The sequence below is a fragment of the Aedes albopictus genome, chromosome 2 (assembly GCF_035046485.1).
Source record: "Aedes albopictus strain Foshan chromosome 2, AalbF5, whole genome shotgun sequence".
Classification (NCBI taxonomy): Eukaryota; Metazoa; Arthropoda; class Insecta; order Diptera; family Culicidae; genus Aedes; species Aedes albopictus.
In genome coordinates this window covers 153,695,237-153,839,415 of record NC_085137.1, presented here as the reverse complement: position 1 = coordinate 153,839,415, position 144,179 = coordinate 153,695,237, and the positions used below count along the sequence as shown (strand labels likewise).

At 41.3% G+C, this 144,179-nt stretch overlaps 6 protein-coding genes and 1 long non-coding RNA gene across 7 annotated transcripts; 3 read left to right on the top strand and 4 right to left on the bottom strand.

The window, feature by feature from the left end:
• Window positions 1-23,449: 23,449 nt before the first annotated feature.
• On the bottom strand, window positions 23,450-25,041 carry LOC109420922 (actin-like protein 6A). Its single transcript, XM_029874833.2, has 3 exons — window positions 24,697-25,041; window positions 24,280-24,635; window positions 23,450-24,205 (listed from the first exon to the last, which is right to left on the bottom strand). The coding sequence occupies exons 1-3, from the start codon at window positions 24,893-24,895 to the stop codon at window positions 23,492-23,494; spliced, it is 1,269 nt and encodes a 422-aa protein (XP_029730693.2). The 5' UTR covers window positions 24,896-25,041; the 3' UTR covers window positions 23,450-23,491.
• Window positions 25,042-36,416: 11,375 nt separating this feature from the next.
• LOC109420928 (adenylate cyclase type 10-like) lies at window positions 36,417-115,282 on the top strand. Its single transcript, XM_062850628.1, has 22 exons — window positions 36,417-36,647; window positions 36,710-36,804; window positions 36,875-37,124; window positions 94,860-95,285; window positions 95,346-95,552; window positions 95,616-95,835; window positions 95,987-96,418; window positions 96,482-96,767; window positions 96,896-97,138; window positions 97,270-97,538; window positions 97,605-98,086; window positions 103,527-103,667; window positions 103,785-103,938; window positions 104,039-104,174; window positions 104,242-104,266; window positions 104,326-104,597; window positions 104,661-104,821; window positions 113,549-113,826; window positions 113,884-114,022; window positions 114,083-114,706; window positions 114,765-114,903; window positions 114,962-115,282. The coding sequence occupies exons 1-22, from the start codon at window positions 36,635-36,637 to the stop codon at window positions 115,160-115,162; spliced, it is 5,193 nt and encodes a 1,730-aa protein (XP_062706612.1). The 5' UTR covers window positions 36,417-36,634; the 3' UTR covers window positions 115,163-115,282.
• On the bottom strand, window positions 49,937-51,742 carry LOC109412662 (juvenile hormone epoxide hydrolase-like). The gene is made up of 2 exons (XM_019686294.3): window positions 50,733-51,742; window positions 49,937-50,662 (listed from the first exon to the last, which is right to left on the bottom strand). Exons 1-2 carry the CDS (start codon window positions 51,481-51,483, stop codon window positions 50,025-50,027), a joined length of 1,389 nt encoding a protein of 462 aa, XP_019541839.3. The 5' UTR covers window positions 51,484-51,742; the 3' UTR covers window positions 49,937-50,024.
• On the bottom strand, window positions 79,381-87,896 carry LOC109420926 (juvenile hormone epoxide hydrolase 1). Its single transcript, XM_019695398.3, has 3 exons — window positions 87,747-87,896; window positions 80,155-80,915; window positions 79,381-80,093 (listed from the first exon to the last, which is right to left on the bottom strand). The coding sequence occupies exons 2-3, from the start codon at window positions 80,903-80,905 to the stop codon at window positions 79,468-79,470; spliced, it is 1,377 nt and encodes a 458-aa protein (XP_019550943.3). The 5' UTR covers window positions 80,906-80,915; window positions 87,747-87,896; the 3' UTR covers window positions 79,381-79,467.
• On the top strand, window positions 106,614-107,490 carry LOC109412659 (serine protease SP24D-like). The gene is made up of 2 exons (XM_019686291.3): window positions 106,614-106,862; window positions 106,928-107,490. The coding sequence occupies exons 1-2, from the start codon at window positions 106,642-106,644 to the stop codon at window positions 107,466-107,468; spliced, it is 762 nt and encodes a 253-aa protein (XP_019541836.3). The 5' UTR covers window positions 106,614-106,641; the 3' UTR covers window positions 107,469-107,490.
• Window positions 115,283-124,198: 8,916 nt separating the features above from the next.
• On the bottom strand, window positions 124,199-126,119 carry LOC109420901 (cytosol aminopeptidase). The gene is made up of 2 exons (XM_019695385.3): window positions 125,752-126,119; window positions 124,199-125,687 (listed from the first exon to the last, which is right to left on the bottom strand). The coding sequence occupies exons 1-2, from the start codon at window positions 125,947-125,949 to the stop codon at window positions 124,263-124,265; spliced, it is 1,623 nt and encodes a 540-aa protein (XP_019550930.3). The 5' UTR covers window positions 125,950-126,119; the 3' UTR covers window positions 124,199-124,262.
• A 9,026-nt stretch (window positions 126,120-135,145) lies between these two features.
• Window positions 135,146-137,367, top strand: LOC134285924 (uncharacterized). Its single transcript, XR_009996804.1, has 3 exons — window positions 135,146-135,360; window positions 135,623-135,683; window positions 137,101-137,367. It is a non-coding gene; the product is annotated as an uncharacterized LOC134285924 (long non-coding RNA).
• The last annotated feature ends 6,812 nt before the right edge of the window (window positions 137,368-144,179 follow it).

The window sequence follows — 144,179 nt, the reverse complement described above, 5'->3', positions numbered from 1 at the left end:
TTGTTGCAGCATTAGCCTTGTTAACCAGAATTAGCGCAATTTGGAGAAACATTTAGTGTACGTTATATCGAAGCACAAAAAAACGAAATGACTTTTTCGTCAAAACTCAAATTTTTCATTATTGGTTTCGTGAATTTCACCGAAATCATTATTTGGGATTAATTTTACGTCGAATACATCAATACTAGCATAACAAAATATTAAATTCTTCTCTGCTTCGATATAACGTACAAAGAGAAAACTTTTTTGTACGTTATATCGAAGAGTACCTGTATTGCATTGCCAACTAATAAACACGAATAGATAAAGTCAAACAGTATTCTCGTAATCTGAGCTTTTGGAGATTTAAATGACCATGACTCGGTAATTGGCCTGGCCTAAGCTATTGAAACACAAATCCACCAGTGAATATAAATCAACTGGGCTTACTGGGCTTATTTCGAACATTCGATTCGATGAAACAGTCAAAACAACCAAGTTCAACCAGCGTCATCAATATGCGTAAAATTATCGGCAGACACAATACAACCAAACTCGTTGTTTCATCAAAACAAAAACAGAGTTTTTTTTGCCTTGGATACAAATCGTAATACATAATACACAATCAGTATTGAATGTATGCGCAAAGGCGATAATCTTTGTCTGGCCACTTTCTTTCGGCGATAAATCTCATGAATTCAGCAAACAAACGAAAGAATACCACCAACTACACGTAATGCCAACATCTGGCAGGGCAGGACTATGCAGTTTCGGCGTAGTGTAGTGTCGTATATCTTGTCTCTTTGTATGCGTTAAGTGTACGCATAAGGGGAAATTTACGAATCAGCTGAAATTCAGCTTTGTCCACGAGGGTTCCTGGGACAAACAAAGAAGGAAGCGATGATGGGGGAGTAACAAGGGAATGGGTATTTACGTCGCTTTGGTCGTATTCGGCGGAGTCGTGATATGTGTATAGAAAAGAAGGGGACAAAACAGAACGAACAAAAAAAAAAACAGAGACTACGCACATCGCACGCTAGACGAAATAAGTTTGGAAACATGTGTGTAGGGCAAACTTTTAAGGTACTGCAAGTGTTAGTGTTGTTTTTTGGAACATGGCTGTGTTGTGAATCTTTGATGGGCGTATCTGAAATTCAATTCGACTTGCTGTAAATATTCAAATATTTTAAAAAGAACTAATACTTTGTCAGTAGGCCAGTTGAATATTCCATGAAGTTATTCGTCGAAGCAAATTTAAATATTTTATTTCGTACCTTGTTGTTTCGAGTAGCCATCCGACGAGACTATATGTAACTTGGGCAGTACATTTTGGTCTTTCATATCTTTGAAATACTCATATTTTTCCAAGTCAATTTTCATCAAAACAATATCGAAAATTATGCTTATGAATGAAATATGATCGTTGAAGTTAGTATAGTTCAGTTTCATATCAATAACATTTTATTATCAAGGCACAATGTTACCTACACACATACAGACAGAGAACATTTGTCCTTCCAAATACCTGAAATGCATATGCACCCAAGGCTGCTGGTATCTCAACTCGCTATCGCTGAATATGACCAGCGAGATAAAAAAAAGGTCAAAACACTGAGATGTTCAATTTAATGTTAACGAATAACAGTACCAACATCTTGGTATTTAAATCTGTTGAAAATAAGAAAAATACACCACAAAGACTCATCCTAATGGCAAACGGTTTTCTAGTATCTTCATTAGAATTCCTATAGAAAATTATTGAAATTTCATTTGGGCTTGAAATCACTTACCTTGATAAAATTTAAATTTATTTTTCACTTAGTAACAGCAAACTTCTGCGCACTGTTGATAACCTTTTCTTTATTGCACTCACTTAACAATTAGCAAGCTCTTCTTCACAATCGTATCAGTTTCGGTTCTGATTATCACACAATTTGGTGCAAACAACGAGTAGGGGTCACACCGAAATAGCTCGCAAAATTCCACCGCACGTTTGAACAATATTATCAGCAACCATATAAAAGAGCAGCAAATTATAACACACAATCACAATTCCATTGACGGTCAAACAATTTCGTGGGCTCGTCTCCGGCGGACAACCTTCACACTCGACGCACCGCGGCTAAATGAATTGGGAACCGGCTGAAAATAGCACTCTTTTATTAAGTCACACACCACTATAAGGGGTTCGCCTTCCGTCCGTCCGTCATCATCATCACCTACGTCTTTATTATTATATTCACTACACACTATACACTTCACCATGCGAATGTGGGTTCTACCATCCAGACAGACTCGTATATGCGGTCAAAACCCAAACAAAACACCACTTGGTGCCTTTAGAGCTTCAATCGGCTCGTGGCGGCAGGCTTCGAGCTGGCAAGCAACTCTGACTGGATGAGCAAAAAGACGGAGACGACATTGGTTTCTCTGCAGTAGACATTGGCTTGAAGCTTGCTCACAAGTAAATCTGAATTGGTACAACTGTCTTCATAGTTATGAATTGAATGACGAAAAAAAAATTGAATTAAATAATTAAAAATGATGGTCAAGTAGCGCCTAAAACTTTCCGCGATCGAACATAATGTACGGTACCGACGACCGCCTCAGTACGACCATGACCATCTGAAACAACCCGATGTCGCCATTGCATACGCACAGAATCTGAGGACAGCGTTGCATGACGAGCGTGAGTTCGATGGGGCCTCTCCAGTGTACTACTGGAGTATAGCGAAAGCAATGCGGTCGGTGATGCTGCAGCATGGAACGCGGCAGAACGTGAACAATACAATACAATACGTCTCCTTGTAAAAGGGGAGTATGACAAATGGTCTGCTTAACGCATCCCGCAGCGTTTTCGTACCGATAGCGAAATTTTGCAGGGATACAGATGGAAGTATACTACTTCGTTGCAGCAGAGAACGGAAATGGTTCGACACCCACGCTGAGGGAAGTTGTGGATGCCCATTCACCAGCTCAAAACCAACAAAACAACTGGTAAGGATAGAAGGATGGACATCCTGTTGAACTCATCAAGATGTGGACGGAAAAGTTGGTCATCTATAGAATGATTGCTGTTTCCTTTTCTCTTAATTGCTCTCAGTTGCAGGGCTGGTAGCGATAAAACATTCCAAACAAAGTTATTTTAATGATTACGAGGTGGGAAAAAGTGAATAAAAAGTGACTCAGTTGTGAAAATGTAATCAAGAATCCTTTTATAGTAAAACATTAATTTGATTCAAGATGATTCCTTCAAGATTTTTTAGCAAAATCACTATGCCAATCTACACAGCGTTCTTAGAGAAATCTGTCAGAACCCGTCATCCAGGATAATATACCAAAAGATTCGTGAAGAAATTTCTAGCGAAGAAAACATTGGCAAAATAAAAAAAAAACTACTAAAAAAATATGGGGATATCCCTGAAAAAGCTTGAAAAAAACTGAATGAAACGGGAAGAATTTCAGAAGTTTTTAAAGGTTTGATTCAAACCTTTTCGAAGAATATAAAAATAATGAGCATGAATTTCAGTAGGATATTTATTTTTTGTAGGGTGACCAGGTGGAGCTGCAAGACAGCTAATAGCAAAGCCTGGACCCTTTCCCAACTTTCCCCCTACTAGGACCAATACTCACGATGGACTAGACGATGTCGTCAACTTGAGCAAAGTGTGTAGTAATTAGCATTGGGTCGTAGTAGTTTTTTAGAAAATACTGTTTTTAACTCTCCCATCGCACTAGTGTTTTGATCAAATGGAAGCTCCAAAGATGATTTGATAATTGAACAATATTTCAATAATCGAAAATCTCCGAGGTCACTGGACAACATTCAGAGAGAAAAACCCGATTTAATCCACCTATGGTGAACAGAACCCTTCTTACACTTATTAAAACTATTGTTGTATTATTTGTATTTAACATATTTATTTTGTGTGATGGACCAAAAGTTCTAGAAAATATTGTGGATTTGGTATCTAGTGAATTGGTTTCCAAAATAGCATCATGGACCATGGACTAAACTACCAGAAATAATGCCAGACACCTTCTAGAATCTTGTGTGAAATTTAAAAAAAAAATAGCTTACATATTCTGGAATATTGTATCTTTTGTTAACTGCCAAAAGATCTTGAATCGATTAACAAATGGATAAGAAAATCAGCGAGATATACTTTGTCTAATATCTCTTAATCAGTCGATTAAATTAGCTCCGAAGTACTTGGTATTCATGGTTATGGTGCAAAAAGGACAAAAATTATATATCAACTAAGTTAATCAGTTTTGGCATTAGCTAGTTATTTTCGCTGTCCGGTTCTTGCATTTTTCCCACAATATATAAATTCAAAGCTTTCATTGAACATATTGTTAGTTTTCATAAAATTCCTGTGTATTTGTAATTTGTTATTTATAATTTTATTGAAAACAACAATACACTTTGTCATACACTATTGAAAAATAATTTCCCATAGACTGGTCAAAAACTAATGCAAGATATCAAGTAAGTGAATAGATTAATAAAAACCCGATTTAATCCACCTATGCTGAACAGAACCCTTCTTACACTTATTAAAAATATTGTTGTATTATGCGTATTAAGCAAATTTATTTTGTGTGATTGACCAAAAGTTCTAGAAAATATTGTTGATTTGACATCTAGTGAATTGGTTCCCAAAATAGCATCAGACCATGGACTTACCAGAAATGCCAGACACCTCCTAGAATCTTATATGGAATGTTAAAAATATAGCTTTCATATTATGAAATATTGTATCTTTTGTTAACTGCCAAATAATCTTGAATCGATTAACAAATGGATAAGAAAATCAGCGAGATGCACTTTGTATAATATCTCTTAATCAGTCGAATAAATTGGCTCCGAAGTACTTGGTATTCATGGTTATGGTGTAAAAAGGACAAAAATGATATATCTACTAAGTTAATCAGTTTTGGCATTAACTAGTTATTTTGGCTGTCCGGTTCTTGCATTTTTTCCACAATATATAAATTCAAAGCTTTCATTTAACATATTGTTAGTTTTCATAAAATTCATGTGTATTTGCAATTTGATAATTAAAATTTTGTTGAAAACAATAACCTGCTAGAATACACTTTGTATGATATCAGCATAATTTATTGAAAAATAATTTCCCATAGACTGGTGAAAAACTAATGCAAGATAACAAGTGAATACAATAATAAAAACCCGATTTAATGAAATACTCTTCGTAAGATATCTCAGTAATCAAATGTCGATTCGAAATAAAATTTCAGGGCCTTATACAAGGATAAGCTGTAGCTTTCATTTGGTGCTTAGAGAACCTAAATCGGTTGACAGATGGCTGAGATATTTATTATGGTACCCTTGGTCCAAAATCTCTCAAAAAGTTAACCTGTATTACTCCCAAGTACTCTTTGAAAGATATCTCGATAATCAAATGTCCAATTGTAATGAAATTGTATAGGGTTCTACTAGAATGTTGTAGCTTTCATTTGGTGCCAGGATAACCGAAATCGGTTGACAGACGGCTAAGATATTTATTATTATACAATTGGTCAAAAATCTCAAAAAGTTTAGTTGTATAAATCCTAAGTACTCTTCGAAAGATATCTCTGTAACCAAATGTCCAATCGAAATAAAATTTCTGGGTGATCTACTAGGATGCTGTAGCTTTCATTTGGTGCCAAGAGAATTTAAATCGATTGACAAACGGTCGAAATATTTATTATGATACACTTGGTCAAAAATCTTAAAAAGTTTAGAAATATGACTCATAAGTACTCTTCGAGAGATATCTCGGTAACCAAACGTCCAATCGAAAAAAAAAAATCAATAGCGTTCTACTAGGATGTAGTAGCTTTCATTTGCTTCCAAGAGAACTCAAATCGGTTGACAGACGGCTGAGAAACGTGCGTGACTTTTTTTGTAACGCACATACACACACACACACATACACACATACACACACACACACACATACAGACATTTGCTCAGTTCGTCGAGCTGAATTCATTGGTATATGAGACTCGGCCCTCCGGGCCTCGGATCGAAAGTCGGTTCTTCGAGCGATATTTATACCCTTCTTATGGGTGTAAGAAGGGTAAAAAGAATTTATAGAAATACTCTTCGTAAGATATCTCAGTAATCAAATGTCGAATCGAAATAAAATTTCAAGGCCTTATACATGGATATTGTAGCTTTCATTTGGTGCTTAGAGAACCCAAATCGGTTGACACACAGCTGAGATATTTATTATGGTACCCTTGGTCAAAAATCTCTCAAAAAGTTAACCTTACTCCCAAGTACTCTTTGAAAGATATCTCGGTAACCAAATGTCCAATCCTAATAAAATTGTATAGGGTTCTACTAGAATGTTATAGCATTCATTTGGTGCCAAGATAATCGAAATCGGTTGACAGACGGCCAGAATATTTATTATGATACACTTGGTCAAAAATCTCAAAAGGTTTAGTTGTATAAATCCTAAGTACTCTTCGAAAGATATCTCTGTAACCAAATGTCCAATCAAACTAAAATTTCTGGGCGATCTACTAGGATGCTGTAGCTTTCATTTGGTGTCAAGAGAACCCAAATCGATCGACAAACGGCCAAAATATTTATTATGATACACTTGGTCAAAAATCTTAAAAAGTTTAGATGTATGACTCATAAGTACTCTTCGAGAGATATCTCGGTAACCAAACGTCCAATCGAAAAAAAAATTCAATAGCGTTCTACTAGGATGTAGTAGCTTTCATTTGCTTCCAAGAGAACTCAAATCGGTTGGCAGACGGCTGAGAAACGTGCGTGACTTTTTTTTTGTAACGCACATACACACACACACACACACACACACACACACACACACACACACACACACACACACACACACACACACACACACACACACACACACACACACACACACACACACACACACACACACACACACACACACACACACACACACACACACACACACACACACACACATTTGCTCAGTTCGTCGAGCTGAGATCATTGATATATGAGACTCGGCCCTCCGGGCCTACGATCGAAAGTCGGTTTTTCGAGCGATATTTATACCCTTCTTATGGGTGTAAGAAGGGTAAAAAGGCTGTCTATGTTAACGCCTTCAGAGTACTATTCTTAAGAAATATACAGAGCAAAAAAAATGTGTCGTAACTAATTTTTAAAGATTTGATATTTCTGAAAATTATTCGAAGACAGCTACCAGAGCTAGCGTTTTTAGCCGATATGGGCAACTAGTTTTGTGTCAGTTTTTCCAAACAATAATCAGATAATATCCTTAGTTATTTTATAATACATTCTGAAAATTATTTCAAGCTGATTATCAATAGTGTCAATAACCGATGTTAGTCATTGACAGCACCAGCATCATCCCCAAATAACTCTCATATTAGTGTTAGATAACACTTTTTGAGCTTCCATTCGATGTTGTAGAGAAATTAGTCAAACCCTTTATGTCAAAATATCCCAGACAACCAGTAATCGTATAACATGTTGAATAAGATGTTATTGGGTATATGGGCCATATGGCACATATGGCCATATGCGTACATGCCTCCATTTAGGCGCAAGTAAAATGTACGCATATCGCCTCCACTTTAACATCTTATGCCACATCTTATACGATCACTGGTTGACTGGGATAGCCTCTATAATGTATCAAATTGTGTTCCTAATTTCGCTAGTCGTCTTCTGCATGTCTGTGATCATCTCAGTCCAAAGTTATATTATATCTACCGTAACCCTTTACATTGTCAACCGTCCTAAGTCCTAAAGAAACATGTAACTAAATTCCTGCTTTTTTGGTCAGTGAAATAATATCGTCTAAGATAAAAAACAAAAAAGTTCAGTCAACTGATTAAAACTCCTAAAATCAACAGTTTTATTTTTACCTAATCAGTCCATAATTTTCTGATGAATGAATCAAATATGTAAGGCTGTAATTCAACTTATCCTAGCGTCCCCTGTCCTGCGTACTAACGAATTCAAGTGATGAAGGATGAGTGACCTCCCCTACCCACTCTTGCGTTACGTTAAACTTAACAATTATTGTAAATTTGAGAAAATTCAAAGCATGCAAAGATTAGGTCTATGCAAGCTGAATTATAACTTGTTTTTTACTTGTGATAAATGCACAACGGATACTCCTTTGGTTCCCATTAGCACTTACGGAGATTCCTTCACTTGCGCTCAACTCGTAAACTAGATATATCTAGCTCAAAGTCCAAGCGGTGGTGAATGAACTGGCGCTAAAGTGCTAATGGGTTAAGCCCTCCCATCGCGTCAAGATCGAATATCTAGGGGGGGGGGGATGAATTTCAGTAGGATATTGTAAGGGTAATTCTTAGAAATAAACTTTGAGATTTTTTTTTATTATTTTCTGGAGAATCCCAGAAACATTCTAGAAAGAAACTTTAGATAAGTTTTCTCCAGGGAAACGTGTATGGACAGCACCTTAAGGAATTACCGAAGAAATGCCAAGAGGAGCACATGGGGAGATGTGTGTAATAAAGAAAAAGTTATACTAGGAAGCGAACCACTCGGGCAGCGGCCGGTATTTTGGGCACTCTTCGCTATAACTCAGTCAATTCTGAACGAATTGACTTGAAATTCTGTACACGGCTAGATACTATACGTATCTCATCGCGTTCCAAAAATTGTGTCAATTGGTTCAGAATTGGCTGAGTTATAACAGGAGAGTGCCCAACATAGGACCCCTGCCGAGGTGGTTCCACTTCCCTACTCAAAATAACTGGGACAGGTAATATTTTCACTTTTCAAAAAATGTTCAATTCACTGTAACTTTTGGAAACGGGCATCAAATCGGCACCAACATTTCAAAAGGGCGTAACTGCATTTACAACCAATGCCTTCTCACAAAGCTGTGGAGCGTATCCCATCCCTCTCGAGCAATCCACTGGATGTGCATAGCGTGAGATGAATGAAATACGACCCACAGCTCTGTGAGAAGGCATTGGTTGCAAAAGCAGTTACGCCCTTTTGAAATCTTGGTGCCGAAATATTCTCAAATTTTTAGTGTAAATTCATCAACTAGTTGTGTATTAGTGGTCCAAATTTGGGAATGATCGGGCAACTCTACACTAAGTTTGAAAGATTCTAGAAAAGGGTATAATTATCCGATAGCCAACTTTTAGCTGGTATATATTGTTAAATGAGCTATTAAAAACTTCGAACTACACACTTAAATTCAGAAATTTATCTCGGTAAACGGTTTACCGAGAATCCAACAGCTGATATCTCGGTAAAATATTTACTGATTCTCGGTAAAATTTTTACCGAGATTTCGGTAAACCATTACCGAGTCTCGGTGAACTTTGCCGAGATCTCGGTAAAAAGTTGGATTACCGAGATCTCGGCAAAGTTTTAACGATATCTCGGTAAAACTTTTACCGACATTCAGTGAAAATTATTACCGGATTCTCAGCTGTTGGATTCTCGGCAATACGTTTGCTGAGGTCGGCGATTTAATTTAAGTGTGTAAACTTAAAATTCTTTACACGAAAGAAAATTATATCGATGAGATTATTTTTCTAATATAACACCAGTTTATAGAAACTTCATCATCGTTTCAGAATTCGAGATAATTGACTTGAATATATTAATGTTTCGAAGAAAAGCAACCGATTGGCCGGCATTAATTTGAAAAAGTAATGGGATGCATATGAAAAATAGATAAATTTACTAAAAAAACATAGAGTAAATGATATCGCTATAACTTTTTTATTAATAATTTCAAAAAAAGTTAAATGTTTTTCAAAGTTCATTATATTAGTCATAAATGATCAAAATTTCATTGCATTCGGTTCATTGAATCCGGAGATACAGCAGCTCAAAGTTGGCTATCGGATAATTATTATAGATAGATAGATTTGCTTGCAGTCTTACATGAGCTACAAATGATAATGCAAATGGCTCCAGGTCCAATTGAAGATTATTCAACAATATATAGATACCACAGTCTTTTCTTGACATGACCATCCACTTATGAAGTGAACGTGTGACCACTACGCCACGGGCCCCGGCAATTTTTATCCTTTTTATACCATAAGAATTTATAAATGACGCTTGGTTTCGATCCATAACCACAGAGAAACAGACGTAACTCTTAGAACAAGTTTCATTGAAAATCATCGTCAGCAAAACATAAACGCCCAAAACGTACTGTGCTTGGCCGGGCAATCACTAGGTGGCAGTAGTGAGCAAACGTCAAACAAAAGCAGAAACGACGCCAGCGCAGCGAGTGATCAATCGACCTACTACCGGAAATTTGAAAAATGATCGATGGGAAGCGAGCGGAGTGTGACGTCTGTTTCTTTGTACCATAACCATGGGTCCCAAGTACTTTGGATCTAATTTATTCAACTGATAAACAATATTAGACAAAGTGTATCTCGATGATTAAATCAAAATTTTTCTTATCCATGTATTAATCGATTGGCAGTTAACATGAGATATAATATTCCAGAATATGTAAGCTATTGTTTAAACATTCCATACAAGATTCTGGGAGATTCTGTCTGGCATTTCTGGTAGTTAAGCCCATAGTCGATGATTCTTTTATGGAAAGCTATCAACTTGATGCCAAATCTACAATATTTTCTTGAATGACCAAAAATCACAATCATACATACGAATAATACAACAATAATTATGATAAGTTTAAGAAGGGTTTTGTTCTCCATAGGGTGATTAATTCAGGTTTTTATAAACAATTCCAATCAAAGCTGAGGCTCAGGAATACAAGTTAGAGTAATAACTCGATCGTAAAAATTATTTACATCACATATTTTGAGGAAAATCAATTGAAAAAATGTGTAAAACCAATGCCGAAAAACAGCGCGATTGTGCTGGTTCGTCACGAAAGGGATATAAAAATTTTAAAATTTATATGAAGCGTAGACTTTGGTCAGAAACACTTCAGCACACCCCCCCCCCCTAAAGTCTACAAAAGTCTACGTGGTTTATGAACAGGGCAAGCAAAAAAGCCTGCTTTGGAGGTCTCTGTCAGTGTGCTCAAAAGAAGACGTGAGGTGATGTCAACACGAGCTCCAACACTGCCTACACATATCAGTCCAATATTTGCTGGTTTTTCTATTCATATGGGGCAGTTATGTGATCATAGGCAGTACAGAGCAGTCTCCGGAGATGTTGGAGAAGATCATCGAGGGGCTCTTTCGGCGTTTTGATCCTAGTGTAGTCCTTTCGTAATATGGACTGTGTCTCAAGCATTCACTGAGAAGATCTGCTTACCAAGGAAAGAGATGTCCTTGCAATCAGTATTACTTTTCAAAAATTTAAAAAAAAATACAATATCACTACGGTACACCAAGTGATGAAAACAATTCAAATTTACTGTAGATCAGGTCTAATAATACTACATACTGTAGTTGTCGATATGAATTGTTGGTTTATCAAGAGAATAAATACGTAAAGATGTTGTTTGGCACCTTTCTTGCATTTGAGTTAAAGTGAAGAACGATCAAAACACGACCGGCTGAATTTACTGCGCAAAAACGTCTTGAAGATATCCACAAAAAAAAATGATGATGACAAATACAACGTGAATACTGTTATAGTCTGGCGGCTGGATGCAATCTGAAACAGCTCGGTGTTGGAGCAGATGATGATGGGTATTACAAAATAGTCATACCGGCACCGGCATGTGGCTATTAGGTACTACTGTATGATTCGCATCATACCTATTATATAGAATACGTCTTTGTTTGACGTGACTATGACTATGGCCGATGGTCATTGACCATTTGTATTGATCTCGCACGTAGGGTTCTGATCGCGTTTATTTCGATAGTACGAAAACTATGCGCTCGTGCCACATGAGTTCAGACGAGGTATATGATTGCAGGTAGAGACCGCGGATGATTGATCAATAATGGGGAAAGTACATATTTACTTATGAACTGTATTTTACTTTCCCAACTATTTGCAACTGCATTAGACAAAGTACCATCGCAAATAAAAACAATAAACAAATCAAAGTTCCCCCGACCGACGAGCTCTCAGAGAACTTCATATGACCAGTTCAAACGAGTCCTAACTAGGTTTGTGTAGATCACGACCAGATAACGCTAATCAGTAATCACCCCAGATGAGAATGAATGCACACGACGATGCAGACGGGTTCGGTTGTAAAATTGGACTCCGTTTTGCGCCACTTTCTACGGAAAACTAAACACTCAGAGATGCAACGACTGATAAGAGCGACTCTAAGTACTACATACGATGGGAATTTCGATGTCCAGTAATGCGCCGTACGGCCGCACTGATTATGGCCAATCTTCGATTACAACAGAACTATCAGGTTGTCCGAGGAAAGTTGTTCAGAATTATCATCTTACTAACACGTGTAAGAAGTGAAGGATTCAATGATGGTAGAAAATCGAAACTTTGAACGAGGCACTCAATGTTTAAGTATCACACTCCACGAGATTAAAATAAATCTTATTTTAGCAATCCGGCGCGTAAATACTGGATTGTTACGAAAATATTGATTTGCAAACCAGAAAATTCTCGCCAAGCCGTTCAAAATCCGCGTCGCGAGGTCACTCAATACGCTCCGCGCTAATATAAAAACATGACATTTGATAAATTGCTTATTTTAATTTACTCTTTACAAAATACATCAACTGATCCATACATGTTGAAATCAGAATACCTACTATTAGACCACAATGTTCTTTTAAATATATTTATAATTTTGTAAAAGCAGTCCTAGCTTTTTGGTTTCTTGCTTCTACACAGATTGAAAAGATAGTGTAAATTTCTGTGACATATGTATAATGCACATGATTGGAGCGTGGAATTTCACAGAAGTTTACATGACATTTCATGTAAACCTCATGAAATATAATGTAAACTTCTGGTATATGTCATGTAATTCAGCGTGACTCAGAGTTTTTACATGACAAATAACACAAATTTACATGATATATCATGTAAACCATCACAGCTGAAAATTTACATGACTAAAATGAAGTTTACATGACGTGTAAACCTCATTATTTTTATCTGTGTATGTCGATTTGGCTTCACGCTATCGGGCTGCAAAGATTTTGAAAATTTTCGACTTTCTCCCACTGCTTTCCCAGCTACCGCAAAGTTGGAGTGGTTGTCCGTGTTGACAACATGCAACGATTTGGTCTTAATAACATTTCATTCATTTATTTAGTTAACATCAAATTCATGATAGTACTGAATCAACAATTTGCCGCCATAATACTCGATTCGCAGCTGCAGCTCTCCAACGTCGGTCACGCCCAACACTCGCCAGATCACGCTCCACCTGGTCCACCCATCGTGCTTTCTGCGCTCCATGCCTTCTTGTGCCAACCGGATCAGTTGCAAACACCAACTTTGCAGTGTCGTTGTCCGGCATTCTTGCAACATGCCCTGCCCACCGTATCCTTCCGGCTTTGGCCACCTTCTGGATGCTGGGTTCGCCGTAAAGTGCAGCGAGCTCGTGGTTCATTCTTCTCCGCCACACACCGTTCTCCTGCACACCGCCGAAGATCGTCCTTAGCGCGCGTCGCTCGAAAACTCCGCGTGCTTGCAGGTCCTCCTCGAGCATGGTCCATGTCTCGTGCCCGTAGAGGATTACCGGTCTTATTAACGTTTTGTACATGGTGCATTTGGTGCGTGGGTGAATCTTTTTCGACCGCAGTTTCTTCTGGAGCCCGTAGTAGGCCCGACTTCCGCTGATGATGCGCCTCCGAATTTCAGTAAGGATCCGAGGTAGACGAATTCCTCCACCACCTCGAAAGTATCCCCGTCTATCGTAACATTACTACCCAGACGGATCCGGTCGTTTTCGGTTCCGCCTACCAGCATGTACTTTGTTTTTGAGGCATTCACCACCAGTCCGACCTTTGCTAGCTCTGCCACCGTTCCAAATGTTCTAGCAATAATGTCCATGTCGTCCGCAAAGCACACAAATTGGCCGGATTTTGTGAAAATCGTTCCCCGGCTGTTGAGTCCGGCTCGTCGCATCACACCTTCCAGAGCGATGTTGAAGAGTAGGCATGAGAGTCCATCACCTTGTCGCAGTCCCCGGCGAGATTCGAATGAACTAGATAGTTCACCCGAAACCCTTACGCAGTTTTGCACACCGTCCATCGTTGCTTTAATCAGTCTAGTCAGCTTCCCAGGAAAGCCGGTTTTGTCCATGATTCTCCATAGCTCTGCGTGGTCGATACTGTCGTATGCCGCTTTGAAGTCGATGAACAGGTGGTGCGTTGGGACCTGGTATTCACGGCATTTCTGGAGGATTTGCCGTACGGTAAAGATCTGGTCCGTTGTCGACCGGCCGTCGATGATGCCGGCTTGATAACTTCCCACGAACTCATTTGTTTTAGGTGACAGACGACGAAAGATGATCTGGGATAGCACTTTGTAGGCAGCATTCAAAATAGTGATCGCCCTGAAGTTCTCACATTCCAAATGGTCGCCTTTCTTGTGAATGGGGCAGATTACCCCTTCCTTCCACTCCTCTGGTAGCTGTTCGGTTTCCCAGATCCTGACTATCAGCCGATGCAGACAGGTGGCCAACTTTTCTGGGCCCATCTTGATGAGTTCAGCTGCGATACCATCCTTACCAGCTGCTTTGTTGGTTTTGAGCTGGTGAATGGCATCCTTAACTTCCCTCAGCGTGGGAGTTGGTTCATTTCCGTCCTCCGCTGCACTGGCGTCGTCGTTTCCTCCGTTGCCGTGGGCTCCCGTGTCTACGTTCTCCACGCCGTTCAGGTGCTTGTCGAAGTGCTGCTTCCACCTTTCGATCACCTCACGTCCGTCCGTCAAGAGGCCTCCGTCTTTATCCCTGCATATTTCGGCTCGCGGCACGAAGCCGTTGCGGGATGCGTTGAGCTTCTGATAGAACTTCCGTGTTTCTTGGGAACGGCACAGCAGTTCCATTCCATCACACTCCGCTTCTTCCAGGCGGCGCTTTTTGTCCCGAAAGAGGCGGGTCTGCTGTTTCCGCTTCTGTTTATAACGTTCCACGTTCTGTCGAGTCCCTTGCTGCAGCATTACCGCCCTCGCTGCATTCTTCTCCTCCAAAACCGTTCTGCACTCTTCGTCGAACCATTCGTTCCGTCGATTCCGTTCCCGATGGTGCTCTCGGCTGCGTCGTTGATGGCTGCCTTCACTGTACTCCAGCAGTCCTCTAGAGGGGCCTCATCGAGCTCGCCCTCGTCTGGCAACGCGGCTTCGAGATTCTGCGCGTATGCAGAGGCGACATCCGGTTGTTTCAGTCGCTCTAGGTTGTACCGTGGCGGTCGCCGGTACCGTACATTGTTGATGACGGAGAGTTTTGGGAGCAGTTTGACCATCACCAGATAGTGGTCGGAGTCGATGTTGGCGCCCCGATAGGTCCTGACGTCGATAATGTCGGAGAAGTGCCGTCCGTCAATCAGAACGTGGTCGATTTGAGATTCCGTCTGCTGTGGTGATCTCCAGGTGTAACGATAAGGGAGGCTGTGGAAAAAGGTGCTACGTATGGCCATATTTTTGGAGGCAGCGAAATCAATGAGTCGTAGGCCGTTTTCGTTCGTCTGCTGGTGGACGCTGAACTTACCAATCGTCGGTCTGAATTCCTCCTCCTGGCCTACCTGAGCGTACAAATCACCTATGATGATCTTGACGTCGTGGCTTGGGCAGCGATCGTACTCGCGTTCGAGCTGCACGTAAAATGCGTCCTTGTCATCATCAGTACTTCCGGAGTGTGGACTGTGCACGTTTATTGTGCTGATGTTGAAGAATTGGCCATTGATCCACAACCTGCACATTCTTTCGTCGATCGGCCACCAACCGATCACGCGCCTCTGCATATCACCCATCACGATGAAAGCTGTTCCCAGCTTGCGTGTGATGCCGCAGCTCTGGTAGATGGTATGATTACCTCTAAACGTTCGCACCATGGATCCTGTCCAACACACCTCCTGCAGCGCTACGATTCCGAACCCGCGGTCCTTCAGTAGATCGACGAGTATGCGGGTGCTCCCAATGAAGTTGAGAGATCGGCAGTTCCACGTACCGAGTTTCCAATCGCAAGTCCTTTTTGTTCGCTGGGGTCGTTGCCGTTGGTCTCGGTTCGTATTATTCTGTTGCTGATTTTCCGTTACAATGGTTTTTTACGGCTGGCTCGTAGGGCCTGACACCAACACCCTACTTTCCGGAGGACCATAGTGCACAGTTGAGCTTAGAGTCCTTCCCTGGCACTCGGGCGTAGATCAGCCGCCCCTAACATGGGGATCAGACGCTGTTGTGAGCCGCTCCTCCTGGAGAACAGACGCTCAGGTTTGCCGAAGCAAACCCCCCCTTCCCTGTCAGCCTACGACCAAAGGTCCCACCGGGGTTGGTTACCCGATCTTCCCTAAGGTTGCTCATAGTTTCCGGCCGGTACCGCGTGGAGGTAGGGATAGGAGTTGCTGGGCAGAGCCTAGTGGATCACAATGGAATCTGAATTGCGCAGCATACCCAGCCTTTACCGTGCCCGCGTGCGTTAGTACCCTCTTCCAGGGTATTTTTATTTCATATTTCCCTACCTGTGCTTATCCCCATCCTTATCCTTATTTTCATCCTTTTCCCTCAGGTAGATGATGAAATAGGCTATTATTATGGCGATGGCCACTGGAGCCGGCCTTCTGATACCTGATACCTTCTGGAGTAAATTCTGGGTGCCGATCGACTTGGCATTTTCAAGCGCCTTAGCGGAGTTCTGCTTGCGTACAACCTCTAGCACCTCGTTGGCCAAGAAACTCACAATACCGTAAAACGGGGCGAATAGAAACACCTTCCAGCATACTTAGGCAAGTATTTCTGGAACCGTGCGTAATAAAGTCAGTTGCAAGGGTCTCAACTTTGGGTCCCACCTCCCTCTTTAATTGCTGTAATTAGGATTCAAAACCAATTTTTATTTCGTTAACTTATTTGAAAAAAAGGTTGCTTGTTTCTATTCGCCCCGCAATGGGGCGAATAGAAACAGCTTTAAACAATTTTCAATATTTTTCCAACATTAAGACAGAAATAACTTTTAATTCAAATGAAACTCTAAGACTAGACTATAATCATTCACCAGGTGAAGAAGAAATTGTCGAATGTCGAAAAATACTTTAGTCTGTGAATACATACCGTAAAACGGGGTGAATAGAAACAATGGGGCGAAAAGAAACAAATAACTTTTTGTAAAAAATATGGCAATTATGTTTTAAAAATCATCAAAACATAATTTTATTAGCTAGTTGAGTGCTTCCAGTGTTTCAATGAACCTTTTTTAGGATGATAATTCCGTTATTTTTTTTGTAACAAATTTTAAAAGCAAAGTATCGTTTTATAGGCAAAAAAACTTCCGCCATTGAAATTGCGTTTCATCGATATGGTATGTATTCACAGACTAAAGTATTTTTCGACATTCGACAATTTCTTCTTCACCTGGTGAATGATTATAGTCTAGTCTTAGAGTTTCATTTGAATTAAAAATTATTTCTGTCTTAATGTTGGAAAAATATCGAAAATTGTTTAAAGCTGTTTCTATTCGCCCCATTGCGGGGCGAATAGAAACAAGCAACCTTTTTTTCAAATAAGTTAACGAAATAAAAATTGGTTTTGAATCCTAATTACAGCAATTAAAGAGGGAGGTGGGACCCGAAGTTGAGACCCTTGCAACTGACTTTATTACGCACGGTTCCAGAAATACTTGCCTAAGTATGCTGGAAGGTGTTTCTATTCGCCCCGTTTTACGGTACCATATCGATGAAACGCAATTTCAATGGCGGAAGTTTTTTTGCCTATAAAACGATACTTTACTTTTAAAATTTGTCACAAAAAAATAACGGAATTATCATCCTAAAAAAGGTTTATTGAAACACTGGAAGCACTCAACTAGCTAATAAAATTATGTTTTGATGATTTTTAAAACATAATTGCCATATTTTTTACAAAAAGTTATTTGTTTCTTTTCGCCCCATTGTTTCTATTCACCCCGTTTTACGGTATGTATTCACAGACTAAAGTATTTTTCGACATTCGACAATTTCTTCTTCACCTGGTGAATGATTATAGTCTAGTCTTAGAGTTTCATTTGAATTAAAAGTTATTTCTGTATTAATGTTGGAAAAATATCGAAAATTGTTTAAAGCTGTTTCTATTCGCCCCATTGCGGGGCGAATAGAAACAAGCAACCTTTTTGCCTTTCTCGTACACCAAGTGTACTGGAAAGGCTATATGTTCACTCCAAAAATGACTTTTTGATAGAAGGCTCGGAGGGTCGTGTCACATATACCAATCGACTCAGCTCGACGAATTGTGGTGATGTCTGTGTGTGTATGTATGTGTGTGTGTGTGTGTGTGTGTGTGTGTGTGTGTGTATGTTTGTGTGTGAGTATGTGTGTGTACAAAAAAAACTCACATCACTTTTTGGCAGTAAACCTCAACCGATTTTAATGACCGACGGTTCATTCGACGCGGAATCTGGTCCCATTGTTTCCTATTGAAAATGGTTCGGATCGGTCCAGCCGTTCCGGAGATATGGCCATTTAGGTGTTCCGGACCGGTACCCCTGGAAGGGGCCAGACATGAAAATGCAACAAACCCGTGCATGCGACCCATCAAACCACGGCATTTGCTATTATCTGATGAACGGTAAGCAGGAAAATAGTCTCAGACCATATATGAACCGGAAGTGTTCCGGAACCGGTTCTGGGAGTCCCACCGGAAGTGGCCAAATATAAAATTGAACATAACCCATTCATGCGACACATCAAACACCGGCATTTTTGGTAACCTGATGAACGGTTAGCAGGAAAATTGTATCAGACCATATCTGAACCGGAAGTGTTCCGGAACCAGTTCTGGATATCCAGCCGGAAGTGGCCAAATATAAAAGAGAACCAAACCCATGCATGCGACACATCTAACAGCGGCATTTTCGATAGCCTGATGAACGTTTAGCAGGAAAACACTATCAGACCATATTTGAACAGGTAGTGTTCCGGATCCGCTTCCGGGGGTCCGACGGAAGTGGCCAAATATAAAATTGAACCAAACCGATGCATGCGATACATCAAATCACGTCTTTTCCTATAACCTGATGGCTGGTTATTAAGGAAGTAGGCTCAGACCACATTGTGGACTGCCGGTTGTATTCCGGAACCAGTTCCGGGTGTCTCCCCAGAAATGGCCTTATATAAAAGTGAAACAAACCCATGCATGCGACACATCAAACAGCTGCTTTTTCGTTAATTTGATGAACGGTTAGCATGAAAATAGTCTTAGACCGTACCTGACCCAGTCTAGTTCCGAAACCGTTTCCGGGTGTCCCACCGGAAATGGCCTAATATAAAAGAGAGCTAATCCCATGCATGCGATACAACAAATAACGGTTTTTCCCATCACCTGATGACTGGTTATCAAGGAAGTAGGCTAAGATCATAGACCTACCACGTCACTTAATCGCGGTTTGAGTAAATGGGTAAGAATTCTAAATAAATTCCTTGAATTGCTCCTTACTAAATTATAAAAAAAATGACAGTTGAAGCTGCTGCAATATAGAAAAATGCGTAATGAATTTGAATTTTCTCTTAGACCCCTGTCTCTTCTCTGTGGCCCCTGTTCCTTTCTACAATTCGTTCTTTGACATCAAACGTCTAGCTCCTCTCGTGTTCTTGTAATTCCGAATTCAACGCATTGTATATCAGATCATGAATTTGCAACTGTAAAGGTAAGCACGTTTTTGCACACTGTGCCGCTGAAGCTAGTGCACGCTGGTATCAGCGGCGTCTTGGTCGCATTTTTTTTTCTGCAGTCGAGTTTGCAGATTGTTAACAATATTCGGTACCCCGTTACGGAATTCATTTTTAGTCCTTTTTCTGTCAGATCGGTGTAACACGCTAAATATAATTTACACAAAAGGCAATTTACACGTAAAAAATACACGGTAATGAATATTATTGGGTACCGGACTGGACACAAATTTAATGGTTTTCTTTGGTACATCGAGGTCTTGAAATTAGTCTATGCTGGTATCTCGTTTTGCACCGCGCACACAGTCTTGATCATATGTCGAACCACTGCTGCTGTGGTAATGACATAAAAAGACAACGCCGCCGATGTGCGGTATAAAAATATAAAGGTTTGCACTCATGAACCTAACACCCTGCATTGGAGACTATGGGTAGTATTCCGGAACCGGTTTCGGGTGTCCCGACAGAAGTGGCCAAATCTGAATGTGAACCAAAGCCATGCATGCGACACCTCAAATTACGGCTTTTTAGGTAACCTGATGTTTTTTTTGGGTATTTTAGTGGCGTTTCAGTCTTTTCGGGGATCAAAAACAACTATATGTTTTCTATTTCCAACGTTTCGATCCTTATTGGATCTTCTTCAGGGAATCGAATAAGTTGTTGTTTCTTAGTCTAGTAGTTGTTTTTTGAAACATTTTAACTGTCATTCCTTGTTTTTGAAATTTGTCCGTTTTTTAGAACCGGGAAAACCTTCAAATTTCGAAAAACTGATTTGGTAGTCGGAACCCGGACCGCAATCCACTACTTTTGCGTAGGAAAACTATACGCAAAAGTAGTGGATTGCGGTCCGGGTTCCGACTACCAAATCAGTTTTTCGAAATTTGAAGGTTTTCCCGGTTCCAAAAAACGGACAAATTTCAAAAACAAGGAATGGCAGTTAGAATGTTTCAAAAAACAACTACTAGACGAAGAAACAACAACTTATTCGATTCCCTGAAGAAGATCCAATAAGGATCGAAACGTTGGAAATAGAAAACATATAGTTGTTTTTGATCCCCGAAAAGACTGAAACGCCACTAAAATACCCAAAAAGTCTACCAAACAGTCGTCGTCAAAGCTGGTAACATGATGTACAGTTGACAAGAAAAAAGTCTCAGACCATATCAGTGTTCCACGGAACCGATTCCGTCTGTCACGCCGGAATATTTCAAATGTAAAAGAGAATCAATACATGTAACATGCCACATGATTAATTCGGTAACCTAAAGAACGGTTGGCAAGAAAATTGTCTCAGATCAAATTTGGGACAACAGATCCTTTCCGGGAACCGATTTTGGCTTCGAAAATTACCAATTTCAGTGTGACATACTTACTTAATGGATGCTCCCGTGCAACACATCAATTCATGGTTTTTTAGGCAGCCTAATAACCAGTTGACAAGAAAAAAAAACATAGATAATATTTGGGACAACCGGTAGAGTCATGGAATCGGTCCACGTGTTGGCCGAAAATGGTCAAACGAAAAATTGAACCAAACTCATGCATGCGGCACATCAAATAGTGGAATTATGAAAGAGAACAAAACTAATGTTAGCGATAAATCAAATTGTGGCTTTTCTGATAGCCTGATAAACTTTGGGTAAGATTAAAAGTGAAGAAATGATCACAGTCTTCATATATGCAAGAGAACAAAATCGTGACCAAAGCAATCTAATCAAATCACACCATTCCAAGTTCCTGCGGTATTAATATAATGTAGGATGAATAAACATGTTATGGAAAAAATATAATTTGATCGCATAAACACTGAATACACTTTTTCCAATTTCCTTTTGCGTCTGAAATTGCAGTGCACAATTTGGGTTCATAAGGAGGTCAAATTTTACATGAATCGTATTAAGCGTATAAGTGTTCTTAGGATCAGCTAATGTCAACGTAAAGATTATGAGTACATATTCGACGAGAAAGGCACTACCACCACAAGGTGGATTAATCTGGGTTTTTTCAAATAAGTTAACGAAATAAAAATTGGTTTTGAATCCTAATTACAGCAATTAAAGAGGGAGGTGGGACCCAAAGTTGAGACCCTTGCAACTGACTTTATTACGCACGGTTCCAGAAATACTTGCCTAAGTATGCTGGAAGGTGTTTCTATTCGCCCCGTTTTACGGTACCATATCGATGAAACACAATTTCAATGGCGGAAGTTTTTTTGCCTATAAAACGATACTTTGCTTTTAAAATTTGTCACAAAAAAATAACGGAATTATCATCCTAAAAAAGGTTTATTGAAACACTGGAAGCACTCAACTAGCTAATAAAATTATGTTTTGATGATTTTTAAAACATAATTGCCATATTTTTTACAAAAAGTTATTTGTTTCTTTTCGCCCCGTTTTACGGTATGGGCCTTGGCTTTACGATGCGCTTCATCGAACTTCGTTCTTTCTGCTTCAGGCTCCGGAGGGTTCTCTCTCCGTGAAAGTCTTCAACACACCTGCATAAGCCAGGAACATCCGCACTGTAGGACATCAGGCCGATAAATATTAATAAAAATTTAACGCAATCAGTCGGGCGACTTTGAGTCCGAAACCGGTGGACAAAAGAGAAATTTTAATATCTTGACGATAGTAAGAACTGTAAGTATTATGTCTCGTCTCTCATCGCTCCTATTATGAATTTCTTTACTGGTCTTACGTTAGTTCTAATCACGTAAATTTGATTGTAAGCGTCCATACCCTCAATCCTCAATATGTAATTGGCCAATAGGGCAATTTGAGCACCTCATAAAAATCACCTAAAATCTAATATGTTTAACAAACCAACCTTCCAGCTCTACTACTGGTTTGATATGGAAGCAATTGAAACGTTAGAACGAATTAGTTTAGGCCCACAGTAAATTAGAAAAATAAAATTGAAAAACGTTGGCCAAATTACCCCGAAGAGGGCTGAATAAAAACACCACATAAGACTCCTGTTGTTCAAATACATTAGATAGCTTTAAAATTAGGTTATTTTGTGTATAGGTATATCAAGTTGACACACTACAATTCAATGTCTATCGGTGTTAACTTTGTGTTACATTAGGCGAATAAAATCTTCATTGAAAATAAGGTGCTCAAATTACCCCGACGGTTTAAAATCGACGCAAAAATCATACTTTTTTCAAAAATCTTTTTTTGGCATATAAACACGATTTGACTTTGATATTTTCATATATCTTGCGTAGTATTATCAGAATCATTATGATCATACGATGAGCGAGAGATTTATCGTTGTTTTCTGCATGTTAAAACGATCTTTGCTTAGGATGGCCAAACTACCCCGATTTACCCTATAGGATGAGCTACGCTTTATAAATTACAACAACATTGCATATTTTGGCCTCATGTAGTTTTCGGCATCATCTGCCTTTGGCCTTATTGGTTTTAGGCGTATTGAGATTCGGGATTGTGATTCGATCATTCGAGATTCGGCCTTCTGAGTCAGTCCCTTAAAGCAATCCCGAAACAGGCAGTCATCACAAGGTAGAATAATTTAAATTTCTACTTACCGTTCCGAAAGGTCAATGTATTCCCAAGCAGAACTACACTTACAATCATACTGCTCCACGATCGGTTAAAACCTTACCAGCTAAGCACACACGTATCCTTAAAGTCTAGATTTTTTTTTGCAATAATTTGTTGTCGTCGCCATCCGTCATAGTCATCGTCCCCGTTCAAGGACACTTCCGTTCCACCTGGCTTTTGCCGGACTCTTCGTACTCCTGTGAGGAAATCCACATCTGCTGGAATGTTCCGATGCTGGCCAGAATCGATCCACCGATCCAGGCACCGAACCGCCGTTCCACGGATCCGTTGGCGGAGATCATTTTCAGCCGAGTGTTGGACGGTGCCCGGTGCTGCAAGTCCCGGTTCAACCGTTCCGGGAACCCTGGCAGAAGGGTGTTACCTCCGGTTACGACTACAGATCCATACAAAGACAAACGCACGTCAGCATCGCACATTCCCACGCTGGTGGAAGCCAACTGACCAGCTCCCAACATGGTGTGGTCGAACAGACTCTCAGCCAGTTTGAATCGCTCTGGGCCGAAGTCCTGATGGTACCCATTGGGGAACTCGTAGTGAACAGCTGGAATCTGTGCCGCGGTACGTTCGTCATATGGCGTTTCCAGAACCTGCACCACCGACATCTGGAAGTCCTGAAGCAGGCCTTTTAGCATGTACTGCTGCCAGGAAGAGGTCAATTTGTCCGGCAGTTGACGGGGCGTGAAGCGGGCATTGTCCCGCTCCTTGATGACGTCCTTGGCGGCGATACCGTACGCTGGCGTCAAATCGATATTTTGGCCCTCGAGATACTGACGGCACTGCAGCGAAAGGTAATCGCCCCCCAGAGGGGACTTCACCACGGCTTGGCTGAGAACGTAGCCTTCCTGCAAGGGAGAATGACAAAAAATATGTAGGTAGGTATAAATAATCCTTATTGTACTACATTAAACAAACTTACATGAACCGGAACGGCCGAGGTATGCGTGGCACCACTGTCCACCACCAGAGCGGTGGCCCGTCCGTTCGCAAATGCCGCCAACACAGCATTCTTAACCAGGAAGAACGCCGGAACGCTGTACTTCTCAAACATCAGCTCCGTCAACCGTTCCCGGTTGTTCCGCACGTTCCACGCCGCTTCCGAAAACAGCACCGGATGATACATCGATTCCGACTGGATCACCTTCGCATAGGTATAATCCAGCACCTTTTCAAACAGATCCCAATTGTCCACCATGCCGTCCTTCATGTAGGTCTGGATTTCCATATTGGGCCGGGCCACACTGACGAAGGTCGTATCGACGTAGTATTTGTTGGCTGCAATGTTTGTTAGAGATTAGGAGAAAATTCTATGATCGAAATCAAATTTCCAACTCACCACTTGAGACATTGTTGTCCACTTTGGTCTCCAAGTCCGAATTGAGCGCAGCATCGGCCGGTCCAACTCCGACCACCGAAGGGATCTCCGCCTTCGGGGTGTCTTCTTGGGCGTAGCCGACGCGCAACGAATGATGACCGGGATCGAACACCAGGGCGCCGATTTCGTCACCCCCGTACAACATTCCACCGGCGCTCATGCTGGGGCAGTGCGGATTTCGGGGTTTTAACGGAGAATTTTCACTTTTTCACCGGAAAATGTGTGCTTTTTCACCTAAACAAAACACTCTCGCGGACCGGCGTCACTTTTTCGGGCGACCGAACAACAAGAAAAACAGGAGGCTTCTGATCTGACAGAAGGAAAGGCCTTTTCGATGAAAACAAACCGCCGGCCGGCGCGCGATTTTGACAGCTGACTGCAGGGTTGAACAAAATAAGGGTTTGGCATAAGAGGTATAAAATACAATCATGTTTAATTTGTTATGAGAAAATCTGCATTAACATGTCTAAAGGGTCTAACTCGTTTTGTAAACAAACATTGTTTCAGTCGCTGTAGGGCTCATCTCGATCCACCCACACTGAACGAAACTCTCCGCCCAAGACCGACTGAGAGGCGATACGATCACGCCCCTTAACGACACTCGGTCGGAAACCGTATGGTCCACCGACCGAATGATGTCATCTTAAAATCGGATGACAACGATATGGAAATAGAATGTCGACCATATGGTCGAGCAACTTTGTTTTTTAGCGATTGATAACAATAATGTCACCGCTATCTTTTTCAAAAAATATGTGCTTAGTGGCCAGGGTACCCTTGCGGGCACCCTCTTCAAAAATTATGACATGTCCAGAATAGGACATGCGAAGCAAAATCGTCAATGTCCCGGGTGTCACGATCAAGGAACTTGTTACGCTATCGATGAATAAATTCGATGCATCTGTGTGGCCTTCGCTCTGCAACTAATATTCATTCACATAGCGTGCGTCGACTCATACGCGAATAGGATGATCGTCATCCGCTTTTTGGGATGATTGCCGTATGACTGATTCGTCATTCGAAAACACGATTTTGGTAATTTGGACTGGATGGTCGGACAAATCAGTCGATTTCGGGATGGGGTTTTCGTTCAGTGCACGCATCTGGGGGCCGTTATCAGAAAGTGCGAAGATAGATCTTTCTGATAACGGCCCCCAGATGCGTGTTTGTTTACAAAACGAGTTAGACCCTTTAGACATGTTAATGCAGAAATCTAGATTGAGTTTAAATAAGGGCGAAAGTAACATGAGAGAGTTATCTTCATCGACTCTCTCTTCTGCAAATTAAAGTGACAAGATGCAAATTCAAACGAACTTTTTTACACTTAGACGCTAGATTGCATCGCAACTTAGCGATTTATGACCATAAAGTGCAACCATACTTGCATCTTGTCACTTTAATTTGAAGAAGAGAGAGTCGACGAAGAGAACTCTCTCGTGTTACTTTCGCCCATATTTAAACTCAATCTAGAAATATTGCGCGCAAACCCCAATATTTTATTCCCACCTTTGGGTTTCCGCGCCGAAGACCCTGCGCCAGATTCGGCGACAAAGAAACATGACAGCAGTCGCCGGACAGTTGGCAATCCTGACATTTGACGGCGGCCGCCCGTTATAGTTATGGGAGTGGATTGTTGTCATGTAAATAGAGCTTTTCGCAGAAAATGCATGTGTATCCAGCTTTTTACGCTGTAATGAGGGGTGATCCATTTTGACAGATCTTGCCGACAGCCCTTGCAGCATCGCAGCAGCCGAAAAATTTCAGTTCACTGCTCCAAAATTGTCAGAAATTTTCACTTTGAATGTTTTCAAAGCTGTTTGGGTAGGAAAATTCGTTATGATTTAAAATTTCCTTCATTTTAGGTTCGTGATCGTTGTTCATCTCGAAACTGTTAGAAAGGAGCACAATATTTTAAATCAGCACCAAACCCTGTGGCATTTGGTATATTACCAGTACCAGTTTCGAAGGAACTCACCTACAATCAAACTCGGATTATAGGACACAGTTCTTGGACCCCCGAAAATGATTGGCGGATTCCATGGTAATAATGAAAACGGGTTAACATCAAGGTTAACATCTCTGACGCAAGAGAATGTTATAAAATTCATATTCTTGTTGGATACTGGCCTGCACTGGTTAGTGCTGCTTTTCATTAGTTTTTGCTCCCTCTGAGAAATTTGTATATACCAGATTGGAATCTGAATATCTGGCTTCCACCGATATTAGAACAACCCATAAGGTGTTAAGTTTTGGTGTCACCAAAATGAGTACATAGGGTAACGGTTGAATTTTGGACCCCTAGAGAACATTGGTTTGAATGTAATTCAAAATCTAACATATTCAGAGGGTATTTACACATAATGATGATGTTAGTATGTTCGTAAAATCATTCACTGTCCGTTAAAAATACCCACAAGGCCATTTCTGGATGAAAATTTGATAAAAATAACCGATTTTTGAAGCATCTGTTTTCACTGTTTTGGACACCCCAATATATTTTGGACCCTCTTCAGTATACATTTTGGACACCCGGTGTTTAAACTCGCTTGAAATTATTTTGGAAGAATTTGCCGCTTGAATATGCTGGATCACATCCTTAATGCTTGATTGACAAAGGCTGATTAGACGAACTTTGCGAATTTGATGCGCTAGAAAGATAAACGTTTTTGTTTACATTTGCAAGTTTCCTCAGCACCGCAATCTCTTCTTGTAAACATGATGCGACACTCGCACGGATGACGAGATTGGCAAAAACTAAATTCAAAGCAAATAAGGATATTTCCAGCGAGGAAATGATTGCTGCCCGTGCAGAGCGATCTTATTTAGCGAATGATTCTAAAAATTTCCGTCATCTCATCATTAAACCTGTGTAAATTGTAATAATAGGACGCAGGGGGTCCAAAATACAGTCATGACCCGCTGGTTGGGGGCTTAATAGTTGGGTGACTTTTTAGTTGGGGCCCCGTTAGTCGAGCTGTCAGCCAACTAAAAAGTACCTGGATGTCATAATTCAATGTCAAACTGAAAATGACAACCAATCTGTAATTCCGAGGGGCGAGCTAATGAGTTTTTAGTTTCTTAAACTTTACTGATAATCGAAAAGAATTTATATTTCATATTTCTTAAAAAAAGAAAGAATATGTACAATTACTTCGAAACAAATGCAAAACATCGGCAATCTTTTTTTTGTCGATCGTTGAAAGCGTTTTGTGCTTGCTTTTGGTCCGGGTGGTTCATAAACATCTATATTTTCACTTCAACGACTAAAAATGGGTGTAAATAATTATTTCTCGCATTGGCCATATATGTATCTTGCAAAACGTATCAGTTTTGCTCTGAATGTGAAACAAATTGAAAAATTTTCCTTTTTGATTTCAACCTAAACATGATTAACAAAAAAACAATGAGCACGCCCCTTGTGCTGCTGTCACTTCACCCAACTAGCGAATCGAATTCGTTGGTTGGGTGGAGGTTGTGGCTCAACGAGCGGGTTCCGACTGTATATGGGGGTCCAAATTATATTGGTTACCCTACACCATGAACTCATAAACATGAAATCAAAAACCAATTAACTTTTTTTGGGGTGGGGTTTGGGGGTTGTTTTGCATCCGACCTGTACATAATTCAAAAAGAATCAAATTCTTCCATTGATTACTTGCGCCGTAATTTGCCCGTTCTGCATTATTCATAGATTTCCATGATCATATATGGAATCACGGAACTCAATGACAACTAAGGGTGCTGTTATAGTTACGCGTGAGAGTGGGAGTGCGCGTGTGCGAAGCCGCAAAGAAGAATATCAACAATAGCAAATTCACGAAAATCCTATGGACGCGCACTTTCACTCTCACTTTGAAGCGGCACTATGTCATCGCCGTAAATTCAAAAAGAGCTTCTCACTACTCTCACTTTTCACTGTTTCATTTTCTGAGCTTTCCAGAGGAAAGAATCTAGTATAGACAAGTTAAAATGGCCAATTTTATTGAGAAACAGCTTAGTTGCGGGAAGGGATTATTAGCTTGGACTTTGGAGTATTAGAGAAACGTCTTATAAAATGCCTAGAAATTTCATTTCAAATGCGTCATCTTGACGTTATGGTTATGCTAGGTTATGATAGAGAATTGCCACTTTCTCACCTGAATATTTCAAACATAGGAATTTTTAGTCACTCTAATTGTATTTTCCAGCATTTTGATCTGAAAAATCGTTATAATTCTGTAGGATTCCTACAAATTAGGTCTTGCATGGGACGTGGCTTCGGGAGGAGAGAGAGCAACACCAAGAAGTAAAAAAACGGTCAAGGATTTGCTAGGTTCAACCGTTAGCGGGGTGTGCGTAACAATTCAAAGGATTTTTTATGTAGAGCGGGTTGGGTCATCAAATCGTCAATTCCTTCCTCTTCATGTCCAATTCCGTTTATTGTTACAAATGGTCGGCAGCAATCACCTAAAATTATAGAAAAAGCATATAATTCATACAGAAAAACTTGAAAATAACTAAAGTGAAAACTTTTGACATTTCGCCAGAGTTGAACTGAAATTTTCGGCTACTCTGATGAGCTCTGATGCTGCAAGGGCTGTCGGCAAGAATTGTCAAAATTGAATCACCCCTCGTCATAGCGTAAAAAGCTGGATTAAGTTATTGTTGACGAATTTTTTGCTGTGTTAGTGTGAAATTTAGCGATTTGCTGTATCGCGTAGGCTTTCGCTGGAAGCAAACGTCAAGTTCTTCAGCGAAGCAACGAAAATTTTCAGTGAAAAAAGCAATAGTTGTTTTACCACCGACGAACCGACGTGACAGCTAGAACAAATAAATTCAAATTTGTTGTCTCCGACGCCATGATGAAAAATAGCCGAACACTACCGCCTTCCTTATAATGGTTCGCGTTGTTTTGATAGCTTGACTCCAAACCCCCGTGTATTCATATATGAAGAGGTTCGCGTCTGCGCTGATTTGACAGAAGCGTTCGCTCGCTTCGCTTGTCGACCGTTAAATTGGGGGGGGGGGGGGGGGGGGACAGTTTTGAATCACCACTGTCTCGTCGGTTCGTCGGTGGTTTTACAGCGCATTTAGTTCACCACTATCGCACGAGTTTTCACAGTCACATATTGTCTATCCAGTTGGAATCAAGACCGACATTCAATCAAAAATTGCAATTTTCTTGGTTCACAAGTGTCGCAACTGTTTCGCATCTAGTGCGCTGTGTTGCTGACAACAACGGGAAGGATGCGCACTACATTTGACATGATTAAAAAACGTCGCGAGTTGGGTCGCGTCGCGACTTGATTGTGCGAAGTCCGGTTTGGTGGCGGCCCGACAATATAATATTCACCCCCAAAATCGTTGAAATAATAATTGTAAGAAATTTAAATGCCTTATTGCAATGAAAAATGTTCAATAAAAAAGCATTAGGCAGCCAATTTCTTAACATTCATCTAGATGGCTTCAAATAGGTGGTGTCTAAAATACATTGCATGTATTCTACTGTTAATATGTTTTGGTCATCTGACGAACTACATGGGGATGCTGTGCGATTGCATACTTGGAAGCGTATTCTGTGGGTCTGGCGATATTTCCTCGATTCAACCAAAACTGTAATAGTTATCAAAATAGTTGCCTGTTAAGCGGAGAAATTTGATTATTTCCAAGAAAATATTAGTAAATTTATGCTACTTCCATGATTTAGCAGTATTCATGGCTAAACATCGAGATAGTTGCCCTGTCCAAATTATATATACCTGAGGGTGTTCAAAACATATATTTGGTGTCCAAAATTCAATTCCAACAGGTGATTGGAAATTGTGATTTTCTCAGCTTAAATTGCTTTCGTTAAGGTTTTTGTCACTAGGAACGCAAAGTACAATCATATTATAAGCGTATTAGTAACTTTGCAGAATAATCAATCTTAGCTATCTCTTAGGTTGTATTTGTATTTGTATTTGTATTTATTAGTTACACGTAAACCCGGTGGATAAACCTTTTGTCAGGCCAAGGAATCTTTCTAAGAAAATTACATTACATTGTATTGGATTGACTAATAGTTAACAAATAAACCAATCTGGTATTAAACTACTGCCTAATTTGAAACTCTTAGTGCTAATTTGAACTGTGCTATTGTGTTCGACTGTCTTGTCGCCAACGGAAGTTGATTCCATTTTATAGCTCCAGCGACGAGGACGCTTTTCCTCATTGAGTTGGAGTGTCGAGGAACCACAAACGATCGAGCTCTTTCTTGTTGGCCTCGCTGGAGATGTTGCTGCAGATAACCAGGAAGTTTTTGGTCAAATCCTTGTCGCAAGAAGCAGCAAGTCCTATGGTGATAGTTGGTTGCGAGATTGTGTCCAAGGATTGTATTGATTACGGCACCCGTCGACTCCCTACGCCTGATGTTGTATGTAAATCGCACTGCTGCTTTGAAGCAGCGCTGCAATTGTTCCTTTAGAGCTGCCGATAATCCCGCATGATATACGACGTCAGCGTACGTAAAAAAAGGCACTATAACTGATTGCACCAGTTTCTTTCTCGTGGCTACGGATAACACTGGTGAAAATCTCCGGAAGGTTCGCAGCGTGTTGAACACTCTGCAAGTCACATCGTTTACTTGGTTGGTCCATTTGAGATTTCTGTCCATCTTCAGTCCAAGGTTTACTACGCAGTCAGACAGCTCAATTTTCTCTCCGCAGAACATGATATCCGGGGTAAGTAACGTAGGGTTACCCTTACAAAAGATGATCGCTTGTGTTTTATTTGGATTCGGATGGAGGTAGTTTGATTTCGCCCATCGCTCTATACGCTGCAAGTCTTCATTCACGCTCGTTACCAGTCCATTGATTTTTTCCACAGGTCCTGATAGGTAGATCTGCAAGTCGTCGGCATAGAGCTGGTAATTGCACTTTAGCCCTAACGGAAGGCTATTTATGTACAAACTAAATAGTAATGCGCTTAGGCATGACCCTTGTGGAGTTCCATCCAGCATTGGTAGTTCTGAAGAGACGATGTTACCTAGCTTCACCGCTTGAGTTCGACCATTCAGAAAAGAGGCAATCAGATTGCAGGCATTTTCCGAAAATTTGAAGTCCCTGTGAAGCTTTTTTCCTAGCAGTCGATGATTTACACAGTTAAAGGCTAGTGAAAAATCGACTAACACCATCACCGTGCACCGATTGTCGTCTAGATTGTGGTATATATCGTGGGTCACCTTCGCCAATGCAGTCGTGGTACTAAAACCCTTCCTGTAGCCTGACTGATTTGCTGCCAACAGGCACTTGTTATCATTATCGACGTGATTGACTATTTGATCAAGCAGGATTTTCTCAAAAATCTTGCTGATGGCTGGGAGAACACTAATCGGTCGAAAGTCTTTGGGATTTACTGGATTGGGGACCTTCGGTATCGGTGTAACTAATTCTTTTTTCCAAAGAGCTGGAAAGATCTTTGCCTCAATGATAGCATTAAATAGATGAACTAGTAGCGGTAGAATGAATGGCATCAGCATCTTTACAAACGAAATCGGAATTCCGTCACTTCCCTCTGCATTAGTGTGGATTTCCATGATCTTTTTCGCGACTTCATCAGGGTTGGTGGTGTCGAAATTGAACAATTGTCCACGGTCTGTAGCTGTACGGTGCGAGGGCTCATCTGCAGTACCATTGTTCGTCAATAACGGTCGGTGCCCGTCACAAAAGAACCGGTTCAGGGCTTCGGGGTCGGCTTCATCGCAAGTCACGTTCTTCTTTGTGTTATTATGAACACCTTCACGCCGAAGGTTACACCATAGTTTTTTAGCCGGTAGTTCTATGCCGAAATACTTTTCACCATATCGCCTTTTCGCTGCTGAAATTAACGAAGCTGCACGATCTCTTTTCGCTTGATAATCTCTCCATTGCGCATCATTCCTGTTGCGGTTCGGATTTCGTAGATACAGAGCATGTGCGAGATCTCTAACAGATATTGCCCTTTCGATCTCAGAAGTAATCCATGGAGTTCTTTTATCTCTCACTTCGATGGTGCGTTCCGGAACATGCCGCTGCATGAGATTTTGCAGCTCCGTCGTGATTATCTGCGCCTTCATGTCTATATCGGCAGTGTCCCTGGCCTGTTGAAAATCATGTTCCTGGAAGTCTGCTTGAAGACGGACTATGTCTACATTTCTGAAGTCCTTAATCTGTATGCGGTGTGGCGTAGTTCTCTCTATGCGGACATTGGTAATGAGGTAGATTGTTTCATAGTCTGATACGCTATTTGTACTGGTTTTCGCCGCTACAATCGAAGTAGGACTGTCGGTAATTAGAAGGTCGATGGTCATAGCGCTTCTTTCGGTTATTCTGGTTGGGGGTGTTGGTAAGACGCTGAGGTTGAACGCATCATTGATTCGAGATAGTGCTACACAGTTTGCAGCGGGTACGGGAGCGCTGACATTGATGTTGAAGTCTCCCAAAACAAACAACCTATCGAAGGCGAACTCTTGGACATCAAACAAAAGCTTCTCGTACTCACGTGGAAAACTGGGATTTGACACCACTGGATTATATACGATGACTGCACCAATGTTCAATTCGTTCACCTTGATCTGGACTACTAAGAACTCGAACCTTTGCGAAATTGGGATATCCGCGCAGAATGTTGACTTCAGTAGGGTGGTTGCTTTTAGACCTTTGCGCACGTAAAGTCCGATTCCTCCGCACGATTTGCTGCCACGGCCTCTGCCAGATGGTAGAGTATGTCTCACGAAGTTGTAGCCAGGAACACGAACCGGACCAATCGGAGAAGATGACTTCATTTTGGTTTCGGAAACAGCGAAAAGATGGTACATCGTTTTGTCCAGAAGAAGCTTAATTCCATCTATGTGTGCTTCAAGTCCACATACGTTGAGATGACCGATTCGAAGGTTAGTATAGTTGTTTGGCATGGTTGTGTCGTTTCTAATTGTAATTGTCGGCGTGTGGTTCTGGTGGAAGTAGCTAATTGCTAATTGAAGGAAGAGTTTCCAGTTGAGACGGCGTCAAAGAACACCGACGACTCATCGCGGCATGTATCTGCGCTGTGCTCCACAAGTTTGATTAGAGCATTGGAGTCCGTAACAGGAACATAGCGGTCTTTTCCTGGAAGCTTAACAGAAACATTGTCATTGCGTACAAACACAGACTTGATATCTCCTTTCAGCTTCAGCCTTAGAGCGAGATTGCGTGTTCGGAAAGTGTGCAGTGACATCATTTCGTTCACCGTAAAACGGTACTCGAGCGGTGCTGCAGATTTGAGATTACACAGTTTCGCTTCTTTGTGTTTCTCAAAGTATCGCTTCAGTACCATGTTCTTTCTTTCGATACTGTCGAAGGCTACTAAGATGGTTGGAGTGAGGGTCCGATCCGTCCATTTGGAAGACTTAACTGGAAGTCGGAAGCAGGAGGTAACGTGTGGCATCTGATCTTGAATGCCAAGGAAGGTCAGGAAATCATGCACGATGATTCGGACATTTTCTCCTGGATGGAAGGGGACCTTGTTGATGGAGATACGACAGCAGTTTAAGGATTTGGAACAGTTATTCGCAAGTTTTGCTCCAGATTCGATGAGCTCCAGCTTCTTCTCGATGTTCTGAACAAGTTCGTTGTTGGATGTTCTTTTCTCGTATAGCTGATCAACATTATGCAATTTGCTCTGCATTTTGTCGAACTGCTTTTTTATGCTACCCTTGAGAGCAACTAGTTCCTGCTCTAATTTTGCAATAGCGGTTGCAAGTTCGTCGATACGCTGCTGTGTTGCTGACGAGACAAGAAGATCGTCAGAAGTACTACGCGGTTTAGGGAGGATGCAGCCGACGATGCTGCATTTTTCGCAAAGATAGACGTGGTTTCCGATATCCGACAGGAGTGCGTCGCTGATCCTTGTACAAGTAGCATGGGACCACTTGCCACAGGCATCGCAGCAGATCCATTTAATCTCGACTCCACTTTTTTTGCTTGCTTTCTTCTTTTTCTTCACCACTGGTTCTTCTTGTCCGCAAATGATACACTGGCAGTCTTCCTTCATGATGTGATAAATAACACCACGCCGACAGTTTTAGGTTAGATTTAATGTTGCATTGAACACTGACACATACACGGAATCGCGGGATCGAATTGAGACCGTACTTCACTTGCAGCTTATGATACGAGCGTAGACGGATCTATCGAGACCGGAAAGGATACTGGGGATACGGAATAACCGGTAAAAAAACGAAAATAAACAGAGCGCGAATTTGTTCCGAATCAAGTCAGGGCAGTGTTGTATTCTTCGAAACAACAAACAAATAGAATGATTGCTGTGTACATTTTTATTGATTGCTCTCAGTTGGCGCCAGCAGTGAAAATTGCATATAAGAACTTTTATAGCATCTATTTTCCAGCGCTGACAGCCCGGTGGCGAAACTGTATTCACGCTTGTATTCAATGCATCGTCTGTGCTACTCTCGGTTGTCAACTTTCTTAAATTTTCACCTCAAGCTCACGGAAGCATGGTAGTCAAGAACTGTCAAATCGTATGGAAAAATTGCGAAAAACGTTAAATGTTAGAAAACGGGATAGTTTTGTGAAAATTTAGTGAATAGAAATCAAGAATGGTTTAAAATGACATCATTATATGTTTACTTCATGTTCCGAACCAACTTCTTCACCGAGAAAGTTCGATTCTACTACCACACAAAAAAGTGCCATCTGTTATGTTTTTCGTTTGGAATGTCGATCCACTGCTTTGTAAGGAGGCAAGGGGACGATTTTTCCAATGATGTCCACAGCCTGTCCAAAATACATAAATTACCCTATTCCATAAGAAAAATGATCGATTCCCCTCATATTTGATCAATTGTCATCATTACGTGCGGAAATATTAGGAATTTCAGGAAAATTCAAATAACAAAATAAATATTATTCCAAAGTTCTTATGCCAAACATACCAGACCCTAGGAGCGAAATAGTTATTTATGCAACAAGTTGCAAAATGATGATTTTTTCAGCACGAGTCATACATTTATCCAACGAGGCTTGCCGAGTTGGATAAATATGACGAGTGATGAAAAAATCGAGTTTTGCAACGAGTTGCATACAACATTTTTTGCAATTATAAAAAAATCCATTGAGTTGGATCATTTCTAGCTATGTACACAACAATGTTGCAAGAGAAACCACGTGTGAGCATCCATGCCGCGCTGGAGCACGTTTTTCGATCAGGTAGGCTGTGCTACAGTTGGGTGTCAGAAGTTTTCGGGCAGCCGTTGGAAATCAGTGCGACAAACCTTCGCGAAAGAATTTGGATTTTCCGGTTGTAGGTCAACGATAACAGTTTCTTCCGCTGCTCAATGAACGTGGAAGTACCAGTAGAATCTGGTCCCGGCGTAATGTTGCCTTAGAAATCCCAAGAATTTCACGGAAGCTTGACAAAAGTGTACACGAACAAAAGTGCCGAAAAGTGGTACTTTTCGGCACTTTAAAGGATGCCGAAAAGTAGTACTTTTCGGCACACTTGTTTTAGTATCGAAAAATCTACCATTTTAGTGTTATTCTCACGTGTGAAAAGTGAGCTATATTGCAATTTAATTGCAAAAAGGCTTTTTTTAGAGAAATCCGCCATGATCGATGCCACTCTCAGAAGTTTCCATTCAGTATGTACGTTATAAATGCATGCATCAGAATAACGTAATCTCATAAGACATTTATTAGAGTGTATCGGAAGAAATGCACTGTAACATTTGTAGGGATTTGAAATAGTGTTCTCGCTAAAAAACCGGATCTTTAAAAATGTTTCTTTAATGGTGCCGATTCCGATTGCTGAGATCCTATTGGATTTGTTTTAGCAAAGTAGCCGAAGCTCAATTTTTGAATTTTATTTTCCGAAGGATAAAAAGGACACCCTTTTGACAGTAATCAAAATGATGGAATTACGTGAGTACCTATAACTTCTCGTATCAAATATAATCGCAAACTCAACAAATTCAACCCATCAGTTCCCTGCGATGACCCTCGGGAAGGGTCCGCCCGCCTGCGGAAGGCCATCGACAAGGAGCTGTTCATTTCGCGCTGCAAGAACCGGCTGAAAGGCGTAAGGACTCTGCACATCCGTCCGGCAAAATTTCTAGAATCTCTCCCATAAATCCCAAGAAATTTTTCAGAAAAAGAAACTACTCAAATACCTGCCGGAGCGGTCCAGTTTCCTGTACGAGTTTCTCGGGGTGCAGTCGACGTGCGGTATTCTGCCGTTGCGAACCAACATCTACAAGGACTTCCTCGGCGGAACGGACCGGACCGAGGAGCTCAAGAACAAGGTGATCAGTTCGATGATTCCGGACGAGGTGCTGTGCAGCGCCGGAGACTACCGGCCGAGGAAGTTCATGACCGCGATGCTGTTTGCCGATGTATCAGGTTAGTGACCCAGTGAACACGGGATGTGCGGGTTTTTAGCAGCCGTTTGATTTCGGATCGATCTGCTGAATCCTTAAGAACATAAGTATTTTTAAAATATTGAAGTTCTTTTCAATTCTTCAGATACTTCATTTTTTTTAAATACTTTCGGCCTTTGTTTTTTTTTTTTCTTAAGAAACATTCGACGAAAGAACTTCATCCGGGATTCTTTCAAGAATTCCACCATGTATTAGAATTTACTAAGAAAAAAAATTGGGGTGTAACTAAGACATCTTCTTCCGTGTAGCTGCCGGCTCAGAATAGCACTACGGACCACCTGTTCCGGGGGTAAAAGTCCACCAAACAGGTAACCCCAATCCAAGGTGTCAGGCGACCCGTGCTGAGGGATGAATGGTTGAGGGGGTTTAAAACATGCTCGATCTTTAACGGAGCCCGTAGCGTGGGTAGATCGCCTTTTTGGGTTGCGTTGCGGTGTTAGATCTACCAAACCGAAATCTAGTGTCGTCCTATTTTTCAATTTTGGAATATGTTTTCTGATAATTATAGGCGTTGTATGTACTAACTCTTCGAAGACTGGAAAGTGCTAGTACGCAAGGAACATACTAGAATCCTTATTACTGAACACATGTCCCATTATTGGAATGATATTGCTGCTAATGTTAAAACCCGGGTCCTAAACCTGGGGAGAATTTAGCAGTAAAACTAGGGTGATGCTAGGTTTCCGATGCATGGCCAATATCAGTACTCTTGTTTTGTTTTCTAAGAAAACAAAACAAAAACTGTATCAAAATCGATACTTTATTGCCCCTCAATGGCAATTGAGTAATGCGACATGCACTACACTAAGGATACGGGTAATGTCACAATAGATCTAAAAACTGGTCGCAGTGACAAACCCGAACAGGAATAAAAAAAAGACATCTTCTTGAAATTCATATAAGAGAGTTGCTTTTAAGATTCACCAAGGTTTTCCTTCCGAAATTCCTACAATATCTGTTTATTCAGAACTTCCTACGGGAATTCTTTGAAGATTATTTTCTGTTATCTCTCCAGAAATTCTTTCTGATATTCCTGCGCATGGGTTTCATTTGAGGTTTCCCAAGAATTTCTTTCTGGGATTCCTTTAAAAGTTTATTTAGGATTTCATCTGAAGCTCTTTAAAGAGTTTCTTATGATATTTTTCCAGGAAATCCTTCTTGGGCTCATCTAATAACTTCTCCATGAGTTCTTTGTAAGATTTCTGCAGTAGTTATTTTGGTCTTTGTGCGCAGCTAAAGTCACTTCTGTAGCTATGATTTTGAATATTTCAAAAATATTATGTCAGATTCTGTATTTTTTCTTCGGAATTTCTACAGGGTTTCTTACTGCAGTTCCTCCAAGAGTTCATCCAAAAGTATACTTTTCCTGGAGTTTATTTTGGAAATCCTAAAGGAATTCCTGCTACAAATCCTCCAGAAGTATCTTCTGGGAGGCCTACTGATTCATTCATTCATTTATTTAGTATAACATCAAATTCAAGATAAAACTGAATCAACAATATTTCTCCATAATACACGGTTCGTGGCTGCCGCTCTCCATCCTCGGTCGCGCCCGATGCTCGCCAAGTCACGCTCCACCTGGTCCGCCCATCGTGCTCTCTGCGCTCCACGCCTTCTTGTACCAACCGGATCAGTTGCAAAAACCAGCTTTGCAGGGTTGTTGTCCGGCATTCTTGCAACATGCCCTGCCCACCGTATCCTTCCGGCTTTGACCACTTTCTGGATGCTGGGTTCGCCGTAAAGTGCAGCGAGCTCGTGATTCATTCTTCTCCGCCACACACCGTTCTCCTGCACACCGCCGAAGATCGTCCTTAGCACGCGTCGCTCGAAAACTCCGAGTGCTTGCAGGTCCTCCTCGAGCATGGTCCATGTCTCGTTCCCGTAGAGGATTACCGGTCTTATTAGCGTTTTGTACATGGTGCATTTGGTGCGTGGGAGAACCTTTTTCGACCGCAGTTTCTTCTGGAGCCCGTAGTAGGCCCGACTTCCGCTGATGATGCGCCTCCGAACTTCACGGCTCACGTTGTTGTCAGCCGTCAGTAAGGATCCGAGGTAGACGAATTCCTCCACCACTTCGAAAGTATACCCGTCTATCGTAACATTACTACCCAGACGGATCCGGTCGTTTTCGGTTCCGCCTACCAGCATGTACTTTGTTTTTGAGGCATTCACCACCAGTCCGACCTTTGCTGCTTCGCGTTTCAGGCGGGTGTACAGCTCTGCCACCGTTCCAAATGTTCTGGCAATAATGTCCATGTCGTCCGCAAAGCACACAAGTTGTACGGATTTTGTGAAAATCGTTCCCCGGCTTGTCGCATCACACCTTCCAGAGCGATGTTAAAGAGTAGGCATGAGAGTCCATCACCTTGTCGCAGTCCCCGGCGAGATTCGAATGAACTAGACAGTTCACCCGAAACCCTTACGCAGTTTTGCACACCGTCCATCGTTGCTTTAATCAGTCTAGTCAGCTTCCCAGGAAAGCCGTTTTCGTCCATGATTCTCCATAGCTCTGCGCGGTCGATACTATCGTATGCCGCTTTGAAGTCGATGAACAGGTGGTGCGTTAGGACCTGGTATTCACGGCATTTCTGGAGGATTTGCCGTACGGTAAAGATCTGGTCCGTTGTCGACCGGCCGTCGATGAAGCCGGCTTGATAACTTCCCACGAACTCATTTGTTTTAGGTGACAGACGACGGAAGATGATCTGGTATAGCACTTTGTAGGCAGCATTCAAAATAGTGATCGCCCTGAAGTTCTCACATTCCAAATGGTCGCCTTTCTTGTGAATGGGGCAGATTACCCCTTCCTTCCACTCCTCCGGTAGCTGTTCAGTTTCCCAGCCGATGCAGACAGGTGGCCTACTTTTCTGGGCCCATCTTTATGAGTTCAGCTGCGATACCATCCTTACCAACTGCTTTGTTGGTTTTGAACTGGTGAATTCCATCCTTAACTTCCCTCAGCATGGGAGTAGGTTCATTTCCGTCCTCCACTGCACTGGCGTCGTCGTTTCCTCCGTTGCCGTGGGCTCCCGTGCCTACGTTCTCCACGCCGTTCAGGTGCTGATCGAAGTGCTGCTTCCACCTTTCGATCACCTCACCTCCGTCCGTCAAGAGGCCTCCGTCTTTATCCCTGCATATTTCGGCTCGCGGCACGAAGCCGTTGCGGGATGCGTTGAGCTTCTGATAGAACTTCCGTGTTTCTTGGGAACGGCACAGCAGTTCCATTTCTTCAGACTCCGCTTCTTTCAGGCGGCGCTTTTTCTCCCGAAAGAGGCGGGTCTGCTGTTTCCGCTTCTGCTTGTAACGTTCCACGTTCTGTCGAGTCCCTTGCTGCAGCATTACCGCCCTAGCTGCGTTCTTCTCCAAAACCGTTCTGCACTCTTCGTCGAACCATTCGTTCCGTCGATTCCGTTCCACGTACCCGATGGTGCTCTCGGCTGCGTCGTTGATGGCTGCTTTCACTGTACTCCAGCAGTCCTCTAGAGGGGCCTCATCCAGCTCGCCCTCGTCTGGTAACGCGGCCTCGAGATTCTGCGCGTATGCTGAGGCGACATCCGGTTGCTTCAGTCGCTCTAGGTTGTACCGTGGCGGTCGCCGGTATCGTACATTGATGATTTTTTTATTCTTAATCACTTAACCTAATTTACAGCTCTTTTGTCCACTAGGGCACTACGTGAGCGATTCCAATTGGACGCTGCACTTACACTTTGTACAGCGCCTGCATGTATTCTATTCTAATTCAAGTAATCGAACTGGTGCCTTGTGCTGCTTCAACTATTCTACCCTGTCCACGGTAGAATGATGAGCACGATGATGCTGATGTGTGGCTGCTGTTCCTTTTCCAGTCCGATTGGGGTTCGTCCATTATGAATTGCGGTTCGCCGATATCCAAATTTCGGGTCCGTTAGGGGGCCTACACACCAGTCAAACGGTTGCACAAACATCGTGTGGCCAAAAAACAGTTCGCTCCGATTGATGCAATGTTTGTCACAAACGATCAAACAAAGCACAAGTCTGAGGAAGTTGATCGGTCGTGCGGCCAGGTTTGACCAACCGTTTGACTGGTGTGTAGGCCCCCTTAGAGCTATATGCTCCGAAGAGGGTCAGGTGTTAGTTGCTTTCGGGGGAAAGAGCAACTGACGAAAAATTGCAAGTGCCGGGGCTGTACATTAGTATGGGACACACATCAAATTCTCGCTCCAGTCGACTTTTTCGATTCCATTTAGGTCCCATATGAACTGTGCAAAATTTCAGCGCAATCGGTGAAACTATAATTTAGCGCAAGCGGTTCAAAGTTTGCATAGGATTTACTATGGGAAAAGTTACCCTTTCAGATAAAAAATCCCAGAGGTCGCCCCTTGTCTCCTTAATTCAAATCGATCAACGTTTCTTGTAGAAAAATAATTTATGAAACTTTCCTTTGAAGACCGCGCAACAATTGGATGCTTGTGAAAAAAGTTATTGATTTATTACCGATTAGTGATCCAACGAACGGCTTTTTGTTTTGTTTTATTAGCAGCACTGTTGCTGCTGCCTTGGCTGCTGCTGCTTCTGGGGGTGGTGATGCCTCCCGCCACCCCATGCAACAACGGCAGCAGCAGTGCTGCTGATAAAACAAAACAAAAAGCCGTTCGTTGGATCACTAATCGGTAATAAATCAATAACTTTTTTCACAAGCATCCAATTGTTGCGCGGTCTTCGAAGGAAAGTTTCATAAATTATTTTTCTACAAGAAACGTTGATCGATTTGAATTAAGGAGACAAGGGGCGACCTCTGGGATTTTTTATCTGAAAGTGTAATTTTTCCCATAGTAAATCCTATGCAAACTTTGAACCGCTTGCGCTAAATTATAGTTTCACCGATTGCGCTGAAATTTTGTACAGTTAATATGGGACCTAAATGGGATCTAAAAAGTCGACTGGAGCGAGGATTTATTTTTTCCATACAAGCGTGTCCCATACTACTGTACATTGTTGATGACGGAGAGTTTTGGGCGCAGTTTGACCATCACCAGATAGTCGTCGGAGTCGATGTTGGCGCCACGATAGGTCCTGACGTCGATAATGTCGGAGAAGTGCGGTCCGTCAATCAGAACGTGGTCGATTTGAGATTCCGTCTGATGTGGTGATCTCCAGGTGTAACGATAAGGGGGGCTGTGTTGGAAAAAGATGCTACGTATGGCCATATTTTTGGAGGCGGCGAAATCAATGAGTCGTAGGCCGTTTTCGTTCGTCTGCTGGTGGGCGCTGAACTTACCAATCGTCGGTCTGAATTCCTCCTCATGGTCTACCTGAGCGTTCAAATCACCTATGATGATCTTGACGTCGTGGCTTGGGCAGCGATCGTACTCGCGTTCGAGCTGGGAGTAAAATGCGTCCTTGTCATCATCAGTACTACCGGAGTGTGGGATGCTGAAGTTGAAGAATCGGCCTTTGATCCTCAACCTGCACATTCTTTCGTCGATCGGCCACCAACCGATCAAGCGCCTCTGCATATCACCCATCACGATGAAAGCTGTTCCCAGCTCGCGTGTGCGTATCATCCTTGTTATCATCCAATATTCTACTGTTTTTATGTCCATGTTTAATTTGAAGTCTTTGATGATCCTCAAATGTCTTTGTCTGGACTTTATTGTAACGTATAAACTTCATGGCACTTTTTGCCGCTTGTAATTTAGCAAATTGATGCAATGGCAGTATACAAGCAAGTCTTTGTAGCTTACTTAGCTTCTTTTCAGAGGTTACCTCATTTGTTTTGGGCCACCAAACAAGTGAAGCATAAATAATCTTAGGCCGGACTATTGCAGCATAGACCCAGTGAATCATGTTAGGTCTAAGACCCCAGGTTTTTCCTAAGGCTTTGCTGCAGAACCAAAGGGCATTGGTACCCTTGGTTAAAACATTGTTTTAATGAGAATTCCAATTCAGTCTTTTGTTCAAAGTTACTCCAAGATGTTCAACTTCTTCTGAGAAAGTGGAGCGGACCTGGTGTGATGGTTAGAACACTTGACTATCACGCCGAGGTCCTGGGATCGAATCCCACTCCCGACAAAACTCACAAAATAGTGAGTTCTTCCTTCGGAAGGGAAGTAAAGCGTGGGTCCCGAGATGAACTAGCCTAGGGCTAAAAATCTCGTTAATACAGATAAAAAAAAAAAAAAAAATTTTGAGAACTGAATTTGAACTCCATCTAAAGAAGGTTCAGTAAGATTTACTTTTAACCTTCTAGTAAAAGGTACAATTACGGTTTTTGAAGAGTTTACGTTTAATCCCTCCTCTCGGCAACATTTGATGGTTACTTTCAACGCAGATTGTAGCCGGCTAGATATCGTGTCGTCATATTTTCCACGTATCAGAATAAAATTTTGCTATATCATCTGCGTATCTAATAACCTAAAATCCTTGATTGATGAGTTTTTTAAGGAGTTCGTCCACTACCAAAGACCACAATAAGGGCGATAGTACTCCTCCTTGAGGACAGCCCTTCACAGATCTTACTGATAGTTGCGCACCTCCAAGATCGGAAGAGATCTCTCGATCTCTAAGCATCGATATTATCCATTCAATACAGTCATACCTCGATATAACGTAACTGCAATTTTATTTTCGTTACGTTATATCGAAGTTACGTTATATCGAAGCAATTTTTTTTTCACGAATTTCGTTTTAAATACATATTTTGAAAAGAAAATTATCAAAAAAAATTATGTTAATCACCCAGCAGTGATTTCCAGCCTTTCTTATGTATATTTTTTTCATCATTGAATTTTATATATTTTTAAAAGTTTGTAAGATCATGCATAAGTCGAATACTTAGCATGTCTCTTTATATTTAGCTATTTAAGCCGAATCTATGACATTTGGTCGAAAGACATTTAGTCGAATGACGTTTGGTCGAATGACATTTGGTCGAAAGTACATTTGGTCGAACGGACATTTGGTCGAATGGACATTTGGTCGAAAGCCATTTTTTTGGAAAAAGAAGCATATGACATTTAGTCGAATGGACGATTCGTCGAATGGACATTTGGTCGAAAGGCACTAACTGATGAAAAGAGATGTGAGTGGAAAATAATATTATGGATTTCGGTATCATAATTATTTATATGTTATTGAACAAGCAAGCCTCGTTGAATAAATGTACGACTCGTGCTGAAAAAAAAATCATCATTTTGCAACTTCTTGCATAAATAACCATTTTGACTCACGTTCAGTTCATATGCAACACTGCGTCAAAGAATAGCCTATGTTTAAGGACAAACGTCTTGAAATCCCACTTCAACAGTGCATCAGAACTTCAGACGCACAATTCTCAAGAAGCAAGCTTCAAACAACAGTGCATTTTATAATGCTGTTTTCGCTCACTTATAATAAGCTTGAAACAAGAAGATCAGGTGCACTGCTTTTGTTTACGAAGAGATGTGTACGCTCGAAGTCGCGAGTTTTGGATCCTAACCAATCTGTCCTTAAAAGAAGGAAAAATATCCGATGAAAAAGTCTGCAGCTATAACATCCAAATATCAAACGGAAGAACAGCTTGTATTCAAAAGGAGAAATTGCTTCTGAAACATTCAGTAGTTGGTACAGGAAAACGCAATGAAATAAATAAACGTGAAAGAATAGCCTATGTTTCAAAGAAGGAAAAATTCATGATAAAATGACAGCAGCCATAACATTCAAACATAGTACAAATACGAATTTTGAAAGAATAGCCTATGTTCAAAAGAAGGAAAAATCATAGATGAAAAAATCACAACCATAATGTCCACTCTTCACTCTCAGCTCAAATAATACACTTGAAAGAACAGCGTATGTTGAAAAGAAGGAAAAATATTTGATGGAAAAGCCAGTATGTTATACACAAAAACGCAAAGAAATGGTGAAACTGGAAAGAAGAGCCGAAACCTACACTGCACTACTATGTTTGCTTTTTTATGTTTGATATAATTAAACACGATCAAATTGCTATACGACTTAGCGCCCATTCGACCAAACGTACTTTCAACCGAATAAGTTCAGTAACATATAAATTATTATACCGAAATCTTTAAAATTATTTTCCATTCAAAACTCTTCATCAGTTAGTGCCTTTCGACCAAATGTCCATTCGACGAATTGTCCATTCGACTAAATGTCATATGCTTCTTCTTCCAAAAAATGGGTTTCGACCACATGTCCATTCGACCAAATGTCCGTTCGACAAAATGTACTTTCGACCAAATGTCATTCGACCAAACGTCATTCGACCAAATGTCATTCGACCAAATGTCCTAAAGCCATTTAAGCCAATGTCACATAAATCAAGATTCTTCTCCTTTTTTGCATCAAGAACTGGTCAAAAGTCAAGCGTTATCTATTAGTGTGATTATAAGTAAGAAATCTATGTGATGCAGACAAAATTATAGTCCGATGATGCCTCCAGGAATTCCTCTCGGGATTCCTCTAGAAATAATTCGGGAATTCACCCAGGAGTTCTTGATTGAGTGCCTCATGAAATACCTCATGTGATTCATCCTGAAGTTCTCTAAGGATATTTATCCAAGGATCCTTCAATCTTCTATGATTCCTCCATAAATTCTTACTGAGTTTTATATCTGCTATGATATCTTTGCCTTAATTGCTCCAGATGTTCTTGATATGATTCCTCCACGAATTTTCCCTGTGGTTTCTCAAGGGGTTTCTGTAGGATTCCACAAAGAGATTTGCTTTTCAAGATTTATTCTGTCCAAGATTTTTCCAAGGTTTAATACTGTCGTTCCTCCAGTCACTCCTGTAAGGATCCTCCAAAAAGTTCCAATATTTCAACTATTCCTGTTCGAAGAGTCCCAAGTAACACATTTGTCGCAGAAGACTCACGGCGGCGCAGGTTTTGTTGCGCAGGAGTCACTGTGACTTACTTCTAACAAATGAATTCTTACTTGCTAGAAGTAAATCGCAGTGACTTCTGCGTCATGTAAACCTGCGCCGCTGTGACTTTTCTATGACAAGTGTGTTACTTGGGGTATTTGCCAAGATTCACCCAGTAGGGTGGGGCTAATTTCAAAAAATCTCTCCGATAAATGATTTCCCAAGTGGAAAGTGATCTACTAGTCGAAATAAGTCAGATGTACAAAAATGAGCGATTTCGGTTGATATTTGGGGGTGGCGCAAAGGGTTCAAGTGAAATTTTTGCTAGAACAAACTTTCAAAAATCATTTCAAATTTAATTTTCAAACTTATTTTTTCTAGACTAAATCGGTGATTCTAGAACCCAATAGGGCCAAATTTGTGCTCAAAATTGCGATTTCTCTACTGGTTTCTGAGATATTTGAAAAAAATGTCGTTTTTCAGTATTTTTTGGGTTGGGTACCAAAATATGACATTTTTTTTTAAATATCTCGGAAACCAGTGGAGATATCGCAATTTTGAGCACAAATTTGGCCCAACTGGGTTCTAGAATCACCGATTTGGTCTAGAAAAAATAAGTTGGAAAATTAAATTTGAAATGATTTTTGAAAGTTTGTTCTAGCAAAAATTTCACTTGAATCCTTTGCGCCACCCCCAAATATCAACCGAAATCGCTCATTTTTGTACAGCTAACTTATTTCGACTAGTAGATCACTTTCCACTTGGAAAATCATATATCGGAGAGATTTTTTGAAATTAGCCCCACCCTATTCACCCAGGTATTCTTGCTGCAACTCATCCAGCACAATTTGACGAAGTTTCCAAAAGATTTCCTCTTCAGATCTCGCTAGAAAAACTTCTGTGATTTCTCCAGAAGTTTCTCCAGTGTTTCCTTGGAAATTTCCTTCTGAGATACAGAAGTAATTCTTTAAAAAATATTGCAAGGACTTTTCCAAGAATAACAGATAGAATTCCACTGGAAATTTCTTCAAGGATTCCTCCAGATATTCCTTATTTGATTTTTCCAGGAATTCTTCCTGGAATGCATCGAGGATTTTTTTAAAATTTCTTCAAGAATTCAACCTGAGTTTTTTTTTCATGGATTCTCACTGTGACCCTTCTTGAAAATCCAACTAGGATTCCACCAGTGCACGAATTTCTCCAGAAGTTCCTGCTGAGAATTATACAAAAGTTCCTTATGTAATTAAAGACTGCCCCTGAATGTTACCAGGAATAACTGTGTTTATTGCGGTAGAAATTCCTCCGAGGATAAAGCACGATTTTTTCCAGGCATTCCTCCAGGAGTTCCACCATTTATTCAGGAATGTCTTTAGAAATTCCTTCAAGAGTTCTTCTGAGGATTTCTTCGCGAATTTCTCCAGTGATTTCTCAAGAAGTTCCTCCAGGGATTTATCAGAGAATTTTTCTAGTGATTTTTTGCAAAATTTACTCTAAGATACACAGCAAAAAAATTCTTGTAATATCAAATCATTTTCGATGCACATCAGTCGCGTCGTAAAATTGATGTAAAAATTACATCCGTTCTACGCAGCAAATCAGCCGCCGCAGCTTGAAAGTGGGTCTAGCAATCGCTAGAACCGGAAAGATTGATGAATCATATATAAGTAAAATATTGGCATGGATTCGTACACTGATCCGTTGATTGTGAGGCGTATCCCTTACCTCTCGGCTATTTCACCGAGTTGGGAGGTAGATGATAAATATGATACTGCTTCTGAGTGTTTGCTGGAATGGGTTTGTTGACACTTTCCGGTGCCAACAAGGGTGTACATGGTGAGTGTGATAAATGTTGGAAAACGATGTAATCGAATGAAATTACGTTCAAAAATGGAGACATCACCAGAAATTACGCGCCTGGATATTACAAAATTATTTGCTGTGTAGCTATATAACATTTCTCATCAACAGTGACACCGAAAATTCTTATAAAATGTTGAAATTGGTCGTATAACTGGATGGCAGGCTTGGTTCCAGGAGGGATGTAATATCATATAGAACGTTTTGTAAATCACTCTAATTGTTTAAATAGTGAAAAGTTGGAACCAAAAAAAAAGTTACGTTATATCGAGGTAAAAGTTACGTTATATCGAGTTACGTTATATCGAGGTTACGTTATATCGAGGTTACATTATATCGAGGTATGACTGTAATGCATTTATGCAAGCCCCTTGCTTCCATTGCTGAACGCCTTGAGCTGTAGGATGCGTTATCGAATGCTCCTTCAATGTCGAGAAAAGCAACCACGGCTATTTCCTTGGCTTGAAAACGATTTCTCAATTTTGCTGACTAGCGACTGTAGCGCTGTTATGGTAGATTTGCCTGTTTGATAAGCAAATTGAATTTTGCTCAGAGGCATTTCTACTAAGCTGGTAGACTTGACAAAGTCATCCACTATTTTCTCCATGGTCTTTAACAGAACACAAGAAAGGCTTATGGGTCTGAAGGCTTTTAGGGTTGTTTTGTCCCGTTTGCCAGCTTTTGGGATAAAAACAACACGAACCTTACGCCACGCCTTAGATATGTAAGCTGAAGTAATACTGACTCTGAATATTTCGGTTTAGAGCGGACAAATCGCCTCTTTTCCATGTTGAAGTAAAGCTGGGAAAATTCCATCTTTCCCGGCAGATTTGAAATGTTGAAAAGAACTCAATGCCCATTCGACCCTCGACAGAGTAAAGATTTTACAAGCTTTTTGATAGGCATTGGTCGACTATGCATGTCTTACCTTATCTGAGTCCAGTTCTTCATCCGAATAAGGGATCGATCCTGGGAAGGGAGTTCTCATCATTACTTCCAATATTTTTAAGAAGAATCAACAGTAAAACTGCCATCTTCTTGTTTAAGACTTCCAAGACCATTTGAATGGTCTTTCGAAAGGACTTTATGAAGCCTTGCAGTCGTAGGAGCGTTATTGATGTCTTCACTTACCCGTCTCCAGTCCTTCCGTTTGGCTAGCCTCAATTCTCTGTTGTATTCTGTATGGGCTTGTTTATACTGAACCCAATCAGATGTAACTTTTGCTTTATTGAACTACCGTCTAGATTCCTTCCTCAGATCTGCCAGCTTATCATTCCACCAAGGGACCTTCCTTTTGGATGCCATTATTCAAACGCAATCGCTTGATCCGCTTTCCCGTCTGCTTTTACACTAAGGGGCGATTTCTTCAACCTGGCTTAAGCGTTAAGCCAGGTTTAACTGTATGGGTAAGCCCTAAGGGCCAATTTCTTCACCTCGGCTTAACCGGTAAGCCAGGCTTACCCATACAGTTAAACCTGGCTTAACGCTTAAGCTAGGGTGAAGAAATCGCCCCTAAGTCAATAAAAGGAAGAACATGAGATACCATTAAGATTTGCAGTCACTAGGATTACTGTTGAAAATATAAATTAAGGTTTTGTACATGTTAAAACATGCATTTTTGAGATATTTCACGATAAATTAGGTGCAATCGTCATCAAGTACCTGTTTTAGATGCATATTTAACATCAATTTTCACTTCATGTGTTTACTGTTTCTAATTGTAGCTATTTTACAACTAAAGTAGTCATGAATCGTTACGTATTGTATGCATTTGATTTGTACATACAATTAAATTAAGACACAAAAAACTAAGCAAATTTCAAATCAACGTTGAACAGAGACAGGTTATTAAACAGTTCAGCAGTTCAGGGTCAGCATAATATTCTTTCAGAATCTTAATGACGGGTCTTGGTTGAAATGCTTAGTATTAAGCTGAAGCATTGATGTCTGAAAAAATCTTATTCTGTCGTGAAGTAAGCTATCCTTCATAAGCCGGTCGTAAACATAATGATGTATTAGCATATATTAATTAAAACAGATGTAAAAAAGTTGCGGAGTCAGCTTTACAGATTTGAATTCTTTAGTATCTTCTTTATTTAATTCAGCCTTTTTAGATACTTCTTTTGGTGGCAAAAGTTTGTTTTCCATACAATATTGATTATTGATCCTCCCGACGGTACAAACGGTTTACAAACTGAACGATGTCCCGGTACAGGACCTCCGGCAGTTGCATGGCCACAAAATGACCACCATCGTCGTAGTGATTGCTCTGGATCATATTCTGAAGGTGATCGCGCAGAGACCAGTCGGTTTGTTGGAAAAGTTCATGTCTGAACTTGGCACAGGCTGCCGGGACTTGCGTTGGGATGCGATCGAGTTCGCGAGATATCTCCCGGATGTTGAACGTTTCCGCGTAGAGCCTCTGGGATGTGGTTATGGAATCGGTCAGATAGTAGATCATGACGTTATCTAGTAGACTGTCCAAGGTGAAATATTTTTCAAGACCTCCATCCGGAAGGCTTCGATATTGCGGATTGGTCCAGGTGGAGAACTTCTCTAGGATGTACGTGGCAAGCCCAACTGGATTCCCGATTAGAGTTGCGCCGATTGTGTCCGGTTTCGTTGCTTGAATATGCATGTAACCGGTTTCCGTGATGAGAAGCTTCAAACGATCCAGGTATGGATAGTAGAAGTCCACGTATTTTCTGTCTACGACTAAAGATGGGGCTACTGCACCAACCAGATTTTTCAATGTACCGATAGGAGCCGTGTTCATACACATGGTCAAGTGGACGCCTAAAATGAAAACCAAGAGATAAGCTATCACATCCAGCTATACGTATGATAACAACAAACGGTAACTCACCTAAAACTTCGTCCTGGAAGAAAGTTGCCATAAGGTTTCCAACAACTGCTCCCCAATCGCCGCCATGAACGTAGTACTTTTTGAACCCTAGACGGGTCATCAAGTTTCGCATGATAACGGCAATCTTTGCTGGACTGAGTCCCGGTTTTGATGCACCCTGGCTGAATCCGTAACCCGGCAAACTGGGTACGATCACTTCGAAAACGTACTCCTTTTCATTGCTGCGGGTGACCAACTTCGGGATTATTTCGTAGAACTCTCGAACTGAGCCGGGCCATCCATGCAACATCAGCAGAGGAACTATGCGTTTCGGGTTTCGTACTTCCGGCTTGACTCGCAGGAAATGAATATCCAATCCTTGAATTTGTGTTCTGAACTGGGGAAACTGGTTCAGGTACTCTTGGCGTTCGTTCCACCGACCGAGATAGTCCGTCCGCCAGTAGGTCAAAATTTCCTGAAGTCTTTTACTGTTGAAGCCATACTCGAAGGCCGTTCCCTCCAATGGTTCCGTTAGCTTCGGCGCATCATCCAACTTATTCTTGAGCTTTTCGATAACGTTATCCGCATAGCCCAACTTGAATGGTTTCACTTCAACATCTTCCTTGTAGTTTTTGGCGTCTCCTGGGCCCCAGTACTCGCTGTAGTCTATGGCCGGAATTGCAGCCGGAGCCGCAACGTCCTGGTATACCTTGAACAGCAATGCCACAAGCAGTGTCAATGTCACGAAGAGAAATCGCCCCGCGAACCCCATCGTATAGGTATGCTGGCTTAGGGTGAACAGAACCGGTCCGAATGGAATTCAAAGTTCAACTGAACTGATGATGACTGCGCGCATCCGCTAAGCAAGCCCGCACCTATACCGTTCGATGGTTCTTAATCTCCGTAGGACGGTTGATGTGTGATAAGCCAACGAAAATAAAGTTGGAAAGGGAAAGTGTCTGGAGGCGACAGGTATGCGGTGCTTCGACCTACACAGATACAGACGTTGAACGTTGAGCACCGTAGGTGAGCATAGATTCACCTGTGACCGTAATAAATTATAGGTTTATTAACCCTTCTCATATTGTAATGCATCCCGATTTTGGAATATTGAGTATAGATGTGCTGGAGTCAACAGGTGGGGCGATAGCAAACTATATGCACAGACAAACAGACGTAACACTCTGATATTTTGCATCGTACACCGATTTAACGGTCTATTTGAAAATTTGATAGTTGGCCAACTGACCACCCGTGGCGCTCGCATCGTTTTTGCTCGAGTTTGACGTTTGCCCACTACCGCCACCTAGTTGATGGTCGACCAAACTCAGTCCTTTTAGCATTGGGCGAACATGTTTCCGTGACTATGATTTGATTCGAAAAATGTTCGAAGTGATACGTCTGTTTGTCTGTGCTATATGTATATTATATTGTATTGCATGTATTGCATCTTTACCGAGATTTAAATATGTGTAAGAAAAGATCTGGATCTGAAGTTCTTAGTACCATAATGGTACTTCTGAATTACAAAGCTTTACGGCAAAACACATAATTTTCCATCATTTTTTTTTTTCAAATTATCGAAATAGGTATGTCAAAAATGGAACCAGAAGCAAAATAGAGTAACGATCGAGATTTTAACCGAATGTGAACTTCATTACAGACATAAACAATAAATCAATCCTGCTTCTGAAATGCGAGTCCCAAGCGATACAAAAAGAAGATGGCATTCAATCAATAAAAACTTCAGCAAATTTGCTCCAAACAACAGAAATTTGTTCAAGTATTGTTCCAGAAGTTCCACCAGGAGAATTACTGAAGCTAATTCAAGGATTTCTCTAGTAGTATTTTGAGAGATTCCTTCTTGATTTTCTTTTTGCATTCTTCCAAGAATTTCTTAAGAGATTCCTTCAGGGGTTTCTGCTGGAGTTCATTCAGAAATTATTCCAGGAGTTCCTTCAGGGATTTCTCCAGGAATTTGTAAGGCGATTCATCCAGGAATTACATCAGTGATTGCTTCAGCATTTCCTTAAGGGATTCGTCCAGGATTTTTTTCTAGAAACTCCTCAATATAATTCCCCTGGAATTGTTTGAGGAATTTCTCTTGAGGGACTTCTCCAGGAACTCCTTCAGAGATTTCTCAGAAACTCTTCAGTGATTCCTGCAGGTATTTCCTCAGGATTTTTTGCCTGGAAATGTTTGCAGGATTTGTCACGGAATTCACGAAATGAATTTATCCTTAAACTCCATAAAGGATTCCTCCAAAACTCCTTCAGAGATTTTCCAGGAATTTTTCGGGAATTCTTCAAGATTCTTGAATTCTTCATGAATTTTCCTGCAAATATTTGTGGATTTTTTCTTGGATTTACTGTGAACTCCTTCAGGAATGTCTTCTCAAATTCCATCAGCGAGTTCTCCAGGAACCCCTTTATGGATTTCTCCAGGAACTCTTTCAAGGATGTCTAAAGGAACTCTTCGACGAATTCCCTAGAACTTCTTCAGGGATTCCTCCATGATCTTCTTGAAGGATTTTTACAGAAATTCTTAAAAATATTTCAGTTGGAGTTCCTTGAGGGATTTTTTTTCTTATTTTATAGGGATTCCTTTAGGAGTTTCTTCGTAGACTGCCGTGTGCAGCATAGTTGGCCCATGTTGTATGAGAATCCGTAAAGGGTTTCTAAAGCCCTTGGAAATTCGGCGAAGTAATCCCAACAGGGTAATAAACTTTATAAAACGAGTTGTGCCTAGTTGGGATCAGGTGTTACATCAACCATTGTCCATCACAGCTTAATTGTGACTAGCACCAAATTAAATATGGGTCATACCACAATATTCCTGAATAATGGACGCAGAGGTTAAAAGGCTCTACAGATAAGGGAAAAAAATGGGAATCCGTATAAGCATGGGACAACTGTGCTGCACAAGGTATTAAATTTCCTGGGGTTCTCTCAGTGTTTTCTGTCCAAATTATTTCCGGAATTTTGCGGGAATTGCTTCGCGGATTTTTCCTGGAATTCCTTGAGGAATTTCTCCTGCAATTGTTGGAGATATTTAATCAGGAATTACTTCAGGGTTTTCTCCAGGAACTCCATTGTTGATTCCTGCAGGAGTTCCTTTAGGGTTTCCTCATAAAGTTCATCCGAAATGCCGGATGAATTTTCTTTTGTGATTTCTCCAGGAGCTCCATCAGGAGTTCGTCCAGTAGTTCCTTCTGTGATACCTCCAGGAGTTTTTTTTCCAGGGGTTTTTCAGGAACTCCTGCAGGGATTCCCCTGGGAGTTTCTCAAGGAGCATTTTTCAGGGATTCTTACAGGAGATCTTTTAAGAATTCCTTCAAGTATTCCTCCTCGAGTACACTTAGGAATTCCATAGGGGAATTTAAGTATTCTCGGCAGTTTTGTTCTTTTCGCCATGGTTTTTTTAAACCTGTTGATCTCAAAGTTGGCCTCAAATCATATAAGCCTTAAATCCTATATACCCAACCAAGCTGAGTTATGTGCCCAAATTTCAGGCAATTTGGCCCACAAAACCCCCCTTGACGAAGAGAACAAACCTGCTGATAATACCCTTTGTTACCCATATACTTTGAGAAAAATGTAAAAATCGCATAAAAATATTTTTAGTAAACCTTGCAGGTTTAGAACGCAATAACCAAAATAACTCACTATATATACTCTGCAGAGTTACAATTGGAAAATTTACACAAAGTAAAACATCAAGAAATCCCATTGCAATTTTGCAAACAAACTCTAGAGGCACAAACCTGTCGAATGAAGCATCGAACCATGCCGGCCGAACCTGTTTATCCTGGCTTTGCTCGATTGCGAGTGCAGAAAAACGCAGCTTTTCTAAATCGAGCGCATTTTTTGACGAATTCGACGTCCATTGAGGCAGCCATCTTTATATTCTCTGATGTTTCTCCTTAAGTTTTTTTTGTACGGGTCTTCTTTTTGCTATAACTCAGTCAATTAGGAACCTATTGGCTTGATTTTTTATGTACGGATAAACCGTGTTTCCTGAGTACAAATTTCCATGTGAATTGGTTAAAAATTGACTGAGCTATAGCAAAAAGGCGACCCGTACAAAAAAGAATCGGGTGTAGCTTGTTAGGTATGCACAGTATCTAACTCTATACAAAAAATCAAATCAATCGGTGTGATGTTAGTTAGACTAGTCATAGTAGTTAAAGCGGCAAATGCTTAACCCTTTATAAGGCAGTGGCAACTATATTGCCACCTACTGTTTGTATTTTTCTGTTTTATAACAATTTATTTCGAACTTTTTTTTTAGTTTACGCAAAATTGGGTTTACTAACAATGCCTGGTGTTTTTTACCCTTCTTACACCCATAAGAAGGGTATAAATACCGCTTGGAAAACCGACTTTCGATCCGAGGCCCGCAGGGCCGAGTCACATATACCAATCAACTCAGCTCGACGAATTGAGCAAATGTCTGTATGTGCGTGTGTGTGTGTATGTGTGTGTGTGTGTATGTATGTTACAAAAAAATGTCACTCACGGTTCTCAGCCGTCTGTTGACCGATTTGAGTTCTCTTGGAAGCAAATGAAAGCTACTACATCCTAGTAGAACGCTATTGAATTTTATTTTGATTGGACGTTCGGTTACCGAGATATCTTTCAAAGAGTGCTAGGGAGTAGTACAACTTAATTATTTTAGATATTTTTGACAAAGTGTATCACCATAAATTTCTCAGCCGTCTATCAACCGATTTGGGTTCTTAAGGCCCCAAACGAAAGCTACTACATCCTAGTAGAACACTATTGATTTTTTTTTTTTTTTGATTGGACGTTCGGTTACCGCGATATCTTTCAAAGAGTGCTAGGGAGTAGTACAACTTAATTATTTTAGATATTTTTGACAAAGTGTATCACCATAAATTTCTCAGCCGTCTATCAACCGATTTAGGTTCTTAAGGCCCCAAACGAAAGCTACTACATCCTAGTAGAACGCTATTGATTTTTTTTTTTTGATTGGACGTTCGGTTACCGAGATATCTTTCAAAGAGTGCTAGGGAGTAGTACAACTTAATTATTTTAGATATTTTTGACAAAGTGTATCACCATAAATTTCTCAGCCGTCTATCAACCGAATCGGGTTCTTAAGGCTCGAAACGAAAGCTACTGCACCCTATAAGAACGCTTTTGAATTTCATTCCGATTGGACATTTTGTAACCGAGATATCTTTCGGGGAGTACTTTGGAGTAATACAACTTAACTTTTTAAGAGGTCTTTGACAAAATGCTTCATAATAAATGAATCAGCCGTGTGTCAATCGATTTGAGTTCTCTCAGCATCAAATGAAAGCTACAGCATCCAAGTAGTATGCTATTAAATTTCATGCCGTTTGGACATTTTGTTTCTGAGATATCTTTCCACGAGTACTAAGGAGTAATGAAATTTACGCTTTTGAGAGATTTTTGATAAAATGTATCATAATACATTTCTCAGCCGTTTGTCAACAGATTTTTTATGATCATATTTGGTTACACAAGTTAGTTATACATGAAAATGCAATTGCATCAAATACATAAAAGCTACTATCTCTTTGTAATATTTGAGCTTAATAAACAGTAGCAAAAATATCACGGAATGTATGTAGGAAAAGCCTTTTTTTATGATCAAATTTGGTTACACAAGTTAGTTATACATGAAAATGCAATTGCATCAAATACATAAAAGCTACTATCTCTTTGTAATATTTGAGCTTAATAAACAGTAGCAAAAATATCTTTGAATGTATGTAGGAAAAGCCTTTTTACCCTTCTTACACCCATAAGAAGGGTATAAATACCGCTTGGAAAACCGACTTTCGATCCGAGGCCCGCAGGGCCGAGTCACATATACCAATCAACTCAGCTCGACGAATTGAGCAAATGTCTGTATGTGCGTGTGTGTGTGTATGTGTGTGTGTGTGTATGTATGTTACAAAAAAATGTCACTCACGGTTCTCAGCCGTCTGTTGACCGATTTGAGTTCTCTTGGAAGCAAATGAAAGCTACTACATCCTAGTAGAACGCTATTGAATTTTATTTTGATTGGACGTTCGGTTACCGAGATATCTTTCAAAGAGTGCTAGGGAGTAGTACAACTTAATTATTTTAGATATTTTTGACAAAGTGTATCACCATAAATTTCTCAGCCGTCTATCAACCGATTTGGGTTCTTAAGGCCCCAAACGAAAGCTACTACATCCTAGTAGAACACTATTGATTTTTTTTTTTTTGATTGGACGTTCGGTTACCGCGATATCTTTCAAAGAGTGCTAGGGAGTAGTACAACTTAATTATTTTAGATATTTTTGACAAAGTGTATCACCATAAATTTCTCAGCCGTCTATCAACCGATTTAGGTTCTTAAGGCCCCAAACGAAAGCTACTACATCCTAGTAGAACGCTATTGATTTTTTTTTTTGATTGGACGTTCGGTTACCGAGATATCTTTCAAAGAGTGCTAGGGAGTAGTACAACTTAATTATTTTAGATATTTTTGACAAAGTGTATCACCATAAATTTCTCAGCCGTCTATCAACCGAATCGGGTTCTTAAGGCTCGAAACGAAAGCTACTGCACCCTATAAGAACGCTTTTGAATTTCATTCCGATTGGACATTTTGTAACCGAGATATCTTTCGGGGAGTACTTTGGAGTAATACAACTTAACTTTTTAAGAGGTCTTTGACAAAATGCTTCATAATAAATGAATCAGCCGTGTGTCAATCGATTTGAGTTCTCTCAGCATCAAATGAAAGCTACAGCATCCAAGTAGTATGCTATTAAATTTCATGCCGTTTGGACATTTTGTTTCTGAGATATCTTTCCACGAGTACTAAGGAGTAATGAAATTTACGCTTTTGAGAGATTTTTGATAAAATGTATCATAATACATTTCTCAGCCGTTTGTCAACAGATTTTTTATGATCATATTTGGTTACACAAGTTAGTTATACATGAAAATGCAATTGCATCAAATACATAAAAGCTACTATCTCTTTGTAATATTTGAGCTTAATAAACAGTAGCAAAAATATCACGGAATGTATGTAGGAAAAGCCTTTTTTTATGATCAAATTTGGTTACACAAGTTAGTTATACATGAAAATGCAATTGCATCAAATACATAAAAGCTACTATCTCTTTGTAATATTTGAGCTTAATAAACAGTAGCAAAAATATCTTTGAATGTATGTAGGAAAAGCCTTTTTACCCTTCTTACACCCATAAGAAGGGTATAAATACCGCTTGGAAAACCGACTTTCGATCCGAGGCCCGCAGGGCCGAGTCACATATACCAATCAACTCAGCTCGACGAATTGAGCAAATGTCTGTATGTGCGTGTGTGTGTGTATGTGTGTGTGTGTGTGTGTGTGTGTGTGTGTGTGTGTGTGTGTGTGTGTGTGTGTGTGTGTGTGTGTATGTATGTTACAAAAAAATGTCACTCACGGTTCTCAGCCGTCTGTTGACCGATTTGAGTTCTCTTGGAAGCAAATGAAAGCTACTACATCCTAGTAGAACGCTATTGAATTTTATTTTGATTGGACGTTCGGTTACCGAGATATCTTTCAAAGAGTGCTAGGGAGTAGTACAACTTAATTATTTTAGATATTTTTGACAAAGTGTATCACCATAAATTTCTCAGCCGTCTATCAACCGATTTGGGTTCTTAAGGCCCCAAACGAAAGCTGCTACATCCTAGTAGAACGCTATTGAATTTTTTTTTTTGATTGGACGTTCGGTTACCGCGATATCTTTCAAAGAGTGCTAGGGAGTAGTACAATTTAATTATTTTAGATATTTTTGACAAAGTGTATCACCATAAATTTCTCAGCCGTCTATCAACCGATTTAGGTTCTTAAGGCCCCAAACGAAAGCTACTACATCCTAGTAGAACGCTATTGATTTTTTTTTGATTGGACGTTCGGTTACCGAGATATCTTTCAAAGAGTGCTAGGGAGTAGTACAACTTAATTATTTTAGATATTTTTGACAAAGTGTATCACCATAAATTTCTCAGCCGTCTATCAACCGAATCGGGTTCTTAAGGCTCGAAACGAAAGCTACTGCACCCTAGTAGAACGCTTTTGAATTTCATTCCGATTGGACATTTTGTAACCGAGATATCTTTCGGGGAGTACTTTGGAGTAATACAACTTAACTTTTTAAGAGGTCTTTGACAAAATGCTTCATAATAAATGAATCAGCCGTGTGTCAATCGATTTGAGTTCTCTCAGCATCAAATGAAAGCTACAGCATCCAAGTAGTATGCTATTAAATTTCATGCCGTTTGGACATTTTGTTTCTGAGATATCTTTCCACGAGTACTAAGGAGTAATGAAATTTACGCTTTTGAGAGATTTTTGATAAAATGTATCATAATACATTTCTCAGCCGTTTGTCAACAGATTTTTTATGATCATATTTGGTTACACAAGTTAGTTATACACACTGAAAATATTCTACACGTTCGAGTAACATGTTTCAAACATGAATTTTCACCACTTGGAAAACATCTGATTTTAACGTGTCAAACCAGTCATAAAATTGCCTTTCGAAATCATGTGTAAAACACGTTAATCTGGCATCATAAATGTCAATTTTCTTAGTATATCAGTTGCAGGCACCCTGCTGCGGGTTCCTGATCTCCAAAAAATGAAGTATGCTTAGACATACTTGACGCGAGCGAGTACGGTGATGTACATTAAGTGGTAGGCGAACCATTTCCATTATCGATACATAAACACACTGTCAAACACGTTCAAATCATGTGTAAAAGCCAGTGGTTTAGAACCTAAACTATTCAACATCTGATTCAAAAGAATTACACGTTAATATAGCTTGCTGTTTTAAACGATAAATTAACGTGAAAAAGAACATGGATGAGGCGTGTCGATTATTTTCAGTGCATGAAAATGCAATTGCATCAAATACATAAAAGCTACTATCTCTTTGTAATATTTGAGCTTAATAAACAGTAGCAAAAATATTACGGAATGTATGTAGGAAAAGCCTTTTTACCCTTCTTACACCCATAAGAAGGGTATAAATATCGCTCGAAAAACCGACTTTCGATCCGAGGCCCGGAGGGCCGAGTCTCATATACTAATGAACTCAGCTCGACGAACTGAGCAAATGTCTGTATGTGTGTGTGTGTGTATGTGTGTATGTGTGTGTGTGTGTATGTGCGTTACAAAAAAAGTCACGCACGTTTCTCAGCCGTCTGTCAACCGATTTGAGTTCTCTTGGAAGCAAATGAAAGCTACTATATCCTAGTAAAACGCTATTGAATTTTTTTTCGATTGGACGTTTGGTTACCGAGATATCTCTCGAAGAGTACTTATGAGTCATACTTCTAAACTTTTTAAGATTTTTCACCAAGTGTATCATAATAAATATTTCGGCCGTTTGTTTTGATTACCGAGATATCTTTCAAAGAGTACTTGGGAGTAATACAGGTTAACTTTTTGAAAGATTTTGGACCAAGGGTACCATAATAAATATCTCAGCCATCTGTCAACCGATATGGGTTCTCTAAGCACCAAATGAAAGCTACAATATCCTTGTGTAAGGCCCTGAAATTTTATTTCGATTGGACCTTTGATTACTGAGATATCTTACGAAGAGTATTTCAATAAATTCTTTTTTATTAATCTATTCACTTACTTGTTATCTTGGATTAGTTATTGACCAGTCTAAGGGAAATTATTTTTCAATAAGTAATGCTGACAAAGTGTATTGTTGTTTTCAATAAAACTATAAATAACAAATTACAAATACACATGAATTTTATGAAAACTAACAATATGTTAAATGAAAGCTTTGAATTTATATATTGTGGGAAAAATGCAAGAACCGGACAGCGAAAATAAATAGCTAATGCCAAAACTGATTAACTTAGTAGATATATCATTTTTATCCTTTTTGCACCATAACCATGAATACCAAGTACTTCGGAGCTAATTTGATCGACTAATTAAGAGATATTAGACAAAGTATATCTCGCTGATTTTCTTATCCATTTGTTAATCGATTCAAGATCTTTTGGCAGTTAACAAAAGATACCGTGAGGTCGCCATTCACCGCTCATTTAACGGCATTTTCGTAAAGTATATGACATTAAAATTCGACGTTTGCGAATATTGCACTTTAATTTACGTTAACAACTCAACAATTACGTTGTTATTATAGAAAAAATATAAAACGATTGTTAAATAGGGGTAGTCGGGGTAATTTGGCCAATGGGGCAATTTGAGCACCACTGGAAAATCACCTAAAACCTAGTAATTTTTTAAAATCCACCAAGGAGCTCCAATACTGGCCTGATATTGGAGCGATTGAAACATTAGAACGAAGTAATTTAGTCTCATAGAAAATTAGAAAAATAAATTTTAAAATTGTTGGCCAAATGACCCCGACGAGGGCTAAACAAAAACACTTCATAAGACTTCTCTTGTTTAAATACCTTAGATGACTTTCAAATTAGTTTGTTTTCTGTATACTTCAAGTTGATACTATATGATTCAATATCAAGCAAAGCATATTAAGTATGTATTGCATTAGGCGATATAAATTCTTCATTCAAAATTGGGTGCTCATATTACCCCAACGGTTCAAAATCAACGCAAAAACAACACTTTTTTCAGAAATCATTTTTTGACATTTAAACGCGATTAGACTACGACATTTTTATGCAACTAGTATAGTATTATCAGGAAAATTCTGACCATACGATGTGCGAGAGATTCAACGTTGTTTTCTGCATCTTCAATCGACTTTCGCTTAAGGTGGCCAAATTACCCCGATTTACCCTATGTTTACAACCGAAAAAATAAAAAATTCAAATGTGTTATCTCTTGGCTCCTATTACCCCTCATGCATCCATTCACCGCTCATAATGGATCCATTCACCGCTCACTGGATTATTTTTTCATGGAATCACAGAAACTATTCATTTATAAAAACAAAATAACTTTTATTTACCAAAGTATTGATGATTCATGACATTCAGTTCATCCTGTTTTGTCAAAATGGAATTTTTAACGGGTTTTACCTGTTGGATATTTCTTCTGCTGTTTGCCCTGAACAGTTCCCATGTTTTCCTGCAGCGCAGTGTAAGAAATATTTTTTGAGAACGTGATTTCAGGTACACCCATATAAAAGCTTGGTGAAATGATAGTTTTTTGATTCACTTTTGCTACGATACTTTACTAACATTTGATCATTTGACTCAAAGTGAGCGGTGAATGGCGACCTCACGGTACAATATTCCAGAATATGTAAGCAATTTTTTAAAAAAATCACACAAGATTCTAGAAGGTGTCTGGCATTTCTGGTAGTTTAGTCCATGGTCCATGATGCTATTTTGGAAACCAATTCAATAGATGCCAAATCCACAATATTTTCTAGAACTTTTGGTCCATCACACAAAATAAATATGTTAAATACAAATAATACAACAATAGTTTCAATAAGTGTAAGAAGGGTTCTGTTCACCATAGGTGGATTAATTCGGGTTTTTGGTACTAAACAAAGCTTTAACAACAATTTGGGAGCCATTTGTAGTCTCAAAAATAGCTAAATTTGACCGCACGAAGAAAATTAGCTCAAACTTATAGTAAAATTATAGATTTGGTAAATATTTTAAGAAATAATCAAATTATGGGTTGACATGAGCTAAACTACACAGTTTATATTATGGGTTAAGGTGAATATATAACGAAGCCACACCTCGAATTTTCAAGAGCACAAATCTGAGAAACCAAAACACGGATTGCATTGAAAAGTTGATCGATTGGTGACCCGCCGGTAGTGACCAATCGATCAACTTTTCAGCTCAAACCAACCCTCGGTTCTTCAGATTTGTGTTTTTGAGAATTAGAAGTGTGGCTTCGTTATATATTCACCTTAAGCAGTAATCCACTTTAAAATCTCTTTTCCTGCTTTTTGTCGAAGTCAAAAGAAGAAAAGTACCCTAAACGGGCAGTGGCAAGAATATTGCCACCAGCGCTGGTGGCCTAAACTATATTGCCACCTAGATTTTTGAGAGTTCCTTCCAAACAAAAAATGTTTTGTACATGTAATCATGTATATAATCATTTCCATAATAGTATGCGTTGACAACTCTTCTAATTTTCTCGGCCTTATAAAGGGTTAAAATAAGTACTCTTGCCCAAATGGTACAGGACCATGTTTATACACAGCGTTCACAATCACTTTACACTCCGAAATTATTTGCAACTAGATCAAGGACACAACTTACACTTCGTTGAGCCCTCTACAAAAAGTTATGTTTAGAATTAAACTTTGTTTCTAAAACATATCCGAAAACACTGTCGAAAGCGATGCAGTGCCTACCGCACCCATCCGCATCATGGTATATTATCGATGTTGAATACTGCTGCTGCTTCTGCTTTTGTTGTGTCTGTTCTGTTTCTCACATTTTGAGCTAAAGTGCACGCTAAGAAAAGGTTACTCTAAAGTGAGTAAGATTCACACAAAACTTAGCTGAATTGGAACAGCTCAAAAAATGAGTAAATTGCATTTCCAGCGATAGCGCTGGCCCAAGTGCGAAAATCTCATCAGTTTATGTTGCTAAAGATAACTAAAAGCCAAGCTGTGAGATCTCGAGAGCTGTGAGAATCGTCGACGATTCTACGTCATAGAACGAACTTATGAAATTCATTCGCAGCATTATGAATAGTTTAAAGGCCGTTTCATAAGTTGGGCCTTATATGGAATTCTCAAGATTATTTGGCTGAGTGAGCGCTATCGCTGGAAATGCAGTTTACTCATTTTTTGAGCTGTTCCAGTTTAGCTCAGTTTGGTGATTCTTACTCATTTTAGAGTAACTTTTTCTTAGCGTGTATGATATTCAGATCGTTTGAAAAACGATTTTCACGCGCATGAAATGTGAAATGTGTTTGCATGCAGACTGCAGATAAAATTAGTTAGTCATCGCAATCGGAACATGGAGAAACTGTCTATTGTGGCAACCGCATTGTTTCCCAATTTGTTTGTGATATTTCACTCGCGATATGGCTATTCATATCACGGACAAATTTTTGAATGCTCCCCAGTAGGGACTGGTTGGAGCATAAGGATTGAAATACAATTTAAGGCCCCTTACACTGAGAGGAAATTAAATTTCAATTTCACTGGAAAAAGTCAAGTAACCGTTCGAAAATTAAATTTTCAGTAGACTTACATGCAGGGTCGCCAGGTCAATTTTTGAAAAATCTGGATGATTTAGGAAGTTTTGTCTGCACTGAAAATATTCTACACGTTCGAGCCACATGTTTCAAACATGAATTTTCACCACTTGGGAAACATCTGAATTTAACGTGTCAAACCAGTCATAAATCTACTTTTCGAAATCATGTGTAAAACACGTTAGTTTGGCATCATAAATGTCAAATTTCTTAGAATATCAGTACCAGGCACCCAGCTGCGGGTCCCTGTTCACCAAAAAATGAAGTATGTTTGGACATACTTACCGCGGGCTAGTTCGGTGATGTACATTACATTATAGGCGAACCATCTCCGTTATCGATACATAAACATACTTTCAAACACGATAAAATCATGTGTAAAAAACAGTGGTTCAAAACCTCAACTATTCAACATCTGATTCAAAGGAAATACACGTTAATATAGCGTGCTGTTTTGAACGATACATTAACGTGTAAAAGAACATGGATGAGGCGTGTCGATTATTTTCAGTGTGGAAAAGTCTGGATTGTGGGAAAAACCCTACAAATTCCGGACAAAACCTTACAAATTCCGAGAAAAACCTTACAAATCCCGAAAACAAATGTCTGGATCTTCCAGATTTTTTCAAAATGAGATCTCAAAAATCTGGATAAATCCAGATAAATCTGGAAGGTTGGCAACGCTGCTTACATGAACTAAGTGAAACCCGCTTGAAAACATAGTGAAACTCCAAATAAAAGTTATTGGAAATTTGGCACTGTATCGTATTATCAATTGTATATGGTTTTCAAGTGGATTTTACTGCAGTCGAAAGTATGCAAAATAGAAGCGTGTAGTTGTTACCCATCACTAACGAACCATACATGAATGTGATGATGCCAATATGTTCTGTGAATTCCGATGTTCCCTTTCTTTGAAGGGTTATCATTTGGTGGTCTCTGATGGAAGGAAGACGGACCAAATTTTTGAATTTACCTTTTTAAGAATAGGCAAATTAATAATAATAGCAAAAATAAAAAAAAACTAAGAATAAAAATTAAATTCATAGAAAAATTCAATGAAATATTTCACTTAAATTCTACTGGAAATCTTAAGTAGATTTTTTCCATCTAACTTAACATTTGAAACTTAAATGATTAGTAAGTGAAAATATTCTACTGAAAAAATCCAATAAAATTTAAGTGAAATTTTTCACTGCCAAATTATATGAATTTAAAATAGTTTTTAGTATAAATTTACTAGTTTTTGCTTTTATTGTTTTATACTAAGGTAAATTCAAAAATTTGGTTCATCTCCGTGCCATCGGAGACCACCAAATGGTTCCCTTGATAAAGAGGAAACATCTGTATTCACAGAACATATTGCCATCATCACACTAATGCATGGTTCGTTAGTGATGGCTGACAACTACGTGCTTCTATTTTGCATACACTGAACGAAAACCCCATCCCGAAATCGACTGATTTGTCCGACCATCCAGTCCAAATTACCAAAATCGTGTTTTCGAATGACGAATCAGACATACGGCAATCATCCCAAAAAGCGGATGACGATCATCTTATTCGCGTATGAGTCGACGCACGCTATGTGAATGAATATTAGTTGCAGAGCGAAGGCCGCTCAGATGCACCGAATTTATTCATCGATAGCGTAACAAGTTCCTTGATCGTGACACCCGGGTCGTTGACGATTTTGCATCACATGTCTTGGACATGCCATCTATTTTTGAAAAAGATGCCCGCGAGGGTATCTTGGCCACTAAGCTCATCATAATTTTTGTAAAAGAAAGCGGTGACATTATTGTTGTCAATCGCTAAAAAACAAAGTTGCTCGACCATATGGTCGACATTCAATTTTCATATCGCTGTCATCCGGTTTTAAGATGACATCATTCGGTCGGTGGACCATACGGTTTCCGACCGAATGTCGTTAAGGGGCGTTATCGTATCGCCTTTCAGTCGATCTTGTGCGGGGGGTTCCGTTCAGTGTACTTTCGACAGCAGTAAAATCCACTTGAAAACCATATACAATTTATAATACGATACAGTGCAAAATTTCCAATAACTTTCCATTGGAGATTCACTATACTTTCAAGCGGGTTTTACTTAACTCATGTGAACTCACTGAAAAATTGATTTTGGAACGGTTACTTGACTTTTTCCAGTGAAATCAAAATGAAATTTCCTCTCAGTGTAGCGTGTCAGCTCAAATTTTGCTCTTCTTATTTGATTCTTATTCCAAACAGTCATCAAGCACGATAGTACACTGAACGGAAACTCCCGCCCAAGATCGACTGAGAGGCGATACGATCGCGCCCCTTAACGACATTCGGTCGGAAACCGTATGGTCCACCGACCGAATGATGTCATCCTAAAACCGGATGACAGTGATATGAAAATCGAATGTCGACCATATGGTCGAGCAACCTTGTTTTTTAGCGATTGATAACAATCATATATCTCAAAATATTCTCAAAAAAATTGTGCTTAGTGGCCAGGGTGCCCTCCCGAACACCCTCTTCAAAAATATGACATGTCCTGAAATAGGACATGCAACGGAAAATCGTCAATGTCGCGGGTATAACGAACAAGGAACATGTTACGCTATCGATGAATAAATTTGGTGCATCTGTGTTGCCTTCGCTCTGTAACTAATATTCATTCACATAGCGTGCGTTGACTCATACGCGAATAAGATCGTCGTCATCCGCTTTTTAGGATGATTGCCGTATGATTGATTCGTCATTCGAAAACACGATTTTGGTAACTTGGACTGGATGGTCGGACAAATCAGTCGATTTCGGGATGGGGCTTTCGTTCAGTGTAGTTGTGTAGCCTTTCTATACTAATTCCATAAACAAACAAACAAAAATAGCACCTCTTTGTCTCGGTGCCTCCAATGTAAACATTTCGAGAATATGAATCATTTGAAAGCAACTCAAGCAGTAAACTACTCTACTTGAATGAATAACAAGGAAACATATCCAAATGTCACGAAAAATGTTAAATGTCTTATGTAACAAGCTAGAAATGATCGAATTATTTTGGTACGCTCTCCCACTGTTTATGTTTGCTGCAACAGCAGTGCTGGCAGACCGCTTGGTGAAGATTTCGTAAATTATAATGCTTTGCTTATTTCACTAACAATTGTGGTAAAAAAGTTAAAAAATAATCACCCCACAAATTATTTTTGATTTTATGACGCACAACCAATGTGTTTGACTGGATTTTTTAATTGATTTCGATCAATTTCATTGATGCTTTGGCCAGCAAGATCGACATCACTGCGTGCAATGATCGATGATTGTGCGCGCCAAAAGACATCACCGCGCTGCCGTCGTCGTCGTTGGTATTTACTGCGGCGGGTGGTAAACACCGCCAACCACATTTTAGTGCGGTCGCAACAAATCGTTAAAAATTTCTACTTTCGAGTGAAATAATGCTTTGTAATCGTGATTACTTGGAAAGATGCTTGTATTTGAAGTAGTGTGAATACATTTTTATGCCGAATATCTCGCGTGAAATTGATTATTTTATAGAATAAGATAAGTATCGATTTTTTACAAATATGTATTGGTGCAATGTTGTGTAAAGTTGATTTCGGTCAATGATTTTAAAGAAGCCATTTTACGATGACACGCTAAGGGGCCTTAAAGACTAGCCAATGCCTAGGCGGTGAAATTTCTACTCAGTGGCTGAGTTGGTCTTACTCAGAAATCGATAACTCCTTAGTTTTCTTACTCAGTTTTTGTTAAAAGTGGGACAACAACCCATAACCAATGGGTTGTCCTACTTTTAACCGAAACTGAGTAAGAAAATGAAGGATTTTTCGATTTCTGAGTAAGGCCAACTCAGTCATTGAGTAGAAATTTTTCTCGGTGTGTGGATCACTCCCATACAGAAGTTAAATTCATAAAGTTTACCTTGTTGGTATGAAAATTAAGGGTTTTGAATACACTGAAAATATTCTACACGTTCGAGCCACATGTTTCAAACATGAATTTTCACCACTTGGGAAACATCTGAATTTAACGTGTCAAACCAGTCATAAATCTACTTTTCGAAATCATGTGTAAAACACGTTAGTTTGGCATCATAAATGTCAAATTTCTTAGAATATCAGTACCAGGCACCCAGCTACGGGTCCCTGTTCACCAAAAAATGAAGTATGTTTGGACATACTTACCGCGGGCGAGTTCGGTGATGTACATTACATTATAGGCGAACCATCTCCATTATCGATACATAACCATACTTTCAAACACGATAAAATCATGTGTAAAAACAGTGGTTCAAAACCTCAACTATTCAACATCTGATTCAAAGGAAATACACGTTAATATAGCGTGCTGTTTTGAACGATACATTAACGTGTAAAAGAACATGGATGAGGCGTGTCGATTATTTTCAGTGTATGAATTCAGTACACTGAAAATAATCGACACGCCTCATCCATGTTCTTTTACACGTTAATGTATCGTTCAAAACAGCACGCTATATTAACGTGTATTTCCTTTGAATCAGATGTTGAATAGTTGAGGTTTTGAACCACTGTTTTTACACATGATTTTATCGTGTTTGAAAGTATGGTTATGTATCGATAATGGAGATGGTTCGCCTATAATGTAATGTACATCACCGAACTCGCCCGCGGTAAGTATGTCCAAACATACTTCATTTTTTGGTGAACAGGGACCCGTAGCTGGGTGCCTGGTACTGATATTCTAAGAAATTTGACATTTATGATGCCAAACTAACGTGTTTTACACATGATTTCGAAAAGTAGATTTATGACTGGTTTGACACGTTAAATTCAGATGTTTCCCAAGTGGTGAAAATTCATGTTTGAAACATGTGGCTCGAACGTGTAGAATATTTTCAGTGTATGTTCATGAATAGATATATTATATAGATCGATTATTTTCAGTGTATATATATTAGGGTGCCTGTACCAGTTCGCATATAACTGGTACACCATGGCGAAATAGGGTGCACGGGAGGCGAAAATTTAAGGAAAATTATTGATTTCTATCATAATTTGAGCAAATTGTGAAGTTTTAATGATTGCATCTTGTGCACGTGATCTGTTGTTCCATTTTTTTTTTCTTGTTGATTTGCATCATTAAAGGTAGAAAATCAATTATGGCGAATTTGAGGTACTATATCCACACTCAGAATAAATAACATATTAAATTTAAAAGTTCTGCACTTAGATTATGACCAGTTGCTTTTGCACTTGATAAATAAGTGCAGCGCTATTGAATCTTTGTCGATTCAATCATGATGGAACTTATGTGGGTCGCTTTTGGTTTTCAATCGTTCAGCGTATGGATTCCATTGGAACGGATAATAAAACCATTTCCACGTGGGATTGGCTTAAAAATGTAAATAAATGAAAAAAAAAATGAGATATTTGTCGGTCAAGCTCTCGGTCAAGCTCATTTTATTTGTGAAACAATGCACCAGATACTAAAGTTACAGTAGCTGTAACGAAGAGGCTGAAATGATCCCGTCGTGAACTCTACCGTTCCTCAGCACTTGGGAAAACCTCGGAAAGAATCACCGGATGGTGGTGTAGGCATGACGGAGCTGGACTGTTTCGATACTTTCACCGCTAGTGAAGCGTCCGATTCCGATGCTGCAATAGGGATTAACTGATTGTGAGCACTAAATACGTTATAAAGGAAGAATTATGTACTTACCTTTGAAAATATTCATTATTCAGGCCGGCCAATTCAACATGCTTGCGTGCAAAACATTGATCTGCTGTGCGCGCCATTATGGTTTCTTGTCGTTGTGCTTGCTTTTAAATTTTATGTGCGCAAGGTTGCGTATTATTCTGTTGCATGTAGTATATCTAAACCATTTATGGCAAATAGTGTTGCCTTATCTAATAGGTAATTGTGACAGCCTAAATGACAATTGGCTATATCATAATTATGGCAGTCAGGTTGCTCAGCACATGCTGACTTCCGTTAGGTCTCTTTCCTGACCGACCGTCGACCAGTGCAGACGCACATGAAGAAACTATTAGAATAATAAATTAATTAGTGATTAACGAATTAAAGTCTCCGCGTGTGTTTATTCGATTACTTCCTCCCAGCATTTCAAGTTGGCGACGAGGATAAAACCAAAATTAAGAAGTGATTAGTTGAGCGTTGTCGTCGTGTGAAAATTTTCGTCGTGGTCGGTAACACGTGTTCGCGAACATAACCTCAAACGCAAACGTGGTCAGTCATGGCGAATGAGGCTGGAGAAAATAGTGGTGCGGTGAAAGTGGAAGCAGGCGGTGTGATTCCTGTTGTTCGAGCTGGCATGTTTGGCCAAATCGAGCAATACGTCGTGGGAGAAAACTTCGAAGAATACATCAACCGGTTGGAGATGTTCTTCTTAGTGAACGACACGCCGGACAACCGAAAAGTCCCCGTGTTAGTAACGGTCGCTGGACCAAGCCTGTACACGATCGCTACCAGATTGTGTGCTCCCATCGATCCTCGTACAAAGTCGTACGCTGATTTTGTCAAACTCCTGAAGGATCACCTAGGCCCCACCACTAACGTCGTCGCAGAGCGGTATAAGTTCAGGAAATGTGAGCAGCTTGCGTCCCAAAGCATCACGGATTTCATCATCAGTCTGAAAGCAACCGCGCAAACCTGTGAGTATGCAGCGTTCCTGTCGGACGCACTGCGAGACCAGTTCGTCGCTGGTATCCGTGACCAGAGCCTCCGGAAGAAGTTATTAACCGAACCGGGTCTAACCTTCGAAAAAGCATGTTCGCTTGCTCGAAGTTGGGAAGCCGCTCTGAGTCAAAACAAAGAAATGTCAAGTCAGTTGCCGCAGAAAATCGGATCGTTCCGAAAGGAGGTCGTCGTTCACCAGAAACCGAAGTCCAAGCGAAGTTATCCAGGAAAGGAGGAGAACAAGAGTCGTCCAAGTCCGTCGCCGAAACCATGCTTTCGGTGCAGTCGTCTTCATGACCCAAACACGTGCCCAGCGCGGAGCTGGACGTGCTTTTCGTGTGGAAAGGAGGGTCACGTGTCAACATGTTGTCGTTCGAAAACCAAACAAACCAAGAAGGCCGGAGGAGGTAATCGTGTCGCCGAGATGGCCGAAGCCGTCGAAGTCCTACGTCTGAACATGCTCAGTGGTCCAATTGAGCCAGCAGAGTCGAAGTCGTCTCCCGAAGCCGAGTCAGCCGAGGAAAACCATCATCAGTCGAATGTCAGTCTGGATCTGGCAGTCCTGGAGCAGGCAAGCAGCAGCCCCCCTCCCGGATCGTTAAACAAGGTGGATTCACCGGAGTTCGTGTCGCTGGAATGCGATGGTCGTCGAATCGAATTCGAAGCGGATTGTGGAGCATGTCGCAGCGTAATCTCTGTAGATACGTGTCGAAAGTTCTTCCCCAACCGTAAGTTAAAAGGTACCTCACTGGAATTTGTCTCCGTTTCAGGTCAGCGAATCAAGCCTCAGGGTACGCTAGAGGTCAGCGTAACTGCCCCGTCTGGAATCCAGGGCCAGCTGGAGCTGGTGGTAATCCGGACCGACAGGGAAGTCAACCCGTTGCTTGGTCGTGACGGTCTCGATCTGGTGTTTCCGGACTGGAGACGAGTATTTTCTGGCAAGTCTGTAAGTACTTTCGAACATTCCTTCGAGTCAGAACTCAAAACGCGATTTCCGAGAATAGTTAGCGAGTCCGCGAATAACGTCATAACCGGTTTCACCGCGGAAATAGTTCTAAAGCCAGATACTAGTCCCGTCTTTCATAAAGCGTATTCAGTCCCGTTCCTATTACGCGAAAAAGTAGAGCAGGGTTTAGAGAAGTTAGTCGAAGATGGCATTTTAGTCCCCGTCCGATCGTCACAGTGGGCGAATCCGATCGTAGTTGTCCCTAAGAAGGATGGTTCCGTGGGAATTTGTCTCGATGGTAAGGCAGCGTTGAACCGCTATACCACCGTCGAACACTATCCTTTGCCCAGAGTTGACGATATTCTCGCAAAACTTGCCAATTGGAAAGTTTTTTGCAAGATTGATTTGTCCGGAGCTTACCTCCAAGTACAATTGTCTGAGTCGTCACAAGTCCTTTGTACGATTAACACCCATCGTGGTCTTTTTCGGTACACGCGAATGCCATTTGGTATAACTTCGGCCCCCGCGATTTTTCAATCCATTATGGATCAAGTCCTGGATGGTTCTCCAGGCATAGCTTACCTCGATGACATTATTGTTGGTGGTGCAACTGTCGATGAGTGTCGACGTAACTTGTTTATGGTGCTTCAGAAACTGAATGACCATAACGTGCGAATTAATGTTCTGAAATCGAGCTTTTTCAAAAGCGAAATCGATTATGTCGGGTATAACATCACGTCTGATGGTATTCGCCCTAGTGAAACAAAGGTGAGAGCTATTTTGGACGCTCCTCCCCCTCAAAACGTGTCTCAGCTCCAAGCATACCTTGGACTGTTGAACTACTACCACCGCTTCCTTCCGAATCTGTCGATTCAACTTCGTCCGTTGTACGATTTACTACAGAAAAATCGTAGATTCCTGTGGTCATCACAGTGTCAAATTGCTTTCGATAAAACGAAAAGGTTGCTCGTAGACAATGATCTGCTTGAACCATACGACCCCTTAAAACCGATTACGTTAGCTGTTGATGCTAGCCCCTACGGTGTGGGTGCCGTTTTATCCCACGTTGTAGAAAGAATCGAGAAACCGATATGTTTCGCTTCTTCTACACTGACCCCAGCACAGACTAACTATGCTCAGGTCCACAAAGAGGCCCTTGCGGTGATATTCGGAGTCACCAAATTCCATAAGTACATTTATGGTGCCAAGTTCAAATTGATTACCGACAATACCGGTATCAAAGAAATTTTCAACCCCTCGAAAGGCATTTCTGCCATAGCCGCTGCTAGATTGCAACGATGGTCGTTAATTTTAGCCAGTTACGATTATACAATCGAACACCGTCCTGGCAAATACATGCATCATGCAGATGCACTGTCACGTCTTCCTCTACCAAGTCTCACAGAAGTAGAGCACACTGATTTAGGGTTAAACAGCGTGTTCTCGAGTGGTACAGATGTAGTCAATCTTGACGTCGTACGTACGCATCAGAAATCAGATTCAATTTTGTCCAAAATTTTCGAATATGTTTCCCATGGTTGGCCTAGCAATCTGAATCCGTTGTACAAACCGTATTTTCTTATTAGAAATCACCTAGGCATTGATCGAGAAGTGTTATACTTCGATGATAGGGTTGTTGTCCCGGATAGCTTAAAGCTCGCAGTCGTAGAACAGTTACATTCAAATCACGATGGTGTGGTAAGAATGAAAATGCTGAGTCGAATGTATGTCTGGTGGAAAAACCTTGATAAGGATATTTCCGATTTTGTTCAAAAATGCCAAGTTTGTCAGAAAAGACAACCTGTCCCTAAAGAAGTCGTTGAGTCGAAATGGCCAAAATGTGAACGTCCGTTTCAAAGAGTTCACATGGACCTATTTTACTTCGAAGGTCACACGCTACTGATATTCGTCGATAGCTATTCGAAGTACATTGATGTTCGTCTAATGAAAGGTTCAAACAGTCTTCAGTTGATAGAGCAGGTCGAATCATTCTTTGCTAGTTTCGGAATAGCAGAAGAAATCGTTACCGATAATGGTCCCCCATTCAACTCGGAGCTTTTTGTTAGATTTTTAGAGGCTAATGACGTCAGAGTCTCAAAGTCTCCACCTTACCACCCCCAATCCAACGGGTTGGCCGAGAGAGGTGTAAGGACAGTCAAAGATGTGCTTAAAAAGTACTTACTTGACGATAAACAAAAGTCGCTTTCAGTCGGTAGGAAGATTAATCGTTTCCTCATCAATTACCGTAACACTCCTTGCACGGTAACCAATCGTACTCCGTCGTCGATGGTATTTACGTACACTCCGCGTACGCTTATGAACAGCATCAACCCGCGAAAAGTTGAATTGGAATCAACTCAATCGAAACCTGTAGTTAGAGTAGATGATCGTATCAATCAATCTCCCCCAGAAATCAAATGTACTTACCGCGTTGGTGATAAGGTACTCTACCGAAATCACTTTAAGGAGCTAGTTCGCTGGATTCCCGCGATTATTATGAAAAAACTAAGTCCACTCACGTACTTAATTAGCGTAGAAGGAAACGTTCGAATGGTACACACAAATCAAATCCGTGTATCAGACTTGTCAGATATATTCCATCCAAGTTTGCCGATCGCTCAGCCCGTGCAAGACCGAATCGAGCAAAGCGATGAAAGCACACGACCAACGGATGCGACATCTGTGGGTTCGCGTGAGAAGCAGTCTCAACCAGCCAGCAAAAGCTCGACGAAGCGAACGAGCAAAAAGAAAAGCCAAGCAAAGCGTCGACGAAGCGAGTCAAAATCTCCCAAGGTGCGGCGCTCCAATCGCTTGAGAGGACAACCGAGGTTGAAGTATCCCAAATAGGATGTTCCTGATGTAGATAAGCTTTTTCCATTTGATCGATTGATTAATTCACGTAGAAGAATTTGTATTTTGCTTAAGTTGATAAGTATTGTAACGTTGTGAAAAAATAGTATGTTGATGAGATTTAAAGCCCGGAGAGCTGTAGTATATCTAAACCATTTATGGCAAATAGTGTTGCCTTATCTAATAGGTAATTGTGACAGCCTAAATGACAATTGGCTATATCATAATTATGGCAGTCAGGTTGCTCAGCACATGCTGACTTCCGTTAGGTCTCTTTCCTGACCGACCGTCGACCAGTGCAGACGCACATGAAGAAACTATTAGAATAATAAATTAATTAGTGATTAACGAATTAAAGTCTCCGCGTGTGTTTATTCGATTACTTCCTCCCAGCATTTCATTGCACATATAATATATTTTAGTCATAGTATAAATCATGTGTGTTAATTATAGATTTTATTACTTGCACATAAACGAGTAATTCTCTCTCTCGCCAGCATTCTATGAGGTTAACGCACATAGAATCTATCAGTCGATTAATTTGAGTGCATAACTGGTACATTGAGCCTATATATTGCATGAATTTTATTTTCATTCAAATTAATGTAAATAACAAATAATGGAAATACGTGCCGGCTTCATTTCATAAGACATGCAGCTATCGGACACAACAACTGTATCTGAGAAAATGGTTTTGAAATCGTGCGTAAGGTATAATTTTGCTCAAATGCTTTTCACGACCAATAGTTTGCTGCTTGCTATAGGGCACTGCACGCCACTAAGCTTGCATAGGAAAAAAAATTCTATGTTTTTGGCATTATGTCACTCTAGGAGTTCCTTATAGAGTGTTCAGTATTGTGTTGTTCTTTGCTGTGCATGCGTCGCTCCTGTTGGGGGTGAGTATGGCAGTATATTCGAACGTGTTCGCTATTGTCTCGAGTGAAAATCGAAACAATAGATGCGCGGGTGTTTAGTGTTCAGTATTGTGTTGTTCTTTGCTGTGCATGCATCGCTCCTGTTAGGGGTGAGTATGGCAGCATAATCGATCGTGTTCGCTATTGTCTCGAGTGAAAATCAAAACAATAGATGCGCGGGTGTTTAGTGTTCAGTATTGTGTTGTTCTTTGCTGTGCATGCATCGCTCCTGTTAGGGGTGAGTATGGCAGCATAATCGATCGTGTTCGCTATTGTCTCGAGTGAAAATCAAAACAATAGATGCGCGGGTGTTTAGTGTTCAGTATTGTGTTGTTCTTTGCTGAGTATTGTGTTGTTCTTTACAGAGAAGAACATTAATCAAAACAATTAGATGATCGGTATTGAACCACAAAACCCCCACAACAATTGGTGAGATCTTTCCAATATTATTTATTTATAAATAATTCTATTTCAGTATATTTAACTGCATATAAGTTGAAAATTCGCTATTTTCAACATCCTTTCATCTATTGGAAGATGCTTCAGTTCTGGGCTCTTTCTAAGTTGATGAAGGGATTTATAAATGCTTGCAAGGACTTGGCCAGGTGTGTGGAGTTGAGTGAATCTATGACATTGAAGATAGTAGCGACATCAGCAATGTCAATGGAAATATTCAACTTTGCAACTCCATCCAAGATTTGTGCAAGTATTCATGCTATGCTATGCTATGCTATGCTATGTCACTCTAGGAGTTCCTTATATTGTTTCTACAAGACTTCCTCGAAGAATTCCTTCTACAATTTCTTAAAGTGCTCCTTAGTAGCCTTGTAAGGAATTTCTCATGGTGCTCTTCATAAGTTTCCCCAACTGGAGAAGGATAGCATTTCCACAAGAATTCCTACTGGTAATCCCAAAAAAAACTTCTGAAAACATTCCAGAAGGATCTGGAGGAAACTCAGAAGGAATCACTGAAGGAGCTTCCAGAAGAATTTCATAAGGAACTGGAGATAAATTTCAAAAGAAATTCCGTGAGGAGTTCCTGAAGTAATTCTAGATGAAACTTTTGAAGAAATCTTGAATAAACTCCTGAAAGAATCTCAGAAGGAGATATTTGTAGATTCTCAGAAGGAAATCCTAGTTCAATTTCTGAAGAAAATACAGGAGAAGTTTTTAAAGGAATCCCAGAAGGAGTTTCTGAAGGAATCCCGAAAATAACTTTTAGGGAGTCCCGGAAGATTATTTGGATATACATAACTAGTAACTATAACCGTGAAGGAATTCTTCCGGAATTCTAAGAGATACTGAAAAATCCTGGATGGAGTGAATGGTGGGATGCCAGAAAAAGTTCTTAGGGTAGATCCGAAAAAAAAACCTGAATAAATCCGGGAAGGAAGTCCTCGAGGAATCCCAGAAGAAACCAGGAAGGCATTCCTGAAGGAATCTGAAAAATAACTCCTGGAGGAATCCCAGAAGCAACTCCTGGGAGGGTTTTGAAAAAATGACGGATGGCTTTCCTGCAGAGACCTCGGAATGAATATCACAGTGAATTCTCGAAGGAAATCAAGAAGGAACTCCTGGGGAATCCCGAAAGGAGCTTCTTTAGGAAACCCAGAAAGAAGTTCTGATGGAATCAAAAAAGAAATTCCGGTTAAAATCCCTGACGAGATATCTGAAGAAACTGCTGGTGGAAGAGAGGAGAAGAAAATCTCGAAAGAACTCCTGAAGAAAACCATGGATAAACTTTTAGAAAAACCTGAAAAAACTCCTGGAGAAATCTCAGAAGTAACTTTTGGAGGAATGTAAGAAGGAACTCCGGAAGGAATTCTTGGAGGGATCTCTGAAGGAACCGCTGAAGGAATACAAGAAGGATGAATTCTCAAATGAATCCCAAAGGAAATTCTTGGAGAAATCCCAGAAGGAAGTGCTGGAGGAATTAAAAAGGGAGAAATTCTCGAAAACAGGAATCCCAAAAGAAACTCCGTGAGGGATTTCAAAATGAACTGCTGAAAGAATCTTAGAAAAAACTCCTACAGAGTTTTCCATCCTTCGAATGTCGTGGTGAATTTCATTAATATTAAATATTTTCAATAGATAGGAAGTGCTCCTAGGCTAATATCACAGACAAACAGACGTCCCACTCTACTCAATTTCCATCGTGTCCCTTTTTAACCGATTATTCAAATATTCCGTAGTTCGCAAATCGCTCGCTCATGGCGCTCGCGTAGTTTTTCCTCCTGTTTGACGTTTGCTCACTACCGCCATCTACTCAGTGGGTTTGCGTACCACTGCATAATTAGCATTGAGCGATTATATTTTCGTAACGATGATTTTTATCGAATTTTGGATACGTCTGTTTGTCTGTGCTAAAATGGTATTTAACTGTATTGGTTTCATCAGTTTCCTGTTCTTCGGCATCAAGCAGAACGATGTGTGGTTTATTGAGTCATGGTAATCTCCACTGGTTGCACCTATGGTCTTGACGTTGGCGAGCTGAGCCTAGATGTCAGCAATGTTTTCTTGCTATTATTGTTTTTAATAATACTCTATAAACATACAAGTTAAAATTGAAATCAGAGCTAAGTTCGAGTTTTTTTTTGCATTTTGATATGAACATTTTGTTGGGGGGGGGGGGGGGGGTTGTTCAACAAACTACGTCATTTATAGAGGGGGGTATCTGAATTTGTGACGAAATGCTATGAGCGGGAGGGGGGGGGTTGGAAATCACTTAAAAAAAGCTACGCCATTTATGAACGCCCAGTTAATATCTGCTTCCGGCGTTCTTCTTGACAAGATTTTTTTCAGGATCGTATCTCGCAATACGTCCTGGGATAGTCTACGAAAGTCCTTGTTAGAAAACCGATGAAATATTGGTCATGGTTTTCATGCTGGTGAAATCTCGCGAGCAGCTCCAGTAAGAACTCTTGAGAAAAAAAAATGAAAAGGGCATAAAAGCATTGGTAAACAATGACTTCGCGTGTCGCTGCTGAGCCCCCCTAAACTTATCCACACAAACCAAGACCGTTATCAGAAAGAGCAAACATCGATCTTTCGGATAACGGTGTTCACGCCCTACGGATCATTTAAAAAAAAAGGCACAAATGTTGCTCCAGAATTGTTGCAGAAATTCCGGGATGAATTTCGGAAGATATCCCGAGAAAAGTTGGAACATCTCGAAAAGATTTTGGACTATAATCTCGGGAGAAAATATTAGGAAAATTGTGGGCGAAATTTTGAAAACCTCGGAGGGAACCCTGGAGAAATCCCGCGAGAAACTCCAAGAAAATTCTCTGGAAGAAGTTTTGCAGAGCTAAAACGCCGCAAACCCACTAAGAGCAATCCATGAAGGAATACGTTTGGATACATTTTGAAAAGACCTCCGGAAGCAATCTCTCGAGAAACTCTAGGAGCATAGAGGGAAAATTACTGATATAACCCTTGGATATACTTTTCAGACACCCGTGAAAAACTGCTGGAATCCTGAGAAGAATGCCGGAAAAACTTCGGAAGGAATTCTGGAAACAAATCTTGGTTGAAACTGTAGGAAAAAATCTGTAGATAAATTAAAGGTCTAGTTACGGAAGAAACAATGGGATAAATCCAGAAAAATACTTCGATAGAATGTAAACTTTGAACAATCGCGTCTTCGACCACGCTGTGTACCATGCATTTTTATGGTGCGTGTACTCAGTACACGACGGGACCGCACCCGTGTTAAAGAGGAAATTGCGATAGAAATTCAGGATCAATCCCAGAAGTATTCAGAGAATAATGCTGTACAAAATTTCGGGACAAATTTCAGATAGATTTAGATTTCCAAGAAAATTTCTTAACAAATCCCTGAAGAAAATTATAATCTTAAAAAAGTTATTAAGAACACAAGTTTTTTGCAGAATTGACTAGTGTCTATCGGAATAACCAGGATTTTCCTCGTATACTTCTATCCACATAAAAATGAAAGATTGTATTAAGCGTAGACGTTGTCTAGACTTCCAGACTTCTTCTTCAACTAAAAAAATCCATGTTGTTTACGAACGATCGCTAATTGAAAACAAGCAATTGAGTGTAATACTTTTATTTTTTGATACAAAAAACCACCGCTAACAATCTATAATACACTAATAGTGATCCCAAAGCTGCACTTAACATCATTGTTCAACTTTCTTAACGAACTCTACCAGGTCCTTGTACAGCACATTAGGTAACTGCATTGCGGCAAAGTGACCTCCATCGTCGAAGTGGTTGCTCTGAATCAAGTTGGTGAAGTGATCCCGCAGGGCCCAATCAAGTGTGTGCATTAGTTCGTACTTAAACTTGGCACAAGCTGCCGGGACCCGGGTCGGAATGCGATCAATGGCCAGAGCGAATTCGCTGGCACTGAACGCTTCGTAGTAGATCCGTTGCGAAGTGGTGATGGAATCGGTCAGATAGTAGACCATAATGTTATCCAGCAGACTGTCCAGCGTGAAGTACTTTTCCAGCCCACCGTCAGCCAGCTGCCGGTACGAGGGATTGGTCCAAGTGGAGAACTTTTCTATGATGTAAGCCGCAAGACCCACTGGGTTGCCGACGAGGGCCGTTCCGATGGTGTCCGGTTTGGTTGCCTGGATGTGCATGTAGCCGGACTCGGCCAAGATGTACATGAACTTCGGTCCTGCCGGGTAGTAGTATTCAACGTATTTCGCATCAATGAATGTCGATGGCGCAAAACTAGCGACGATGGATTTCAAGATGGCTTTCAGGCCCTGCACGCCACACATGTTTAAGTGAACTCCTGTTGGATGGGAAGAAAAATATCAGTTTTTAATCATACTTTCGAGAAGTATCGATCTTACCGTAGACATTGTCCTGGTACAAAGTGGAAATTAAATTGGCAATGAGCGATCCCCAGTCGCCTCCCTGGACGTAGAATTTCTTATGCCCTACACGATCCATAAGGTTTTTCATGATGACGGCAATTCTGGACGGACTGAGTCCTTGCTTGGAAGCACCTTGGGACCAACCGTAGCCGGGTAAACTTGGGACAACCACTTCAAACACAAAGTCCTTATCGTCGGATTTGGTCGTCAGCTTTGGGATGACATCGTAGAACTCGCGGACCGAACCGGGCCATCCGTGCAACAGCAGCAGTGGAAGCACTTTCGTACCTGCAGGGACCTTCGGCTTGACATGGATGAAGTGTATATTCAAACCCTGGATTTGAGTTTTGAAGTGAGGAAATTGGTTCAGGAACGCTTCCCGTTCCGTCCATTTGTTCAGATAACTCGTTTTCCAGTATTTCAAAATTTCCTGTAGCCGGTTGCTGTTGAAGCCATACTCAAAGGCTGTTCCCTCGAGGGGCTTTACCAGCGTTGGGGTATCGTTCAGCTTGGAGCGCAGCTTTTCGATCACTTCCGGCGAATACGTCACTTTGAAGGGTTTGATGGCGGGGTCTTCTTTGTACTGTCTGACATCACCGGGACCCCAGTACTCTTTGGGGTCCAGCGTTGGAACCGGGAGTGGCCCGGTTGCATCTCTGAACTGCTTGTAGCCAATGGCCACCAGCAATGTTGCTGCTACGAACAGAACGCGACCGCAGAATCCCATGATGGAGAATCTGTAGAAAAATAAAAAAGAATCAAACATTCAAGTAATGGAGATCGGAAGGTAGTAATCGTGTGTCTGAACATTGACAAATCAGATAACAAATAATAAAAAATAATAGTGAATAATGCGATTGATGGTTAAGATTTCAGTCTAGGCTAAAATTTCTAAACAATCCTGGAAACTGTATTGAAAATAAATTTAAAATTTTTATATATGAGAAAGGAATTCACCACAGCAAGGAAAAGTAGCACGAAGAGATTGCGATAAATGAAGAGCTGAAAAGCATGGCTCATAACGATAGGTGGAAGTTTTATGCAACTGCCAATTGTATACCGGATAGAGAATTTGCTGTCACAAAAGCAAAATTCTTCTTGGCGTAACTTCACTACTGGGACAAAATCTGCTTCTGAACATAGTGTTCCATGAGACTTTCACAGTTAATAAATGATCTAATTGGATCGGAATCTAATCAGGCAATGTTTGGAATTTTTCTACCCATTTCTAGGATCTGTATTATTTAATTATGGTGATTTATTTATGCAGTCGAGATAACAGACGGGCTTGGTGGTCTAGTGGCTACCGCTTCTGATTTATATGCAGAAGGTCCTGGGTTCAATCCCTGGCCCGTCCCTTTCCTCCTACTTTGTATCTTTCTATATACTTTCTCTCTGCTCTCTACATATACAACTCATGTATATAAACATGTTCATAGCCGTCGCTAGAACAGAAACGGGTTGTAAAAGCCGTTTCCCTTCCTTCCAAACTTTCACAGCACAGTGGTCACAATCCTATTAGAAATATATTATAAAATTAAAAATAATATATAAAAATCCAATCCTATTAGAAAACGCCTACAAGTTATGCAATCAAGCGAACTGTGCCGCACATCTTCAAAAATAATAAAAACACACAATCCTATCACCTTACACGTATCCACACACCAATGTGTGAACCTTCTGCCAACCAATACCCACCAACACTCCAACATCCGCATGAATTTGTGCTGGCGCAGAGGTATATTCGGCCAGATGTGGATACAAACGATTGCAATCATCACTTCCTTACCCCTTCCCCACATTGACCTGCAACCTGACGTGGCAGGCGCCATTGTCGCCTAAAAATAGAAGATCACCAACGCTCACCAGTGTTGCCACATTTTTATCTGTACCGGATGCTCAAAAATCTTTTTTATCTGTACCAGACATTCGAAAAATCTGTACCCAAAATCTGTACCAAATTTGTACCACATTTGATTTAAAATCGCTTAAAATACACAAAAAAAGAATGAAAACCACTTAATTTGAGTATACTGTTACCAATTTTTGCACTTTAAAAACGAAAATATCAGTATTAAAATTGTTTTAAATTTGAATTTTAATGATTTTTCTCAATTTCAAAAAATCTGTACCATTCTGTACCTTTTGCTGAAAATCTGTAATCTGTACCGTACAGAATCTGTCCCAAAAAGTTGGAAAAAATCTGTACTTTTACAGAATAATCTGTACCTGTGGCAACACTGGCTCACACACTGAAGATGCCTGCTAGTCCCCGGCAGTTATTCTCATTGGTCCTTGTGTGAGTGTAGCTGGTCTGGCGATACTGGAGTAGCATCCACGGGCGGTCAATCAAGCTCAAGCTCAAGCTTTATTTATGCAGTCGAGATAAATTAGTTTAACGTCGTGATGATGAAACAACACTTTTGCTAGAAACTAGACCAATACAAATTTCTAAAAAAAATATTCTCTTACAATTTATAGAAAAATGCTTTTAGTTCTGGAGGAAATTACATGCAAAGCTCCTGGAGTCTTATTTTGGTTGATCCTGTGGATTTTCTGGTCGGAGTATTATAAAAAATCAGGTAGAGTTTCCCAAAGCTTTGCCACATTTTAGCTTGTAAATATGATTAAACTCTTAGATATTTTTTCATGAATTAAAAATTTTAATGGTTTCTGGTGAGAGTGAAGAATTGGCAATAGTTAAAACTCACGAATAAAAAAAAATTTAAAAAAAAAGGTTTCTGGTGAATCCCATACAATTTCAGAGAGAACCTCTGAATGGTTTTTAGTTTAGTTTTCAAAGAAATCCATGAAGACATCTACTAGAACATTTATTCTTGGTGTATTATTTTTGAAGAAATGGGCATATGTAGCCGAGTGTTTGATGAATACAAATGCTTTAGAGAGAAATTTCCATGTGGCTGAAAGTCTCTATAATAAAGACTAAACAATCAATCAATCAAATCAAATTTCCCATTTAAATCAGTATTTTTGAAGAGTTGCTGGTAAATTTTTGAAGAATTTTGTGTAAGGTAATTGCTGGCAGACTTTTATACTGAAATTTCTTTTTGGATCTCTTAAAAAGACACTCCACCGTCTTCAACCAGAGAATGCACAGACTGAAGTGATCACTAACATGAGACAACGGACAACATTCGAAACACCCAGTTGTCCAGTGGAAAATTTTCGTTTGACAAAAGGTTTTCACCGACTGGAGTAGGAATCAAACTTGAACTTTTGATGAGTTCAGTGAAGACGTTCAACATTTTTCGGTAATCCTGTAGAATTTCTTAAAAAAAATTTTTTATTAAATTTTAATCAAATAAGACAACAGTGTTTGATGATTGCAAACAATTTGGAGAACATATCCAGTTCACGTTCAAAATCAAAGTATTTGGAGGAATTTATGTCCAAACGGGTAAAGAGGTATTTGTGAATTATTTATCCATGTGTCTATTACGCCGCGTATCTGGGATCGAATTCCACAGCAGACAAATTCACAAAATGGGTGTTCTTCCTTCGGCTGGGAGTGCTAAACACCAACTGAGTTTCTGGATAAGTATTAAGTAATGGTAGAATTTCAAGTAACATTTAGAACAAACGTTAAATGTGAATTTCTTTGAGGCTACGGTGAGATTCCTAAATAAATTCCGAAAAGAATGTTGAATATTTTTATGATGATATTCATATTGTGACATCCATGCTCTTTAAGGAAATTGTGCACACGAAACATGAATTATACGACCTTTTCGCTACATTTTATTTAAAATTACATGGGAATTTTTACTTCGTTGCGGTTCTCACGGCTATCTTTTAGAAACTATACAAGCAATTACATATTTTTCAGGAATGTAGCCAGAAGTAATACTGGCATTTCCTTTGTATATTTCCCAAAGAATTCTCGCACTATAGATTTTTTTTCTGAAATTTTGTTAAAAGTATACTTTGGAAAAATATTCTCTATGAATCTGTTGAGTATTACGTCAGACATTTTTCTAAACTTTTGGATCTCCATCTATTTTTAATCCCAAAATAAATCAAAAATACTTGACGTGTAAGAATTTGGACATCACTTTTTAAATCAGAGACCCCAGATTTAGTTGGTATGGGTATTTTCAACACAAACGAACATTGATCACTGACATGATCAATGTTACCCCAAATCAACAAAATCAAAAATTAGTCTAAAAAACCTATTTAAACATGTTTTAAAATATCACAATACTTTTTCGAGTAGCTTAACAGATACTCAGAGGGCCAGTACTTGTTTTAAAAATATAAAACATGTAAGGGTTGCTTCAGCAACAGAATTATTCAAGAAATTTTGATCAATTAAGGTACCCAGGATATTTTATAAAAACATGAAAAAAGACAAACAATAGCTCAATTTTGTTTGCGATTACTTATAGAGCACTCATAGATATTATTACAGCTTGTTTTCTAAAGGTGCGTTTTGCCCCAACCAATGGAGTGCATATTGTCCCAAATCAATAGCAAAAAATAAAATAGTTTAAAACATATAATTTACGTAGATTACTGTTTAAGTTATTTTTCCTATTCTTAGCATTACCCTCAATGAACTGAATAAACACAACAGCATTAGATGTTTGGTCGGTTTTCACCATCAAATCATTCGACAAACGATCGGGAAAATTACATCAGAATCGTGCTTTTCAATTTTATTCATTTTTCTCACTAATTACGTAACGCAGATATGTAAAATTTTCCAGATGCTCATTTATTAAGACGTTCTATTAGACTGATAAGGTTTCAAAGCTCTAAAACGGATAACCCCTGAAAAACAAAGGGGGTGCGTTTTGTCTCGACAGTGCGTATTACCTCAGATGCCCCTAAGGTATAACGGGTGTTTGAGTATGTCCACCATAAAAACAAGTGAATTGTTTCTTTATCCACATGTATACGCAGATTTAGCAATGGACGAAGTATGTTATTTTTGATCGGAATTTACTCAAAATAGCAATTTTAAACTGTAAATTGTAGTCGATTCGGGGCAAAATGGACACTGGCCATTACGAATGGATGTACGCGCATTGCATATTGTTAGGGGAATTAGGGGCATAATGGACACCCCTATTTTTTGCCGAAACCGTTCACTTTTATGTAATACTTATATGTTAAGGAACAAGTCATGGTTCTATTTTTCAAAAGTACCATTTATATTGCTCCAAAATAACAAAAATATCATTGAAATTGAAATATGTTTTTCATATGACGAAATTCTTATAATTTCGAAGCAGCATCAAATAAGATTTTTTTGCAATTTCTCATCGTAATAGGCTGTTTTACCTTACGCAAATCTGACAGGAAAAGGCCTTCTTTCCCACACCTAATTAACAGTGCTGTAATGGTTCATTACAGCACTGATTTGCGTTGCGTAATGAACCTTTACAGCACTGTTTTCAGTTTTGGTCAACTTCTTGATGTTTTCTGAACGCAGTTTTGAAAAATTGTGACAACTGCACAGTATAACCTATTATGATCAGATTTTCTTAAACATTGGCTATGAACATCAGTGTGCAGTTTGATGAAAAAGTTTTGTTGAAAACTATCCTCAAGGGTAATTTATGAAATTGCAAAAAACGTTGTACGCAACTCGGTGCAGAACTTGATTTTTCCAGCACTCGTCGTAATTATCCAACTCGGCAAGCCTCGTTGGATAAATGTACGACTCGTGCTGTAAAAATCGTCATTCTGCACCTTGTTGCGTAAACTACTATTACGAGTGTTGGAGTGTGACCACCATAAAAACAAGTGAATTGTTACCTTATCTTCATGTATACGCAGATTTAAAAATGGATGAAGTATTTTATTTTTGATCAGAATTTACTTGAAACAGCAAATTGATTATTGTGGGCGAAATGAACACTGGCAATTACGAATAGATGTACGCGCATTGCATACTGTTATGCGTTTTAGAGAGCTTGGAAAAAATCAATCCGATTATTTTACCCTAAAGTTTATTTAATTAACTTTGATGTTATGTAAACTCGTCTAAGATGGAGTATTATATCTGTGGTATTGATCTCCGTTGGCAAATTACTTAACTAGTCGATGTAATCAAAGAATTAGCATAAAATAGGCAGGGGTGTCCATTATGCCCTGATTGGTGTCCATTTCGCCCGTACCTTTCCTGCCAGCCCTTAAAAACATAGGTCACACAATTAAGACATTCTACCTGCTGTAAATGATTGAGATACGTAGGAAACAAGCTAAAGTTGTTGAATTTAATTGCTTCTTGGTGAAATAATATCGTTACTACATTTAGTTAATCGCTTAAATCACGTAAGCGCAGTTTTTGTTTTTTTACTACGAATGCAGTGACTGAGCTAAATATTGCTTCATATAAACACATTTTAGTGTCAAAATGGTACTGTACAAAGTTTCTAACCCGCGTTTTGACATGGTAACAATCCATTAGTGTTGTATTGGTGAAATTAAAGTGAAATTGTCATACCATTCCATTTGTAATATGGAAATAATGAAAAAATATTCGAAGGCCCACGGTGAATGGAGCCCCCGGACGGTACATTCCTATACATGCGACAGTTATGCCTGGTTTACATGGAGCAAGTGACTTGATTCAAGTCAATGGAAAATGCTCAATTGAATGCGAATTGAACGTGTAAACACCAGCGTTCATCTCGGTTGAGCAACTGACTTGACTGGAACGAAAGTTGAACATGTTCAACTTTTTTGTTCAAGTGAAACGAACTCATCTCACTTGCCCCGTCTGAACACGCGATTCATGTGAGTTGAATTCAAGTCAACTGTCAAATGAGCTGAATTCAATTCAGTTCGCTTACGCATCGCAAGAGTTGAACAATGTAAACACTTGCTTCAAATGAGATGCATTCAAGAGCTTGCAAGTGGACACTCAAGTCATTTGCTCAGTCTAAACACGTCATTCCATTGGATTGAACATGTTCGAGAAGTTTGCAAGTCAGATGCTCATCTCAGTTGAACAGTCTAAACCAGGCATTATGCGTAAAACGAAGCTATGCAACATATCAGAGCTAGAACTAACCCTTATTTTGAATATTGTGTCGCCCAAAACATTTTCAGATTCGGCTGATCTAGACACAACAGAAACTATTTATCAATTCCGATCGAATTCCGATTACGCAACGACAAATCCATTCGAAATAATGTAAACTCACTCTTTATCATCACACCATAGCACGGTTGTGCAGTGGGGTTCAACTGTAACCGTTTGTTCAGACGGTGCAACGATAAAATTTTTGATTTCTCATGCTGAAGATTAAACATGGAATGCAGAAACGACAATTAATTTGTTGTTCCTTTATAAATTTCTGATGCACCGCCACAATTGGTATGCTTAAATAATTCCCAGGAGAAATAATTATAGACCATTTGTTGAAATCTATCAACTCGTAATGAATGTTAGAAGTCTCTAATCATATCTAACCAAAATGGAGGTAGTGGCTAGGCCACCACACTGTGAAAGATTGTTTATTTTAACTGCATGTATCCCGTATTCGCACTAGTTTAATACGATTTTTTATTTAAATGATCTCATCACTCACCTTTTGACTTGTGATTTTTTATCGTTGGTTAATTTTCTGCACACAAAAAAAAAATCCCTGCTTCAAGTATGGAAACAAGCTATACACTCGCCCGTCTAAACGTGCGCTCTTTCTATCCGGGACTGGCTGGAAACGCAGCTGCTTGTTGCAGGTCTACCCGATTTTTTTTTGTGATTGTTGTTGGGATTGTTAGCTTGCCGGTATTTTTATTTCCTTCGGATTTGTATTTGTATGACCGACCGGCGGTGCGGTGGCTCTCATACGATGATATGGCATGATGTTCCCACCGTGTATTAACACGACAACGAGACACACTGCGCGGGGTTTCGTATCTTATCACTTATTGTTGTTGGTATGTTCCAGCCAAATAGGTTGGTATTTGATCCCAGTGGATCAATATAAGATATCTTTGCGTGCTTCGAGATGTGTTATTATAGGCAAATTTGTCTCTCTAGCTGATGGTGTTAGTATAAGGCGTGAACTGCTTCTTTTGAATGGGGAATGCCGGTTATGTGAGTTTGTGGGGTCCACGCTCTTTAAGTTATGAAATGAATTCTATCAACTGATTAACTGTTGAAAGCTCATATATGACGATTCTTGAATAATCACGAAAACATAGGAGACGATGATCGGGCGATATTTTGAAGGATGCCATGTGAGTCTCTTGCCTTTTTTGGATCACGCTTCCCTATCTAATTAGGGTAGAACAGAGTAGAACAACCCATTTATTGACCTTCCTTGTGCATTAGACTAATTTTTTATCCAAAGGTTAAAAATATTTCATGTGTCCTCATGTGTAATATGTTAATCTTCCGTAACTCCGAGATTCTTTAACGTGTTGTGCAAAATACAAATCGAGGCAGTAAATATGAATTCGCCGAAGACTATTTTTGCATGGAGATATGCCTTTTATCAGTACACAGCAGTGATTTGTTATGCCCAAAATTGGCCATCAAAAATTTCATTTTCTCTCTGACGATATTAGACTAAAAACGTTGTTAAACTTTTCAGTCAACAAAACATGGTTGTCTTTCAATCTCAAAAATCGAAAATATATGGAAAGAGCTCACCAAACCATTATAATAAAATGTTTTTTCACTTCCACGATTGTTTACACATATTATTCAAGGTGTTTAATTAGTTTAGTTTTTCAGTTCATTCAAGAATGATATTTTAAATTTTTAGATTGAAAATTAGCTAATGTAAAATAACACTTAAATACCTGAAATAAATCAATTAGTGAAATTGTTTGAATTTATTGTCAATTGCTACTAAATCCAAACAGAAATACAAAACAATTATTGCCAATTGATTGATTGATTGATTGATTGATTTGTCTTTATTAAAGAGACTTTCAGCCCTTGGCTGGTTCGTCTCTTTGCCAATTGATGTTATCAAACCGCGAGTTTTATTATAATTTATATTGTAGCCTTGTTAGCTCAAAAATGAAGAATCTGTTCAACAACAGTAGTTTTATTTAGAAGTCTCATAGGACATATAAACAAAATCTAGAGATTTTTGTTCTACTTTTCATAAATGTATGTAAGTGCCATTATTTACTAGTAAATTTCTCGATTTTTCTCTGGCTATGCAAGCCAAATAGAAATTACAGTGTTTAAATGCTTTGACATCCATGTAGCAAAAGCTGATTGAAACTAGTACAGGGATGTATCGTTTTTTGTCAACATAGTTTGCGATTTTCGGTTGCCAAAAACGAAATATTTTTTTTTTTTGATAAAATATTTTGTAGTTCTTCAACAAGCGCTGAAAGTGTCACTACAAAACACATTCCTGTGATATTATGCAGTTTACTACAAAATATAATTGTTCGTTAACGTTTTTCAGCATTTCTTAGTTGCACAGTTAACATTTTACAGTTACAGATTCATATAGAAGTTTCCCCTGGGATATTCTTGAGATCACGTGGAACTCATCTAGGTTAGCTTATAGGGTATCGCGCCACTTGGGCGGTGGCTTCTATATTCGTCTGTTTTCCACCTTAACTCAGTCAATTTTGAGCCAATTGACTTGAAATGTTGTACACGGGTAGATACTATACCTATCTCACCGCATTCCAAAAATTGTGTCAATTAGTTCAAATTTGACTGAGTTATAGCGGAAAACAGACGATAATAGAAGCCACCGCCCAAGTGGCGCGATTCCCTATCGCTAGTTTATCTCTTGGAAAACAATGAGATTTTTTCGAGGAAAGAGGTTTTGACCCCTGATTTCTTCAGAAATTCTCTCTCGGATTAACGCAGATGATCCTTTTTAAAATTTCTTCTGAAATTTCTGCGGGGATTCTATTACAAATTCTACCAGGAATCGGAATGCTCCTCCTCCTCTTCTTGGCGTAACGTCCTCACTGGGACAAAGCCTGCTTCTCAGCTTAGTGTTCTATGAGCACTTCCACAGTTATTAACTGAGAGCTTCCTCTGCCAATGACCATTTTGCATGTGTATATCGTGTGGCAGGCACGAAGATACTCTATGCCCAAGGAAGTCAAGGAAATTTCCTTTACGAAAAGGTCCTGGACCGACCTTGAATCGAACCCGACACCCTCAGCATTGTCATGCTGAATACCCGTGCATTTGCCGCCTCGGCTATATGGGCCAGGAATCGGAATGCATAGGAAAAAAAAATCATTGCGGGTTTTACTAAATCCGTCCTCTTGAAATTCATCCAAGAATTGTTTTTTTAGATTCACCATGACTTTCCTTCCACAATCCCTACAGGAGTTCCTTCTCCGATTCCTGAATAAGTGTAGAATTAGCATCTAAAGTTAAAATACACCCTGGGCAAAGGCACAACCTTGTGATCAGCTTGATTGCTGTCAGGTCTCGGGGCTTAAATGTATCTTTACTCTACAGAGAAAGACGCACACTCGTGGTGCCAACAAGAACCGATACTTTTCGTGATCAAATCAAGAAGCGTTACGGTCCTTTTTTGTTGTTTTTGATATATTTGATTTCTATTTGCAGGAAGGAAGTTGATACACAATATGTCTCTCTATTTTTTGACATTATTAATCAAGCTCCCTAGCTTTGAAGACACAAGAACAAGAAGAACTAGCATAAACGGTTCACTGAAAATCAAGCACCATATCGTCAAACTTGTTCATTTTTGTGAAAATACGCAAAGGTATATAACGTTGACCATTTAATTAACAACACATTCTTTCACAGCTCAACACGCAAAATCAATCTCCCACCTTTCCTCATCCTTAAGGCCACGCAAAACTTAAAAGCCGCATGGCTAAAGAGGTTGCAATGCCTACTCCCAAATTCCACGGTGTATTATGGACGATGTGAGTCTTTTGACTTGCATTGGAGACTTGGCCCCATGATCCCCTTGTGCATCAATAAAATAAAATAAAATAAAAATTAGCATCTAAAGTTAAAATACACATAATTAAAACCTGAAAAAAAAGATTCCTGAATTTCCTTTGATATTCCCCCAGAATTCCCTTTCGAGATTCCTCCAAAAACTTTTCTAAAATTCCTTCAGGAGTATCTTCTGAGATTCTTTAAAGATATTCATCTGAAGGTACTTCCAGTAGATCCTCCTGCAAATCATCAAACTCCTGCAGGAATTCTTTCAAGAAATCGTCCAAAAGTCCCTTGGGGGAAACCGTCTGGATTGATGGGGTTCCCTGAGTAGTTTCTTCTGGGAATCCTTCTGGAATTCCTGGAGATTAAATTCCTAGATCCCAGATCAATTCCTCAGAGTAACTAATTCCTAACAGGCTCAACGCCTAAATTCCCTCACCATAAAGCTCTGAAGTATTTCCCAGGGGAAATTTCCAAAAGAGCTTGAGCATGCAGTGTTGGGAATACTCACTTGCAAAAGTTATACTCAGTTACTCACTTGCTTCTACCTCAGTTCAGAAGCATGCTATCAAAAACGATGTATGAAGGACATTTTTGAGTAAAATGAGAATAATTTTACTCACCTCGTGCTCACAGCTCTCTAACGACTTCTGTATACGTATGCGACCTCTACTTTATTCGGCAAACGTTTAGATAAAACTACAATATAAAAGTCCGTTAACCACCGTTTATTGAGAGCATGCTACTAAACTGAGATAGTAGCAAGTAAGTATAACTTTTTGCAAGTGAGTATTCCCAGCACTGTGAGCATGGACATTTTTTGGACAGGTAAAGATCGTAAGATAAGCAAAGGGAAGCATTCGAAAACTGGATTGTTATCTTGTACCGTAAAAACAAGTGGTTATTTTTTCGCAAATTTATCTCTCAATTAAACACACACTGTGTCTTCGAAATTTAAGTTTTTTCGTCTATTTCAGACATACCAGCCGATTGGTATAGCCGGTAAATGGCAAACAAATTCTCTGTCGAATATGGAATTGCTCCAGGGGTTTCTGGAAGGATTCCTCCAGATCTTTCTCATGGGATTCCATCAGATATACCTTCTGGGTTTTCTCTTGGGTTTTCTCCAAGGATTCCTCAAGGAAATCCTCCAGGGGATTACCTTAAAGATTCCTTATGCTTTTGTTGTAGAAATATTGGTAGATTTCTTTAATGATTCCTCCAGAATTTACTACAGATATTCTTCTAGTTATTAATGCAAAGATTTGTCTAAGAATTCCTGCTAGAATCGCTCCTGAAGTTCGTGATAGGATGCCTTCTGGAATTGGCTGGTGTGGCTTCGTAGCTGTGTAGCTAGTGTCACCAAGCATTTAGTCACATCATGCTAAGGGGCGTGGGTTCGATTCCCACCGCAGCTGTTGGGAAAAGTTTTCGGCTGTGCCACTGGACGTTGCATGCTAGTCCGTTCTCTAGTGTCGTGCTTCCTTCAAAGAACGAATCGTTCACTGGAAGCATTAAACGTGTACGTGTTTTATTTATTTCCTATATATTTTATGATTTCTGTAGAGATTTCTCCACGGTTTTCTTGAGGAGTTTTTCCAGAGAGTTTTTCCGAGGATTCATTCTATGATTTCCCAATCATTCCTAGTGTGACTCTTCAAGTTATTCCTCCCAGGATTCCTTCAGAAACACCTCATGTGATTTTCCAGGGTTTTCTCAATAGATTCCTTTGCTGGGTGGCTCCGAAAAGTTGATCGATTTCAATAATTTGTGTTCTTGAAAATATAAAGTGTGGCTTTGTTATATCTTCCTCCAGAGATTTTGAAAGATTCCTTCCGTGATTTTTTCTAGAACTTTGTTACTGGTATTCTTTCAATTATTCCTGCTTGGATCCTCTAGGAATGGCTATTTGAGTTGATGCGGGTGTCTCTGAAAGGATTTTTCAGGAATTCCTCATCAGATTCCTCAAGATATACCATCCAGTGATTTCTGCAGATATTTTTCTAAGCAAGGCATCATTTCCCAAGCGGAGAAAAAATTAACGAATGAATATCTTTATTATCGAGTCTTTCAGCCAGTTCAGGGTTGCGTTGCGTTGCGTTGCGTGGTAACGGAGTAATTCGTAGATTGCATACTGAAAGTTGTCATGTTTAACTTTGATACTCCTATTCTAATTGCTTATGGAATGCTATTTGGGAAGGAACAGCTATCCAATTAGAGGTTGAAGCAAAAACGACATGAGAACTTCCATTGCCGGCCACGCCCATCTTATCCGTTACGAGGAAAGGAAAGGATGTGATGATATGACACCTACCCTCTAAAATTGGCTTTTCGGTCCGGAAAATTATGAGCGGGGTGATTCTATTACATCCGACGTTTCGGCCCTTGGTTTGGGCCTTCTTCAGGGAGGTTATAGGGGTACCGCTACTTGTATGTCGCCGGTTGCTTGGCGTACAAGTAGCGGTACCCCTATAACCTCCCTGAAGAAGGCCCAAACCAAGGGCCGAAACGTCGGATGTAATAGAATCACCCCGCTCATAATTTTCCGGACCGAAAAGCCAATTTTAGAGGGGTAAATTCTGCCTATCAGTCGGTCGTTTCCACAATTATGACACCTACTTTATGAAAGGCCAGCGACTCACCGGCGCCCCCATAGGTGTCAAGGAGTTGGATATTTGGAATGGGTTGATTTGGGAATCACTATAAGGGGCTGTCCATAAACCACGTGGTCATTTTTTTGGGACTTTTCAACCCCCCCCCCCCCCCACGTGGTCATTTGTCCATACAATTTTTTTTATTTGTCCATACAAAATGGTCATTGGCCGAACCCCCCCCCCCCCCCTCATGACCACGTGGTTTATGGACAGCCCAGCAAGTGATGCAACAAGATTCAGAGTGTGTAAGTGTAGATCATGTAAATGTGTTGATGTGAGTGTAAGTGTTTAGTATATTTGAACCCAAACGTTGGGAGTGACGTAGCTAAGAGATTTTGTCACTCCATGCGCCTCGTTGCTTCAGGGATTGGACACAGGCATTTTCACTGTGTCCTGGCTAACAAGCCTAGGCTTAAGCGCCATTGGTCGCTCTCTGAAACGAAAAGAAACACGTTTTGTGGATGGGAAGGGATAGTAGGGTATGGATGATATCTATTTATCGAGGTGCCAGCGACTCACCGACGCCCTCGTAAATAGAAAGGAGTTGGGAGGTTGATACAGGAATGGTCTGGAATTAAGTATGAGTTATGCCACTGGATTATTATAAATTTATATATGTAGTTTGATATATTAAAAAAGTCTCTTTAAATGATTGCATTTATGTATATATCACAGTATGGTAACAAAGCGCTTACTGAATGAAGCAGAACAATTCGCAATAGGCATGTTAGCGTCACATACAGATCGCGCCCTCCTAAGCCACTTCAACAACACATTCACACACACACACACTCACACACACACACACACCATGACACACACACACTGGCTACTTATCTGACTTCTGGCGCGGAATGAAGCTGCTCCAGGGAGAACAGGATGACGATAAAAAGCATGGAGTTCAATGTTCTTATTCCAGTTCTAGTTGATATGTCAAGTACAACTAGAACATGTAATAATTCTGCAGTAGCTGGAAATAATCACAGAACATTTCTTGCATTAAAGCACAATTCACTTGGAACTCCCATTTTTATTCTTGTTCCTCCACTAATGTTTGTACATGAACAACCCCCCCCCCTCCTGCCCCTCATTCGTTGCTATTTTATCAAAATTCCCTTCTTCAATTTCAGGCTTCACGGATCTCTCGGAGAAATTCAACCAACCGGGCAAAGGGGGAGCTTCCAAGCTATCTCAGGTCCTGAACGCCTACCTGGGTGCCATGGTTCAGGAGATCCTCTCACACGGCGGTGACATTCTGAAATTTTCCGGTGATGCCTTCCTGGTGCTGTTCAAGGAAACGTCTTCGGTATCGTTGCAGGATGCCACGCACCGTGCCATCGATACGGCCATCATCATTCAGCGGTCGTTTGGGGCGTACAAAACCGAAGTGGGCGTCACGCTGAGGGTGAAGATTGCCATTTCGGCCGGTGAGGTTTACTTTTCTCTGATCGGGACGGAGGATTTCTCACATTACGTGGTCATTGGGCAACCCGTATGGAAGGTTAAGATTGCCGAAAAGGTTGCCGTAGCCGGTGATATCATTGTGAATCATTTGGGTAAGTAGAGGGGGGGATGGTTTTACGGGATTAACAAATATGATCCATGGGTCCGTTTAGCATGGAACTACATCCATCCGAATGAGTACATTTCCGAACAGTGCGACGACAAGGTACATTTTCGGATCAAAGGGTTCACCAGTAACTGGCGATCGGCACAACGGTTGAACATTTTCGATCTGCTACACGAGAACGAACTGGAAGATGATGATGATTCGAGGGTGGTGGCCGGTGAAGAAATGAAGTTGGACAGTGAAACTCTGGGGAGTAAGTTGTATTTCAAGAAAATATTTACTAAAATGTATCGATTCTGACTGCAGTTATTTTCAGTTCGACCAAGTTTGAAGCACGTTGCCACTAAAACTCTAACCACCTCGTTGAGGCGGTTCATGATTAAACCGATTTTGAATGCCATTGACACGCAAGAACCGTTGGAGTTTCTCACAGAAATGCGTCAGATTGTGACAGTGTTTCTAAACATTGTATTAAGGACGAAGGACATGCTGGTGGTCATCGAGGAGATCAACTCAATTTTTACTTCACTGTGCACGTAAGGATTATTTACTTTTTGTGATTGGTTAGCTGCGAGAATTCGATGATAGAAGTTCAAGTGGTTTTTATAGCTAGTATACTTAGTTTTTCAGTGATATTTGAGATCGATATCTGGGTCTATTTGACGTGCCTCTTTGTTCTTTATCCAGACTGGTCGAAAGCTATGAAGGCACCGTCAACAAGGTATCCCTTTTCGACAAGGACGTTATGTTTCTGATAATTTTCGGTCTCCGGGGATACAAACACGATTTGGACAGTCAAATCGCCTTGCGATGTGCATCGGAAATCCGCGAACTGTATCGAACGAATCCCAAAGTTTTGTCCGCCTCGATTGGAGTTACAACGGGATCGACGTACTGCGGAGTGGTGGGACATTTCGTTCGTCGGGAGTACTCGGTGATCAGCGTCACGGTTAACAAGGCGGCCCGATTGATGATGGCCTATCCGAATAAGGTCACCTGTGATAAGGATACGTTCATGATGAGTAAACTGGATCCGATGCATTTTTTGCTCCAGGAAGCGATCGAGTTGAAGGGACTGCAAAATGTGGGGACGATTTATGAGTTCAAGGAAGTTATTCCGTGAGTTGTTGGATGAGACGTTAGAAATTTACATTGTATGATTGTATCTTATTCTGATTGAAGTGAACGCGAAATGATCAAACCGCAGGAGTACGATTATCCGATAGTAGGACGTGACGAAATACTCGAAGTTTTTCAAGAAATGCTAGACGATGGACTGTATCTTACGCAGACTATGAACGGAGACGACATCAGCAGAATCCAGGATTATACCAATCAAAGTTGTTTGCTGATTCGGGGTGAAGCTCAGATGGGGAAGACCCGTTTACTGAATGAATTGTTTCACATCTCGTTGAAGAATAAGAAAATCAGTTCGCTCAGATTGACGTTATCGATGCGGGATCTTAAGGTACGTATTTGTCAACCAGTTTTGATGTAATTATCTACTGATACTGGGTTACTGAATTAGATAACACCGTTCAACACTAGTTTGCGCTATTGAATGAAATTCACAATCACTCAACATGTTTATTTCAGAAAGCGTACTCCGCCGCATATCTGTATCTTTCCCGCCCTCTTGGTTTCACTGAAACCATCACAAGTATCACCCGAGAGAATCGCATCAAACAGTATCTAAGCGAATACCATCTTAATCCCCAACTGGCACTTCTCAACGACATTCTAGACGTAGAGTTTCCGAAAACGGAAATGCTGCGAATGATGAACGACACCGAACAGAACGAAATGAAACGTAAACTGTTCGATCTGCTTTGCCAAAAGGTAGGTCTATGTTCAACGTATCGACTCTAACCTGTACGCTTTCAGGCAAATCTAAACCGTTTCGCATCGCGGCTTGCCTAACTTTCGGGCGCATCGCCGTTCTCTTTTACGCACATCTTTTCTTCGCGTAGGCATTTCAAAACCTGTGGGTGCTGATCATCGACGATCTGGAATTCATGGACGACGAATCGTTGGAGTTGTTCGAGATTCTCTGGAAGATGCCGCAGGTCATTACGGTGCTGGCGTTGGGCTATCGTCGACGGCTGGCTGCCCCTTTCAAGCGGCTTTTTGACAACCCTCACGTGTGCCAGCTGAAGCTGACCCCAATCGATACGCTGCTGCACAAAGCGGTCACGTGTCAATTTTTGAATGTGAATGCTATTCCACTGGATTTGGAACGGTGAGTTATGCGGTGTTGGGGAGAAATTCGTTCCTAAAACAGGCAGTATTCTCTCAACGTCTTCAGCGCAATCCACACCATGAGCAGCGGAAATCCCGGCTGGATGAACACATTCGTAATGTCTTTGAAGCAAAGCGGGCTGCTCCGGATTACTCGAATGGGCTCGATCGAGGCCCAAGCCAAGGGATATGTCTTTTGCGAGTCATCGTTTCTAATACGAAGTAGTGCGCGGTCTACCATCTCGTTTCGGATGAGTGGTGCCGATTGGGATCTGTTTGAATCCTGCTCGGATGACGATCAAATGTATCCCTTTGTGCAGGCGAATTTCTCCAGCAAACTGGTGGATGTGGCATGCTTGAAGGGGGAAATCGATACGCAAAACTATTTTCCATCGTCCTGTTTGGATGCGTTTCATCTAATGCTGTACGATTCACTTTCGTCGTACGAACAGTATGTGTGCAAGTGTGCCGCCGTTTTGGGCGAGAAATTTCTTAGAGTGGCGCTGATATTCGTGATCGCTCAGGATAACGAACGGGATGTGGCTATTGGTAAGTAATCTTAAATTACTATGTACTCATTATTATTTGCAAGCTGCAACTTGTAGTATAGGCAAACCATGGAACACATTGAACTTGAATGAATCTAAAGTTTTCTCTTACAGGGTTTGTTCATGATCTAATTTAAGCCAATTATTTGTGCAAATATTTAACAAGTATCTAACCATAATAGAATAGGTGGAATAGATAAAACTATTTCAAGCCAGACTCGATTACCCGGGGACTTGAAAATAAGGATAGCCCCAATTTCACTGATTCCTACAACAGGAACAGTCTTCTGAAAATTCCTACAGATATTTTATCTGGAGATCCCCCCAGGAATTTCTTTCCTTGGTTACTCCAGAAATGAGATCTGAATTTGCTTCAGGAGTTTCTGATAGGAATTTCTCCAAGAAGTTCCTAATGAGGATTCCGCCTTGGATATCATCTATGGATTTCTCATTTTTTTTTTTCATAGATTCCTTCTGACGATTCCTCCAGGAAATCCTACAAGAGTTTCGTTTGGGATCCAGCGATTCGATCAAGGGTTTGCTCTAAGAACCAAGATTTCCAGAAGGAACTTCTGTGGGATCCCACAATAATTTTCTGAATGGGTTTCAGAAGCAACTGCAAATAACTCGTAGAAGATTTGCATAAGCAACGACAGCGAGCTCCCAGAAAGAACTTCTGGTGGATTTGCTGGAGTAACTTCAGAAAGAATTTGCAAAAGCGACTCCTGGGCATTTTCCGGAAAAAATCTTCTGAAGGGTTCCTAAAAGGAGATGCCGAAGTATTCCCAAGAGGAACTCTTGAAGCATTTCAAGAAAGAAGTACCAGAAGGAGTTCTCTGTGGGTTACTAGAAGGAGCTCCTGAATGATTCGTAGAAACTACTTCTGGAGAATTCCTAGGATATACTCTTGGGGGATTTTCCGAAGGAACTCTTGGATAACACGCAATCCTGGAGAAATTTTAAAGACGATTCTAGTGGAAATCCAACAAAAGCTCATAGAAGAATGCAAGATCCTAATTCCAGAAGCAAAGAATACCAGGAGGAACTCTTGGAAAAAATTTTGGATGAACCCCAGAAGTATTTCCCGGAAGAACGTCAGATGGAATTCTTTGAAAAAGGAAGATGAAGCTTCTGATAAAATCCCAGCAAAAAACTTACAGAAGAATATCAGTAAAATTTTCTGAGAGAATTTCAAAAGGAATAATCTTGGGAAAAATTGCAAAGATACTTGTGGCAAAATCCTCGATGAAATTTCAGAAGGAACAAGTAGGTAAATCTCAAAAGAAACTCTTGAATCTTAAGGGAATCTCTTGGTTAAAACCCGAAATTATTGCTTTTTTGATTTCCGATTCTTGGTGAAACTCCCTACGGAGTCTTTGTGCAAAACCTAGAGGAAAAACAAACAGGGACACCTAGGTTATTTTCAGAAGGAACTTCTTATGAAATAGCAGGAGGAATTCCTGGAAAAAAACCCAAGGCAACAGAAACTATTTCTTCGAAAACTTCTCACCGAATTTCGAGAGATAAGTAAACGGAATGGTACGAGATAACCTGGAGAAATCTCAGACATGTTTTTGAAAGAATTCCCGAAGAAACCCCTTGGAAAAACGTAACAGTAGAACTGGAAGTGTTACACGAGATTTTTTAGAAAACAATCTTGAGATTTACTAGAGGTTTCCCAGACGACAGTTCTAGAGGAATAGAAGATTCATCTATGAAGAAATTGCTGGAGAAATCTCAGAAGTAACTCTTGGAGGAATTTCTTCTGTAAGGAAGGAAACATATCGTTCTTTGTTAAGATATAGAAAACGTTCCGGGTACCAATTGCGTTATTCTGGAATGCGTTGCTTCGGGTAATGGAGCAGTCATATGCGTCGCGCTTGTGTTCAACAAATTTAGACAATTACCGTCAGTGTACCAGTAGCCGCTCATGACCCAATAGCCGCTCACTACCGCAAACATCAAGGTTACACGTATAAATACACTCTTATTGGCGCGTATATTCATGGACAACATAAATAAGATGTGGCACGGTAAAGGCTGGGTATGCTGCGCAATTCAGATCCCATTGTGATCCACTAGCCTCAGCCCAGCAACTCCTATCCCTACCTCCACGCGGTACCGGCCAGAAACTATGAGCAACCTTAGGGAAGATCGGGTAACCAACCCCGGTGGGAACTTTGGTCGTAGGCTGACAGGGACATGTTAGGGACGGCTGATCTACGTCCGAGTGTCAGGGAAGGACTCTAAGCTCAACTGTGCACTATGGTCCTCCGGAAAATAGGGGGTTGGTGTCAGGCCCTACGAGCCAGCCGTAAACAACCATTGTAACAGAAAATCAGCAACAGAATAATAAGAACCGAGACCAACGGCAACGACCCCAGCGAACAAAAAGGACTTGCGATTAGAAACCTCGGTACGTAGAATTGCCGATCTCTTAACTCCTTAACGCTAATCTCTTAACGCATTCTCGCCGATCTACTGAAGGACCGCGGGTTCGGCATCGTAGCGCTGCTGGAGGTGTGTTGGACAGGATCCATGGTGCGAACGTTTAGAGGTAATCATACCATCTACCAGAGCTGTGGCAACACACACGAGTTGAGAACAGCTTTCATCGTGATGGGTGATATGCAGAGGTGCGTGATCGGTTGGTGGCCGATCGACGAAAGAATGTGCAGGTTGAGGATCAAGGGCCGATTCTTCAACTTCAGCATAATAAACGTGCACAGTCCACACTCCGGAAGTACTGATGATGACAAGGACGCATTTTACGTGCAGCTCGAACGCGAGTACGATCGCTACCCAAGCCACGACGTCAAGATCATCATAGGTGATTTGAACGCTCAGGTAGGCCAGGAGGAGGAATTCAGACCGACGATTGGAAAGTTCAGCGTCCACCAGCAAACGAACGAAAACGGCCTACGACTCATTGATTTCGCCGCCTCCAAAAATATGGCCATACGTAGCACCTTTTTCCTTATCGTTACACCTGGAGATCACCACAGCAGACGGAATCTCAAATCGACCACTTTCTGATTGATGGACGGCACTTCTCGACATTATCGACGTCAGGACCTATCGTGGCGCCAACATGGACTCCGACCACTATCTGGTGATGGTCAAACTGTGTCCAAAACTCTCCGTCATCAACAATGTACGGTACCGGCGGCCGCCACGGTACAACCTAGAGCGACTGAAACACTCGGATGTCGCTTCAGCATACGCGCAGAATCTCGAGGCCGCGTTGCCAGACGAGGGCGAGCTCGATGAGGCCCCTTTAGAGGACTGCTGGAGTACAACAAAAGCAGCCATCAACGACGCAGCCGAGAGCACCATCGGGTACGTGGAACGGAATCGACGGAACGAATGGTTCGACGAAGAGTGCAGAACGGTTTTGGAGGAGAAGAACGCAGCGAGGGCGATAATACTGCAGCAAGGGACTCGACAGAACGTGGAACGTTACAAACAGAAGCGGAAACAGCAGACTCGCCTCTTTCGGGAGAAAAAGCGCCGCCTGGAAGAAGTGAAGTGCGAAGAAATGGAACTGCTGTGCCGGTCCTGAGAAATACGGAAGTTCTACCAGAAGCTCAACGCATCTCGCAATGGCTTCGTGCCGCGAGCCGAAATATGCAGGGATAAGGACGGAGGCCTTTTAACGGACGGACGTGAGGTGATTGAAAGGTAAAAGCAGCACTTCGATCAGCACCTGAATGTCGTGGAGAACGTAGGCACGGGAGGTCACGGCAACATAGGAAACATCGACGCCAGTGCAGCGGAGGACGGAAATGAACCAACTCGTACACTAAGGGAAGTAAAGGATGCCATTCATCAACTCAAAACCAACAAAGCAGCTGGTAAGGATGGTATCTCAGCTAACCTCATTAAGATGGGTCCAGAAAAGTTGGTCACCTGTCTGCACCGGTTGATAGTCAGGATCTGGGAAACCATACAACTACCGGAGGAGTGGGGTAATCTGCCCCATTCACAAGACAGGCAACCATTTGGAATGTGAGAACTTCAGAGCGATCACTAACTTGAATGCTGTCTACAAAGTGCTATCCCAGATCATCTTCCGTCGTCTGTCAACTAAAACGAATGAGTTCGTGGGAAGTTATCAAGCTGGTTTCATCGATGGCCGGTCGACAACGGACCAGATCTTCACTGTACGGCAACTCCTCCAGAAATGCCGTGCATACCAGGTCCCAACGCATCACCCGTTCATCGACTTCAAAGCGGCATACGACAGTATCGACCGCGCAGAGTTATGGAGAATCATGGACGGAAAACGGTTTTCTCTGGAAGCTGACTAGACTGATTACAGCAACGATGGACGGTGTGCAAAACTTAGTAAGGGTTTTGGGTGAACTATCCAGATCATTTCGAATCTCGCTGGGGACTGCGACAAGGTGATGGATTCTCATGTCTACTCTTCAACATCGCTCTGGAAGGTGTGATGCGACGAGCCGGGCTCAACAGCCGGGGAACGATTTTCACAAAATCCGGACAATTTGTGTGCTTTGCGGACGACATGGACATTATTGCCTGAACATTTGGAACGGTGGCAGAGCTGTACACCTGCCTGAAACGCGAATCAGTAAAGGTCGGACTGGTGGTGAATGCCTCAAAAACAAAGTACATGCTGGTAGGCGGAACCGAACACGACCGGATCCGTCTGGGTAGTAATGTTACGATAGACGGGGATACTTTCGAGGTGGTGGAGGAATTCGTCTACCTCGGATCCTTACTGACGGCTGACAACAACGTGAGCCGTGAAATTCGGAGGCGCATCATCAACGGAAGGCCCGACTTCCGTTGATGATGCGCCTCCGAATTTCACGGCTACGGGCTCCAGAAGAAACTGCGGTCGAAAAAGATTCACCCACGCACCAAATGCACCATGTACAAAACGCTAATGACACCGGTGGTTCTCTACGGACACGAGACATGGACCATGCTCGAGGAGGACCTGCAAGCACTCGGAGTTTTCGAGCGACGATCTTCGGCGGTGTGCAGGAGAACGGTGTGTGGCGAAGAAGGATGAACCACGAGCTCGCTGCACTTTACGGCGAACCCAGGATCCACAAGGTGGCCAAAGCCGGAAGGATACGGTGGGCAGGGCATGTTGCAATAATGCCGAACAACAACTCTGCAAAGCTGGTGTTTGCAACTCATCCGATTGGCACGAGAAGGCGTGGAGCGCAGAGAGCACGATGGGCGGACCAGGTGGAGTGTGACCTGGCGAGCATTGGGCGCGACCGAGGATGGAGAACGGCAGTCACAAACCGAGTATTGTGGCGTACTATTGTTGATTATGTCTAATATGTGATATTGAACAAATAAATGTATGTATGTATTATCGTTTCCTAGTATGCGTGTCACGATCTAGACCTAGTTAAATGCCAAGTCACTTGATAATTAATTTATATTGCAAACCATTGCAGCCATCCAAAAGTTGTTCGACCTTCAAATATTGTCCTGCGCCATCGGTGACTTCTCTGCCGGCTTCAGTCTGTTCCAGCGAAACGTCAACACGGAAAACTTGAAGAAGAGAACCTGCGGATGCATCAAAGTCCCAGTCACAAGTACGGTGTTTAACACTCAATTCGAACTGCCTGCCTGGTAACGCGGGTGGGCAGATCCAGATCAGTGTTCAATAAAATGCCTCCTTCCGTTTCGTTTCTTCCATCCATCCATTGCAGGAGCCTGCCGTGATCTGCCACGCTATGCAGCGTGTGGCTATTCGAAATTCAATTCTAATCAATTCCGCCAGACGGTGTACAATTTGCTCACCGAGGAGCAGAAAGTCGAGTTCCACAGCCGAGCGCTAACGTTTATAGAACGTGAAACGAAGAAGTAAGTTCTCGCGTAGCCATTGAAGCATAATGCGTCACGTTAGGCGCTGTGCACTTAATCAGCATGAAGCGAGTCCTGTGTATTTTTGTTTGTTTCCTAGATGCGCTACTTGTGGAGGCGGGCCATTCAGCAATCTGCTGTCCAGTGACGATCAATTCGATGTGCTAATGGGATTCAAGCGGAGGCGAGAATCCGATGTATCGTACCGGAATCTACTGTTTAAAAGCGGTGCAAGCGTAAGATTTTGCTTTGCAGGACGTGTAACACGTGATCTGGTATTGTAGGGTCATTCTTTTATTTCAGGGGTTTTCCGTGCATTCGGACAAACGTAGGTTCACACTATCTGATGTTTCCGCTTACCATCGTAGTTATGATATCCTCCATCAGATTTCAAGTTGCTCAACTGCTTCAGTGCCCCGAAACCGTCTCCATTTACCGCCAAGATCCCGATCCTAAGCTATCGGGAGTACGATTTTACCAAGTGCCGCTGCTACATGACCCTGTACTCGATGTACAAAGAAATTGTGTACCACAGCAATGGGGCACGGATGGCCGAGAAGCACATCGAGGCGCAGATCGAATGGTCCAACTGCTGCATGAAGGTCGCCAACATTCCCAAGGCCATCCAGATGTTGGAGAGCGTGCAGAAGCAAATAAAGGTTGGTAGAACTGATGCAAGCTTCAACAAGCGTACAATTCATTTTGTTGTTCAACTTTTGTAGGACATCGACAACTTTGATAATATCGCGTTTGTGGCGTATCTGAAAGGTCGATTGTACACTCTGTTGGCGATGTGCAGATATGAACTGAAACAGTACACCCTTGCGACGGAGTATTTCTACACGGCATCAGAAGTCATGGGAATGCCGTTTCCAAAGTCGACGTAAGTGTTCAAAACGTGTTCAGCGATATTTTTTTTTATCTTTTGTGTCTGATGTGAGTTTGGCAGCGTCCATTTATTACGTAACGCTAAAATCGAGATTTATCAACCCCATCTCCCCCCACCGTAACGCTTTTTTGTATGAAAACCCGAAAATTTTTGTATGGGCCGTAACGCTCGCTCGTACTACCCCCCCCCCCCTCCCCCTAGAGCGTTACGTAATTTGTGGACGGCGCCTTTTCTCAGTTTCACCTTAGCATATTATTTGTTTTTGACGCATTTATCACTAGTCTGGCTTTTGCTACTTCGTGTCTCAAACATTGACAAAACCTATAAAACTTCACCAAATGCTGTTAGCCCGAAAATCACTCCCCCGCGAAAAGCAATACCACGAACATATCGTTGAAGTCAATGAACTGGTGGTGCGTTGGAACCTGGTATTTATGGCATATCTATGGAGTATTTGTGCCGTACGGCTAATTTTATCTGTTATCGAGCGGCCCTCGATTAAACCGACTCGATAATTTCCCCCGAATTCATTCACCTTAGATGAAAGACAACGGAAGATGATCTGGGATAGTGATCGCTCAGAAATTCGCACATTTTAGTCTGTACCCTTTCTTGTGAGTGTGGCAGCATCCCCTCCCCCCTTGTAAGATTTTTTGTATGGAAAGCCAAATATTTTTGTATAACGCGTAAGATTTCTCAAACTCCCCCTCCCCCTATAAACCCTTACGCAATTAATGGACAGCCCCTAGCTGTTCGATTTCTCAAATCTTGACAGGTGGTCAGCTTTTCCGGGACCATTCTGAGCTCTAATGTGATACCATCCTTCCCAGCTGCTTTGTTGTTTAGGAACTGTTTGATGGCATTCTTAGCTCATTGGACATTTCCTCCACTGGTACTGCCTTGCTCCCCCGTACTCCGCCGTCAATATCCCTGCAGATTTCGGTTTATGGCTCAAAGTCCTTACAGGATGTGTTGATCTTCTGGTAGAATTTACGATGTCTTGAGAACGGAATAGCATTTCTATTTGCTTTTATGTGTTCCGCTTTTTTCAGGCCACACTCTTTCTCCTGAAAGAGGAGGGTCTGCTGCTTCCGCTTCTGTCTATATCGTTTCACATTCTGTCGGGTTCCATGCTGCAGCATTACCGCCTGCGCTGTGTTTTTCTCTTCTGATCTGCACTGTAATGATGTAAGATGTACCGCATAGAAAACTTTTATAGATACACAAATCTTCAGCTTTCTAAAATATAAAATCAGATGAATCACCAATTGTTGCACGACTAAAAGCGCACCTGTTGGTGCACACCTAATAAGAAAAGCAAGGTGCAACAATAGGAGATTTTCACTAACTAGAAAAGTTTCAAGCTTCTAAGCTTTTGCTTTCATTCTTAGGATTGTAGCGATGTTAGATAAAAACTTACCATGCCTGTTAAGACTACACAGTTGCTGTAAATTCAGTTGTAAGCTTCTGCGATAAGCTTATCAATGGTTCACAATTTAGTAAGCTCCATTTTCTCATTTCAACAAACGTATCAATCGGGAGTGTGATATGATACTACGTTTCACTCATAACATCACTTGAAGAAGATTTTAATCCAAAGACCACTTGAGGAAGATTAGATGATGATTAGAAAACAATGATAATTTAATACTCAAGAAGCGATTCACCAATCAATGCCATATCAAATTTACAATGCACGTGTTTATTCTTGAGCCTTTCGAACCAATCGAAACTATATAAAACACACAATGTGCTAAAATAACCGCTCCTTCAGTATCTGAAACCGCACGTGAAACGAATATCTTCTCCGGGTAATGGAACCGTTCCTTCTCTTGCTGTTGGCAGCCGCATTTTTCGGAGCAGTTGCTCCGTCACCTGCCCGAAGGATCGTCGGGGGCCAATTTGCTGAGAATGAGAAACAGTTTCCCTACCAGGCGGCGCTGTTCGAGCACGACGAGTTTAAGTGCGGAGGATCCATCATCGCCGAAAAGTGGATTCTCACGGCTACGCATTGCATTACCGAGCCCGATGGAACGTAAGAACAAATTTTTGGGTGCAGGTGTATCGTAAGACTAATTTTCAATTGATTTTGCTTTCTAGAAACACGCCGACTGATTCGCTGAAGGTTCTTGTTGGTTCCCACCATCTCAAAAAGGGAGGCAAAAAGGTGAAAATTGCGAAAATTATTCCTTACGTTGATGATGACTATCCTAAGATCAAATACGATATCGGACTGATCAAGTTGGAGGAGGCGCTCGTGCTTGATACAGCAATTCAAACGCTAGAGCTCTACCGCGGCGAGTTGCCAGTTAACGCAACGGTCACCATTTCTGGTCATGGAAAAACCGGAAGCGGCGAACCAATCTCCGAGGTGCTCAAGCACAACACAATGATCGTGCTGAGCGAAGGTGACTGCTCCAAAGAAGTTGCCAATTCTGGTTCGAAAAAAATCTTCTGCGTGAACAATGCCGTTGATAATGGCGTTTGCTCTGGAGATTCCGGAAGTCCTGCGGTCTATGAGGGAAAGCAACTTGGTGTTGCTAACTTTGTGATGGGAAAGTGTGGATCGGAGCGTCCAGATGGATATGCTTTTGTGCCATTCTTCGTTGACTGGATTGAGAAAACGATGGAAAAGGAGTGAAGCTGTGGGCACAGTATAAATTGCTAGAAGAAAAATTATTATCGTCTCCTGTTATCTTTTTTAAAGAAATTATTAGCTGCTATTAGGTTTTGCTTAAGGTAGTGTACAGACTGACAAGGAATTAGCTCAATAGCTCTCGATATGGAACTTCCTTCATCCTGTCATGTTCCCCCTCCTTTTGTAGGCTCATCGTTTTCAGCAGTCGCTGGTTTACGTCCAGCGGGGTCGATATTGAATTACTCGAGCAATTTCTCGATGTACCGCTCATAGTCGATGGAAATAGCGTCGTCGGCCCTGGTGACTTGCAGTCTCGGAATCTGTTTGACTTAGGTACTTCATCCGGAATTTGTCGCACAACTACTAATTCACATCGTCGACCAACCCTCGATCGTTGGAGAACAGAACAAGGTAGTCGTGTAGACCGTCGATAATGATCTTACCATTTTCCATCTTGTAATATACACACGTGTCTTACTTCGAATCCATTCATCTTAGCTTCTGGTCCAGCTTAATGTTCCATACTCTACTGGCCTGCTTAAGTCCGTATTGCGCTTTCTTCAGTTGGCGGACCTTAAGGTTGCTCCGTGTATCTCCTTACCGTCCAGATCGCCATCTGGTACACGATGAAATTCAGCTGCGCGACCAGCGCAAGGAGGTGTCGAATGGTGTAGTCCACGCCACTCCTTGTATTTCAGAAAATCCATCTATCACAAGTCCTGCCTTATAACGTTCAACTGTGCCATTTGGATTGGTTTTGACCTTCAAGGCCCACTTGTTCTTCTGAGCTTTCCGTCCCTTAAGAAGGTCCACCAGACACCTCTCGCTCGCGCTTAACGCATCCAATTCTGCCTCCATTGCTTCAACCCATCAGTCCCAGTCGCCCCAGCTTACCGCTTTTTGCAGCATATCTGAGTCCTTGAATACCTCTGGAATGTATTCCGGCGAGAGCTGGTGGCCGTTATCGAAAGAAAAATTCATCTTGCCTTGAACTGGACGCTCCAAGTCACTCTTCCCAGTGGCGTGTTGTATTCTAACGATTCCAACAGCTTATAGACGTCATTATTGTACTGTCATGCTCCCTATCTCCGCTTATGATTTCTACGTCTACGGCACAGGGAACAGACTTGCGTAAAACTTTCTAACGGTCATATCAGAGTATGTCGTTATGCTCCCGTTGCGTGGCGCTAGCATCCCATCACTTACACTGTTGTGTTGTCATTTTTGTTTCCAGTGTTTGTCGTTTTTGGCATATGAGCACTCGTGTTGCTTTGTTGGCTAGTGCGTTTTAACGAAGAACACTGCCATCGTGTGCTCAAATCGAGTTTATATGTCGGGAAGTCTCCGTTGATGGCGTTGAGGTACACTCAAATCCTTTACACGGTAAAAAATCTGCACTGTGATATGAACCGATTGGCACTTGAATTCGCACTACTGTTCAATCAGTTTGTTATCAATTACATATCATTTGTCAAAGAACATCCAATGCCTCTTCAATTTTAATGGAACTTCACATCAATTCGATGTTGACCATGTTTTGATTTCAAAACTAGAATTTAAAAAAAATATGTTCAGCCGCAGCCAGATTCGATACCAGGACCTTCAGAATCACGATCAACTGTTTTACCACTACACTACTTCACATCTATTGGAGAGGTGTGAATCGAAGCGAAGCACTTTCTACCACCTGTCATCTATATTTACTTTCATGCCCAAAACAGTCATTACCAAATCAACAGCTTTTCACTTTGGATCGTATTGATTTTTACAGTAGTGCAAATCTAAGGGATTTTCAGTTGATTTCTCCGGTGGGTTTGTTTTGGTCCTCAAATCAACACTGACAGCATTGCGATCTCAAAGGAAAAGCACTTCTAATCATGTTGATTAGGACACTGAATAGTTAAGGGATTTTTCCCTTACATTGAGCGTGCAGAATTTTTACCGTGTACACATGATTTCGACGTACTTTCAATTCGAGCTTAGGGTAAAAGGGTATAATACGCCCCACCGGGGCAAAACGCCCCCCTTCATTTTCTAGCGATTCAAGCGCTTTTTGCATACGGGATCGATTGGAAATCTTAAAAATTGATGAATAATTGCCATCAAGCTGGTCCGTTAGTTGATTGGTACAGAAAAGCAATAAAAATATCAAAAAGTCTGAAATCGAGGCTTTTGGCGTAATATTTTACCTCTTGCAAGCTGGCTTCATTGTAAACGAAGCTAGTTCTGTTCGCTTATGTTATTTTGCAACTTTTATGCAGTTAAACACTTGTTGAAAGGCCCTCCTAGGATAAGCATGTGGTAGAATTATCCCCTGGTAGAGTTTTATCACGGGGCTGGACGTTTTTCTTTTGATGGGGCGTATTGCCCCGTTTGTTTTGATAAGGTAAATTTTGGAACGTTTTCGGAAAACGTTTCAAAGGTTCCATAACCGCCCATCCAGAGGTAAAGTTCTCATGCAACACTTCACTGACTTTAGAAACAACGATTTGAAGTGGACAATAGATGGAATAAGGCGCCAATTTTAGATATATTGCCATTTCTGCTTAGGGGGGGCATATTATACCTGTTTACCCTAAACGTCTGTTCTCTGTGGTCATAATCAGCCTGTTACTCGTTGACCTTGGTGACCAGTTGCCCGCCAACCATAATCTCTTGCTGACCAATTCTCGGGAAAACCAGCAGTTCGACGGTCGCATCGGAAACTTAGCACCTAACACTCATTCAGTATGACCACATCCCGACTTTCGAAAACTTGATTATTCTACGGTTGAACATTCGATAGGCCTATGAGCACTCCTGGAAGCCGAACAGGATGCACGGTTCTGACTTGGAGCACCATTTCGCATGCTTCACCTTCGGCACGTAAGCCTCTTAAATTTCGGTAATCGTAGAATCCACAAATCCGGTTTCCGTCCCGAAAACTTCTCGTAAGGATGGCGCAGATACCCTTCGTCGGTGACCGGATGATTAAGTGAACGGCTGGCAGCGCCGCTTCCGCCTAAAATCGTTTGTCAATCTTCCTGTCGAACATCAGACTTTTCGTTTGCCCCTGAATTGTTTGGTTCATGCGCTCAGTCATCGCCGTAGTCGGTTCGCAAACACTACAGCTTCTTCCCAGTCTGGGCTTCGGAGTAGGTCTTGAACTCCTTGTACGCTTCGAACACATCCTTCTTGTTAGCTTTTAGAAAATAAACGAAGTCCATTCTGTTTGCATCATCGATAAAGAAGACGAAATACTCGTTCCTGCCAAGAAAAGATCGTTCTAATACCCCGAACACATCCACGACCATGCACGACCTCGACAAGAAGGTTTGCCTTCGTGCCACTAGATTTGCACGGTAACTTCTAATGCTTCACCTCGATGCAAGGGACACAGGGTGATATCGTTCCGCCTGAGATGTTCATACTGACCAACATGCCAGGTAATCGCTTCACGCTATCCACGTTAAGGTGCCCTAGTTGCCGATACCAAATCCCTAGACTAGTGATTGGACTTGTCACACACGCGCTCGGTTGACCAACCTGGTTCAATCGATAGAGCCCGACATGATTCCCTAGAGAAATTCACGCAATAGCCCTTCTTGCAGATTCTACTCACTCTCTCTCTCTCTCTCTTCTTGGCGTAACGTCCCCACTGGGACAAAGCCTGCTTCTCAGCTTAGGGTGTTCTATGAGCACTTCCACAGTTATTAACTGAGAGCTTCCTCTGCCAATGACCATTTTGCATGTGTATATCATGTGGCAGGCACGAAGATACTCTATGCCCAAGGAAGTCAAGGAAATTTCCTTTACGAAAAGATCCTGGACCGACCGGGAATCGAACCCGTCACCCTCAGCATGGTCATGCTGAATACCCGTGCGTTTACCGCCTCGGCTATATGGGCCCTCAGATTCTACTCACGTAAAGCAGATTTACTGCGAGGTCTGGAACACAGAGTACGTTAGAGATATCTAGACTACAGCACTTACTTTCCATATCAGCATCCAGCTCGACGTTCCCCGTGGCCAAAACTGCTATTTCGGCAGCGTCTCCCACAAATATGGACTGTGGCCAACCAGAACACTCTCGTCTCTGCACATGTGGTCTCCGGAACCAGAGTCCAACATGCACTCGTCCAGTAAGTTCCGGTTATAACACGTCAAGAGCTTCTTCTTCTTCATGCTCCTAGAATTCTTTTCGGTCTTGGTCGTCGACTTCTGTATACACACCGACGCGTAGTGCCCAAGCTTCTCGCACTGGAAATACCTAATGGGCGACTTGTATTTCTTCGTAACAGTCGCTAGTGCCTCGCCAACTTCCCTCCTTGCATCACCGTTCGTCTTCCATAAGCCCACGCCGCGTTGTCGTCACGGCCCTTCAGTTTCTCCAGGGATTGATAAGACGCACTGCTGCACGGAACACGCTGGCGGAACTCTCTTACTTCTTGGTTTATCCCGAGAGTATGTTCCCTTTTGCCGCCGGAACCGATAGCTCGAGCAAAACTGTTTGACGGTAGTCCGTCCTCGACCGGAAATCCATCTTGAGCTGGTGGGGGTGAATCTCCTTTCTTCACTTTTTGCTTCACTTTTCGGCTTGTTGTTTGGCCGGTTGCCAGACTACACCAATGAATAAGAGCTATTCTGGGCCCATAACCTGGTCGAATGAAAAACGTCGGACCAGGTGTAGTGACTAATAAGGAAGGATTTTTTTTAGGGTAAATAAGTCCATTGCTTATTATCTTAACCCTAGTAGGTTGTTGGGATCAATATGACCCAGATAGATACGCTGAACGAGCACTACGCCATCGTGGTGCGGAAATCGAAACATCTCAGGAGGATTAACACATTTGAGTAGCGACTCTATCTGAGGCCCTTTTATATTTTCACAACTCAAAGAATTTCTACCAATCGCTAAAAGATCAGGAAACATTATGGGTTCTACGAAAGCCAAGGATGTTCAGAGGAAACAGCTCAAAACTCTGCAGGCGAAGGGAAATTACGCGGGAGCGCGCTCGACTGTCTCCAAAACATGCGTCTCAGAAAAAAAAACGAACCTGGGCAACACAGGTGGTATAAAGACTTCTCCAACGTTCAACTTCATCAAGAAGCACTGCTGCTCAGAGTAGTTCAACCAAGAGTAACCAACAGCGAAACGAGCCGATAAAACCCAAATTCAACAACCTCATCTACAAGTCCGGTTGTTACATAGTTCTAATCTGTAGGAGTCAAATGACTGCTGAGTAGGAATAATTCCATCCATGAAACCCTGGTGCACAGCTGATTGATTCCACGCGAAGACTATACTCTACTAGAGTGCCTCAGTAGACAAGTCACAGTACAGATAACACAGCTGAGCCTGAACCATGCAGCCCAGCAACTGTTGTGTCAGGTAGTCGGCTCCATACTGCCGGTAACAGCAACAGAGTCGGTAGATGGGTTCAAAAAGGCGGCGATATGGACAACGGAGAAATACACAGTCCATGGGGTTGGTGTCTACAGTCACATTCTATCTCGTAATTCATCATCGCTTTCCGTCATCAAATGTCTACTTCCAACACTCGCTATAAGTGTGCCTTCGAACAACAGTGAGAGCATGTTATTTTTATTGTCGAGACTGTTGCTCAAGAACCGATGGATATGGTGAATTCCGATGAAGAACGTGGGGTGAGGTGGGCGTTGGATTCAGATTGGTTTTCTACTTCACATAATCGTGATCTGTTCTGCGGCGGAGTTGGTTGATGTGCCCTATCTATCTAATTTGGGGAGACGCTTCTTTAAGCCCCACCAGAACAGTTTTTTTTCGCAATTTTACCACTCAATCTGTTAATTTTTCAACACATTTTGAGCTTATGAACTTCAGGCATTACGTACCTATGTCTAACATACAATTTTGGTTGGCTATTCGAATTACAATAACATTCGAGCTGAAAGTACATATTTACATTCATCCAGTAGTTACCATTTATTTCACAACTCAGCTATCCCTGAAAGCTATCCTAGTTTTCCGTGAAACCAAGTGAAATGCCTTAAAACCTTGGTGATGATAATTCATGTAATTCATGATGATGAAAATAATACACAATGTTCAATCTCAATTACAGCGTAATCGCCAAACTTCAGTTCGAGATCCTGTTTGGCAAGGTATGCCGAATGGTACGCAAACGGGAACTGCAACCAGCACGGCGTTCCAAACCGCTGTACTATGTCCTAATCGCTTCCCAGCTGTCTTCCTGCTTCGACGGAATGTTCCAACTGTTCCGTCGCCTTACCCAGTGGAAGCTGGCGCAGCTGGCTGCCGTGTGGAGCTTGAAGCACGCCCTGAAGTATAGGCGCAACGCTTCCGTGCTGGTTGAAGCGTTTGCCAGTATGTTTCAAATTGGTAAGTTCTAGTGATAACTTTGTAAGTGTGAATTAGATTAATCGGATTGCGTTTCAGCATTTCACATGGGGTTTTCCGATAATATTGCGTGGATGCAAGAGCGGTCGTTGGAAATTATAGCGGACAACGTTGAGCACATCAATATGGATTACATGAAAGCGGTCGTGAAGTACTACACCGCGTTGATCATGTGTCAGTAAGTAGTTTAAAATCCTATCTACGCGAGTGCAGAAGTAAAAATCCACATTGATTCCAGAACGATCCGTTCCACCAAATTGCTCTCGATTGAGCTGGGTCGTGTTGTCCTGAAAATCACCGATACGCTCCAGTTCAAAACCAGCGAATGGCATATAATCCCAGTTCTAGCGGAACTGCTGATGTCGCATCGGAAAATATCCGATGCCGTCAGTATGTTGCGAGATTTTCAGTCGTTGACCGATCGGTATCAGGACACCTCCGCCAAGGCATGGTACTACTCGATCGCAATGGACATCATGCTGGATACCAGTTGCTGCGTTGAGCCCTATAAAGACTGTGAGACTTTCTTCCTGAAGAATTGCGAAGCCCTGGGTTATCAACGGGATGCCTATGCTGTGACGAGGCTGTTTACCAACTTATGGCTGTGGTGCGTACGGAATGGGGCTTGGGAGACTGCCGATATATGGATGAACAAGTTACAGGAGGTTTTCGTGTTGACTCCGCATGATTCGATGATAAATGTCCACACGGCACTTCGTCTGCTGGAGGGGCTGATACTCACATTGGTCGGCAAGATTGAGGCGAGAAGCATTTTGGCAATTGTTCGTCTGCAGAATGAAATTGAGCGCTTGTGTGATAACATTGAAGATGCGCTGGCCATTAGCCGAAGCCATGAGGCGAAGTAAGTTCCGAAACTAAGCAATCACAGCTTCATTACCTCATATAATTTGTTGTTTCAGATTCCGATTGTGTAGAATATATTATAAAAAAGTTGTGAACGGTAAGTACAATGCTGTTGCCAAGCTGAGAAAGCTGAGGAAGCAGGCGATCGAACGCAATGATTTATTATGCGCCGAGAAGACCTTACACACCATTCAGGTAAGATTTTAATCCTTTAGCCAAGCATTCAAGTACATTGAATATTATATCCCACCAGTACTGGCGCTGTGAGCTGCCTCCGAAACTGGAATCGTTTTGGTTGGACCACTGCTCAAGCGTGGTAACCGGAAGTGACACGGAAGGAAGTGAACCCCTTGATCGATCTACTTCTAGCCGATACGATTATACCAGTTGTGTTTTGAACGCGGAACGAGTCTACCCATTTTCGTTACCACTCCCTCGGGCTAGGTATTTTTGAAGAAAAACGTTTTTACCAAAATTGAACGTAAAATCCGTACGCAATAATCACGTGCTAAAGGTCGTTTTGAAGGGCTTATTTTGCGTCATTCCAATATATTAAGTGTCTCGTTTTGCGTCATCCGGATCGTTTATTCATCGTAAACATAAACAAAACCTCCCGAAACCCCCAACGTAAACAAGTCTGGCAGTAGCATGTGCTGATTTTGGCCTAGCAGCAGAGCATCCTTGAATTAAGTCCGATAGCGTATATAGTCGCTGAATAAGCAAATCAGTCTGTGCACATTCATATGTATTTCCCAGCTTGGTTATATGCATAGAATACAAAGTTGGCGACACTATGCTATACTTCCTTCCGTTTCAATCAAAGCACCATTCACGTAATCAATCAAACGATACACACAGCAGCTGACCTCTATTTATGTATAGCTAGTAGTAGTATTATTAGCATTAGTGCACCTAGGGGCCCTTAGAAATCAAATCGATCTACGTTCGAGCGGTTGTTTCAGGAGTAGTAGAGTTCGCTTTCTAAGGGTTTTTCATTCACGGATTCTCGATCGACACAGGTGTTGTCCGACTATCAATGAATTACCATAGAATGGAAAGTGCTCGGTTTGGGATTCCGCGGAATAACTGATATTGGAACGGTCGAGATATTGTCAAATATATTTGTCTGCAGTTCCCGTGGGATTCACATTATCAAATTGATAGTGGTTTTTGCTTAGGATCTAATAATAATAAGTGACCAGAATTTCGCCATCCGCCAGGTGTTGCAGAAATGCCGCGAATACAACGTGTTCACACGTCACTTATTCATTGATTATGAGTGACACAATCGATCAAGATCAAGTATAGCAGATTATGCACCAAGAAACAGTGCAGATGACGAACGCACCCTCCGAGTTTTCGAACGAAAAGTGAAAGCGTACCATCTATGACAGAGTGCAAATGGAAGACGGAACGTGGAGAAGGCGAATGGACCACGAGCTGCATCAGCTGCTGAGAGAAAAAAACCTTCGTCCACATCGCAAAAATCGGGAGTCTACGATGGGTGGGTCACGTCATCGGGATATCGGATAACAGCCCAATTAAAAGGGCTCTCGACGTGAGTCGATTAAGTGGAGGTCGATTTGTGGACTCTTCGCAGAGTGTGAGACTGGAAACAAACAACTATTGACGAATAGTCGAAAACCAAATCGGAAGGAGACGACTCCTACGTACAACAGAGGATACTTGGCCTTTTAGTCTGACCGCCAAGATAAGCAAGATATTTATCACTCTTTCTTCTTCTTTTCCTTCTTCTTATTCTTCTTCTTCTTGGCGTAACGTCCTCATTGGGACAAAGCCTGCTTCTCAGAGTGTTCTATGAGCACTTCCACAGTTATTAACTGAGAGCTTCCTCTACCAATGACCATTTTGCATGCGTATATCGTGTGGCAGGCACGAAGATACTCTATGCCCAAGGAAGTCAAGGAAATTTCTTTTACGAAAAGATCCTGGACCGACCGGGAATCGAACCCGTCACTCTCAGCATGGTCATGCTGAATACCCGTGCGTTTACCGCCTCGGCTATATGGGCCCTTATCACTCTTTATGCTGACTAGAAGTACAGTTTGCCTTAAATTATGCTCTTAGAAAGAAATTTGGATTTTTGCAGTGATCGTCAGTGAGTTACAACGATATGGAAACTATTGAAAACGAAATGATACCCATCCACATTGAACACATCCATATACCCTATATATCATTCCCGTTTCCAGATCCTGTTTGCTCCTTGCTTCGTTCTGAAAGTTAATTGATGTACATCTCGTTATCATGATTGTATAGTTTTTCATTCAATCCCACAGGAATAATTTACAATATCTGGAATGGAAACATACCTATAGGTATAGACTCGCTAGGTAACACGGAAACAATACTGTGTGTTCGTGAAACAACACCACATTAGCCCTGGATCAAGATCTGGATACATCCAATTCAAAGATTCGATTTCATATCGGTGGAGAGGAATACTTTTGCAAAGCTTGACATTTGCTTCTGAGCTGGGGAAGAATAACAAATCAAGGCCATCCGGTACTGATGAATCGTGATGTTGAATTAGACATTTCTTTTGGTTCTTCAGTAGTTACAATTTTGCTGACAATCTTTAATTTAACTACATACTAGCAAGATCAACCTGCTGTAAGACGGCTAGTAGAAGGCGATGTTTGTAAATTTTATGCTTTCAATATTTTAGAAAAAAAAGTATAAAAATTCTGATAAAAATTGAGTTGCTCGTGGCGTACATATGCTGGCAGAAACTTGAGATGCTGAAATTATATTTGCAACCAAATCGACCATGTGCTGGTACATGGCCGATATTTATCGGACGTAATTGATGTTAGAACTTTTAGATGTCCTAACATCGACTCAGATTACTATCTCGTAGTTAGTAAGATTCGAGTTCGGTTATCAACCGTGTCGGACTCTAGGAACCAGCGATCGATGCATTTCAACATCCAGCGGTTTTCAGCAGATGGTACGGTAGTTGACTATCACCAGAAGCTGGACGAGCGGATAAGTGAGATCAACGAGAGCGATAATCTCAACACTCTGTGGGAGTCTATTCACGGAGCGATAAATACAGCAGCGCGGGAGGTGATAGGTACTGCTCAAAGATGACCTAGGAACGGGTGGTTTGACGAGGAGTGCCAGAGGGTAACGGGCGATAAGAATGTTGTCAGAAGCCGGATGTTGGTGTCGGGGACCCGGCAGAGCAGGGAGCGATATAGGGAAGCAAGAGTAGCCGAAAAACGAATCCACCGCAAAAAAGAAAAAAAGAGCACGAGGAAAATGTGATTGCTCAGGCGCAAGACAGTATGGAACAGAATGATATGCGGAGATTTTACGAAACTGTCAATGGCGTGCGGAGAAAAACAGTGCAACGACCTAATGGAAACTTGCTGACAGACAAGAAAATGGTGGCTGCCAGGTGGAGAGAGCACATCGAGGTAGTATTGAACGGTGGGAGTGGAAGAGCGTCGAACAGAATTCGAATCGACGACGACGGACAAGCTGTGGAACCTCCAACGCTATACGAGGCCAAGACAGCCATTAGGGGACTGAAGAACAACAAGGCTGCTAGGAAGGATGAACTCCCGGCCGAGCTTCTCAAGCATGGTAGTGAGCAGCTGTATCAACTCTTACACCGTATTATATTGAAGATATGGTAGGAGGAAGAACTGCCTGCTAGTTGGTTGGATGGTCTCATTCGCCCTCTTTTAAAGAAAGGGCATCGACTGGAGTGTGCGAATTACAGAGGAATAACATTCCTCAATTCAGCGTACAAAATTTTATCCGGAGTTCTGTTCTACAGGCTGAGGCCGTTTGAGGCCGATGAGGAGTCCTTCGTCGGCGAATATCAGGCAGCATTTCGTAGGGCCGATCAACGACGGAAAATTTTGGGAGTACAACTTGCAGACCTATCATCTATTTATTGATCTCAAGGCGGCGTACGATTCAGTGAAGAGAAACGAGTTTTGGCAGATTATGATCGAACATGGATTTCCGGCGAAGCTGATTAGACTGATTCGTGCGACGCTTGACGGATCGAAATCAAGTGTACGGGTTGCGGATGAAATTTCGTCATCGTTCGTAACCTTTGACGGAAGCATCGCCCTCTTTCGAACTTACTGTTCAACATAGCACTGGAAGGAGCGATAAGGAGAGCTGGTGTGCACAGGAGCGGAACTATTGTATTGTCACGAAGTTGCATATGCTCCAGGGCTTCGCGGACGATATCGACATCATCAGAATCGACCGTCGGGCCGTGGAAGAGGCGTTCGTACCTTTTAAGAGGGAGACTACGAGGATTGACTAAGTACATGATTCCTGGTGGTCAACGTCGGTCCGGCCGTGCTAGTGGTGACGAAGTGATGCAAGGTGGGAAAAAGTTTGAAGTTGTGGAGGAATTGGTTATCTGGTACTCTAGTGACGTGCGATAATGATGTTACCAGCGAGGTGAAAAGACGGATTGCGGCTGCGAATCGGGCCTTTTTCGGTCTGCGAAACCAGCTGAAGTTCCGCAGGCTGCAAACGAAGACAACACTCGCGTTGTACAAGACTCTGATTCTTCCGGTCGCTTTATATGGTCATGAAACGTGGACGTTGAAAAAAGTTATTTTTTAACTGTATTAACGAGATTTTTAGCCCTAAGGCTAGTTCATCTCGGGGCCCACGCTTTACTTCCCTTCCGAAGGAAGAACTCACATTTTGCGAGTTTGTCGGGAGTGGGATTCGATCCCAGGTCCTCGGCGTGATAGTCAAGTGTTCTAACCATCACACCAGATCCGCTCCACGAAAGAAGTTGATCGGAGAGCCTTTGGAGTCTTCGAACATAAAGTGCTGCGAACATTACTCGGCGGTAAAATGGAGGACGGAATCTGGTGGTGTCGCATGAACTACGAGTTGTACCAGGTATATAAAGAGATGGATATAGTGAAGCGAATACAACATGGCAGGCTGCGGTGGGCTGGGCACGTAGCTCGTATGCCGGAGGAACGACAAGCTAAAATTATACTCAGCAGAGAACCAGGAAGGGGTCGTCGGCTTCATGGAAGGCCGCGCACACGTTGGCTTTTTGCAGTTGAGGAGGACCTAAGGACTCTGAACGTTCAGGGCGACTGAAAGCGGTTGGCCCAGGACCGAGGCCAGTGGAGGCGGATACTTCAATCGGCGTAGACTCACCGCTACGAGTTGTAGCCCATCAAGTATAAGTAAGTTTAGAAAATTGAAAAGGTCATGGCCTCATAGGAATGGTTAATATCCAACTATTAAAATTAAATAATTTTGAGTTTGTTCAAGATAGTTAATGAAATATCATTTTTGCCCACAAAAAGTACACTTTTTTTGACACATTTGCCAACATACATTTTCCGTTCATTTTCGATTGCGTAAACAATAGCAGCATTAACTACACAGCAAAATTTTCTGAAAATTACACCCGACGTAAATAAAATTGACACATAAATTTCTATTCCATTTCACTGAAAGTGGAAAAGGACAAAGTTCTCAGTGTAAATTCTCCTCTCTTTTTAAATACGGAAAATGGTTACTGAACATTTTGCCCTTCCTTGTACCATTTCCCTATAAGGGCTGTATGCATATCAGAAGGAATTTTTCATCCTATCTTGATGCATGAGAAATCCCTTGCCTGAATCGCTCGAGAAACAGTCTTAATTCCAGCAAGAAATCGCTCAAGAAGTTTTTTAAGTATTTTCTTTCAAGCATGAAACTGGGCTTATGTTCGGGAATCCAACTCACAGACGCTGAATTAATTTATCTATCAAGTTATGGTTTTCGGGCGGAACTAATTGGGCTGCTTGGTGTCAACGCTATATAAGATGGCTGTATTTTACAAGAAGTGACCCATAAAATGATCATATTTGTATGATCATTTAAAGGTTTTGCTGATAATATCAATATGAATATTCGGCAAATGCTGTACGAGAGTTTTTGCTTTAACTCTTTCAAGATAAAATACATGGACACTGCTAGAGACAGAGGCAGGCTTTTTGCTTGAAGAAGATGTGAATGAAATGACTTTCCATAGGTTCTAATGACTATCGAATTATGAAAAAAAGGAATGTATATTAAGGTACCTATTCTTTGACATTGAATAAAACTTTCGGCAGCTAGAAATAGTCATTCAAAAATGACAACCATCCATCACGATTCTGCATAATTTACACCTACCAACTAAACCTCCATCATCTCCAACGGTCAAAATTATATATTTTCAATATCAAGACCAAATCGAAAGCTATGAATATGAAACGGCTTCCAACGGATATGTCCAACACTTCCACCAGCTGCCACCGGACTGTCCTCGTGCAGATCGATCTGGTTAACAATTCGTCTTCCGCCAAGCGAGGTAGGTATAGTAGTGGTACCTACATATCTTGCAACGAAAGCAACAACACGCACTGCCTCCGCTCAACAGAGAGAGAAACCACCGCGCCGGGAAGAAAATGGAAAAGAGCGAGAGCTTTTGAAAGTCAAAACGCACCGGTCGATGATAGTTCCAACTTAAACACGATGAAGTTTAAGTGCGTATATTTTAAATTTCCGATTGTCGTCATCCAGCTGAGCCACACACCGCGCCGTCGGACATCTTCCGCGCGAAGTTGATGGGCACGAGCCGGCCGCCATTTTCCAATGTTTGAAAATAGCACAAGCGAAGAAGAAAGTGCCATGCAGAAGATTCGCTCGTCAGAAAGCGGTTTGAATTTTGTCCGTTGGAAAAAATAGGTGTTCTGCTATATATGTGGGTAAGTAGTAGGTAACTGCGGTTGGGTGCTCCTGCCTGATTCATTCTGGAGTAGGCCTATCCTCGAAGCCGAGCCGGGGGACACAATGAATAAAAGATGCTTCTTCAGCAGTGGATGGTTTCATTATACCCGTTTCGATCGTTCTTCATTCGATCGAGTTCAAACGATTCACGTTGTCGAGCGAAGGTAGATTTTTCGGGACCCGTTCTTGTGCATCCGGTGTTCTATACATATATCAAGAATAGTTCTTAATCGAACACCGTATATGCTTGTTACACATGCAAAAATGATGCGTTGAACTCTTCTTACGTTCGACGGTTTAATGCTTCCAAAAACTGGAACCAAGGGACTGTTCCCATCAGGTATCAGAAGGCCGGCACCAGATGCACGATATCCTCCATTTGTGACGGTGCCGTTATAGTTACGCGTGAGAGTGAGAGTGCGCGTGTGCGAAGCCGCAAAAAAGAATATCAACAACAGCAAATCCACGAAAATCCTTTGGACGCGCACTCCCACTCTCACTTTGAAGCGGTACTATGTCGGCGCCGTGACATTCGTGCAATCGCCTAAATAGGAGGCTTTTCAGGGTTTTAGGTGATATCAGGGATATATCTCCTGGAACGCTTTTGAAAGCCCCTGGAACAATTCTGAAACCCTCTGAAACCCGTTGCAATATTTCTGAAACCCCGCTGGATGCCTCTGAATTCTGAAACACTGGAAACCCCTGAATGCTTCTGAAACACCCCTTGGACCCTTAAAACCCCAAGGATGATGATGTTAATGATGAATGTCTACTATTCATTATAGGGCATTGCATGGAAATCTCTCCTTCTCTTTCACTCTTACAGTAATTTTGTAAACAACAAGGCCACGAAACGTCAAAGTCCCATACAAAATCAAAACAGTGCAATGCCCTATAGCACGGTAACTAAGCCCGTCATTATGACAATTGATTTTTAGTGGGGTTCCTTCGTGGGTTCCCCAATGTGCTTGATTTTCTAAAACAAGGATCATATAATATGAATTAAACATGTTGTTCGAACGTGTAGAATATTTTCAGTGTAGCTCCATCCGAGCCCATCATCACGGAGAAACTGAAAAACTCAAAATTGGGTACTTTTAAACTCAATTTTGAGTTCTTTTTCATCTCCCTTTTCATGCGCTCTTTCTGTTGTTGTCAGAGAGTTAAGAGAGAAACAGCCCATTTTTTTTCAGTTCCGTGCGTCAAGCCAAAACTGAGTTTCTAGCACAGTACTCAAATTTGAGTGAATACAACCTAGTCAAAATTTCGGTTGGGTGGAAAAAACTTAAAATTAGGTATTTTTTTCACATGGAAGCAAGCGGGAACAACCCAACAAAAACATCGATTCCATCAACTCAAAATTGGCTTGACGCACGCAACCCCGAAGTTGGGTGGAAAGAACTCACTTTTGGGTAGTTTCGTCTCTCCGTGGATCTGATGCACTTTTCTTGTAAGTCCTAAGCACGAGCTGGTTGTGGGAAACCGTTGCGGCGCCGTTATAGTTACGCGTGAGAGTGCGCGTGTGCGAAGCCGCAAAAAAACAATATCAACAACAGCAAATCCACGAAAATCCTTTGGACGCGCACTCCCACTCTCAGGGCGCTGTTATAGTTACGGCGCCGACATAGTACCGCTTCAAAGTGAGAGTGGGAGTGCGCGTCCAAAGGATTTTCGTGGATTTGCTGTTGTTGATATTCTTTTTTGCGGCTTCGCACACGCGCACTCTCACTCTCACGCGTAACTATAACGGCACCGTTATAGTTACGCGTGAGAGTGAGAGTGCGCGTGTGCGAAGCCGCAAAAAAGAATATCAACAACAGCAAATCCACGAAAATCCTTTGGACGCGCACTCCCACTCTCACTTTGAAGCGGTACTATGTCGGCGCCGTCAGAGTGAACGCGAATCACAGCGTCGGCAGCTGCGTCAAACCATTCCATCGAGTGCTTTCACGCGCGTGCATGCACAAGTTGCTGTACGGGGAACTGATGGTTGCTAGGACCGTCTCATGATTCTGTGCGCCTGGTGTGTGATGTGTGCTGTTTGAGTGAATTCTTCATGACGGAATGGTTGAGTCAGGTCAGGTGTGAGTTTGGTCGTGGTTTGATCGTGCTAATTATGCTGATTGTTGTGATTCTGGTGCTGGGCACCGGTAATTTCGCTTCGGATACGCGTCACAAAGCGCGCCAGTGTGTCATGCTTCGCGTTGCTTGACGCGTGTATGAAAACTGATCGACAAACGCGTTGCGCATCGCTTCACGCGCCGCCTTACTATGTCATCGGCCTCAGGGTGCCGTTATAGTTACGCGTGAGTGGGAGTGCGCGTGTGCGAAGCCGCAAAGAAGAATATCAACAATAGCAAATCCACGAAAATCCTATGGACGCGCACTCTCACTCTCACTTTGAAGCGGCAATATGGCAGCGCGGTCACTCTCACTTTCACGCGGCACTATGGCAGCGCGGTCACTTTGAAGCGGCACTATGTCGGCGCCACTAGTGTACGGTGTGAGCCATAACTATAAGGGCGCCGTTATAGTTACGCGTGAGAGTGGGAGTGCGCGTGTGAAAAGCCGCAAAGAAGAATATCAACAACAGCAAATCCACGAAAATCCTTTGGACGCGCACTCTCACTCTCACTTTCACGCGGCACTATGGCAGCGCGGTAACAAGGTTCTCAAAAACTATAGAAGAGTGACCAGATAATCAAAATATGATGTTTGTTAGCTTTTATTTCAATATAGATCAAAAATAAATATTATCAAAAGAATTCATTTTACTTTTTGTCAGCCGTTTTCTGCACGCACATGTCAGTTTGCTTGCAAACACCCTGAGCAATAAATTCTATCAGCGTTCTAGTGGGTCGGCCGGCCATTCCCGCTCTTAGATACGGATAGTCGACCCCTTTGGTGGTCATAACGTTATGGGCATCGATGTGCATCCACTGTCCGCAGGGCAAAAACTCTCGCAGAAAAGCAGCTTGACAGCACGATTCTCCTCCGACGCCGCGTCCCACGTTCTGGACATCTACGTGCTCAGCAGAGCACACTTGCTGGGTGAAATAGTCCCACAGCGGCAACCTCCAGAGACGATCACCGGTGTGGACGCCAGCGTTCTTGATCCTTTGCCAGAGCTGTTCGGAGTTGGTGTAGACTGCGCTGCATACTCTTCCGAAGGAATCAACGACGTGCTCCGACGAAGTGGCCACATCCACGATGTACTTCGGTCCAAAGATTTCAGCATAGAGCAAGGCATCGACCAGCACCATGGGACCTTCCCGGTCGGCGTCCACCACTTCGATACTCTTTCCATTCTTGACCGGCACAACGTCTCCAGGCTTGATGGCGTTGCAGCCAATCATGTGCTCGCAGAGCGGAATCAATCCTCGGATGTTTACCGGCAACTTGAGCGAGGCGATGGCACGACACGTGGCCACTACGCACGCAGCCCCTGACATATCTCCGCGCATGTTTTGAAGTCCATGGCACGGCTTGGCACAGATACCGCCGCTGTCGAAGGTGTTGCCCTGGCCAACCAGTACAATCGGTTTCTCCTTACCGCCGGCTCCGTAGTAGCTGAGTTCCAGGAAAATCGGTGGCTGGCAGGATCCTTTGGAAACGGCTAGGAACGAAGTCATCCCTTGAGCTTCGGCCCAGCTCTTGACCTTGACCTCCACGTTGACTCCGGAATTGGCTAAGATTTGCACAACGTTCTGGGCGAATGTGGTTGGTGTCATCAGGTTGGAAGGCATTTCCTGCAGCTGCCGGGCCAAATTCTGCGCCTCCGCCTTAACAATTCCGATGCGCCATCCGTCGGCATCGCACGGTAGGGCTCGATCCACGTGCAGCTGGCAATGTGGGACAAACTTCCGCTTATTTGGTCTCTTCAGCTCCTGATTAATCCACACGCTCATGTGTGCTCCTTCTGCAGCCGACTCGGCGTGGCCCATGTCTTCCACGTATATGAAATTCGTTTCCAGCTTCTGCAGTTCGCGACATCCCTTGGCCACGGCATTCCGGATGGCTTCTTTCGATTCGTCCAACTTTTCCGCCGAGTTGTATCCCAGGCAGTCGCTTCCGAGTCCGCACACAGCAACCGCCTTGAAGGTGGGCTCCAGGTCGTAGAACACGCGCACTTCACCTCGCTTCGGGATGGGACCGGCCAGCCGGACCAACTCCAGCAATCGGCCGTTGGTTTGAGCCTGGGAGCAATATTTAGAAGTGCGGTTAACCAGGAATCCTATTCAAAAGTTCCGAAATACATACCTCATTATACCGCGCTCCAGCCGGTGTCAGCGTTCCGGTATCGAAGGCATCCTCTTCATCCGCGTAGATTCCGAGGATCAAACCCTTGGAAGGTGGGCTGGCACATTTGTCGAGCACCGCTTGGGCGTAGTTCCGGTGCAAGAGTCCCCCGAACGGCTTCGTAGCAACCGGTTTGAGCAAGCTACGCCATACGATCATTTTCGCGAAGAATTTCTATTGGTGAATTTCGCAGGTCCAATTGAGATTTCTTGAGCAGCCGGTTTAGAAAAAAAAAGGCTTCCGATTTTTTACTATTCGCTTGAAAAGGCTTCCCAGAATGTTAAATTTTGATGTGCTTCCAGCCAAGTTTCGAGAGAAAATGAAGAAAATGGTTGTCTCTGGCAGACTGATGGTAATTGCATGGCTTACTTGACTTTTTTTTGTCGGAGCAAAAAATTAAACACTCATGTTTATCACGTGGCCTTAGCACATGACAAAGTTTAGAGTGAAGCATGGAGTGAAGTCACATTTTTCTAGTTAATTTCGTAGGTCTCCCTGTTTTCGATAATATTCGACTAAATTACTTAAAATAATCAACATAATAGGTTTAAATAATTAAAAAAAGAGAAATCATATTATCGAAATGAAAATCAATCACATATAGGCATTAGGGTGCTGTTATAGTTACGCGTGAGAGTGAGAGTGCGCGAGAGCCGCAAAAAAAGAATATCAACAACAGCAAATCCACGAAAATCCTTTGGACGTGCACTCTCACTCTCACTTTGAAGCAGCATTATGGCAGCGCCGTTAGGCGATCAACTCAAAATTGAAATTTGCGTTCTTAATTTAAGATTACCAACTAGATTCCCATTCAAATTCTCATTGAATTAATTTACTTAAAACCTAGGATCTTAAAACAAATCGTACCATTTGACGTCTTTGCTTTGACTATTGTTTCAGTTATTCTTTCCTTTTTTAAAATTCATTACGGAAATCCAACACGCGCCGCCAAAATAATCGTCGGCCACGGCCATAACTCGTCCGGATCCGTTATATCCCACTCGAATTCAATTTGGTCGATAACGACGCCTGTTTAACGCCGTACCGATGGCACTAGCATATTTTCTACTTTGGAAGCTGTTTGTTACAGAATGAAAAATCAGCATTTCAAATCCGTCTTTATTTCCCACACGAATCCACCCGCGTACGTCATCGTGTCGGTACGCTCAGGCTGTCGCCATCTTTCGCAGGAATATTTATAGTTTTATCTGTATCGAATCAAGAATGAAATCTACACTTCTTTCTTTTTTGTTTGTTTGTTCACGATAGCGTAGAGCCAAGCTAGTGTTCTATAGAACCTAAACTGTTCCCTCAACTGAGTGTTCTTATGAGCGTGTTTCCTCCAGGATGCAACGGCACCATATTGTGTACCGTTAAAAGGGATAACTTACAACAGTTTTTGACTCGTAAAAATGTCCAATAAAAATACAATAGGGGTATTCACTAATAGTTATTTATGAAACGAGTTGCAAAAAGTTGATTTTTTCAGACGAGTCGTACATTTATCCAATCCATTGCCGAGTTGGATAAATACGAAGAGTGCTGAAAAAATCGAGTTTTGCAACGAGTTCCATAAAAAAATGCAATGATTTTTCCATAATGCAACCCATTTGAGTTGCAAAATGTTCATAATACAACTCAAATGAGTTGCATTATGAACATTATCTTCTGCTTCTTCTTTTTGGCTCTATTCCTCATTGGGACTTAGCCTGCCTCTCTTCAACTCAGTGTTCTTTGAGCATTTCCACAGTTTTTAATTGAAGGGCTTCCTTTGCCTGACATTGCATGAATTGTGTATATTGTGAGGCAAGTACAATGATACACTATGCCCAGGGAGTCGAGAAAATTTTCCCGACCGGAACGGGAATCGAACCTCCCGTCTCCGGATTGGCGATCCATAGCCTTAACCACTAGCCTAACTGGAGATCCATTATACAACATTTTTTTTTATTATGCAACTCATTTCAGTTGCATAATGAGCCAGTTCGTAAAAAATGGCCATTATGATACCAAAATGAGTTATATAATAGTTATTTATGTAACGAGTTGCGAAAAGATGATTGTTTAAGCACGAGTCGCACATTTATCCGACGAGGCTTGCCGAGTTGGGATAAATACGAAGAGTGCTGAAAAATCAAGTTTTGTAACGAGTTCCATACAACATTTTATGCAATGACTTTTTTCATAATGCAACTATTTTTCATTATGCAATTCATTTCAGTTGAATAATGAACCGGTACGGAAAAATAGGTCATTATGATACTGAAATGGATAGTATAAAATAGAAATTATGTTACTGAATTGCATAAAATTTAATTATGATACTGAATTGCATAAACATATTTATGCAATTCAGTATTATAATTTCTATTTTATACTAATCATTTCAGTATCATAACGATTTACTTTTCCGTACCGGTTCATTATGCAACTGAAATGAGTTTCATAATGAAAAATAGTTGCATAATATTTATTATGCAACTCATTTGAGTTGCATTCTGAACATTATGCAACTCAAATGAGTTGTATAATGAAAAAATCATTGCATAAAATTTTGTATGGAACTCGTTGCAAAACTCGATTTTTTCAGCACTCTTCGTATTTATCCAACTCGGTAAACCTCGTTGGATAAATGTACGACTCGTGCTAAAAAAATCAACTTTTTGCAACTCGTTACATAAATAACTATTAGGGGATTCACAAACAGTGTAAACTGATTAAACGTCGCAATCCCCAATGCAATCTTTGATTATTTCATTCGATTTTTCATGAAACATTTCAATGATAAGATAATCACATGAAAGATATGAGTTCCAAGAATCAGATCGTAACAGCTGTTGCGGGACATGTAACCGGTTCCGTAGGGTACCCACAGGGACACATACAGATTTTCGTGTATAGGCTCGATTCGACGGTTCAAATGCCTTGATTTTCTATTTAGCATTTGAACAGGAAGCGCGATAATCAGCACAAGAGTGCATTGGCTACATGCGGATATTTCGGAATTGGATCCGTTAAGATTCAGAGAGGATTTGTTTTTGCTTACTTTTCTTTAGTATTGAGGTTTTTTTTTTTAAATTTTTTCGACCAAAATAGGCATGAGATTGTTTAAGGTGATGTTTTTTCATACAAAATTACAAGGATGACCAGGAAAAGCATCATTGGGGGATAATCTGCTCAACAGACACAAAAACAGAATGTTAGGGTAGTGTAGGTCTGAGGCCGTCTTCCACAGCAAAAGTAAAAGCCAGGAATACTATCTCCTCGTACCCACTAAACCATTCCTATGGTCGCCAAGCCCTACGTCTCTCCGGAACCACCAAGAAGGTATTGCTTCAGAGAGGGGCTAGTGCACATCGCACCCTCAATGTTAGCTGCGTAGCCTAGCAGCAACGAACATCGCTGACTCGCTCTGGAGAGTCCATCACGGTAACATGCTGGCGCTTAGCCAGTTTCCCGAGTGTTCCTCGACACTCCCTTTGTCCTCGGAAGGCGGGCAGGGCCAACCCCGTTCGCGCCCAACTGCTTTGCAGACATCAAGAACTGATGCCCACGTGCAACCCGATCTGACCTGCTGAAGGCAAGGGTATCACTACCCTTCAGGCCCTATCAGCTGCACCAGAAGGTTGCTGACAGCAGGGTCTCCATCTGCCCCGACCCTTGCCGGGGACCCCTTTCCAACCGCGGGCTCGAATCCAACCCAGTAGACCGACGCCACGACAGTACCGCTACCGGGACTTCCTCTCCGCGGCCATTTAATCGCTGTAAGGGTCGATCTCGACCGTAGGGCACCGGTATGACCTAAGAAGCCGACTCCGAACCCCTGGACCACCTCTTGTACTGCATCTGGACTAGCCATTCTCCGAGTCCACGTGCCACATCTTCTGTAGCTCCCAGACGATGTGGGTAATAGCCGTTAAAACGGCGTTCCAGCCAAAATCATCCCTACACATCCTCTGGACCAAGTTGTCCGGAGTTGTGTCCTCCCCGCATGTGGCAAGCATGCGGTCACGCATTGTGCGAAAACGCGGGCACACGAACAAAACGTGTTCTGCCGTTTCCTCTAAACCATTGCACACTGGGCATTCGGGAGAATCCGTATGCCCGAAACGGTGTAGATTAGACTGCCCTAAATACAAAAATGTCGAAAAATTCCACGGGGCACCCTCTCAAATCGTGCCTTAGGATGAGAAGAACATCCTGTGAAAGATTCAGCTCAATCGGTTGAAAACTGAGCTGGCGCAAATGAGTTGAAGGTTTGTATGGAATGTTCAGTCCAAATATATGGGAAATTGGATGACCTCCAGTCTCTCATACAACACGCCGGTTTCGCGAGTTCGATTTGGCTCAAAATTGAAAGAATAGCAGTTGATACCCTAATGAACAACTTTGTAGAAGATCATATCATGATAAAACTTAATTTAGTTGCGGTTTTATCCAAAGAAAGCAGGATGAGGACATCTTCCCCCGTTTACTCTGGGTTGTTATATATACCACGTGTTGGTCGGCCGTAGCTTGCGCGCTACATCATAGGCAGCTATGTAATTCTACATTGTCTCGATATTCACCCACATGCGTGAGCAATGGAAATGAAGGACAACATAGCCGCCTATGATGTAGTGGGCAAATTTTGAACGGCAAACACGTGCTGCATGTAACAACCGAGAGTCAACGGGGGGAGATGTCCTCATTCTGGCTTCGTTGGCTAAAACCGCAACTAAATTAAGTTTTATCATGATATGGTCTTCTACAAAGTTGTTCATTAGGGTTTCAACTGTTGTTCTTTCAATTCTGAGCCAAATCGAACTTGCCAAATCGGCGTGCTATATGAGAGACTGGAGGTCATCCAATTTCCCATATATTTGGACTGAAAATCCCATACAAACCTTCAACTCATTTGCGCCAGCTCAGTTTTCAACCGATTGAGCTGAATCTTTCACAGATTGTTCTTCTCATCCAAAGGCACGATTCTAGAGGGTGGCCCGTGAATTTTGAAAACTTTTTTTTCGCTTCATACAAATGTGGGCCGGTCTAGTGTAGATACTGTCGGAAGCAACCATGACCTGTAAGGACCTGTGTCAGGTGGAATGTAACTTCCCCATGGCGCCTATTAATCCAACTATCTACCCTCGGTATCAACCTATGGGTCCACCTTTCTTTGGTGGAACTGTCCCACGCGCGCTGCCATTTGACCATAGAGGCCATCCTGGCAGTCCTGCGTATGCCTCTTGTGCCGCGCATTTCGAAGCACTCCATGTCCTCACTGATAAGAATGCTGATAGGCACCATACCAGTAATGACGCAGAGAGCGTCGTGTGACACGGTACGGTGCGCGCTCGCAACCCTCAGGCACATAAGCCTGTAAGTACTTTCCAGCTTCCGTCGGTAGCATTTAGTACTTAGCGCGGTGCCCCACGCCGGGCCGCCATACCTAAGTATGGACGTAGCAACACTAGCCAGAAGTTTGCGCTTACTGGCGTACACCGCAGAGCTACTGGACATCATCCGGGACAGTGCCGCAATAGCTGTGGAGGCTCTTTTACAGGCATAATCGACGTGGCAACCGAAGGTAAGCTTATCGTCGATCATCACGCCCAAGTGTTTGACGGAGCGCTTTGACAGGATAGTACACTCTCCTACACTGATCTCCGTCTGCTGCTCCGACTTCAGGTTGTTAACAACCGTCACCTCTGTCTTGTGGTGAGCCAGCTCCAGTTTCCTGGACCGCATCCACGCCTCCACAATTTCACCTCCTCGATCGTTTCACCGTAGACTTCGAGCGTAATGTCGTCGGCAAATCCGACAATCACCACTCCCACTGGATACTCTAACCTCAACACCTCGTCGTACATGACATTCCATAACACCGGACCCAGGATGGAATCTTGCGGGACTCCTGAGGTTATGTGAAAGCACTTCCGACCCACCTCCGTGTCGTAGACTAGTACACGATTCTGAAAGTAACTTCCGAGAATCTTGTACAGGTACTCCGGTATCCCCAGACGCAAGAGCGCATCGGCAATAGCAGACCAGCTGGCGCTATTAAACGCATTCCTTAATCCAGAGTCACTACCGCGCAAAAGCGAATTCCCCTTCTCTTAGGCTCGAGTGCTTTCTCGGCGGTTTTTGTAACCGACAAGATAGCGGCTACGGTGGACCTCCCCTTCCGGAAGCCGTACTGGTTACTCGAAAGACCATTTTCGCCCTCGATGAACCGCAACATTCTATTGAGGATGATCTTTTCGAGCACCTTCCCCGCCGTGTCAATCAAGCATATTGGTCTATATGCCGACGGGTCTCCGGGTGGTTTCCCCGCCTTTGGCAATAGTACCAGGTTCTGCCTCTTCCAAGCTTCTGGGAAAACTCCCTCGTCCAGGCATTTCTGCATAGCAGACCTGAACATCTCGGGAGCCTCTGCAATAGCTACTTTTAAGGCCAGGTTCGGAACTCCGTCCTGACCTGGGGCCTTACCTATGCTAAGGGACTTAGCCATTTCTGCAAGTTCCACATCGGTGACCCTCTCCTCATCGCCAGCCCCAGTTCCCGGCTGTCCTACGAAAGGAGGCCAAGGATTAGGATCATGACGCGGAAAAAGTCCTCCAATGATCCCCTCCAACATCTCTGGAGATTGCTCTGTAGGAGCCATCACACCTCTCGTCTTGGACATAACGATCCTGTAGGCGTCACCCCACGGGTTCGTATTGGCACTCTGACAGAGACCTTGAAAGCAGGCCTTTTTGCTTGCTCTTATCTCGGTCTTAAGCGCGGCTTTTGCAGCGGCGAACACCACCCGCCGTTCGTTTCGCTCTTCCTCCTCCCTCCATTTAGGCGCATGTAAAATGTACGCATATCGCCTCCACTTTAACATCTTATGCAACATTTTATACGATCACTGGTTGACTGGGAATGCCTGATAATGAGCATATTGTAATTATTGACAATTATTCGGCTTATATTTCAAGTACAGAGCTAAAACTATGCATAGAGTCACATGAAGAAATTGTTGCCAGCCAGCAATGTCTAATGGAAGTCACTGTAGATGTCAATTCTACAACAATTCGTGGCAATGGAGATAATTTCCCACTTACAGCCCCGATCAATACATCGCTATTTTATTTGTATGACCAGGCCAAGCCCGTGCCCAAGGGAGGGGGTTTAGGGAGTAATACCCGTTCAATTTCAGAAATTCCGTATACTAGGTGGCCCTCCGCCTTTTTCTGAAATTGTTCGCAACCCCTACGGGCCTTGGTCAGGCCTAGACTATCTCAAAAGAACTTTGGAATAGTTCATACAATTCGCTACTGTTCATAGTGCAAATTGCTATGGTAGCAACTGTAGATATCAAGGACTGAACTCCAGGATCATTTGCGTTTAGACGACTTTGGAATATCCCAAACGAATGTGGTAACATCTCTCTCTCTCTTCTTGGCGTAATGTCCTCATTGGGACAAAGCCTGCTTCTCAGCTTAGTGTTCTATGAGCACTTCCACAGTTATTAACTGAGAGCTTCCTCTGCCAATGACCATTTTGCATGCGTATATCGTGTGGCAGGCACGAAGATACTGGTAACATCTATCAGTCTTCAAATGGATCCAAAACGATGGCAACTTCACTCTGGATAGCGGATATGACTACTGTTATGAGAGTAGATCTGAAGTGCTCCTCTCCTGCGTAGTTTGGTTGGTCTGGAATATTCCAAAAGAATGTTGGATTGATTCGTACAATTCTAACGGAGTCATAGAGTACAGTTGGACAAGCGTTCACACAGAAAAAAAAATCTTAAAATTAACTCAACCGCATTCCATTTTATCGCTTAAATTGGCATCGTGTAATTACAATACACGCGGAAGTTTACGCTTGATGTCATGCACATATGAGGAATGCCAAGAATAGCACAAATTTACAGCTCCATTCTGAAAATTACACTACATTTCTCACAATGTTGTACTGCCCATTAAGCGCTTTACGCGAAGTTATCTTATTTTTTAACGACCTTGCGTGTAACGCCATTGTTGCGAGCAGACCGAACAGTCGAGCTGGAGTACGGCAGCCATTTTCAGTAAGTGAATTTCCTTATCCCAGGACTCCAGAACACATCGGCTGGTCTGATACAGTCCCGATTCGTTCGTTGGCGGCTCGTTAGATGGGCTGTCTCGATAGTTAAATGTTCGCTGGTTGGGGCAAACCCCAACTAAAAAGCACTGTCAATGTCAAAATTGATGTCAAAACGAGTATGACGTCTGACCGCCGTCGCATCGCAGCTCCTATATACAGACCGTTTGTGCAAGTATGTGAGTGTTTCGTGACGTATTTCTCGTCACTTACGTGTGTCTAGAGCATTTTGACCAGTTGCCAGTTGCCCCAAGGAACGAACACGATTCGCTAATCGGGGCGCAGTCGTGACCCAACGAGCGAATACTCACTGTAGTACTTTCTGCCATCCAAGACACTCCGAATTCTGACGATGCAACATCTACAGTGTTGCAGACGCTGAACATCGATCCAGCCGTTATGGCCATATTTCCAAATCAACGAATCTCTGTGGCGGAACCACTATCAATGAAGCTGTTGGCCGGCGGTGTGTCGAATCAAGATGAATCATTACAACAGCCATCTACTTCGCGACATGTAACGGAATCGATCAAAATTCAGGAAACTGCAGAAATCGCAGATCATATGACGATGATGGAAACAAACGACCCTGTGGACGAAAACCAGTCTCCAAATACCAAGCGACCAAGAGCTACTGAGATCCAGAAAAGTTCCAAGAAGTATGCTTCTTCCGATATGAAGTTTCGCTCTTTCGAAGTCAACTACAGCAAACTAAGCGAAAATGTCCTGTCCAAGCTGGACATATTGCAGGAGTTCAAGGCCACGAATCCCAATACTGCTATTCCAAGTGATCTACGAATAACGAAGATGGACACGACAAGCCTGGTCAACAGCATAGATGATCAATTGAGAACCATTGACACCGACATAAAGGCTAGTACCATGGAAATGGTTGCGAAGCAGTTACTTCGCAAATTCCCGTGTCTCGAAAAAGTCGATGATGACGGGTACAGAAACGGTATCAGCCACATCGCACTGAAGCATAAAATGATTAACCATAATGCGTATTTGAATCGGTTTCGAAAGTCATCAGAGCAGCAAGCTCCGTCTGCTAGCAAAGGTCGAAATGTGCGAGCTGGCACACTTAAATGTTATTGGGAAAACTGGAAGCTTCGTCGCGACAAACCGACTTTGCTAACCGAGGACTTTCTCAAATCATCACAAGCGTATGTGACACACAGACTAAACGACAGCAAAGATCTTCTTCAGCTATTGTCGGAGTATCCAGTGCTGAGACGTAGAGGGCTGCTAAAATACCACTTTGAACAGGCCACGGGAGTATCAATTGACGAGCTGCGCAAATAATATGACCTGAAAAGAGCGAAGATCGTTAACTATTCAGAAACAGCTGGCCGAAAGTTTAAGAAACCTAACAACGACTGCACCGATCTGGAAGTCCTGCGGTTCTTAGCTTGCTTGGTGGGCGAGAAAATAGATGATTTGGTTACATACAGAGAGGTACGTAATGGCATAAGTTTAAGGTATCCAACAATACATAAGCTACACGGTAAATAGCATAAAAATAGATAGTCAGAGAGACGCCGATAGGAAAGGCTGAAACAATAAAAAATTGTCTATATTTCAGTTCTTGAGTAAATATAGTTCACTATTTTCGGGACTTTTCCGGCTTGACAAAACTTGTTTCTCTTAATCTAATCCTAATCTTGATTGCGCCATACACAAATAAAAATATTTATATTAACATACATCATAATCACAGATCGGAACCCGCATCGATGAAGTTCATTTGGATTCGCCCGGACCGTTACTGGTTTCTGTTGGTAAGTTGTCATGCATCGAACTTTTGACACAGACACATAGACATGTTACTTTGCATTTGGGGCATACTGGGATCATGAACTATAATAGGACATGCTCATTAGATACCCCATCAGGCCTGAAGACGTTAGGTGTAAGGACATTTAGCATTAGTACGCAAGGCATTAAGATATTAAGCACAACAGACGTTAGGCATAATGGAGTTTGGTACAATAAGCTTTCAAAAGAATGTGACAATGATTTTTCATGAATGACACTAAATGACACTGTCGATTTCTCTTCATCAATCTTTGCAATGCCTTATTACAGAATGTTTACTAAGTTTTCCAAAGTTTTTTGGTTAAAATACGTAGGAGAGGACTTTATCTTGCAAAAGAAACAAAAAGAATGACGATTTAGTTTGTTTTAATCAAGTTATTAACGAAAAAGTCAATCGACGAAGAGAAATCGATCAAGTCAGTTAGGCCATTATGAAACATCATTGTCTTTGTCTGGCAAATTATACATATCGTCCATTATACCTATCGAATTTATGCCTATGGAATTTATGCCTATCGTATTTATGCCTAACGTCGCGCACCCCTTATTAAAGTACAAGAGTTCAGTAATAAATTTTGAAAACGACGTATTGACAATGGTGTAGCATTGATTATAAGCCGTTTTCAAAATTGGTTACTGAGTTGTAGTGAATTTTTGTATGGAAGACTATAAACTCTCCGTTTTTTGAATGAAATGATACAAGAAGTCTGGGTATTATGATTTCATGCCTAATGTTGCTGTTTTGGCTGAACTTTGAGTCACTGGGTTGTTGTATTCTCCATTTATTATCTTTTAAATAACGCAGTGAGAGTTCTACTAAAACAGCTGTAAATTGGGCAAGAAATCACAATACCCCCGCCACTTGCGCCATTTCATTGAGGAAATGGAAAATAATTTGATAAATTATTTATCATCTCCCCAGCTCATTACTACAAATATTGACTCGACGGAACATAAGCATGTAAAAAAAAACAATCAAAAACGCTTCTTCCTATTGCACCGTACGCAATGTTAGGCAATAAAAGATTAAGTTAGTGACACGACAATTTCAAAACGTTTCGTGTCTGTTTGTCTGTGGTTCTTACATACATATTCAGTTTAAAACTCCAATAATGTTCACTCACTCGTACTGTAGTGAAAATTATGGCTTCGGTTGTTTTCTAACCTATTACAATGAATGAAACGGTTTTTTTTTTAATGAAAAATCATAGCATATCAGTGCTTTATTATACCAAAAATTGAACCTCGGTGAACTCACAATTTCCTCTGTCGAAAATAGGATAAGGAACTGCCGAATTCGTAATTTCTCTTATATTGATAATATCGATGCGATCAATATTGCTTTTATCATAATATGTGAACATCTACTTTCTTGTACAGATATGGGACAAGACACAGCGATGTATTATGTCTACGTCGACCAGGTCCGCCTATCCGAAGGCACGGATGATGTCATTTGCGCCCTGCAGGATCTACTGTGCATACATTTTGTGCATAATTTTAAATATTTCAAGCCAGCATCAAAATTCCTGGAGTTGATGCAGCAATACCTCTTACAGATAATTCCATCATCCGGATCCAAATCAAACGCATATCGCGTGGGAAATCAACAGCGAGTTGTTCAAAAAGTTATTGACCATTTGTCGAGTCACGAATTCAACTAGACTATAGATTATAAGTCGAAGCACCTTTATAGTAGGCCCAAAACACTGTATTTGAAAAATCCATTGAATATGTGGATGGCAGAAACCTAAAACTTTCTTGTAACAAGAACCAGATGATTAGAACAAAAATACACGTGATTCTTAGTGGAACAAAAGAATATGAAATATTAAAATGTTTGTGAAATCTAAGTAAATCGAACTAAAACTCAATAAAATGTTTAAAACTAACATACTAATTTTATTTCGTTGCATAGAAAACTTCATCCGCAATGCTGTGATTTAAATGTAAGTTTAGCTGATTTCAAATTGAATGAAAATAATTTTTCTCACATAATGCTTAATACACATTTCCATCACAGCATTGCATTTGAAACGTCATCTCCAGATGAATATTTGAAAAGGGCATATCTGCTTTTTTGTAAACAAACATGTTTCTGTCTCTGTAGGGCCCATCTGCATCCACCCACGCACATCAACACCCTTAACAGATAGCTTGAGAACACTCTTTGTTGATGTGCGATGTGCGTGCGTTGTGCGTGTTGATGTGCGTGGGTGGATGCAGATGGGCCCTACAGAGACCAAAACAAGTTTGTTTACGCAAAGCAGATAGGCCCTTTTCAAATGTTCGTCTACATTTTCATTTTTTGCCTCCATTTAACAATTTTAAATGAAAATTACGCGCTGTATGAAATTTGATCTAGGACTTGTAAATTTCATTCTCACTTAAAAAAATAATCATGTAAAATTCATCCCACGTTTAAATTTCCGCCAACCATCGCATTCCCCTTATGTGCATTATTAATGGCGTAATTTTACATGAAAATTTTTATCTGTGCATAGCGCAAATAACTACTGTATAGCTATAAATCTCAATGACTAACCTTCAGGACAATTTGGACAAACATTAACCACGGCGCTGTTATAGCTACGCGAGAAAGTGCGAGTGCGCGTGTACATACCCGCAAAGCAGAATATCAAGAACATAAATTCTATACATGTAAATGCAAACTCGCACGCTTGATTTGGCGCGGCACTATAACAGTGCAGTCAGTCCTCCAGTAGGTACGATAACCATAGTTAATTAAGCCACGTTAGTCTGTAAAATGGATATGACTACCACTGTTACAAGTGTAGACCTGAAGTACTGCTCTACGTTTGATTGGTCTGGTATGTCCCAATTTTTTTTTGAATGATTCGTATAGTTTCAAGGGGATCCTAAATAACAATTGGATATGTGATGTTACAGTTTATTGCAAAACTTTCCAATATAACGGCTCTAGATGTCTAGGACCGAACTCCAGGACAGTTTGGATAATGATGTATGTCACAAAAGTATATAACAATTTATATGAATCTTTAAGTGTTAGGTGAGTATGGAATGTTACTAAGTATAGCAGATAAGACTACTATTACGAGTGTAGATCTGAAGGTCTGGTATTTGTAGAAGTTTAGTTTATATAGAACATCCCATATAAATTTTGGAATATTTCGTACAATTCCAAGGAGGTTAAGAAAGTTCAATTGTTTTACCGAATTGAACTTCATTACCACCACTCTAAAGTTGGAAGAAAAGCAGTAATGCAGTGGATGATTGGTCAGGTATATAAAAGCATCCAGGTTCTGGAAGTTGCATACATAGCCTTAGAAGGGAAACCTGCTCCCTCAGGAAGTCAGAAGTCCTTGTAAAAACTCAATATCATTTCCCGTCCATATTTAACCTTGAAAGTTAATACCCGTTGTACCCAATACACGAACAGAAACTGAAGAGAGAACAGAGCGAAACGAAGTAAAAGTGCATCCGATTCAAATGTTTCGGGGCTTGCGCGAGCTACGCCCATTAAAATTCAGCAGCTTCGTATAAAAACAATCACGTTGACGAGCGGAAACACTGTACATACGGTAATGTTTTGTTGCTCTTCCGTTTGGTCCGGGCTAAATCTACAGTTACATAACGGTCACTTTGCCATGCGAGTTTCGTTCTCCCTTTCTTAACGAGAACCGCATCTTCTGCGAAGTCTTGGGAATCAAACGGAGGGTACACGTAGAACTCGATGTACACAGCGCAACGAGTAACTTGCACGCAGCGATCGAACAGACAAAAGAATTGTCACGCAGATTTGTGTAACACCGGATCAGAACATTTTTTGTGTAGATCCAGTCGTACACAAATATGAGTGAAAAATCCTTTGTCGTTTTGCTCGCTGCGTGAAAGTTACTCGTGCGCTGTGTTGTTTCATTTAACCCGTTAACACCCAAGATGTCTCACAATTTAAATCTTCAAATTAAATTGTTATCAACGGTCGAGTTCCAATAAAATTAACATGATTTGACGAAAAAAATGGAAGTCTATGGTGTAGCACCAAAAAAAATCTTCATTGTAGGTCCTCAATATCTAATCATTTTCACGAGTTCTATTTCAGCACAAATTCTACGCTATCATTATATTCTGATCCGTATAGATACAATACAGCTCTAAACAAGTGAGAGAGATGATAACCACTCAAAGAGAATAGAAAAAGGACTTTTAAATTGGGGCAGAAATATAGCCCGATAAACGCCTAAAAGTATGCAATGCATGGTTCTTGTAATTTCATGTAATTTCGACTGCAGTGTTCAACATTTCTCATTTTGTTTAACAAATCAAATAAAGAGAACTCACTATGTGTAGCATAACCAAATGTTAAAATACTGTAGAAGTTAAATTTTACAAAGTTAATCATTTCTAATAAAGTAATTGAGTTTTTTCTTCAGCCCCCCACAAACTCTCTTTACGTACTCACCATACGTAAACTTTTCAGAAATTTTGCATGTTTTAAAAAGAAAATCGTCTTGAGTACTGTTCTTTTTAATTTGTATCGTTTGACAAATACGTATTTCAACCTCAGCTATAAGATCGTCTTCAGTGTCTCGTACTTACAGGTATTCCACTAACACGCCCAGGTTCATCAATACTCCATTTTTTTATATAAAATTTCAACCTGATATACTCTACACGGCTTCTCTATTTATGTTTGCACTACTCCATGATTGTTTATTCGTGAACAATGTGTGGATTTTTTGGTGTTATACTGGGTACTATCGAAGTTATTTACATCGAAAAGATAGTGTGTCTTTCGGCTACATGAAAAATGATAAACTACCCTAAGATTCAATTTTATTCGATATACCAATTGCAATTTTGAATTACGTACAAAAATCTGAAAAACATAAGGGGGGGGGGGGAGAACATTCCCAGTATAAATACCCGAAGGAATCCCGGGAGGATTTACTGAAGGAATTCTGAGAGGCATATCTGATAGAGTTCTGAGGGAATCTCAGCTGAAAGCTGGGTAAGAATCCCTGAAATAATCACAGATGAAATCCCGGGAGGAATTGCTGTATAAATCCCGGCTCGTAGAAATAATTCCATTAGGATTCTCTGAATATGTATCGACAAAACACTTTGAAAGTATACTAAAATGAATCTATGAAGTAATTTCAGAAGAAATCCGTGAAAGAATGCTTGTTTAAATATCTGAAAGAATCCCTTCAGAAATTTCTGAAGCAATTCTGGCAGAAGTCCCTGAAGTTATTCCTGGAACAATCCCGTAAAGAATACCTGATGGAATCCTTAGAGAGATCATGACAAGAATACTGGCCAGAAGCTGAGCAGGCATTTCGTCAAGAACCATCGAAGATGTTTCTATGATCTAGGATTGCCTGAAAAAAATCTCGGAAGAAACATATATTTTTTCATATTTTTTTCGGGAGGATACCTTAAGAGAAAAACTGGAAAAAGGAATAATACTGGAAGGAATCTTTGAAGGAATTCCAGCCCAAATCCCTGAAGGAATGCAGAAAAGAATAAATAAAAGAATCCTCCCAGGATTTTCCTAAGCAACCCCTGCAAAAATCCCTGAAATGAACTCCGGAGCAATCCGCACAGCAATCTCGGAAGCAATATCTGAAGGAATCTCGGAAATAAACCTGAGAAGATTCTCAAAAGCAATACCTGGAATGCTGGAAAGAATTTCTGAAGTTAGCTCAAAAAAGAACCGCAGCTCATCTCATCTCAATTCAATTCTTCACCCTACTCTCTAGTCTCTACCTTACTGTCTTCTTTGCCCTCTATTCCAACCCTCTATCCTACGCTCTATCATAACCTTCAACCCTTCAACCCTAATGGCGTCGGATATTCATTTTTGAGTTCTACTCATGAAGCCCGATCAATAGATACCCATATTGCATGGTATCATAGCTCAAACTCTCATTCTGTGGCCGCCATCTTGAATATGGTCCCCCATCTTGGATTTCGAAATAGAGTCAAATATCGATTTTTGACTTCTACACATGAAGTCCGATCGATAGATACCCATATTGCATGGTAGCATAGCTCAAACTACCATTCCGTGGCCGCCATAATGCATATGGTCCGCCATCTTGGATTTCAAAATGGCGTTAAATATCGATTTTTGAATTCTACTCATCATGCCCGATCGATAGATACCCATATTGAATGGTATTATAGCCTCGGGCTGAAAGTCTCGATAATAAAGACAAAAAAAATGGTATTATAGATCAAACTACTCTTCCATGGCCGCCATGTTGGATATGGTCCGCCATCTTGAATTTCAAAATGGCGTCGGATATTCATTTTTGAGTTCTACTTGTGAAGCCCGATCGATAGATACCCATATTGCATAGTATCCGAAGCAGCATTGCCGTTAAAAAGCATATATTCTGGAGTTTTTACCGCCATATTGGAACCTAAGCCGCCATCTTGAATTTCAATACCCCTGCTGCTACCTCCACATCCTAAGGAATGTGTATACCATATTTGATTGAAATTTCTTGACGCATTTCAGAGTTATGCCTGTTTTCCGGCATACATATATACATACGTACATGACACATTCTACCGTGACGTTACAACGATTTGACGCCTTTTCTGTCAGATTTTCCACTATAACTCGTAAATTCGACCATAAACCCTCAAATATTTTTGCATATTCGGATTTCTTGTAAAATTTCCAATAAGTATGATTTGTTGAACAGTAAGTTTTCATCGAAAAAGTATGTTAGAAATGGGAATTAGTAGCGTGACGTTACAACGTTGTAACGTCACGCTACTAACTCCCATTTCTAACATACTTTTCCAAAGAAAACTAACTGTTCAACAGATCATACTTATTGGAAATTTTACAAGGAATGAGAATATGCAAAAATATTTGAGGGTTTACGGTCGAATTTCCGAGTTTTAGTTGAAAATCTTACCAAAAAGGCGTCAAAACGTTGTAACGTCACGGTAGAATGTGTCACATACATATAAACATACAAATAGACAAACATACAAACATATAAACATACAAGCATATAAACATACAATCATACATACATCGACTTTTGTATGTAATGATTAACAACTCTGCCGAAGAAATGAACTGTAAATTGTTAACCATTGCACATTGGTCGGGCTCCATAGAAAGAAGCGGCCAAAACTACCAAAAAACGAATTTGATATTTTTAAACTTTATTTTATCTTATAACAAAGTTAATGTATTGTAGTTTAATGATTCTTAATTTAAAGCATGCCGGCTTTTATATTCCAACGAAATTTTCACTGCCAAAGTGGCCTATGTCACAAATTTGAAAAATGAACCACTCGAAAAAAGTAAAATATTAATATTTTGAGAATGTAATATGTGTTTTATGTTATCCAGCATATGGAAGCTTGTTGTTTAACAGTTCGAATGCATGTATGGTGCAAAATTAATATGTGACAAAACATTTCAAATTTTCATATATTATACCTTAGGAATTTTAGTAATTTTTAAGTTAAAAAACGGTTCGTGTCGTCACGTGTCGCCGCAATTTCGAATAGTACATCTTAAAAATCATGCCTAGGGCTGCATAAAAACGTTTAAATATTTTGCAGAAATTTGCTGGTTTTCAAATTAGAGCTGTTTAAAAAATGTATGTTTTTTCATATATTTTACGTATTTTTTCCATTTTTGACTGAAATAAAATTTATCTTCCCACATTTCTTACACGTTTTGAACAAACTTGATTGGATTTGATCGAAAGTTGATCATTCAATTTAATTCAAATTGATTTTCTAACAAAAAACTCAAAAAATGTGGGGTTTACTGACTTATACAGATCTTTAAATTATTGAAGTTACGTAATTTTTGAATACCCCTTTTGAAACACTAAAAATACTATATAACATATCTAGACAACCTATAACTTCGGTTAAACACATAAAAAGAGTTTTGGCCGAACTTTATCTTTTTCCGACCATTGTGCATTGTCAAGATTCCAAGGAAATACTTTTTTTCGCATTGCAAATGATGCTCACAGATCGGGACAATATGCATTCTTTGCAGCATCGTTTACGCCACCTAGTGGACCAGTCACAAACTATATTGTCCACTATGAGCATGGTATGGGTGTGGAGAACATCTTCTCTGAAGAAAGTATTCTAAAATTTTGCATAATTCTGGAGATATTCACATCAAAAGGGCTGTCCTATTCATAGGACGCTGGGCGTTCGGGGCATCTGCCATATAAATAGGACGCTGGGCGGATATGGGTTAAGGATGTAGGGATCTATTTTTTTTTTTCAATTGGATTCAATGAGAGAAAAAATCCGAATCTTCGCCCATTCAGTTTCATTCCGTTCGGATAACTGACGTAAACGCAACAGCATCCACCTTCCAATTTCAGTGGTGGTAGCATCCGTAACGGTGCGGTTGACGAAGAATACATAATAATCAAGGCGCAAAGCGGATGCAACTGCGCATCGGAAATAAGCTA

Bases quoted from the DNA above. Each gene is read 5' to 3' on its own strand.
- LOC109420922 (XM_029874833.2), bottom strand. From the start codon at position 24,895: ATGAGCGCCGGTGGAATGTTGTACGGGGGTGACGAAATCGGCGCCCTG. The intron at 24,636-24,696 runs GTGAGTTGGAAA...CAAACATTGCAG, and splicing joins GGACAACAATGTCTCAAGTG to CCAACAAATACTACGTCGAT. The intron at 24,206-24,279 runs GTAAGTTTGTTT...TCTCCCTTGCAG, and splicing joins CCTCGGCCGTTCCGGTTCAT to GAAGGCTACGTTCTCAGCCA.
- LOC109420928 (XM_062850628.1), top strand. The intron at 36,805-36,874 runs GTAAGGACTCTG...GAAATTTTTCAG, and splicing joins GCAAGAACCGGCTGAAAGGC to AAAAAGAAACTACTCAAATA. The intron at 113,827-113,883 runs GTAAGTTCTAGT...ATTGCGTTTCAG, and splicing joins TGCCAGTATGTTTCAAATTG to CATTTCACATGGGGTTTTCC.
- LOC109412662 (XM_019686294.3), bottom strand. From the start codon at position 51,483: ATGGGGTTCGCGGGGCGATTTCTCTTCGTGACATTGACACTGCTTGTG. The intron at 50,663-50,732 runs GTGAGTTACCGT...TTTTCATTTTAG, and splicing joins CTTCCAGGACGAAGTTTTAG to GCGTCCACTTGACCATGTGT.
- LOC109420926 (XM_019695398.3), bottom strand. From the start codon at position 80,905: ATGGGATTCTGCGGTCGCGTTCTGTTCGTAGCAGCAACATTGCTGGTG. The intron at 80,094-80,154 runs GTAAGATCGATA...CCCATCCAACAG, and splicing joins GTACCAGGACAATGTCTACG to GAGTTCACTTAAACATGTGT.
- LOC109412659 (XM_019686291.3), top strand. From the start codon at position 106,642: ATGGAACCGTTCCTTCTCTTGCTGTTGGCAGCCGCATTTTTCGGAGCA. The intron at 106,863-106,927 runs GTAAGAACAAAT...TTTGCTTTCTAG, and splicing joins ATTACCGAGCCCGATGGAAC to AAACACGCCGACTGATTCGC.
- LOC109420901 (XM_019695385.3), bottom strand. From the start codon at position 125,949: ATGATCGTATGGCGTAGCTTGCTCAAACCGGTTGCTACGAAGCCGTTC. The intron at 125,688-125,751 runs GTATGTATTTCG...TATTGCTCCCAG, and splicing joins CTGGAGCGCGGTATAATGAG to GCTCAAACCAACGGCCGATT.